The sequence below is a fragment of the Microcaecilia unicolor genome, chromosome 1, assembly GCF_901765095.1.
Source record: "Microcaecilia unicolor chromosome 1, aMicUni1.1, whole genome shotgun sequence".
Classification (NCBI taxonomy): Eukaryota; Metazoa; Chordata; class Amphibia; order Gymnophiona; family Siphonopidae; genus Microcaecilia; species Microcaecilia unicolor.
This window is the reverse complement of record NC_044031.1, coordinates 302,422,004-302,566,182: the sequence shown is the minus strand read 5'-3', so window position 1 is coordinate 302,566,182 and position 144,179 is coordinate 302,422,004. Positions and strand designations below refer to the sequence as shown.

The 144,179-nt window shown below is 44.1% G+C and overlaps 1 protein-coding gene across 1 annotated transcript; it reads left to right on the top strand.

Annotated features, from left to right (window-relative positions):
• Positions 1–69,475: 69,475 nt before the first annotated feature.
• On the top strand, positions 69,476–143,788 carry FAM234B (family with sequence similarity 234 member B). Its single transcript, XM_030207607.1, has 13 exons — positions 69,476–69,533; positions 85,610–85,996; positions 94,475–94,570; positions 109,257–109,445; positions 110,647–110,777; positions 113,384–113,531; positions 115,046–115,187; positions 125,267–125,410; positions 128,911–128,992; positions 129,218–129,373; positions 132,335–132,452; positions 141,638–141,864; positions 143,029–143,788. The coding sequence occupies exons 1-13, from the start codon at positions 69,497–69,499 to the stop codon at positions 143,032–143,034; spliced, it is 1,863 nt and encodes a 620-aa protein (XP_030063467.1). The 5' UTR covers positions 69,476–69,496; the 3' UTR covers positions 143,035–143,788.
• Positions 143,789–144,179: the final 391 nt, after the last annotated feature.

Genomic DNA, 144,179 nt, shown 5'->3' with positions numbered 1-144,179 from the left:
GTTTAGGAGTGGCCTGGGAGGAGGCAGAGGGCGCTAGTAGTAGGCACAGCAAGTGGAAAGCTCTTTTGTGCCCCACAGCCATGTTGCTGCATCTCACATTCTGCTATCTTAGGCAAGTGCCTAGTCTACCTACTAGCCTGGCCAGGCCTGCTTACAAAACAAGAGAATGTAACCCGAGCATAGAGTACTTCAGCAGTGTCATGAATTTTGCATTTCTAAAAAATCATGGGGAAAGTAACCTGCACTGCGCAGCAGATACAACCCCAACAATCTTCCTGGGCAGATGCGATGGACCATGCTGGTCATCTCTGCTGTCATTTATGATGTTACTATGTTGTCACAGTGCATAATTGTAAGTGCGCATACCATGGGGTAATTTTACAAAAGTTCATTTATAAAAAAAAATCCTTTATAAAATTCCTCCTAACTTGAATAAATTGGGCTGTTTAACTCACTGAACACCAAATGTTTTATCATAGAAGAGGGGGCACTTCAATTATTGATGTAAATTGGCACTAATTTTCTTACGCATGGATCTGCCTATGCGCTATTCTATAATACTGCATTCCCAAAGTGTCTCGCATGCAGCCCACAAATGGGTGTGGCCATGGGAGGGGTATGGGTGGGTCAGGGGCTTTCCAAAAATTTTGGGTCAGTGTTATAGAATACCAGAGTTACGTGCCCAAATTGTGTGCCAAGATTTACACCAGGTTTCAGCAGGCAAGTCCAACTTTGGGTGTGGAAATCCACGCTAAGCACTATCAGCCAAGAGGGCTCATTATAGAATATTGCTTGGCACAGATTTTCCTGGTGCCTAAGCTTGAGTGTCATTTCCTAAATCTGGCACTTAGCAGCTATATTCAACCACCGAGTGGATAAGTTATCTGTTTAAAACAAGGCCTGCTGAATCTCAATGGATAGGTGCTGGCATGGTTGCCAGTCAGATATACTAGATATTCAGTGGCACTAGTTAAAAGGATAGCAACGCTGAATATATATGAAGAGAGACCGTTAAGGTTCTATGAGGATATTCAGACCGCAGAAGATAGCCCGGCTAACTTCAGTGGTCTGCGCTGATCCCGGATATTCAATGCCAGGACATTTCCAGTGACTGGCATTGAATATCCAGTTTAATTTTGGCAGGTTCCAACTTAACCGGCCAAGTTGATATTCAGCGCTGGCCAGTTAAGTTGGAACCAGCCAAAGATATTCTAGGTATTCACGTGGCCAAATATGGCCGCCAAACTCATGCTGAAAATCGGCGGATAGATGGTTATGACTATTCACTAGCCACTAACCACAAATTTTCAGTGGATCATGGCCAGCCATGTCCCGCTGAAAATTCATGGATAGCTAGTTATGTGGCATTTAATCAATTTGGCTGCTAAGTTTTGAACCAACTGAAGTTGAGATTTCTGAGACTTGGTACAACCATCCAACTGTAAAAGGACTAAGGATTGAACACGAGGGGCATTTTCGAAAGGTCGTCCAAGTATGAATTAGGGCATCCTCGCGAAGTCGTCCAAAATCAGGTAGGTATAATCGAAAAATAATATTGGCGTCCTTAGACATTCCATTATCACAGTGCAAAATGCCCAAATCAGGGACGCCCAAAGTATAGTAAAAAGGACGCCTATCTTCCAGAACCGCGAAAGGACGTCCCTAAAACATTCACTGTAGTTGCCCAATTTGTCATATCAACGTCCTTCGCAGGTTCTACGAGAAAGACGTCCTTATTACTTTTATTATACTTTGGACTTCTCTGATGTACCTGGTTGTTCCACATGTAGTTGCGGACATCCAGGTACAGGAAATATAAGGAACATTCATAAGTGCAAAATACAGTAAGAAGGACATCTTTCTTGCAGAATTGCCGACGGACGTCCATCTTACTAGGCCTGCTGAAGGACGGTGGGCCTGTAAGAGGGACGTCCTTTGGTAGTTCTGTGAGAAACGTTATCACTATGAATTTTTATTCATACATATTTTATTGTGTATATATGAAGAGGTTCGCACACTTGATAATGATCCATATAAGGAAGGTTCCGCAAGTGTGAACACATACTCATCCAAATAAGACCCCGCACGCGTGACGACGGTCCATTCACTTCATGGACGTCCATGCGTGACGGTCGTCCACATGCGGACCCATTATATGTGCCAGGACGTCCACGTGCTGACCTGTCCATATATGGGATGGTCGTCCTTATATGGACCTGTGCATGTAAGGACGTCCATCACGCATGGACGTCCATATAAGGCGATGCACGTTTTCCAACGGTTATTCACTGAGAAACATGTCTGTGTGCCAGGAGCCTAATTTCAGCCTCGCGGAAAATCTCTTGCTCGATTGAGCTGTGCTTAAGGCACCGACGGGTACTATTTATGCACCACTACCACTGTCTCTATAACAGCCTGGAGTAATATAAGATACAGGTTGCAAAGGTAACTGTTTGTTTTCCCCCCCCCCCCCCTCCCGGTCTTGGCCTATCATGTCCCCCTCCTGTAGCTACACATATGAGAGCTCCCTCAGCAATGTAAGCACTAACTGTTGTCTGCATTCAAGGGTAAATAGTATGTGCACACCCACATTCATTAATAGAATCAATGTACTAGAAAGGAAAAACATTCTCACTTCCCAACAATACTGCACACAAACGGTACTCTCTGTCCTCATGTCCACCTCAATGACATCACCTGTACCAGTGTCATGTCCCCCCCCCCCATCATCAGTGTTGTGTGTCTCTACAATGTGGCTTCCAAATGATTTCATGTTCTGAAGGCAAGAAGGGACATCCCCTGACTCCTGGTGTGCAAACTTGTATCTTACAGACATTTTGGCATCAGGAGGGACCTCGAGTCCCTGAGACACCGGTTCACATACGGCGGGACCACCCTGATATAATTAGGAGCGTGCGACGGTGCCTCAGGACTCGACGTAAGTATTATAAACAAGGCACCTGTAGTCCTTTGTAAATGTATTTATTTAATAATGCAAATTTCATGTTCAGTTTCCACGTGGCTAATAGGCAACTAGTAAGTCATAACACCTCTGTCCCAGATCAAAGCCTGAGGTTGCAGCTGCCCTCCCATGAGTGTGGCTGTAACTTCCAACTAACCTCCTCTGAGATGAATGTCTGTTTTTACCTAGATTGTAAGCTCTTTGAGCAGGGACTGTCTCTGTGTGTCTCATGTTCAGCGCTGTGTACGCCTGGTAGTGCTATACAAATGTTATTAGCAGTAGTAGTATGCCTCACTTCTGTATTTCTGGGGTGGATACTGTTTCATGGTATTCTTGCCCGATGTCCTGCTCTTAGTGGATGTCGTAGCATGGTTTGAAAGTAATGTATAGAAATAGTACTTCCACCCCCTCCTCCCCCACCCCCCAAAAAAATAAAAATAAAAAATTGGTCATCCAACCATAGTCACAACTCAAAATACTAACATGCTGCTGAGGAATGAGTGTTCCCTGCCAACACATCTTGTGTACTCCTTTTTCAGACCAGCTTCCAGGGTTCCCTGTCATGTCATCTCATCTCATACCCCATGTGTATAGCCCAGGGCTCATCACTGACCCCACCTTTCCCCATTCCTGCCTCATGTCAGCCAGCCAGCTCCTGCACTAAGCAAGCCATGTTGAATGTGCTGATCTCAAGGACAATCCTTTTACATACACAGGGCGCCAGGAGGAGGAGGCTGAGGCAGCACCAGTGGTGGAAGAGGAGGAGGCGGTGGCAACAACAGAAGGGCCAGACCTCTGGCATGACATACCTCCTCTTGAGGGGGATGAGGGCCCAACACCACCCACCCTCTCCACACCATCCCCATCCCCAGTACCATCCCCAGCCCCAGCACTGCGCCTCCTGCAGCAACTGGTGAATAGCCAAAACCAGTTGCTGCAGGAGGTGTCAGTGATGAGGCTGGAGGTGTCGGCGATGCATCAGGCTATCAAGCAGCACTTCAGGGCACAGAGGCTGCTGCTGGTGCTGCTCGTTAGCCTGCTGCACAAGGCCATGCAAGGAGGAGGACGTGGCCTCCCTTGAAAGACTTTGGGGGGGGAAAATTTGTAAATAGTTATATTTTTTTCGTTTACTTAAATACACAATTTCATATTTTTCATATAACAGGGTGTGTGTCTCTACTTTGTGTACTACATATCAAATGCTGGGGTTGATGTGAGAGGAGGCAGCAATCTGGGTTGCATGACAGGTGAACTGTGACAGAGAAACTTTGGTACATATGTGTCATGAGTGTGGCCATACAGAAGGTCACCTGTTCCTTCCAAACTGCATGGCTGTATGGTAAGGGGGGGAGGCTGGGTGGGCATTTTTGTTGAGGAACAAAAATGACCATCCAACCTCTCCCCCCCCCCTTACCATAGAGCCCCACAGCACAGAGTTGTGTAAATAATAGGTATTTTGTCTAGCATTAGTGATCTGCCAAGTACAAACTTGCAGATAACCATAGGTAGTGCATAGACTATGTTTGCTCACTGATCAACAGACACCCTTACGCACAACCAAACCACATTGGTGATGGCCAGGAAGGAGCTACAAACAACTGGGTCATCTTTTCACATTGAATGTATCAGCAATGGTATATAGTGCTGAGAAGAAAAGGGAAAACAAGGGTAAAAGTATTAGATGGATGTTTGCTTCATTACAATTGCAATATAACACATCAGGTACAGAAGGGCACCAGGCTATAGCCACCTGCAGGTAATTTAGAATATGAACTGTAACCAGAACCCCTCTCCCTCACCATGACTTAAGGGCTCAAGGTTGTGGTAGGCACACACCTGTGACCACCTTGAAAATGGTTTGCAGGATAGAATTTAGAAATGTTGTTGTTCCATAACTATGGAGGATTGTAGGACTGTGTTGAATAATGTGGAAAAGACATTCAGTGCATATATGCTTCTCCCCCTCCCCACCCCCAGCAACCTTGAGAATGGGTGGGCACTTCATAAAAGGGGACTGGGGTTCACCACATGAAGAACGATGGAACCTAGCGGGGAGACACATGAGGTACAAAGCGGGAGAAAAACTACCAGCTGTGGATACCTGTGAACCTGGTGAAAATAGAGGTAAGATTTGAATGCAGAGAACGTACAGAGAATGGGGACCCCTTGACCATGAGTGATGCACACATCCATTCTCAGGGCCTCTTCCCCTCCCCCACCCCACAGGCAGCCACAACTGAGTGTGTCCATTAGAGAACAAGGCATCTGTACAATGAATTGGGTAGAAACAATCATGGCTCTCAGAGTCCAGTGTGTTACAGTCCACTGCTGTCTCTTACAATCCTCTTGACCAGCTGTCCTGCAAGATACAAGAAGTGTTTGTTTAGCACCTACATAGCAGAAAGGGAAGAGGTGGCTGAGAAATATAAGCTTACCTTGAACTTGTGGTGCAAGAATCTGTTGGCTCCAAGGGACCAGAGACTGCCTGCTTCAACAAAGGAGAGAGAGAATAGGGGGCAGTGAGGGAGCACATCACACACAGCAAGGAGCTCCAGGAGGGTAGAGAATGGAGAGTTGGTCAGATGTAGAAAATGCAGAGTATATGCTAAGCTGCCAGCTAACACCCAGTCTGAAACTTTTGGAAAGGAAAGGTACAAAGCCCACACACCAGTTATCTTTCAAGAATTGGCAAAAAAAAGCCCCCCCTCCAAAAAAAAAACAGGTGTACAAAAGCATATAGAGGCAAAAACAAAGTTTACTATAACTGAAGCTAAAACACTTTGAAATACCACCCCATAATCTAAAGAAAAACCTCTAAAGTGCAAGTACAGAGAAAGCCATTTTAAAGAGGCGCCAATAAAGGGAATGCAAACTTCCAAACTGGAAGAGCAGCTGGGGACGTTTATCATTTTCACCCATAATCAAAATGAGGACGCCCAAAACACAGCAATGTGTGTGTAGGTTACCACTGTTTCACAACTTTGGGGGCCTTCTCCATTCCCTCCTCTTTTCCCCATCACCAAACTCTGCATATCTCCTTCCCACACCTCTGTGCTGTAGCCACTGTGTCCTCTGCACTCCTTCCACAGTTCTATGTCTACCCACCTGCCTGTGTGGCTCTCTTGCACATCAGTCTCTGTAGTACACTGCGCTCCTTGTCTCCAGCTCTGTACCATGTAAAATGACATCTGTGGCTTGCCTGCCAATCCTTTAGTTTCCCTTTGTTTCCTTCCAATGTTTCAATGTTCTTTTCCATTGATATATTCCTTAACGATACTTTGATTTTGTCTCATAACTCTTCACAATGTAATCCATAACCGAATTGTAACAAACTGTATCTCCATTATTCATAATGTATTGTAAGCCATACTGAGCCCGCAAAAAGGTGGGAAAATGTGGGATACATGCAATAAATAAATAAAATAAATAAATCCCATTCCTCGCCATCTCTTTGCTGGGTCTGTGGGGCTATGTATATGAATGCTGAAAAACAAAAGTGGGTTATTTTGACCAACACACTTCCTCCCCTTTTGCTATGCAGGTGATGACAGCCAGTCAGAGGAAGAAGCTGGCCCTAGTGGCCACCAGCCCCGGCACACAGAGCAGCAAACCAGTGGGCCTGCACAAGAAAGCACACAGGAGGACATAAGTGCTCCCAAGCCCTAACCAACAGAAGAACTCCAAACAGAAACCAACAAAAGTGTTCCTAACAATAAACCAACAAAAGGACTTCCTAAGCCCTATACTAACAGAAGTGCTACCAATAGCACCACTAGGAAAAGCAGGGGAGCCACAGGGAAAGAGCAGGGAACCTAAACACAAACTAGCACAGGTGCTCCTAAGCACCAAGCACAACAGTTCTACAACCCTAAACTAACTACGGTGCTCCTACGCACCAAACTACCAGCACAGCTCCTAGCACTAAAAGGGAAGACAGGGGAGCCAAAAGGAGAAAACAGGGAAGCTAAACATAGAAGACAGCAGTGCTTCTAAAGCCCCAAACACAGAAGTGCTTCTAAAGCACCAAAAGAGGAAGCAGGGGAGCTACAAGGGAAAAGCAGGAAAGCTAAACACACAAGTCACAAGTGCACACTGCACTAACACTGACCTGGCCCTATAGCAAGCGCAAATGCAAACGTTGCAAAGGCCCCAAAGGGAAGAACACCACTTCCTTATCAAGGCCCTGCCTGATGATGTCACCACTACCAGACACAGGCAGGCAGCATACTGAAACAGAGCTAGAGCTAACTCAGGCTTAACCCCCCAAAGCTGCAGTATAGCAGAGCAATTAGAGCCACACTGGAAGCAACCAGCACACAGAGGCAGCTAGCTCAGGTAACACACACAACTGCAGTATAGTAAAGCAATTAGACTCATGCTGGGCGCAGCCAGCCCACAGACACAGAGCCAGCTCTAGCAACACAGAAAGAAGAAACAGAAGCCAGCACAGAAGCTGACCACCAGAATAAGGTAAGTCTGGGAGAGGTCACAGCCACAATCGTAACACCAATATTGTTAGGATGTATGTGAGGGAAGTTTTGCAGATGCTAAGTACCTCTCCTTGCCAAAATTGAGGGAAGAATATGTCCCACATGGAGCATCTCTGTCTGGATTGAGCTTCATGGAATTCTTGGAGTCATCTTTAGAAGTAGTGACTCAGAGAACCACCTTACTTGTGACTTTTGCCTTGGAACCAGACAGAAATGTTGTCCTAAAATTGCTTTTCTGAAATATGGATCAGATGATTTTAGGGTCCAACATTAGAATATTTCCTGATATTTCAGAAATTACCCTGAAATGTCAGGAGTTCCTGGCTCTGAACTCTTGGGTGCATGCTCTAAGAATGTCTTTCCTGTTATGGTTTCCATTTGTATGTTGTATTTCCTTTTAGGGTAAATCTTACGTCTTTAGTGAATCTAAACAATGAATTGATTTTGTGGTTTCCGATTATGAACTGAGTGTAATAACATGATAGTCTCGTAGCATTAGGATATACTGTTTCAGTTGGCTGAGAAGTCTCCTCAATTTTAGTAGTCTGCCTGGTTTTGTTTTGTTTTCCTTTACTTATTTTTCCTGTTTTTGGCCCTATTGCCTTTGATTGGATGACAATGTTTTTTTCTTCTTTTCCTTTTTGTGATTAAAATTTCCGGATGGTTTAATTTCTTTTATTTCTGGAATTACATTGTTCTGATGTGATTATAAATTTGAAATCTTCTAAATGACCCCACCCCTTGGAAACCAGCTGACAAGAATCACTTCTTTCACTACAGTAGTTGCCATACTACCAGTCTTAAAATAAATCTACTATATTCAGTTTTTACGACTCAGATGACTTTACAGTAACTTTGATGATTTTTCAGAAACAAGCAAGAGATACGAGTAGAGATTTATAGGGAAAGGATACCCAAAGAAACACATTGAAGATGGTTTGACAAAAGCAAGAGCAGCAAACAGAGAGGAATTATTGACTGATAGAAAATAAAAAAAAACACAACCAGATGTTTTGAGTACTTTGAGTTTCTCAGGCCTATCCAAGGATATTAAGAAAGTAGTGACAAAACACTGGCATATCTTAGAGGGCCATGAATGTTTCAGAAATAAGTACCTCATGATAGCGTACACCAGAGACCAAAACATCATGGATATTGTTGCTCCTTCTGCTCTTCATTTTGGTTCCTCTAGCATCATGGGAGAAAGGGCCATTTTAAATGTGGTCATTCTTCAGCCTGTCCCACTTCACTTGGGGGTCCTTTTACAAAGGCACGCTGAAAAATGGTTTGCGGTACTGTAGGCGTGGGTTTTGGGCATGCACTGATCCATTTTTTAGCACACCTGTAAAAAAGGCCTTTTTAAAAATTTTTGCCGCGTGTCCATTTTGGGTCTGAGACCTTACCGCCAGCCATTGACCTAGCGGTAAAGACTCATGCGGTAACCGGGCAGTAATGACCTACGTGCACCAAATGCCACTTGGCGCACGTCCATTACACATGCCCGAAAATAAAAAATATTTTTCAGATGCGCGTATCGGATGCACGCCAAAATGAAATTACTAGAAGAGCCATGCAGTAGTCGGGTGGTAAATCCATTTTGGCACATGTTGGGCGCGCATAGATGCTTAAGCGGCTTAGTAAAAGGACCCCTTAACTCTGAAGTTTATTTACATCCTGTTACTGGCAAACGATATACCATCAACAATAGATCTAACTGTGAATCACAGAATGCCATTTACATCATAGAGTGTCCATGTAAGTTGTTCTGTGTGGGTAAAACAACTACTTCCTTTTCAATTAGGACCATGAAATTTTACCAAAAGTACACTGGGAGACTGGCACAGCTACATGTACGGGGATTGGCCTATGAGGACCAGTGTAGTGAACTCTTCAATCACAGGTATTTTTTTTCCATTTCCCTTTTCTCTTAATAGTGCCTGGACTTGAAGCATTTTACTGTAGGACTTTATTTTATTTGGTACCTACTTTCTTTCCAGTAATGTTTCTCCAGCCACTGTGAAAGCACCTTTGAATGTCCATGTGCGCATCCCTGTGTGCATGGCTGGACTCTCCCTGACCCTTCCTTTAGATGGAATTATGCAGTATATTCATACTTTAGCCAGCTGTTGCCAAGATATTTCTCCACTCTCTTCTGTCAAGATAAAGCCTGAAGAGAATTTCCGGCGTAATCTTTTATTGAAGAAATGTGTTTATGGCTCCATTTGGGACAGAGTATTACTGCAGCCTGTATGAAAGGCACAGTGCTCCCTCTCCCCCCCCCCCCCAAATCCTCAAATTCTCAGGGTTTAATTTACAAAGAATTTTATGCTGATGAGTAATATTGTCATAAATTGGGCTCTTGGTGATCAGGAACACAATAGGTAGAACTAGTTCAGATCAGATAAATGCGCAAAGGTGATTTGACTGCTTTGTTTGGCAGGATCAGGGGGTATGGTCATCATATTAAAGAAGGGGGTGAACTTTCTCTTTCCTTCCCCCCAGACTAGTGTGAATTAGCTTTCTCTGCACCTCCCAACACTCATTCTCTCTATCACAGATACTCTCTCTCTCTCTATCCCACACTTTATCCCTCTCTCACTACCAGCCTATTCAGGGTAGTTAAAGCAGAGTGATTTAATAATATATTTTCAGACTTTTACATTTCTTGATATTCTATTCTCCTTATTGTTTTCCTTTATGGAGTAGCCTAGTGATTAGTGCAGTGGCCTTTGATCCTGGGGAACTGAGTTCAATTCCCACTGCAGCTCCTTGTGACTCTGGGCAAGTCACTTAACCCTCCATTGCCACTGGTGCAAAATAAGTATCTGAATATATGTAAACCGCTTTGAATGTAGTTGCAAAAACCTCAGAAAGGCAGTATATCAAGTCCCATTTCCATTTCCCTTTATATTTATTTCTTGATCTTCTACTTTCTTTCCTGTTTTCTTTACTTCTTTATTTAGATTTATTTCTCTAGCCTTTTCTTATTAATTTAGTTTTCCTTTTTCCATGTTTCTTCTCCAGTCTCATTTTTTAGTTCTCTTTTTCTGCTACCCATGTTATTGTCCCAAGCCAGCATTTCTTCTAGATTTTTTCACAGTTTCATTTTCTTTTGTTTCTATCATTCTTAGGTTCCATTTCTTTTACTTTCCCTTTTCCATGTGTTTCTCTTTATCATACCTTCACTCTTCAATTCATTTCTCCCTCTCTTCCTGCTCTCTTACGCACATTCCTTGCTCATCTCCTTGCATACTTACCCTTCCCTGCCTATCACATGCTGCTCTTCCCCTCCACCTATCATACATCTTTTCCCCCTCTTATTCTTTATCAATCTCCCTGCTCCCCTTTACACTTTTTTCTTTCCCCCTTCACCATCTCTTCTCACCTTCACTTTTCTGCTTCTACCCCTTCCCACTCATCTTTCATCTTCATGTCCTTTCTCTCTTTCATTTGTATCTTTTCCCTTCATTTCACTCTCCTTCTCTTGCTTCCTTTCCTTTCTGTCTACTTCACCCTCCTCTTGTTTTCTTCCATCTCTCTTCTCCACCTTTGTTCTGCAGGGACACAAACAGTGTTGCTGGTTCCATGGCCTTTTCTTCCTTCTCATGCTCCTAACATATTTATAAATGACCTAGAGATGGGAGTAACTAGTGAGGTAATTAAATTTGCTGATGACACAAAGTTATTCAAAGTCGTTAAATTACGGGAGGATTGTGAAAAATTACAAGAGGACTTTACGAGACTGGGAGACTGGGCGGCTAAATGGCAGATGACGCTTAATGTGAGCAAGTGCAAAGTGATGCATGTGGGAAGGAGGAACCCAAATCATAGCTACGTCATGGAATGTTCCACGTTAGGGGTCACAGACCAAGAAAGGGATCTAGGTGTCGTCGTTGATTATACGTTGAAAACTTCTGCTCAGTGTGCTGCTGCGGCTAAGAAAGCAAATAGAATATTAGGTATTATTAGGAAAGGAATGGAAAACAAAAATGAGGATGTTATAATGCCTTTGTATCGCTCCATGGTGTGACTGCACCTCAAATATTGTGTTCAATTCTGGTCACCGCATCTCAAAAAAGATATAGTGGAATTAGAAAAGGTGCAGAGAAGGGCGACGAAAATGGTGAAGGGGATGGGACGACTTCCCTATGAGGAAAAGCTAAAGCAGCTAGGGCTCTTCAGCTTGGAGAAACAGCGGCTGAGGGGAGATATGATAGAGTCTATAAAATAATGAGTGGAGTTGAACAGGTAGATGTGAAACGTCTGTTTATGCTTTCCAAAAATACTAGGACTAGGGGGCATGCGATGAAGCTACAATATAGTAAATTTAAAATGAATTGAAGAAACTTTTCTTCACTCAACGTGTAATTAAACTCTGGAATTCGTTGCCAAAGAATGTGGTAAAGGCAGTTAGCTTAGCGGAGTTTAAAAAGGTTTGGACGGCTTCCTAAAGGAAAAGTCCATAGACCATTATTAAATGGACTTGGGGAAAATCCACTATTTCTGGGATAAGCAGTATAAAATGTTTTGTACTTTTTTGGGATCTTGCCAGGTATTTGTGACCGGGATTGGCCACTGTTGGAAACAGGATGCTGGGCTTGATGGACCTTTGGTCTTTCCCAGTATGGCAATACTTATGTACTTATGTATTTGTAACAGGAAACACAAGATAGGGGAAGTAGGGGTCATAGGACCAGCAGCACTTGGTATACTCTGAGTCTCCGTGGCTATACCGGTATGTATAGGAGCCAGCTCTGTGGATGTTTGAGTACCCCCAGTATTGAGCAAACTCTTTGATAGTGTCCAATGCTAATTCTTCTGCCCTCCCCAATCCAATAGAATGTTCCACACACTCATACAATTAGGGAGAGAAGAAGTGAAGGCCATGCAGAGATGTGAAAATATTCTTTTTATTATTTACCAAGCAAATAAACAAGCTATAATTCTTTTCTCATGGGGGAGTTACAACAAAGCTGCACAGGAGTGCTATCTCTGAGTACTTCTCTCCAAATAAGTCCTGCTTTCTATCATATTTTATACTCTTCTATAATTACGCAGCTCAAACAGTTCATTAGCATTATCTCTTATCACAATACAGATAATTATTGGTTCAGTCTGCTCTGATCAAGATTACTGGAAAGGTGTAAGGCAACATCACACCGATTAGCATGTTCCACTTGCTACATCAGGTTCCATTTCGCCAGCAACCATTTATCTACGTTTCCAGGCATGTAAACTGCAAAAAGCCCCTAACCACATTCTTTAGTAAACACCTTCCATGGAAAATTGCTTCATGTCCTCTTTCTGCAAGCCTGTCAGCAAGAGCTCATGAGCCTCTGGGTCACACAGAGGGTATGATTTTTAGGTCTGGCTGACAGCTTCAGGCCTCTTGACCTGTTTTTGGAAAGGCCTAGATAGGTCCATTATTTACACCAGGGAGGAATAATTTCCATTGTGTTTATCACCCCCAAAGATTTTGTGAAGGTTTCTGTATGCCACTAGCCAGTACTGCTTAAAAGTTTGTAAGGCTCAAGATCCATTCCTCAATCATTTTCCACTTTATGGGTTTTGCAGAATCTCCCAATTTTGTAAGCATTAAACTATAACTCAAGTTACCGCCAGGATCTCAACTTTTGAAGTTACTCAGACTTACGCAGAGTTCTGTAAAGTGTCAATGTCAAATGTGTATAATTGAGAGCTCACAATTTCCACAGGATGTAGGAGGTCCATCTGGGACATACGCAGTACTGGGCCAGCTGTGTGGTGCCACTCCTATGTTGGCTCAAGCCAGGTACTTGTTAACTGGCTTAATTTAATAAAAAGTAAAAACCCTATTTATTCTAGTTCACTGGAGGTATCAATATGCTCTGGCTGACTGGGGATCTAACTACCAAAAGAAAAAATGTCTCAGGATCTCTAATCACAAAGGAAAAGAGTAACTTGTACCCTTGTCACACACATTAACATAGGGCTTTTACTTTCACAGGAGCTGCTACAGTACTGGCAGGCTCAAGGTATCTGGAATCTTGCACTCTCTCTCTTGTGCAGATCTCTTCTCTCTGGTGTTGCTCTCTGGGTGTGTTTTCCTCTAGGCTTGCAGAGTCTCTCCCTCCACACTCAGCTTAATGTAATCTTTGGCTAAAATAAAGCATTTTTTTCCCTGCTAGAGCCTCAGTAGTTGGTGCTGCAGAAGATGATAAGAGCCAATAGATAAAGAGACTGAAATAGGGCTGCAGAAAAAACAAATAGATAAAAAGTGTGAATGTGTACAATGGTTATGTATGAATAATTAGTGTGTATGCTGTGTTTGAAACCCTTGCAAAGCAAAGCCAGCAAGTTCCTTTTGCAAGCTCAGTAACATGGGCAGGCTGCACTCGCTCTCGTCCCCCTCCCTCATCTTAACCCGTCGTGCCCCCAGACCAAGCATGAGACAGGAGTTTTTCTTTGGGAATAAATGGCCACAGCTTTATTGTAAACTCATCAAAACACATTAGCAATCCCTAGGAAGCACCCGAGCCCTGGACCTGGTATTGTCGATGCTCCGGCTCTCCGCCATGCTTTCCAGCTAGAGAGCCTGCTTCTCAATCTGGCGCTGCGGCCAGCCATGCTCCGCCCCCAGCGTGGCCGTGCGTCCGTCGGATTCGGAACTGCGCTCCTAGACCGGAGCCCCACCTGCCATGTGAACCAGCAAGGTGTTTAGTCTGCTAGCGATGAGCGCCCCAGTTCCTTGCCAGAAGCGCCGATCTTCCTTCTGCCTGTCGCTCTGGCGCATCCCAGGTTCTCAGGCTCGGGTGCGTCCGCTGCTGTGACAGCATACAAGAATTGAAAAGAACAGTCATAATGGGAGACAAACAGTAATACCCTACGGCCTCCCGCAATCCCACAGCTATACGGTCATCACAGACATTTATTGATGCATTGAGGTGGCTAGTAAACGTAACACTGGATACATTAAAACTTAACATGAAAAGCTCGCTAACAATCCGTACCCTAGCGGTATGACATACAGTTATCGCATACAGTTATCGCAAAGGTATTAGTGCATAGGAGCGGCTAACAAACTTATTACTGGATACCTAAAACTTACATGGTCAGGCTCGCTAACATTCTATACCCTGGTGGTATGACATAACAAATTAACATTTCGATTCCCCCACAGTTATCTGAACAGTACAGCAAAGTTATCCCTTCGGCCCACCTGTCCGCTTCGAGAACGTTCTTGGGGAGGGTGAGGGGGGGAAACCCGTGCACTGCCTGCTTGCCACCGAGAGACCCTCTCCGTCTCGTCGGCAATCATTTAAGCAGTGCACGGAGGCCACCCGCTGAGGTCCCGCCCACTTCCGGTATCCCCGCCAATGCCGCTGTGGGTCTCCCTTCCTCTTCACCTGGGAGAGCGGGGAAGCCGGAAGCGGAAGGGCAATTCAGGCCGGGGGCTAACACGAGGCAGCCGCCATGTTAGGTTCGGCTGCTCTGTATTTGCGTCGCCGGCCTCCTTAGAACTTTATACAAACAAGCAGGAGTGACTGCAGTACATGTGAGACTACATTACACACAATGCATTGATCATATTGCAGGAAGTGACTGCAGCAGTAAAAATCCTTAGATGTGAGAATAACATTAAAGGCATTAAACACATTTTAGGGCTACATTATAACAACTAGTGTAAGGGGCTCCAGAGAAGATTAGACCTGAAAGCTGAAAAGTTTGATAAAGCTAAATTGTTTGTGTAAGTTCCTGAGTGCATGAGAGAGAGAACTGAAAGAGGTTTAGAGGTAATTCTGAAAGGATTCAGAAGAGCTGTGAAACTGGTAATGAGAAAAAGAAAGTTCTATTGTGTCTGGAAATATAATTGAAAAGAATTTTAAGAACTGAGAAAAAGTAAAAGTATTTGAACTTCTGAAAGTCTGATGTTGGTGTGTGAGTGCCTAAGAGAAAAACTGGCCCTTGAAGGTTCATTATATTGCACAAGTATACTCTTGTTTGATTCTTCTCAGTACAAATGAGGATTTGAAAACACATTTTAAAAAAGTAATAATATTCACAACACATTTAAGAAAAATAACAATATTGCAAGTAAAGGGGGTGAAACTGGTGCTGTGTGAGCAGCTGTCCACTGGAAGGATTAAGGCATGATACCTCCTTAATGCCCCAGTGGTTCCTGTCCCCTTCCCTCTCCCATGAAAGTAAAACCAGAAGAAGATAGCAGGCTCTATGACAGCTTCAGGTGCAGTGGACTGTAAACTAAAGGGTCCAGGTTTAAATCCCCCTTTTACCTTTTTTTTTTTTTTTTAATTGTGAGCCCTCCAGAAACAGAAAATTACCTATTGTATCTGAATATTCAAGACACCTGAAGCCTGAAGGCTAATGAAGTGATGTGAATTCAGTTACAAAGTGTTAAAGTGGGATTTGAACCTGGGTCCCTTGGTTTACAGTCCATTGGATTAACAACTAGGCTGACCTTCTGCTCTACATGGATGTCTGTGTGGCCAAGAATGCTGCTATACAGACATCCATGATACTTATTTTTGTCAATTCAAAATTTGGATGTTTCAGTTTGCGTAGTAGATGTTCATGCTGGATGCTGTTTGAAAATACATATGAGATGGGCATCCGTTTGGGATGTTCTGACTTGGATGTCCTTTCGAAAATACCTCTCTTTGTCTCTTATAAAAGTCAGAGAAAATGATATTTTGTGACACAGTGTGAAGAGAAATTGCTAAGAATCTTTGTGTGTGAGGAAGCAAATAATTGTCTCACTAAAAGATAATTCAATTGTCAACATATTTTATCTGGAGGAGCTGTGCTTGGTTTAAGAACCAAAATGTAATCACAGCCTGGCAGTACTGGCAGGCAGAGGAACCAAACCAAGGGATACAATACAATACAAATTAAGTCTTATATACTGCTAAAATCCTCTTTTCAGGGTTCAGTGTGGTTTACATTAATTAGTTACTAGATTATTACAATGCAGGGTGTTTGAGATTAGGGGTACTGGACTATGAAGGGATTTCATCAGTTGTCTGAGTGCGACTTGGTGGGATTTCTCCGAGATCAATGCTCATATGGCAGGCTTTGGGAACAAAAAGGTTTTTAACTTCTTCCAAAAGCTTTGTTAGCTGCTTTCTGTCCTGATAACAATGGGGAGAGAGTTCCAGAGGGAGATCCCCAAAACAGGAAACAGAGAACCGAAGCTCTTCAGTAGCCTGACTCCCCCTGTGCAACAGAGAGGTGAGGAAAAACTGCTGTTTAAGTCTGTTGGATTTTGCCAGGCATAATTAAGCTATATTGATCAACAGACTGGATGCGGTGCCCTGTAGGACTTGAAACATTATACAAGCAGCTTTGAACTTGATTCTTTCGGCCATGGGGAGCCAGTGCAATTTGACCAAGTGTACTGATACACTATTGTATCTATTTAGTTTGAAGATCAGTCTTGCTGCAGTATTCGGTATTATTTGTAGTTTCTTTAGCTGGTGAGACTTAATGCCAAAGAATAGAATGTTGCAGTAATCCAAATGTGGCAAGATCAGCATTTGGGACCAGTAGAATGAATGCTTTCTGATTAAAGAATGACATGAAAGACTATCTGTGGGAGACTTGAAGTGGTTACCTGTATAATAGGAAAATTTTGAATTAAAAAGTTTGAGAGACGTTTCTGTATAATTTGCCTTAAGTGGGAGGCAATGGGCCAGGACTGCTGCAGTGTTGTTTCAGTTTTTGATTGCTTGAATGAGAATAGGAGTGGCCTAGTGTTGGACTTTGGTCCTGGGGAATTGAGGAACTGAGTTCAATTCCCACTTCAGGCACAGGCAGCTCTTTGTGGCTCTGGGCAAGTCACTTAACCCTCCATTGCCCCTTGTAAGCCGCACTGAGCCTGCCATGAGTGGGAAAGAGCAGGGTACAAGTGTAACAAAAAATAAATACTCTGCTTGAAGGGGTATAGTCAGGGATTTGTAGTTATCCTTTTATTTTCTGGGTTAATTAATTGCCCCAGTGTGTTCGAAAATTTAATTCTGAGGAGCACATACACACGGAAATAGTCTTTTTCTTGGGGTTTTTTAAAGCCAGGGAGTAGGTACTGTCATCTTTACCAGAGCAGCTATGCTAGAACCACTGCAGCCCCCTATAAAGCCTCAAATAATTGCTCCAATGGGGTCAACCAGGCCACAACCCTCAAAACGTTATTAGTCATTGTTTCTTCCCTTACCTGTCCCTTCTACCCCATCCCCATCCCCCTCTCCCAAAGTACCCATCTCACTCTGTAATGAGTTCGCTATGATTCACAATGCTTACCCTTCTCACTCCTCTACCACCACAGAACATAATTAGACAAGTTCCAAGGCCATCCCACAAACCGTAGGAATGCAATCAGAGATTTGTTCATTTGCTAAATATTGAAGACGTGTTGCCAACAGAGTCCAGATCAGATTGTGCCATGCTCATTCAAATTCACCATTCATGCACTAATGCTGCTCTCAATGAACAAGGGGTTCTCTCTATCCTTCATCATTCCTCAGTTCAGCAGTAGTCTTATAGTGGAAGTGCAGTGCCTGTCACTGACAAAAAGTGCACTAAATATGCACCACCAACTTGTGCCTCCAGAGGAAAGCTCATCTGCTCCAAGCATTGGTATATCAGGTTGGCCCTGAGCCACCCTCCTTTCTCGGGTTACCTCCAGGTCTCATTGCAGACACCACATCACACAAACTAATGCACACAAAGAAGGCCAACAATTCCATCACATACTCTCACCACTCAAAACAAGAAGGGCTACTTTCCCTCTTGCCTTCATGCTGCATTCCTGTCCCAGGGACTCAAATTCAGTATCACAGGTCTAATTTCAACTGCATCCCTCACATTTGATTCAAGTATTATCCAAATCCAAAAGTGAGGTCTGTTGTGAAAACTGCCAAGGGGGTAATCCAACCAAAGTCCCAAGACCAATGTATTCCAAAGCTGATGGGACTCAGACTCAGAGCTACTGAAATGTCAGGTCAGCATCTTTCTTCCAATAGGATCAGATCTGGTCCTTGTGCCACTAGCCATTCTTCTGCACTCTGTGGGGTGTCAAAATGGTTTTGCACACCATTTCTCCACACTCAAAGGTATGTGGTGTATATGGAAGTGGAAACTAAAACTTCTTCTCTGACAATATGGCGCACATCCCAGCAAAGGTGCATCTCATAATAATAATTCTTGCAGAATAACCTTGGAATACCAGCACATTTTTTCCCTTGATATTATAACTGTTTGCTTCCTATAAGCTTGCAAAAAAAGCCATCTTTTATACACAACTAAGAAACTTGGCAATCAAAATTCTTGGACGGGAAATACCTTCGGCCTTCCTCCTCAGCTCCCATTCCACTCACAACTTCCCCAAATGTTCACCAGTTGGCAAGCAGGAGAAAAGGAGTAGTGTAATGGGTTTTTAAAAAAACCCTTTTACCATCTATTATTGCTTTTATATACTTATAATTCTGGTCATCTTTCTTATTATTTAATATTTTGTATTTTTTTTTAGTTTATCATGTTTTCTATTTGGTAATTTATATGTATCTGTAAACATTTATTGTATTCATGTTTAATATTATGTTATTCCATTTACATATTCTTTTACTTCTTTAAACATTATTTGTTATATATGTTTTTAGACTCCTGTGGCAGGTATCTGTGTCAAAACACGGTGCCATGTCAAGTCCTTTTTTGAAATAAAGACCTTTTGTTTGGACACAAGTCTTCATCCTGTTGTTTTTTTGTGGAAGTGTCCTGTTAGTTACAAGACTCCTTTTCTCCTGCTGCTACGGTAGTGTCTTGTGTTCCTCCACCCTGTGAACTCTTTCACCAATTGGCAAGGCCATTAGCAACCCATGTTCCAGGAAGCTGATCAGCTTTGCATCTGCAATTGACTCCGGTAGGTCCACTAAGGAGAGATTACTCCATCAGGACTGATTTTCTAGATTATCAAATTCAGTTTGTAGGCTTCTACCTTCTTGTTCAGGGGCATCTAGCTGACCATGCGTTTTCTGAAGCTCATCCTTTGCATCATAAATCCACCATTCTGCCTTGCTAACATGGGTAGCATAATCAATTAGTGATTGTGAAACAGTCTAAATTTGCCCTGAGTTTTTCAAACTTGCTTTCTAAGGTCAGCTCAACTGCCAAAGTATTTTACTTACTTATTTAACTTCTTATGGACTGCCTGCAAGAAGCTATCGAAGCAGTGTAATAAAATGTGAAACCTGATCCTCACTTATGGGACGATGATCAGAAGCAAACACGGGTGCTAGAGGCTATTAGCGCCATACTAGTGCCTGAGTTTGCTACCGCCCCATGATCAGAGCCCATAAGTGCGTGAAACAACGCACTCGCATGCTCTGACCGCAACTAGCATGCAAAAGCATGCTTACTGCAAGTAGCATGCAAATGCATGCTAAACATATTCCTCCCCAATGATCAGCGGGCAACGCGCCAAACATTGGTGCATTGTCCACAGCAAACCCTACACCAGCTTGGAGATAGAGTTAGGGTTTGTAGACCTTCGTTGTCTGGTCATTCAATTTTCTTCATCATATTGATCCCAGTCTCTGGTTTCTGCTTTCACCTGTCTTCTCTTAACTCTCTTGCCAGGGCCTCTTGGTCCATTTGGCATTTCTTCTCTTTCTATATCCACTACCCATCTTCCCTCTATGTTGCTATCGCTCTGTTTAGTATGTCTTGTGTCGCTTCTCCTATCCTCCCATCAGGTTAAATATTCCTCTTCTCTGTGTCTATATTCTTGCCCTATCCAGTATCACCCTTCTGTGTCCCCATCCCCCCCTTGTCATCATCCCTTTGTGTCCCTATCCCCCCCTCCCCACACACATACCTGTCCAGCATCTCTCCCTCTTTCCCCACTTCCTTATGCCTTCCTCCCCAGGAACTCAGGAAAGATTCCTCTCTTTCCTGCCCCTGCCCCACCTTCTCATAGGTCCACTATCTATTTCTCTTCATCCTTCCCTTGCAGATCCCAGCCATAGTTTTAGATTGTAAGCTCCTTTGAGCAGGGACCATTCTTCTTTGTCAATTTGTACAGCGCTGCGTAACCCTAGTAGCGCTCTAGAAATGTTGAGTAGTAGTAGTAGTATTTCATTTCCTTCTCTCTCTTTTCTACACCCCCCCCCCCCTTTCCCTGCAGGTCCTGCATCCTCTAGCTCTCCCTTCTCTGTAGTATGGCAGGTCTTACTCCCTTCCATCCTCCCTCCCCCCCTCTGGTGGTCTGGCATCTCTCTTCTTCTCTTCCCTTCCATTCCCCCTTCCCCGTTTGGTATCTCTGTCCTTCCCTCCCCCCCCCCTCGACAATAATGTGGTGGCTCTCTCTCCCTTTCCCCCTCTCAATCCATGGGTGCATTTTGCTTCCTGCACCCTCTCCCCGCAGGATGTGGTATGTGGTAGCACTCCTTCCTCCCTGCCTGCTGCCCTCCTTCAATGTTCTGGGCTGCCAGCAGCTGCAGCACTAGTGTCAGAGAGGTAGCCCGTAAGTTTTTCCTCTGCTACAACTACTTGTCCCTGCATAGGCAGGCAGGAAGTTGCAGGAGAGGTAAAGCTTCTGAGGCAGTCTGTTTACTTCACTGACACTGACATGCTGCCAGGGGCCCGGAACATTGAAGGAGGGCAGCACTGCTGAAAGGAAGGAGCGCTCCTTGAATGCGTGAGAGAAGGGGTCTTTGGTGTGTGAGCTGGAGTCTGGGTCTGAATGCATGTCACACAGTAAATGCGTGTGATTGGTATGTCTGTAATCTTTCCTTCCACTTCCACTCTTCTGTGTCCAGTATGTCACCCCAATCTCCCTTTTCACCCTCCTCCATGCCCAGCATGACCCCCCCCCCCCATTTCCCCTCCCACATTCCTCCATGCCCAGTACATCTCCCAATCTTCCCTTCCACCATGTCCATCATGTCTCCCCAACCTCCATTTCCACCCTCCATTCCCAGAATGTTCCCCAATCTCTCCTCAGTCCTCTGTGGCCAGCATGCCCCCAATCTCCCTTTCGACCATATCCAGCATATTCCCCAATCTCCCTTTCCACCTTCATCCATGTCCAGAATGTCACCCTGATCTCCCTTTCCCACCTTTCCTCTTGCCCAGTGTATCCTTCTAATCTCCTTTTCCACCTTCCTCCATGTCCAACATGCCCCCTGATCTCCCCTTCTACCCATGCCCAGCGTGTCCCTCTGATCTCCCCTTCCCACCTTCCTTGCCGCTGCTGAGCTGCAACGTGTTGAGCAGCAGTGATCCTCAGCCGCTGCTAATGGTGCCGGCTCCACAGTTTAAAATGGCAGCTGCAACTTCTCGTGTGAGAGTTTGCGGCCACCATTTTAAACCACAGAGCCGGCAATTAGGGGATCGCTGCTGCTTGACCGGACACCAAAGTCGCCTCCTCTCAATGTGTGAAAGGAGGGGGCCTTGGCATATAAGCTGAATTCATGGGCCTAATGCGGGTGTTACACGCAAAATATGTGTGACTTGGTATATCTCTGCAGAAACATTTTCCTCTGCAGCTTACCCAGAAACCCGCCCCCTTGGGCTAGATCCTTTACCACCCACAACTACCAGAACCCTCCCCTCAGAAAACTCCGGAGAGTTCTGTCATGATCTTTAGTAATCCCCATTATAAAGAGGGATTACAAGAAAAAAAAAAAAGTCAGACTGATGAGGAGAAAGAATGGTGGGGGCATCTGCTAGAAGCACAGGGAATATGAGTGCTGCTGCTAGTGGTTACTGCTAGGCGCATGGGATGTGAGTATTATTTTGTTATAGCAGCAAATGGAAATGCATGTTTTTGATTCAACATGAAACAGTACTCAGCTATAGTACCAGTGCTTCAAAAACACTGATAACCCCTAATTAACTGGAAGATAATTTGCAATCCTATAAACACCTAAGAATAGAAGCTATAATCCACAGACAGATGGGGTGTATCATGCAGGCAGTTCCCTTGGGTCCTGGAAGAGAGATGATTATCATTGCAGAGACAAGCCCTGAAGAGTTCAGTCTCAGAGGGGTCTTCCCTTCCAGCCCTCTGCCAGCAAGCAGGTCTTCTTCAGCAGGCAATTATCCCAGGAAAGCAGCAGAAAGAAAAGGAAAAGGGGAGGCCTATATATATATATATATATATATATATATATATATATATATATATATATATATATATATATATATATATATAAAAAGAATAAACACAGAAAGCAGAAGAGAAAAACAATCACCTGGGGTCTCAATGATGAGAGATGAGTATCTGTTGACTATTTCCATTCATTAAAAAAAGGAGAAGCAAACTGAGGGAAGGACAGTATCAGGACTGGGAGCCTGATGTGAAATTACTCTTTATAAGGTTCAGTGCTGCACTGAAGTCATCAGATATCTTTGTTATTACTAATCACAAAAATATGCACAGAGCTTTACAACAAACAGACATAGCCAGAGAAACTATATACATTTCTAGAAGGTGTGTGCGCTTCAATAACTGTGACTGATTACTGCTAGAATAGAGGGGCATAATCGAATGGCGCCGGCCAAATCGATGGCTGGCCATCTTCGGGGCTGGCTCCGTGACAGGGCGGAGCCAAGCATATTTACGAAATACGCTTGGCGCCAGCCAAATCGCTCGCCAGGTTTATATGAGATGGCCGGCTTCATTTTTCAGCCATAATGGAAACCGGGCCCGGCCATCTCAAACCCAGCGAAATGCAAAGCATTTGGGTGTGGGAGGAGCCAGCATTTGTAGTGCACTGGCCCCCCTCACATGCCAGGACACCAACCGGGCACCCTACGGGGCACTTAAAAAATTAAAAAAAAAAAAAAAATAGCTTCCAGGTGCAGGGCACCCTTAGGTGCTGAGCCCCCCAAAACCCACTCACCAGAACTCTACACCATTACCATAGCCCTAAGGGGTGAATGGGGGCACCTAGATGTGGGTACAGTGGGTTTTGGGGGGTTTTGGAGGGCTCAATATTTATCACCACAAGTGTAACATGTAGGGGGGGGTGGGCCTGGGTCCACCTGCCTGAAGTGCACTGCACCCACTAAATACTGCTCCAGGGACCTGCATACTGCTGTCAAGGAGCTGGGTATGACATTTCAGGCTGGCATGCAGGCTGGCAAAAAAATGTTTTATTTTAATTTTTTTTGGGTGGGAGGGGGTTGGTGACCACTGGGGGAGTAAGGGGAGGTGATCCCCACTTCCCTCCGGTGGTCATCTGGTCAATTGGGGCACTTTTTTGTGACTTGGTCCTAAAAATAAATGGACCTAGTCCAGCCAGCGAAATGCTTGTTCGAACCAGCCACTTTTTTCCATTATAAGGCGAAGTCAGCCATCTCGTAACCCCGCCCCACCTCTCGTTCCGCCTTCAGTACCCTACCAACATGCCCCCTTGAAGGTTGGCCGGCGCCGCAACGAAAAGCAGTTGGGGCCGGCCAAAATCAGCTTTTGATAATACCGATTTGGCCAGGATCAGGAGATCGCCGGCGATCTCCCAATTTGTGTCGGAAGATCACTGGCGATCACTTTCGAAAATCAGCCTGTTGATCTCCTAAATATTAAAGACGTAAAAGGAGCCAGACCCACCTGGAGAACAGGGCAGACATATCCAGAGCCCTGCCTTCTAGTATATGCTGTATCTACAAAGATTTTCACTTTCATTAATGTCACATTTTCAATCTTAGCTATTTTGATAACATGTTGACTTCTGTATGATTTTATTTATACTGTGTATAGGCAGTGCTCCCCAAACTCTGTCCTAGAGACCCCACAACCAGTCAGGTTTAAAAGATATCCACAATGACTATACCAAGCCTCCAGTATATGCAAATTTATCTCATTTATGTTTACTATGGGTACTGTAGGTAGAATAACCATAAATAATTCCTATAGGAAAATAACTCCCAACAGATTATTATTTAGGCCAAGGTCCTATGATGCAGAACTCTGCATAAGCAAATATTCTGGACATGTCTAGGGGAACTTAGGACCTTGCTTTTGGCACCTAGCCAAACTTGCCATTACTGAGAAGTGGAACCAAAGCCAAAGCTGATATATATATATATATATATATATATATATATATATATATATATATATAGATAGATAGATAGATAGATATATAGATAGATATTAGATTTATTAGATAAGAATGTACAAATATAGAATCACTCTATAGCAAGGCTTAGCAAAATACAAAAATATAGAACTTGCTGATAATAATAAAACAGAACTAGATTGCTACTGAATACTATACACAATGATTCTTTCTGGACTAGAATACTAGGTAATTACAGAAACCTGATTTGTAACCTAAACTACGGTTCTTATGCCAAATACAAAGTTAGCAGCTCTATCTCCTGACCACAAGTTATGACATAACCAGTCTTTCCTAGATAAACACCAATCACAGATCCCAGACTATAGAAAGTAAATCACTGCATCTCACCACGCTGTCTGGCAGCCTCACGATGAAGTAGATGCAGGTTCCTTCTTAGACTCGAGCTGTCTCCCCAGCGAGTCAGTCTTAGATGTAGTGCAGGGTCTCTCTATAGATAGCAGGTATCAGTTACTCCGGGCCATATTTCAGAGCTGGTATAGCTGAGCCACCTAGTATTTTCACCAGATATGCAGTTCGCAGGTGTTTCAGGTCTTCTTCCTTCTCTTGTCAGTCCAAACTCCCCGATGGTCTTTACCAACCCTGACTAACTAACTTTCTTCTGTTCCCGCTTTCTTAGTACCCCCTGATCAGGTGGCAGCAGGGACCAATCATGATCTTGTCCAGCTCACTACATGGGCAAGAAGAGTCCTTTGTTTTATGACCTTGAAAATGGTAAATTTCTGGTCTACATCTCTGGTTCTAACCAGGATTTCTGGAGCCATAGGTCTCACTCTCTTCTCAGCTTCTCAGGGTGATAACAGGGTGGTTGTAACACAGAATGTCCTTGGCTGTGGTCTGCCTGCTAGTAATTTTCCACAAGCTGAAAAGCTGGATCTCGCTGACACAGAAAGGTTCAGGTCAGAGGTTGTAGCAGCCATCTTGTTTGTGACCGGCTGCATTAGGCTTGTATGAACCAAGACCAGCTCAGGTGAGATCACAGGGAAATACCCCTACAGTACCCCAGAAATGTAATCAGCTATGGGTCCCCAGGACAGATCTGGAAAGCCCTGAACTAAGAACAGTTCTGTGTATGCATACTGACACTGCTATCTGGAGCCCCTCTGTGGTCATTTTTCCCTCGTGTCATGGCTAAGATGAAGATTGTTCAGTTTTGGAGGCCGTATCTTGCTAAAGATGTAAAAAGACTGGAAGCGGTGCAAAGAAAAGCTACAAAAATGGTATGGGATTTGCGTTGCAAAGCGTACGAGGAGAGACTTGCTGCCCTGAACATGTATACCTTGGAGGAAAGAAGAATCAGGGGTGACATGATACAGACATTAAAATATTTGAAAGTATTAATCCGTAAACAAACCTTTTCTGGAGATGGGAAAGTGGTAGAACTAGAGGACATGAATTGAGGTTGAAGGGGGGCAGACTCAGGAGTAATGTCAGGAAGTATTTTTTCACAGAGAGGGTGGTGGATACGTGGAATGCCCTCCCACGGGAGGTGATGGAGATGAAAATGGTAATGGAATACAAACATGTGTGGGATAAACACAAAGGAATCCTGTTTAGAAGGAATGGATCCACGGAATCTTGGCAGATATTGGGTGGCGACGCCGGTAATTGGGAAGCAAAACCTAACCGGTGCTGGGTAGACTTCTATGGTCTACACCCTAATCGTTACTGAATAGATATGGATGAGCTTGAGTGTAAATTTTAAGGGGCTTCGACGTTATCTTCAAAACTTTTAGTACAAGAAGAGTGCTGGTCAGACTTCTACGGTCTGTGCCCTGAGAAAGGCAAGGACAAATCAAACTCGGGTATACATATAAAGTATCGCATACCAAGTAAAATAAGTTTATCTTGTTAGGAGACTGGATGGACTGTACAGATCTTTATCTGCCATCATTTACTATGTTACTATCAGGCTCATTTTCGAAAGAGATGGACGCCCATCTTTCGACATAAATCGGAACATGGACGTCCATCTCCCAGAGATGTCCAAATCGGTTTAATCGAAACCCAATTTTGAACGTCTGTAGCTGAAGTCCGTCGCAAGGACGTCCAAATCTCAAGGGGCGTATCGAAGGTGTGATGAAGGCGGGACTTGGGCATGCCTAAGTCTTGGATGTCTTTGACCCATAATCGAAAAACGCAGGATGTCCATGACGAACACTTGGATGTTTTCACTCGGACGTGTTTTTTTTTACAAATAAGGCACAAAAAGGTGCCCGAAATGACCAGATGACCACCGGAGGGAATCGGAGATGACCTCCCATTACACCCCCAGTGATCACTAAGCCCCCTCCTACCATCAAAAAACATCTTTCAAAATATTACCTGCCAGCCTCAGATATCATACTCGGGTCCATGACAGCGCATGCAGGTCCCTGGAGCAGTTTTAGTGGGTGCAGTGCACTTCAGACAGGTGGACCAAGGCCCACACCCCCCTACCTGTTACATTTGTGGAGGAAACAGCGAGCCCTCCAAAACCCACCACTAACCCTTTGTACCCACATATAGGTGCCCCCCTTCACTCGTAAGGGCTATGGTAGTGGTGTACAGTTGGGGGTAGTGGGTTTTGGTAGGGGTTTGGGGGGCTCAGCACACAAGATAAGGGAGCTGTGTACCTGGGAGCATTTTATGAAGTCCACTGCAGTGCCCCCTAGGGTGCCCGGTTGGTGTCCCAGCATGTCAGGGGGACCAGTGCACTACAAATGCTGGCTCCTCCCATGTCCAAATGGCTTGCATTTGGACGTTTTAGACACGGACGTCTTTGGTTTCAAAAATCGTCAAAAGTCAAAGACGTCCATCTCTAGGGACGTCCAAATCCAAAGATGTCCTTGGTATTTTCAAAATGAAAGATGGACGTCCATCTTTTTTTGAAAATATGCTTTTCCCCGCCTCCGGATTTGGACATTTTACAAGGACGTCCAAATCCAAACTTAGATGTTTCTTTTGAAAATGCCCCTCCATGTTACTATCCAATTTATAATCGAAAGAGAAAAATGCCTATATTGCGACCCAAATCGGGAGTTGGGCATCTTTCTCCCGTGGGCGCCCAAATCGGTATAATCGAAAGCCGATTTTGGGCGTTTCCAACTGTAATCCGTTGCGGAAACGGGTAAAGTTGATGGTGGCGTGTTGGAGGCGTGGTGAAGGCGGAAATGGGGCGTGGTTATCGGCTGAGGAGAGATGGGCGTCTTTAGCTGATAATTGGAAAAAAAGGCGTTTTTACCGCGATTTTGGGTCAGTTTTTTTGGACCCTTTTTTTTCACGAACAGGTCCCAAAAAAGTGCCCCAACTGACCAGATGACCTCCCCGGACTCCCCCAGTGGTCACTAACACCCTCCCACCAAAAAAACCCCACTTTGCAAACTTTTTTTCCAGCCTCTATGCCAGCCTCAAATGCCGTACCCACCTCCATGACAGCAGAATGTGTTCTATCCTCTGACAGCCTTTCCCTGGTTCTGATGTGGCTTTCGGGTGAGTGTGACACATTTTCTGTTATGCACACTGCAGAGTCACATCAGCAATGCATTGTGGTGGATGTAGGGTATTGGGCTCCGTGATTCCACTAGCTTGTGGCAAATGCTCATGATGTTGGTAGTTGGTACGCTCTACTCCCATGGTGCTTTTGCCCCTGCTTACTGGGTCAGAGTGTGCCCTGTTTTGTTTCCGGTAGTCCATGAGGTAGTGGCCATTTTTGTAAGCCAGTTTTAGATCCCTTTCACGTGTTAGCCATGTTACAGAACTTAGTTCTTACCTTGAATGTGGCTGAAAGAGGGCATTGTACACCATTCTGCCAGCTCTGACCTACTGCTCATCTCAGTACCAGGGAGACTTGTTGCCAGTGGGGCACAACCTCTGATCTGCAGTTAACTGTGAGTAAGCGTGCTTATTCCAATAAAGGACGTTTTCGGAGAGATTAGTCTTCAGGTGTCAACTGGTGTGCCAATGTTATATAGCAGCAACAAGTCCTAGAGGCCTGCGTGTATGCAGGTCCCTGGAGCACTTTTAGTGGGTACCGCAGTGCACTTCATCCAGGCGGACCCAGGCCCATCCCCCCCCCCCCACCTGTAACACTTGTGCTGGTAAATGGGAGGTCTGCAAAACCCACTGTACCCACATGTAGGTGCCCCTTCACCCCTAAGAGCTATGGTAGTGTTGTACATTGTGGGTAGTGGGTTTTGGGGGAGGGGGGTTGGGGGCACAGCACCCGTGGTAAGGGAGTTATGCATGTGGAAGCGTTGTCTGAAGTCCACCGCACTGACCTCTAGGGTGCCCAGTTGGTGTCCTGGCATGTCAGGGGGGCGAGTGTACTACGAATCGTGGCCCCTCCCATGACCAAATGGCTCAGATTAGGACGTTTTTGAGCTGGGCGTTTTTAGTTTCTATTATCGCTAAAAAAAAACAAACGCCCAGCTGAAAAACGTCCATTTTTTTTGAAAATACGGTCTGTCCCGCCTCTTCACATACCCATTTTCAGACATAGACACCCATGGAGATAGGCGTTCGCGTTCGATTATGCCCCTCCACATGATTTTACTGGATTACTTCCCTTTTTTTCCTGACATTACCAAACCAGATAGATAGTTGGAGCACATGACTCCTGGACAGGCTGCCATGGGTTTATAGAGCTACTGGGGATGGAAGAAATATCTAAACATCTTTCCCAAAGATCAGCATATCTGATAGAGTTTAGAATCCTGCTGAGTCACCACATCTGCTGTTCACTTGGTTGGAAGGCGCTTCATTCAAATTCTAGAATGTTCTTTGAGTTCACATAAAACTGTCAAATACATGCACTAAAAGGATCCAGCTGTTTAGTACATGCTAATAAGGTTTAGAATACAATGAACGGAGAGGGTGATATCCAGATGTATGGAGGTAAAATTGACTTTTATCTGCATAAATCTTAGCAGGCCGATAGTCTGAGCCTGTTGTTCATGGGTGGTCACTTATACAAAGTGGCTTATCCGTGGATGTTCAGTCCATATCCGATAGGTTGTTCAGTCATTTTTTCAGCCTAATATTAATAGTATCAGAATAGGAAAGAGGAGGAGAAAGTGAAGAGCAAGGAAGGGCCATAAATTCTCCATGTGGCAGTAATATTCATCCAGTATCAGATAAGTTATACATTTGGTTTAAGCCCTAAAATAAACAAATTGTGCCAGCATATTGACTGCCTTGCATGTATATTCAAAATTGTTGCTTACATGTACAGTGGCACTGAATATACAGACTAAGTTGAATGCCATGGTCGGCATTTAACTGGTTGTTGCATGGGTTGAATATCAGGCCCTAGGCTTATAAACTACCTCCCTTTTGTCCACCAAGATTTTCTGCACATATATATAAAGACACCCAAAGAAAAAGGATGCAGGACTAGGTAGAGACATGGTACAGGTCACTGTCGAAATTTTGTCAGATAGGAGGTAATTTTATAAAGAGCTGTCTAGTTTTATGTGCTAAAGTGCATAGTGATGCCTCACTTTCTCCCCTGTTTACTAAACCGCGTGGCAATGCAGACACAGCCCATTCACTTTGAATGGGCTGTGTCGGCATTAGTGCACGGCAGCTACTAGCGCAGCTTAGTAAACAGGGGGTTTGATTACTGTAATGCTCTGTTTTTAGGTTTCCAAAATATGCTTTACAATCATTACAGATTGCACAGAATGCTGTAGCCCGTATTCCTAAAAAGAGGATTTCTGTGAAATCAATGGTCTGCCTAACGTCATCTGCATATACATTTGCTTGTGCCATCCTGTGAAGGAGAAACCAGGTAGTATAGTCTTGAGGGTGTATGACTAGCAGAGGCTGCCTTTGTTGGTGGGTAAGCAGGACATGTGAGTACTGGTCTTCAGAGACACTGGGATGTAGTTATCAATGTGGCTACAATTTAGACATGTCATTTTACCACTAACTTGTGCAATGAAATCTAGTTACTAATAACTGGTGTTAAGAGCAAAATAGCACATCTTAATGGTCGCTCATATTGATAACTTCCCCCCATTGTGGGGGCAACTGTATAAAGGGCACCCAAAATTAGGTATCTAGATGTGAATTGTACAACAGCATCGGAGCACCCAGATTCTGCTATAGAATACCAGCGTAAGTCGCCATTTATATGCTAACATTTAGGAAGCATATTTCTGACTTAACCAGTGCCTATATCTGCGTTTCTGGAACTTTGATTTCTGTATGGAAGATGTTGGGAGCCAAGGTGTGAATTCTATATATGGCTTTGAAAAAAAGCGCTGTTCTATAAGCCATGCTTAAAGTTAGGCACGGTTTATAGAATAGCACTTATGTCCCGGAATCGCGCCTAACTATAGGCATGGCTATTTGCACCAACTGAAACGTCATGCAAATGTACACACCTAAATTAGATGTGTATCCCCCCGCATTCTATAATAATGTGCATAAATATAAGGGACACCCCATTCTGCCCATTTCCGCACCCCCTTTTTCAATTTGTGTGCATATTTTAGGCACGGATCCCACACATAAATTTACATGCATCAACTCATTATTTAATTAAATTGCATATGCAAATTGGGGGGGTGTCCTAATTTGAGCACACAATTTTGGTGACTGTTATAGAATTAGGGGGCAAATGTACCACTTGCCAGATTGTACATTTTCATCAACTACCTTCATAAAAGGATGAATTTTGTAACACTTCACTGTGTGGCCATATATTTATTTTAACTGGGAGGTCCACGAGGACATTACACAAGTCTGGGCCCTTAAAAAACTGTTATTTTCCCCTAATCAGGAAAGAACACAAGGAGTGCTGATCTGAATGTATTTCTGCTAACCAGAGATGTAGTAGCCAAGTATATTTCAGACAGTGCGGGGATCGAATCCATTGTAACAGATGTAGCTCTGGATTTCCTCAAGGAACAGACAATGGAACTATAAGAGACAGGCTGAGGAACATCTAGAAAGATAAAGATTTTAAGAGTAATATTCAGCCCATGGCAATCAGCATTTTTTAATTCACCAGCCCTTATGGGGTTTTTATATCTTGATATTCAGCTTACCCAGATACCAGCACTGAACATCCAGGTATAGAGTAGGCACTAGCAATATTCATCCCAGTATCTGGATAACTACCCAAAAATACTAGGACTAGGGGGCATGCAATGAAGCTACAAAGTAGTAAATTTATAACAAATCGGAGAAAACATTTCTTCACTCAATGTGTAATTGAACTCTGGAATTCGTTGCCAGAGAATGTGGTAAAAGCAGTTAGCATTTAAAAAAGGTTTGGATAGCTTCCTAAAATAAACGCCCATAAGCCATTATTAAAATGGACTTGGGGGAAATCCACTGCTTATTTCTAGGTTAAGCAGCATAAAATGTGGAATCTTGCTAGGTACTTGGACCCTGGATTGGCCACTGTTGGAAACAGGATGCTGGGCTTGATGGACCTTTGGTCTGTCCCAGTTTGGCAACACTTGTACTTATGTAAAATTAGGACAGCTGGGTAGGGCTGGTAGAAAGCTAGGTGCAATTCCACCGCTTGTGCTAGGAATTTTATAAAGACAAGTAAGTGCATACTTGTCTTTATAAAACACTAGTGTATGTAGCAGAGAATGCACCTTCAATGTAGCACAATCACAACAGCTTGAGATCTGGTGTGTAATTGAAGCCACGTGCTTTGCATAATTACGTGTGTAGATTAAGATGTTTCATGGATGCTAGGAATTATTAGGAAAGGGATGAAAAATAAGACCAAGAATATTATAATGCCTCTGTATCGCTCCATGTGCAACCTCACCTTGAGTATTGTGTTCAATTCTGATCGCCATATCTCAAAAAAGATATAGCAGAATTAGAAAACGACCAAAATGATAAAGGGGATGGAACTCTTCCCATATGAGGAAAGGCTAAAGAGGCTAGGACTCTTCAGCTTGGAAAAGAGATGGCTGAGGGGGGATATGATTGAGGTCTATAAAATTCTGAGTAGTGTAGAATGGGTAGGAGTGAATTGATTTTTCACTCTTTCAAAAAGTACGAAGACCAGGGGACATTCAATGAAATTACATGAAATTACAAACAGGAGGAAATATTTTTTCACTGAAAGAATAGTTAAGCTCTGGAACTCATTGCCAGAGGATGTGGTAACGGAGGTTAGCGCATCTGAGTTTAAAAAAGGTTTGGACAAGTTCCTGGAGGAAAAGTGCATAGTCTGTTATTGAGATGGACATTGGGGAAGCTACTGCTTGCTCCGGGATTGGTAGCATGGAATGGTGCTACTAAGTGGGTTTCTGCCAGGTACTTGTGACCTGGATTGGCCACTGTTGGAAGCAGGGTACTGGGCCAGATGGAACATTGGTCTGACCCGGTATAGCTATTCTTATGTTCTTATAACCTATAAATGTACTTGCTACAGTAACTCCGCTTGTGTGTTGCCCAAAATCTAATCCAGTTCATGACTTTAACAACTATCTTCTACGTGTCATAATGCATGCTTTTATACCAGTCATTTCTTTATGAGGTTACTAGTAAAAAAAAGCCTGTTTCTCATTGAAATGAAACGGGCGCTAGCAAAGTAATCACTATCTGCCATTAATGTTTTTAAAGGAAGTTCCAGCGTCCCCCCTGTGGTTGGTCCCTTCTCCTTCTGACGTCAGATTTCTTTCCCTGGCAACTATACAGAGTTCCCTCAAGGGCGGGGCGATTACGAACCCTACGAACACTACACGGCTTCACTGCCACGCTGCCACGGAGTCAGATTCAGAACGTTGGAGATTTGTGACCATCTCTGGGAAAAGGTGACTGAAGTAGTGGAACCAAACTATTGAGAATTGCTGATTTTTTATGTTATAGGGGCCATAAGCAGTCTGCAAACATTACATTTGAACTTCTGTAACTTTTTTTGGAGTGGAGGGGTAGCCTAATGGTTAGTGCAGTGGGCTGAGAACCTGGGAAACTGGGTTCATCTCCCACTGCAGCTCCTTGTGACCCTGGGCGAGTCACTTAACCCCAGGTACAAAAACAGATTGTGAACCCACTGGGGACAGAAAAAGCACCTACACAGAATATGGAAATCACTTTGGTTGTACCACAGAAAGGCGGTATATCAAGTCTGTAGCCTAATGGTTAGTGCAGTGGGCTGAGAACCTGGGAAACTGAGTTCATCTCCCACTGCAGCTCCTTGTGACCCTGGGCGAGTCACTTAACCCCAGGTACAAAAACAGATTGTGAACCCACTGGGGACATAAAAAGCACCTACACAGAATATGGAAATCACTTTGGTTGTACCACAGAAAGGCGGTATATCAAGTCTATGACCCTTTACTGTGCTCCAGTTTGGACTGTTGTATTATAAATTGTTTGCTCTAACAGAATTCATTAAAACCTAATTTTTTGTTTCTTGTGACTTTCATCACCTTTTCCCAGTGATATTAGTATTTGGCCACCTACACGCAGGAATGACTTTCTAAAAATTACCTTGTGAATGTTTGCGAGGCACCACTAGATATTTGGAAACTTCACATCTGAAGGGAGCCAATTACAGCACTAAAGCTCTAACATTCAGAAGCTTGGTAGTTCAGAGTTGATTTCAGCTCTTATCCCACCTCAATCACCCTTTCAAAACTCAGGTTCAAACGAGCTAAGACAGGAGATATGTGTGACTTGAAGCAGGTGGAAATGCAGAGGTGGAAATTTTCAAAGGTATTCGTGTATTGATGTTGAGAAATCTGGAATACATGTTTACTATGAAGGACCGTTCAAACTACGCTCTCTTAAAATGTCTGTGAGCTACCTCTTCCATATATAAGCAGTGCAATTTCTAGTATTGCTACATATCAATGTTTGCTGATTTCCATGTGTTAAGCAGCTCTTCACTTGTGTAAACAACACCTAACCCTCTTAAAATCACCTCCGAAAGTTGGCAGAAGAGACAGACGCAGGTGAGAAATGCTGCTGTCCTCCTGCCAATGCCCTCAATTTCCGGTCTCCCCTGAGATGGGATGGGGGAGTGCCTAGGCCAGGGGTTCTCAACCCAGTCCTTGGAACACACCCAGCTAGTTAGGTTTTAAAGATATCCATAAGGAATATGCATAAAACTAAAACAATAGCGTGTTGTATCACAGGTTCATTCAATACACCGTCTATACCGTTGAATTTCTTTGGTCATCAAGTTGTTTCCGTTGAGGCTCTACATTATTTAGGAATATACATTGATTCTAAACTTTCATTGAATAAGCAAATTTAATGTTGTAAAATCATTCAATAAACAAATTTCTAATGTTTGTAAAATCTGGGTATTTCAGGCTGCGTTGTTTACGGTCAATCCGAATTTACTTAGATTTCAATTCATTACATACTTTGCTTCCTGTCTTTGTCATTTCTCGACTGGATTATTGTAATGCCACCTACACGGGCCTTCCCCCGTTTCAATTACGTAAACTTCATACTCTTCAAAACTCTGCAATTTGTCTACTGTTTAGGGCAAAATGTTTTGATTCTGTTACTCCTTTATATTTGGATCTTCACTGGTTACCTATTTCCTACCACATCTGGTTTAAAATCTTGTTACTTGCCTTTAAAACATTACATTCTGGAAGTCCTGCATGTCTTTCTTCTTTAATTATCCCTTACACTCTGTCCCATTCACTCCGTTAACTAGATGCTCACCGCTTAGTACTACCGTCCCCTAGACAAGCTCGCTATGAGTTAACGCAAAACTCTGCATTATATTTTTTGGCCCCATCTCTTTGGAATACTCTGCCTTCAGCTATTAAAGTAGAACGTTCTCTTTTGAAATTTAAAAAACTACTTAAAATGTATGTCTTTCAATTAGCCTTTCCATCCAGTTCTTATTGACCTTGTTTATTTTATTTAGATTTTGCTCACACCTTTTTCAGTGGTAGCTCAAAGTGAGTTACATTTAGGTACTCTGGCTATTTTTCTGTCCCAGGAGGGCTCACAATCTAAGTTTGTACCTGAAGCAATGGAGGGTTAGGTGATTTGCCCAAGATCACAAGGAGCAGCAGTGGGGTTTGCACTGGCCACCTCTGGATTGCAAGGCCCCTCTGAATTGCAATACTGGTGCTCTAGCCACTAGGCCACTCCTCCTCCTTTAGCTTCTTAATGTCAGATTTGCACACACTACTACTGCTAGCGGTTTTAACTGTTGATGTTTGCTATTCTTTTGTGTATCAGTGATTGTTTCCTCTCTTATTAAATACGGCATTCCTTTTCTTTGTTTGATTTTATATTACTATTTTATATTGTTAACCGCTTTGCCCTATTGTGATGTAAAGGTGGTATTTCAAGTTTTAAATAAACAAAATACTTCCACTAGGTGCAAATTCATTGTGGATGTCCTGAAAACCCAACTGGCTGGGTGTTCCCTGAGGACTGGGTTGAAAATCTGTGGCCCAGGGGTAGGTAAGATGTGAATGCAGATTTGCATGGACTGCAGCATTCCTTGCAATTTGTGCCCTCTATATCTCCTAAGGATGAGTTACAGATTGAGTGTTGCTCAACTTGCTTCCAAAACTCCCAGTTGACTGTCTGCTCTCTGACAAGCCACTGTGGATGAGATGCATAATGCTATCATTTCAAACCATTTGATCAATGCTGTTGCAAGAAAGAATTGTGAAATTAAACATTACATTTCCTCTGTTTTTAAGACTTATGATCTGTTCATAGTTTTGTAAAATAGATATTATGTGTGGTATATTTTATCTATCTATCTATATATTATGCACTATTCACTAGGGGTGGTCTTTTACTAAAGCTTAGCTTGAGTTATCTGCAGCAGAGCTCATTTTATTCCTATGGGCCCTGCTGCAAATAACTCGAGCTAAGCTTTAGTAAAAGACCCCCTAGGTGGATCACAAAATGTACTGAAACCGGGGCCAGTGTGGAATTGTGTATACTACTCTGCCATGATGACTGCAGCACTGGGATTCACAATTTAATTCTTTTCCTTGCCAAAAGAGTTACTCACTGTAACAGTGATGTAACAGTGGAAAAACATCAACAACCCAGGACAGACCCATATGGACCTCCTATCTAGGGTTACCATATGGCTCCAGAAAAAGGAGGATGGATTGAGCCAGTCGGGTTTTACTTCCATTGCTTTCAATGGAAGTAATTGAGCCAGCCGGGTTTTGCTTTCAATGGAAGTAATTGAGCCAGCCGGGTTTTACTTCCATTGCTTTTCCATTGAAAGCAATGGAAGCAAAACCCGGCTGGCTCAATCTGGCCTCCTTTTTCTGGAGCCATATGGTAACCCTACTCCTATCAGCTCATCTCTTTAGCTCAGTAGTTCTGGTCAAAGCTAAAATGTTGCAATCTCAATTCCCAAGATCCCAGTCTGGAAAAATTAAGCTCTGGTAGGCAGCAGTGACCCTGACAGAGATGACATCTCCAGTAAACAAAGCAGAAATTGGTGATGATCCAGACTATGAGATAACTAATGCTCGGGCCTGATCAGCTGCTCAAAGCTATTGATCTCGGTCCCTTCTTCCTCATAAGCAATTTGCTACCAGAAGTTCAAGAGTTTGGTTTTCTCATTTGCTCCCTTTAAGTACAGCTCAACCCTGCATGTCATTAGGAAGCTATTTAAAAAATAGGAGAACAACATCATGGGTTTGGCTTGTACGTTTACTGCCCCTGCCAAAAAAGTAAAAGTCTGCTGCAAGGTCTCAGTTTTGACTATACAGCAGGTTTGCAGCAGGTTTGTAGCCAAATAAGTCTCCCAATCCCTGTTTGCACAGTTCTGGCTGCATGTGTGCTGCTGTGCTGGCTTAGGTTACCTCTGGAGCTGAAGGTGCTGCTCATCAGCACCTCAGAGCTTGTGCTTGGAATTCTGTGAACACTAATGGGAAATCAAGAGTAAGTAAAGAAATTGACCACCTTCCTCAACCCTTTATTTTATTATTGTATTTGCAGTACTGTCTCAATTATCCGACCTTCGCTAATCTGACCATCTGGCATATCCAACCGAACCTCGGTAACATCATCGCATCTCTTTCCATTTTCTGATGTAGCACAGAGGGAAGTTTGGCTCCTGAGACAATTTGTTTCAGACTTGGGACCCTGTATTTACGGCCTTTGTTTATGCATTGTTTGAGGGGTTACCGCTTTCTGTATTATCCGACTTTTCACTTATCTGACAACAGGTTGGTCCCGTTTATGTCAGATAATTGGGTCTTTCCTGTATTTAGATTTAGGTCCCATATTTTCAGGAGTAGCTTGAGCTGAATAACATTTGGGTACACGAGGTATTTTCCCTGTTCTTGGAGGGCTTGCAATCTAAGGAGCTCTTACCCCCAGACAGTGGCGGCCCTATCGCCTCTCACGTCGCTGCGCTCCTCCGGGGTTTTACTCCAGGGGCAGTGACGTGGAGACGAGAGGAGGAGCGGTTGCAGAGCCGACAGCCAACGCCTGATGGCTGTATATGGTGTCGTGCTTGATGTTTAAAAACATTTATGGCTTTTTTTCTTTTTGTAGCGGCCGCTGCTGCTCAACAGGAGAAGCAGCAGTGGCCTGACAGCATTACCAGTGGCAGCTGCGGGTGGCGAGGGGGTTGATGTGCTTTGGGGGGGGGGCTTGGGTGATGCGCCGAGGGGGTGTTTGAGTGGCGCACTCACAGCTGATTCCCAGGCAGGGGGAGGAGTAGGGAAACACGTGGAGCAAGTTGCTCCGCGTGTTTCCCTACTCCTCCCCCTGCCTGGGAATCAGCTGTGAGTGACGTCAGCCTGGCTACAGAGCCTAGCTCAGCAACTCCAGGAGCCACGGACACAGGCAGTCACTCATTAGAACATTGGTGGTGAGAATTATTATATAGGATAATGGGCTAGAAAACCCAAATCTTTGTTAAGTCCTGTCTGGTGGGTGTCAAAATATTTAGTCATTCTGACTTCGGGTCTTAAGTTCCTGTATTGTTTTAAAGTTCCCTTTTAGGATTTTTACCATGAAATCACTGGTACAGCGTTCTGGTTTTGTAAAGTGCTGCCCCACAGGCGTGACATCTTTATTGGTACTAGCATTTTTTATATGATGTCTATATAAATTAAATCTCTTTAGCATCTGACTTGTTTCTCCAATGTAGCAGCCTTCGTTGCATTCTTTACACTGAATAATATATACCACATTGGAAGATGAGCACGTGAAAGATTCCTTATTGTTGAATATTTTTCCTTTCTGAATGACCGTGGGGTCCTGTGAAATGTTTTGGCATAGTTTGCAGCTGGATATATTGCAAGCATAGGCGCCCCGTATAAGAAGCTTGGGGAGGCTAAGCCTCCCCAGCCCAATCGTGACCATCTCCTTGTGTTTCTTCTGCTGCCCGCCGTCTCCGTCGTCATTTTTACTGCCCTGAAGAGTTCTGCCTCGGCACCGGCAATTCAATCACAGTCAGCCTTCTGCCAGCGTCGGGGCTTTCTCTTCAGGCATGTCTCACTCTGAGTCCTACCTCTGCGGAAAACAGGAAGTTGCGTTAGAGTAGGCGGGAGTCCAGGACGCGCCTGAGAAGCCCCGATGCTGGCAGAAGGCTGATTCTGAATCACCGGTGCTGAGGGAGAACTCTTCAGGGCAGTAAAAAATGACAACGGGAGACAGCAGGCAGCAGAAGAAACAGGGAGAAAGATGCAAGACTCCGGGGGGAGAGCTGCCCAAGGAGGTTTAATAGACGAGTGGAAGTGAGCCTTTCTAGCCCAGTAAGTAAGCAAGGAAGCCAATTTGGTTAATATGTTTCCCCAGCGTAGCCATCATCGTCACTGCCTTCTCCCCAAACAAAACAAGCAAACTTATGAGCTACTGCATCCACGTTGTCGTTCCTTATTGTTGATCCGTAACAAGGCTAAAGCTGTTTCTGTTAATAGGCAATGCCTTAAAAGCTGGAGGAGAAAGGAAATAAAACGGCTTAAAAAATTATTGCAGCTGGTAGAAAAAGCAATTATAAACTCTGTAGTTTGTGCTCATTTTTCTTCACTGTTCTTCTATACAATACATATGACCAAGATTTAAGTGAGGATATCCTGATTCCTGATGAGTTTATCTTAACTGTTGTTGTGCTCTGCCTTGGGAAGCTGGTGTTATAAAGATGATAGAATATATTGAAATTAAATGGAAGTAGAATTAAACTCACCTTTCATTGGGGCACATGGAATCACATTTTAACGTCATCTCATTTGTAGGAATTTACATTTTAGATACACAACTGGATTATTCTATTTTTAGGCATGTTTCAGGGACAAGTGGTTTTATAGGTCAAAATAAATATTTTTTTAATGCAGATCTCTTTTGGTTAAACATAACTAAATGGGCTATAAGCCCCTAATGGTGTATTAGGTTCTGCCCAGTGTAATATTTATGGTACAGTAAGGTTCTGAGTGTGTTTTTGCACAAAGATGTGCATAGTGTTTTGCAGTTGAGCGATTGTGGTTAGTATATGCTCTGAGCAACCACTTTATTCTTTGACATATGATACTTATCTAATATCTAAATTTAATAAAAGGTATTAATTGTGACTTTTATTTTTATTTTTTTTCTGTGCGTTATCAGACAATTATGGATTTAAGCTCCACCCCCTGGCCCCACCCCTAACCCCACCCCCTTTAGCCTCCCCAAACAGTTGGGCCACCGACCGCCTATGATTGCAAGGATAGGTGTCATTCTTTTCTTTTTGAGTCTGTGTTGGGAGCTTACTTCTAATTAGCTTGTGTTTTAAGTTGAGTGGCTATCAGAAGGCCAGCACTGGTGGGGATGGGAATATCTCTTTCAGTAATTCATCCTCCTGGAGTAGAGGCTGCAGATCTTTTATGATTTTTCTTAATTTTTCCAGCTCTGGGTTGTATGTCACTTTAAGGGGGATTCTGTCTGTGGCTTTTTTTCTTTGTACTGTAGCAGATTTTCCCTGGGTGTTTTGGCCTTGGGCTGCATTTAGCACAAGGAATTACAGTTCACAGGTATTTGAGCAAATCAGTCTCTTTCTCCTGAGAAAGATGCATACACCATCAGATCTTCCTGTCTTCTCCCTTGTTCTCATTTCTCTCTCTCTCATACCCTGCTTTGGCACTGCTCTCCAGGTCCATAGATGACCAACATGGACCAATCATGAACCATCTGTCCAGGTTACATACATTCATGACAATGAGGGGCATCCTGCAAGAACAGCTTATCAGTAGTACCAAACTCCCCCCCATGGTTCACAGACATTCACAGAGACTCTGTCTGTGTGAGGCACGTTCCTCTGCACCTTCCCAGTAGATAAACTGGAGGCTAATTTTAAATAAACAACATGTCCTTGGATGAAGTCACCAGCACAGCTGTGACAAGAAGTAGTTTTCATTGTAGAAAGCTTAGGCTTCAGGCTGCAGAATCCATATTGGTTCAGCAAATATGGTTCAGGCCTAACCAGGCCTCAGACCTGCAAAGGTAAGAGAGCAGGAAAATCCCCTACACTCCACTATGCACATCATTTCTCCTCTGTTTCTATTATCTCTCTGTCCAGCTTCTCTCCCTCTCTTCTTCCACCCCTTCCAGTATCTGGCTCACCTACCTGCCCTCTTTCCCTTTCTTCTTCCCGCTGTGGGTTCACTATTTGATTTCTTTATCCCCTTGGTCTGGCATTTCTTTCCCTTCCCTCTAGGCCTCCCTTCTTCCCATGGGTCCAGCCAGCACCTCTCTCATTTCCCTCCTGTAGCTCCTCTCTTCCTCCCCCACATGGGTCCAGCCAGCACCTCTCTCCTTTCCCTCCAGCCTCTTTTCCTTCTCCTCCTCCCCCAAGGGTCCTACCAGCACCTCTCCTTTCCCTCTCCCTCTCCTTCACCTTCTCCCTCCCATGGGTCCAGCCAGCACCTCTCTCCTCTCCCTCCCCCTCCCATGGGTCCAGCCAATACCTCTCTTCTTTCCCTCCAGCTGCTCCTCCCCTCCCCCTCCTATGGGTCCAGTCAGAACCTCTCTCCCTCCAGCCCCAGCCCTAACCCTACCCCCTCCTCCCATGGGTCCAATCCAACCTCCCCCACCTCTCTTTTCCTTCCCATGGGTCCAGCCAGCACTTTTCTCCCCTCCCTTCCTCCTCCCCATGAGTCTCACATACAGGTTCCTGCAGCTGGCAGCGATTCAGTCAGAGGCTGTCTCCCTGGCCTTCCTTCTGCTGCATCCCGCACTTTCTAATGCAACTTCCTGTTTTGACGCTAAACAGAAAGTTGCAGTAGAGAGGGCTAGACACAGCAGGAGGAAGGCCATGGAGACAGCCTTTTACTGTGAATTGCTGCTGGCTGCAGGATCCTGTATGTGAGACCTGCGGGGAGGAAGACGGGAAGGGAGGAAATTATTTTTTTATTGCGGGAACAAAACTTTTTACTTTTCCCATTGGACGCTAAAAAGTTTTGTTCCTGCATCTGCATTGACCGTGATTGTTGGTGCAATGGTGCTGTCCGAAGGCCGGCACCCCCTGCTGAGCTTACCGCACTTACTGGGTTGTGCCTAGGGTTACCATATGTCCAGTTTTACCCGGACATGTCCTCTATTTTTGAGGGCACAGCGGGACATCTGGGCGTGTTTTGCTAGCCTGTCCGGGTTTGCGGGCTGGCTGTCTTGCAGGCAGGCGAGCAAGTGGGTCTCAGGGTGTCCTGTCCTTCCCTCCGCTCCTGTACTTTATCTTCAAGCCCAAGTTCAAGTGGTGGCCTTGTGAGAGGTCTGCAGCAGTGCCGAGCAGGAAACAGTAGGCTCTTTCCTGCCCCAAAGTGGCCACTAGATCACCAGGCATGATAAGTTAAGGTGCAGGAGGGGAGGGGATGTAGAGTGAGCTATAAAAAAAGGTGGGTGGAGGGAGACTGGAAAAAAGATTGGGGAGGGGATAGACATGGGGGAAGAGGGAGGGAATCTGACTTTCTTGGTGACACTGTGGTGCAGGGGCATGGTGAGGGTGTGACAGGGGGCATGACGGGGGTGTGCCAGGTGTCCTGTTTCTTTATCACAGCAAATATGGTAAACCTAGTTGTGCCAGCCCTGATTAAACATGCAGTAACTGCAAAACCTACCACACTTTAGTAAAAGGTTCCCTAAATTTGTTAACTACTAGATTGTTTCTTAAATTCTCTTCTTAATATTTTTATCTTTTCAGGTATATCAGGATGGAACAACAAGATACTGGAATACTTCAGGTTCCCATCAGGTATTGTTAATAGGTTCTTATCAAGATAAATACGATACGAGTACCTTCTTTTAAAATTCAAATCTGAATTATTTTGAAAATATACTGTATCTGGAATAAGTGTGTAATGTTAAAGACAACAGGGAGTCTTGTACTAAAGAGTGCTGAGTTTTTGCACAGTAAGTGCAGAACTATGTGTTTAATGAAACATTCATGCCCAGTATCTGCCCTGCATTTACCACACACGGCCAACATTTGTGGCACAGCACCGCATTACCTGAAGTGCCAGGTAGAGCGGGTGCCTATGCTATCTGTCACAGCAGGTAATGTGATATGGGCCCAAGCATAAATAAATAAGAGCAAAACAGACCTGATGCTGTGGCACTTCCCCCACACACATCCTCCCACACAATTCCCCTGATCACAATCCACAAACCTCCCAGATCTCATAATGGGAATAAGCTGATCCTGAAACCTAAGCCCTGCCCATGTGTCAAATTTTTGTGAGATTGCTTGTGGGCCATTTTGTAAACAGCTTTTGTAAACAGCCCCGAAACAGGAAATGAGGGCGGGACCAGAGCTAAGAGAGAGAGAAGGGCCGAGCCTGCACGCCTTTTACCGCTGCTGCTGACGGCCGCCGTAACCCCGACTTGGTAAGTGAAGATGACTGGGTGCTGGAACTGGAAGGAAGGGACGACGACCCTGGAACTGGGAGGGAGGGAGGGAAGGGGGGGATCCTGGAACTGGGAGGGAGAGAGGGAGGGGGACCCTGAAACTCAGAGAGAGGGAGGGAGGGGGGACCCTGAAACTCGGAGGGAGGGAAGGAGGGACGGAGGGGGGAACCTGAAACTCGGTCCCCTGGAACTCAGAGGGAGGGAGGGGATGACCCTGGAACTCGGAGGGAGGGAGGGAGAGAGGGAACGACCCTGGAACTCAGAGGGAGGGAGGGAGGGGGATGACCCTGGAACTTGGAGGAAGGGAGGGAGTGGATGACCCTGGAGCTCGGAGTGAGGGAGGGAGGGAGGGAGGTGGGATGACCCTGGAACTCGGAGGGAGGGAGGTAGGGGACGACCTTGGAACTCGGAGGGAGGGAGGGGATGGACGACCCTGGAACTCAGAGGGCAGGAGGGAGGGGGATGACCCTGGAACTCGGAGGGAGGGAGGACCCTGGAACTGGGAGGAAGGAAGGGAGGGAGGGAGGGGGCCCATGGCACACACTCTCATTCTCACACACACACTCTCTCTCTCACAGACACACTCGCACCCAGTCTCACTCTCTCTCTGTCACACACACACACTCGCACATTCACTCTCTCTCTCTCACAGTCACTCTCACACACACTCTCTCAAACATACACACTCCGAGGAAAACCTTGCTAGCGCCCGTTTCATTTGTGTCAGAAACGGGCCTTTTTACTAGTTAACAATAAAATAATACATCTTAGTTAGCTCACATTGATAACTATGGTCCTAAATCATATTAACACATGCTAATGTGCAATAATGCCAGTTAATATGTGTTAGTAAATGTAGCCTCTAGACTGCAAACCTTCTGAGGACACCAACTGTGTAACTCAAATTCAGCTACCACTGAGAGGGTGTGAGCTAAATCCAAATAAAACAACAATAAAAACAATAAGTTGTCTGTATACATAACACCCTATGAACTCCAGAAGGAGGCTCTTTTGGGCAAAAGGCAAGCAGTGAGAAGGACACTGGCAGTAAATTTATGAGACAAAGATCATATCCATCATACTCTAGTTTAGATGTTCACTCATGCATTGATTCTATTTGCAGACACTGGCCCCTGGGAAGGAAGAGACTGACTAAGATCAAAGACTACCTGGTGGTTGTCAGAAAACCTCTAAATACCAGTCATACCATTATTGCCTTCATGTATTCCTTACTGCAACATCTGTGTTCGGTGGACTGCTCTGGTTCACATCCAGCACCTGATGTCCCCAGGTGTAGCTGGCTTCACTTAACTAGAGGGCTGCAAGCAGAGGAGCTTGGATTCAGTACCTTTATTCTGAGTTAGTCAAGACTGAAAAATAAAAGGCACAAAATTTACAAAAACAGCAGAACCGTTCTCATACTTTACAAGAATAAAAGTGGGATATCTTGGATCTCTCTGACAGTGCTTGCTGTCTATCAGGACACTGGTAAAGGCTTTCTCAAGGCAAAGACTGTCTCAGATAAATGATCACATTGTCTCCCTAAAAGGGAAAGGGAATGGGACTTGATATACTGCCTTTCTGTTGTTTTTGCAACTACATTCAAAGTGTTTTACATATTATATACAGGCACTTATTTGCACATGGGGCAATGGAGGGTTAAGTGACTTGCTCAGAGTCACAAGGAGCTACAGTGGGAATCAAGTCCAGTTCCTTCCCCAGGATCAAAGTCCACTGCACTAACCTCTAGGCTACTTCTCAAGAACAGAAGAAAATAAGTTTCCACAATTATTTATTAAAATGTTAAAATTACAGTTTTTCAAAAGGTTTTGGAAAGGCTTTCTTTAGGCTTTGTACACATTTTTTATGGGGGGGGGGGGGGGGGTGGATCCTGGATGAATATGTTTTGTTAGTTCTGCAGTTTCTTCTTTTGTCACATGGGACCAAATAGAGCCAAAAAATTGGTGCCAAAAAAATAACACACTAAGGGCTAGATTCTATATATAGCACCTGAAAAATCTGCAAAGAATAAATTGCTGCCTAAGCGTATTCTATAAGCAGCACCTAGATTTAGGCACGATATATAGAATATGCTTAGTTGACATCTCAGCACTTAGAACATGGTATAAATACCAGCGCGTAGATTTAGGCATAGAGGGAAATATTCTATATAACAGTGTGCGTAAATTTTGGAATGCCCTTGAAATGCCCATTTCCCCACCCATAACCATGCCCCTTTTTTACTCCATGCATCAGAATTTAGGCGCTGTACATTACAGAATATGCTTAGAGAGTTATGCACATAAATTGTAATTATTGTCAATTAATGTTCATTATTGCTTATTAAGTGCTTTTTTAAAAATGGCTTGTTAAGCCAATTAAGTTATGCACGTTGTTAAAGAATATGCTTGGCTTTCGTCACGGAACACCAGGCGTGATATATAGAATCCCGGGGTAAGCGCTATTCCATAAATGGCACTGAAAGTTAGGTGCTATTTGTAGAATACACTTTGTGTCTAACTTTAGATGTGAGGATTTACACTAAGAAAACCTTCCTTCCTCAGACTCATTGGTTATTACCGCCGGTTTATTCCAGGGTTTGCTCAGAAAGCAGAACCGCTAACCTGCCTCCTGCAAAAGAAGGCTTCAGAAAATATATGCCACATTGAGCCTGCAAATAGATGGGAAAATGTGGCATACAAATGCAATAAATAATAATAATAATAATAATATACTGGACTGAAGAGCTGGATGTTGCCTTCCAAACCCTGAAAAGAGATATTTGTTCAGAGCTGGTGCTGGTCAGCCTAGACTTCAGCTGGCCCCTCGTCATAAAGACTGATGCTTCAGAGGTTGGACTAGGGGCTGTTCTTGCCCAGAAAGTGGATGGGGAAGACCACCCTGTGGCATACATTGGCCGGACACTGTTCCCAAGAGAGAAAAAATATGCAGTAATTGAGAAGGAAGCTCTAGCTGTTGTAGGCCCTTGAAACGTTCCAATATTATTTGTTGGGGTGACACTTCCTGCTGGTTACCACCATCAACCCCTTCAGTGGATGGCTCGACATAAAGACTCCAATGCCCGTATCATGTGCTGGTTCCTTAGCCTCCAGCCCTTTAGCTATCGGGTGAAACATCAGGCAGGCCAAGAACATGCCAATGCTTACTTTTTGTCTTGGGAGGTGCAGGGCAACCGAGGTGGGGGGGCGGGGGGGGGCAAAAATCCCTGGGCCCAGCACTAGCAAGTTTCTTTCTGTCTGCTTCTGGGTCTGTCCTCTCCTGCACCTGTGTGCCGCCCAGGAGCCAGATGATTACATTAACGCGATATTGCGTTAATGCAATCATCTGGGTCCTGACTCCCAGCACACAGGAGCACTGAAGCAGGAGAGGACGGAACAAGGGAGCAATGCAGCAGTGACACAGAGACAGAAAGGTGCAGGTGTGGAGGTGAGGGCAGCTGGCAGCGGCCCAGTCCTGCCCTGGGCCCGGCTGTGTCTCTCGGCAACCCTGGAGAGGTGGATCCTAATATGGCAGGCACTCAACCCAGCAGGGTTGAAATGAGGGAGAGGGTGTATGAGTAGTCCATCAGGTAGTCTGAAGTGAATCACCTTAAAACCACTAGTCCCGCCCAGAGAGGAAGTGAGATGGGGGTGGTGGAGCTGAAGAGACAGGAACCAGGAAATATAAAAGGCAGGGCCGGAGATGGGTTAAGGAAGCCCAAGGAAGGAAGAACTGAAGCCCCATCATACGCCTTTAAGACATATATTTAGCTATTGTGACCTGTCTGAGGTAAGCTAATCTTTTGATTTTAAGACAGGGAAGCCTTGTTCTGAGGTCTGACTGGAGCGAGACCTGGAAACCTAGAGAGAGAAGCTTTGGGGCATGACAGACACATGCCACAGACTGTGGTTTAGGCCCTGTCAACCACGGGCCAATGTTGAGACTTTTCATAGAATTAAAGTGACGCTACCTGACTTTGTGAAGTAAATGCTTCAGGATTAAGTGAATAAAGTGTTCTCCTTATTTTACAACCTTGTTCAGCTGTGCTATTTTGAAGGCCACCCTCAACCCTCGCTCACAGTATCACGTTGTGGCAGTGGTGGGATTTGGAGCTTATCCTGCCCGAGAAAGCTGGATCCTTGACCTTCGGGGCCTATTAAGGATACTGTGCTGGCTCTCTCTCAACCTTCACTCACAGTATCACAAGGTCAAAATGAGCATATAAACATTTATTTACTGGCACATTACATTTATGTTATGAAATAGCAACATAAATGTTTGTCAGCCATTTTAGAAACATTAATGTTTATTTTTCCTGAGGCTGTGATGGAGCCCAGTATCCTCTGCAAATATGGCTATCTTTTTTTGGGGAAAGGTATATCAACCATTGGGGGATTAAGGCATTGATGAAGTAGCCTAATGGCTAGAGCAGCAGGCTGAGAACTAGGGAAGTCCAGTGCAAAATTTACTCCAACTGCTTGTGATCTTGGCAGTGCCATAGCGAGGGTGCCTGACACCCGGGGCGGGTCGCCGCTGCGCACCCCCCCCCCGGGTGCAGGGCACGGTGCCCCCCCTCTGGAGTGCACCCCCCTCCCAAAACGCACCCTACCTTGCAGCGGGGGGGCAGGCGGGAGGGCCGATCCGCCCCCAGTGCACGTCACTGGGAGCTGCGTCGGCTCTGCTGCTTCCTTGCTTTCTCTGCCCCGGAACAGGAAGTAACTGTCGCGGCTCTGATGTCACTCTTGTGTAGGTGAGCTCTTGAGTTTTCCCGATCTCCACAGACCAGGAAATAACCGAGCACCCCGAATCTTCACCCGCGGCCACCGCCGTTCACCGAGGGTTGAGCCCTCAGCTGCGGGCGGCCAGCAGGACTGCTGGAACCACGGGGGGCGGTCAACGGGCTTGAGGCACAAACACAGTCTTGGAAATGGCTAGCAGTCTTGGAGAACAAACACAGACTTGGAATAGCTAGCAGGGCGGCTAGCAGTCTTGGAGAACAAACACAGACGTGGAGATAGCTAGCAGGACGGCTAGCAGTCTTGGAGAACAAACACAGACTTGGAATAGCTAGCAGGGCGGCTAGCAGTCTTGGAGAACAAACACAGACGTGGAGATAGCTAGCAGGACGGCTAGCAGTCTTGGAGAACAAACACGGACGTGGAATAGCTAGCAGGAAGGCTAGCAGTCTTGGAGAACAAACACGGACGTGGAATAGCTAGCAGGAAGGCTAGCAGTCTTGGAGAACAAACCCAGACTTGGAATAGCTAGCAGGACGGCTAGCAGTCTTGGAGAACAAACACAGACGTGGAGATAGCTAGCAGGACGGCTAGCAGTCTTGGAGAACAAACACAGACGTGGAGATAGCTAGCAGGGCGGCTAGCAGTCTTGGAGAACAAACACAGACGTGGAGATAGCTAGCAGGACGGCTAGCAGTCTTGGAGAACAAACACAGACGTGGAGATAGCTAGCAGGACGGCTAGCAGTCTTGGAGAACAAACACAGACGTGGAGATAGCTAGCAGGACGGCTAGCAGTCTTGGAGAACAAACCCAGACTTGGAATAGCTAGCAGGGCGGCTAGCAGTCTTGGAAAACAAACCCAGACTTGGAATAGCTAGCAGGGCGGCTAGCAGTCTTGGAAAACAAACACAGACTTGGAATTCCCTTGGCAGGATGGCTTCAAACAAGAAAACGGAAGCACTGGTTCTCCTCCGTGCTTCCGTTTAAATCCCCCGCTTGTCTTGGCTGAAGAACAGCTGGCGCCAATCCTCTCCGCCCCTGCCGGCAGCGGAGACCGGATTGGTCCCTTCGTCCGCTGGGCGGAGTTCCCAGGAGGCTGCGCCAATCCGGCGCGGGTGGGCGGAGCCTCCTCGCTGGTCCTGCTGCAGCGAGGAGGACGCCGACGCCGGCGCCGCCATCTTGACCGGCGGATTTGCCTCTCCGAGGCCGGCGTTAGTTCTTCTGAATCGCCGGCCTCGGAGCAACTCACGGTCGCGGCGATCCCCGTGGCAGCCTTCTCTCTTCGGCCCGCATTCTCCTGGTGCCTCCGTCTCCCGCTTCGGCCTGCGGGATGCCAGGTAGGGACCCGGAACGGGACAGTATCCTCCCCGGAAGACCCCTTCCTCCGGGGCCCGGGCTTGGCTGGATATTGGGCATGGAAGGCTTTGACCAGTTCTGGAGCATGAACATTCGCCACGGGTTCCCAGGAATTATCTTCGGCGCCAAAAGCTTTCCAGGATAACAAATAATACAGTCTTCCCCGCCGCCACTTTGAGTCGAGAATCTCTCCTACCTCGTACTCTGGTTCAGGAGCCACCTGGAGATCCTTCTCCTGGGCTGGAAGCGGGTGCCACCTGGATTCCCGGAACCTCTTCAATAGCGAGATATGGAAGGCGTTATGTACTCGCAGGGTGGCGGGTAACCGCAATCGATATGTTACTGGCCCAATTCGTTCTTGGATCGCATAAGGTCCCGCGTATCGCTGTCCCAGTCTTCGGGAAGCTCCTCGGAGTCGCAGGTGTTTCGTGCTTAACCATACTTTCTGTCCTGGCTGGAGCACGGGGGCGGGCCGCCGATGACGGTCAGCAAAGAGTTTGTCCTTGGTCGCGGTTTTCTGTAATTGTTCCCTAGCCATCCTCCAGACCTTCTGCAGGTCGGCGACAGCTTGGTCCCCAGCCGACGTCATGGCGGGAGCCGGGAACGGCTCTGGGACCCGCGGATGTCGTCCATATACCAGGAAGAACGGGGACTGTCCTGAGGAGGAATGGTTACTTTGGTTATATGCGAACTCGGCCCATGAAAGTAGAGCAGCCCAGTTATCTTGTCGTCGGTTGACAAAGGCTCTTAAGAATCCCTTCAGGGTCTGATTTACCCTCTCAACCATGCCATTGGTTTGCGGATGGTAAGCGGAAGAAAAATGGTTCTCCACTCCCAAGGCCTTGCACAAGGTTCTCCAGAAGCGGGAGGTAAATTGGGGCCCTCGGTCACTGATGATCTTAGTGGGCAGTCCATGTAGTCGAAAAATGTGCTGAATGAAAGCTTGAGCTAGAGCGGCGGCCGTCAGAATGGTCGTGAAGGGAACAAAATGAGCCATTTTGGAGAATCGATCTATCACCACCCAAATCACCGTATGACCCTGGGACTGCGGTAAGTCCGTGATAAAGTCCATGGATATTTCCGCCCAGGGGCTGATCGGTATGGGCAAGGGTTGTAGGTCTCCCACGGGGGGCCTCCTACTGGCTTGGTTCGGGCACATATCGGGCACGAGGTAACAAACTGGAGGATATCTCGTCTCATCTGTGGCCATCGATATTGTCTCGAGATGAATCGGAGCGTCTTGTGAAACCCGAAATGCCCGGCCCATCTAGACGAGTGTCCCCATTGCAGTACCTTCTTCCGATCCGCGGCCGCCACGAATCTCTGGACTTGGGCCACCTCCCCCGTGGCCACACTGAGACAAGTGGGATCTAACATAGGATGGGTCTCCGTAGTCTCTTCTGGTACCTCAAAGGCCCGAGAGAGCGCGTCTGCCGGGGTATTCTGGGCGGCTGCCCGGAACACTAGTTGAAAATGGAACCTAGCAAAGAATAATGACCACCGGGCCTGTCGGGGATTCAGCCGCTGGGCCTCTTGGAGGTATAGGAGGTTCTTATGATCCGTGATGACCGTGAACCGGTGTTCCGCTCCTTCCAGTAAATGTCTCCACTCTTGTAGTGCCAGTTTCAGGGCCAAGAGTTCTCTATCCCCCACCGTATAGTTCCGCTCGGCTGGAGAGAATTTACGTGAAAAGAAGGAGCACGGTTGACGCCGGCCCTCGGGGTTGATTTGAGAAATGACCGCTCCGGCTCCTAGAGCGGATGCGTCCACCTCTACCGTGAAGGGCTTCTCAGGATCAGGAGTCAGCAGGATAGACGCGGACTCAAAAGCCTCTTTGACTTGACGGAAAGCCGCTTGCGCCTCTGGCGGCCAATCCCTGACCCTTGCGTTCTTATGGGTGAGCGCCGTCAGCGGTGTTGTCAACCTGGAATACTGGGGAATAAATTGGCGATAATAATTGGCGAAGCCCAAGAATCGTTGCAAGGCCTTCAGGCCCTTCGGTTGAGGCCATTCTCGAATGGCTTGGAGCTTGTCTGGTTCCATCTGTAACCCTCCTGGAAGCAGGATATGCCCCAAAAATGGTAAGGATCGCTGATGGAAGACACATTTACTCAGCTTCGCAAAAAGATGGGCTTGGCGTAGGCGGTGCAGCACCGCACGTACATGGCCCGGATGCTCCCGGGGGTCCTTAGAGTAAACTAGGATGTCGTCCAGATATACAATCACCGTGGAATTGAGGAATTCTTCTAGTACACAATTGATCAGATGCTGAAACACCGCAGGGGCGTTGCAGAGACCGAATGGCATTACCCGATATTCGAAATGTCCCTCATGGGTATTGAAGGCCGTTTTCCATTCATCCCCTGACCGGATTCGTACTAGATTGTAGGCTCCCCGCAAATCTAGCTTCGTGAAGATCTGGGCGCCTTGCAGTCTATCCAAGAGCTCAGGAATGAGTGGCAGTGGGAACCGATCCTTCACGGTGATGGCATTTAATCCTCGATAGTCAATACAAGGTCTCAGGGTTCCATCCTTCTTGGCGACAAAAAAAAAACCCCGCCCCGGCTGGGGATGTAGACGGCTGAATGAACCCCTTCCGTAGATTCTCGTGGATATAATCTCGCATAGCCTTGAATTCTCCTCGGGACAGTTTGTACAGTCGGCCCCGAGGGGGTACCATATCTGTCTTCAGATTAATAGCACAGTCAAAGGACCTATGCGGCGGTAATACCTCCGCCTCCTTGGGACTAAACACATCGGCAAAGTCTCTATAATCCATAGGCAGGGAGCCCCCTTTACTTGGTTCTTCCCCGGGCAACGTATTTAACGCCGGACAGCTGCCAGCCCGACCCTTACAACAGGTCTCTTGACAGGAGTTGCCCCAAGCTTGAATCTTCCCTCTGGTCCAGTCGATAACTGGATTGTGGCATCGTAACCATGGCAATCCCAGAACCACCGGATGGATGGTCCGGGATAATACTAAAAATTCAGCCTCCTCCCGATGGTCCTCCCCCACCTGCAATCCCAAGATCGGAGTACTCTCAGTGACCGGCTGAGGAAGGGTAGTTCCCTGAATGGAGGTTATCCGCAGTATTGGTTTCCGGGGGAGCGTGGGCCAGCCCATTTGCTGGAGCAGTTCGAGCCCAATAAAATTACCCCCAGAACCCGAGTCCACCAGGGCCCGGGTCTGAACCGTGGCCTCCTGCCACCGCAAGGTCACTGGTACGATGAGCAAGGTGTCTTGTAGGGGAGCGGAGTGCCCCAAGAAACCTCCCCTCAGGGTGCCTTGGGGAGCGCATTTCCCGGCCGAATAGAACAAGTCCGGAGGAAATGCCCAGCCTGTCCACAATAGAAGCACAGTCCCTTAGACTGTCGTTGCTGTCTCTCGGCGGGAGTCAACCGTTGCCGGCCTATTACCATGGGCTCCTCTCCGGGCTCCGAAGTGTCCCGACTTGCCTGGCGAGGAGACGACCCTTTGCTCGCCTTGGGGGACCCTCGGACCCACTTCTGCCGCTCCATCCGGGCTCTGGCTCGCTCCTGGAATCGGGTGTCCACCCGGATACAGAGTGAGATGAGGGCATCCAATGATCCGGGAACCTCCCGTCCCGCTAATTCATCCTTGATTCGTTCTTGTAATCCCTCCATAAAAATGGCCATCAGGGACTCCGGATTCCAACGCAGTTCTGCGGCCACGGTACGAAACCGGATGGCATAGTCGGCCACTGTACCTTCTCCCTGATGAATCCGAAGCAGCTCCGATGCCACGGAGGAAGGTCTCCCCGGAATGTCAAACACCATCCGGAACCGGCGCTGAAATTCGCTATAGTCCTCCAAAATGGGATCCTGTTGTTCGTCCAGAGGGACCACCCAGTCCCGGGCCTTTCCTACACAAAGGCCCATAATGTAGCCTACCTTACTTTGATCCGAAGCAAAGGCCTCCGGTTGCATCCGGAAGGCCAGATTACACTGGTGAAGGAACCCTCGACAACCTGCCGGGTTCCCATCGTATCGTGCCGGCTCAGGGAACCGAGGTCCCACGCGGAACCCTCCCATACGGGGAGCTGCTGCGGCCCCTTGGACCGCAGCGGCCTGGTTCTGTACCTGAAGCGTGGAAAGTTGAGAACATACATTCTGGAGAGCCCCAGACAGAGCATTAAGCTGTTCCTGTTGCTGCTGGAGCACCTTGGCCAGGTCCCGTAGATCGGGTTGCGTCGGCGAGCTCATGGCTTCCGTTTTCTGTCGCGGCTCTGATGTCACTCTTGTGTAGGTGAGCTCTTGAGTTTTCCCGATCTCCACAGACCAGGAAATAACCGAGCACCCCGAATCTTCACCCGCGGCGACCGCCGTTCACCGAGGGTTGAGCCCTCAGCTGCGGGCGGCCAGCAGGACTGCTGGAACCACGGGGGGCGGTCAACGGGCTTGAGGCACAAACACAGTCTTGGAAATGGCTAGCAGTCTTGGAGAACAAACACAGACTTGGAATAGCTAGCAGGGCGGCTAGCAGTCTTGGAGAACAAACACAGACGTGGAGATAGCTAGCAGGACGGCTAGCAATCTTGGAGAACAAACACAGACGTGGAGATAGCTAGCAGGACGGCTAGCAGTCTTGGAGAACAAACACAGACGTGGAGATAGCTAGCAGGACGGCTAGCAGTCTTGGAGAACAAACACAGACGTGGAGATAGCTAGCAGGACGGCTAGCAGTCTTGGAGAACAAACCCAGACTTGGAATAGCTAGCAGGGCGGCTAGCAGTCTTGGAAAACAAACCCAGACTTGGAATAGCTAGCAGGGCGGCTAGCAGTCTTGGAAAACAAACACAGACTTGGAATTCCCTTGGCAGGATGGCTTCAAACAAGAAAACGGAAGCACTGGTTCTCCTCCGTGCTTCCGTTTAAATCCCCCGCTTGTCTTGGCTGAAGAACAGCTGGCGCCAATCCTCTCCGCCCCTGCCGGCAGCGGAGACCGGATTGGTCCCTTCGTCCGCTGGGCGGAGTTCCCAGGAGGCTGCGCCAATCCGGCGCGGGTGGGCGGAGCCTCCTCGCTGGTCCTGCTGCAGCGAGGAGGACGCCGACGCCGGCGCCGCCATCTTGACCGGCGGATTTGCCTCTCCGAGGCCGGCGTTAGTTCTTCTGAATCGCCGGCCTCAGAGCAACTCACGGTCGCGGCGATCCCCGTGGCAGCCTTCTCTCTTCGGCCCGCATTCTCCTGGTGCCTCCGTCTCCCGCTTCGGCCTGCGGGATGCCAGGTAGGGACCCGGAACGGGACAGTAACCTGTTCCGGGACAGAAAGAGCAGAGAACCAGCGACCCGACACCCCCCCCCCAGCGCGTGCACTCGGGCGGACCACCCCACCGCCCCCCCCCCCTTCCTACGCCACTGGATCTTGGCCAAGTCACTTATAATCCTCAATTGCCTCAGCTACAAACTCAAACTATGAGCCCTCAAGGGACATTGAAATACCTACTGTAGCTGAATGTACCTCACCTTGAGCTACAACTGAAAAAAGCATGAGCCAATCCAAATCTACATTTAAGGGGGTAACCCCTCATCCTCCATCCCTCCAATAGAGCACTGCTCAATAGGAGCACTTTTCTGAGACTTAGACATCCTGAGTAGAACTTACATCACATGCATGTCTTTTTGCACATATGCATGCATTCCCCTTCTGAAATGGGGAATAACACATTTAGAGGCCCTTTTACTAAGCTATGATAAGCACTAACGCATGCTTACCGAACAAAAAATGCTTACCATGGGATGCGCTGAGGGTCCCACATTATTTTTCAAATTTGCGTGCATTTCAGGCGTGCTAAAAAATAAACTCCATTTTTTAGCGCTGGGGCGGGTCAGAAGTGGAGAGTAGGCATGTTTTGCACTAATCGGTTAGCGCAGCTACGTTGCTGCACCAATTAGCATGAGCCCATACCGCCACAAAATGGGTGGCGGTACAGGCCCATGCGCTAGGGAAAACAGAAAATAGAAAAATCAGCCATTTTACCCATGCAGTAAAAATGGTCCTAGAGTGTGGGAATAACCCGTGTAAGGACACACTAAGACCACTTTTTACTGCAGTTTGGTAAAAGGGCCCCTTATTTTTTAGGCCCGCCCTAGTCCTGCCCAAAACACACCCAGCCCACATTTTAAAGTTTTAGACGTATATACCCTAGCTTTGTAAAATCGGGATTTAGACATTTATGCAATATAAACAAATACATGCTGGACTATGTGTAGGTAAAATCTGAATAGCACTTCTAAAATAAACATTATTATCTTTTATCTTTTATTATTATGACTTTATTGTTAGCTCTTTTTTTTAATTTTAACATTTTTGCTTTGATATATTGAAATTGTTAGACTGAACATAAGAAAATAAGAATTGCCATATTGAGTCAGTCTAAAGGTCCATCAAGTGCAGTATCCTGTTTCCAACAGTGACCTATCTGGGTCACATATACTTGGCAGGATCCCAAAAGCAGATGGATTCCATGCTGCTTACCTTCAGGGATAAATAGTAGATTTCCCAAAGTCTACCTAATAATAGTTTGTGGACTTTTTACCATGGTGAATTACTAGCACTGCTATTAACTTGAGTTGCATCCTGAAGGGCTCATTACAGTTTGATGTTACTTCATGTACACAATCATTAAGCAGCTCTGAGATGTATTTTGCTTCTCCATATTTATTACATAATTATCAGATTGATGTGGACTCCTGATGCAGGTGGTTGCGCTGAAACACGGCCCGTGTCAAGTCCTGTTTTAGATTTTATGTGAGCCCTTTTATCAATAAAGCAGCTGTGGATATTTATAATTATACCTAGTCCACTATTCTCATTTGGTCAACTCTGCCGTTTGCTGTTCTTGTCTTGTGGCATGAAGATTCATCTTCCCTCTTTTTCTTGTGTGTTTTATGAAATTTTCCTCCAGAAAACTGACCAAACCTTTTACACTCACTGGTTTTTACTAATCCTTCAGCAACAAATTCCAGAGTTAATCTCAGGGCCGGACTTAGGCAGGGCCGAGAGGAGCGGTCGCACAGGGTCCCGTGCCTCCAGTTAGGGATGTGCATTTGTTTGAAACAAAGAAAATGTCAACAACATATCCTAAGTTGTTTCAAGTCCTTGGTGAATGAAAATGAACAGAAAAAGCACCAACGTATTTTCAAAGCACTTACATAGAGGCATATTTTCAAAGCACTTAGCCTTCCAAAGTTCCATAGAAACCTATGGAACTTTGGAAGGCTAAGTGCTTTGAAAATATGCCTAATAGTAACCTATGGAACTTTGTAAGTCTAAGTGTTTTGAAAATATGCTTCCATCCAAATGTAATTTTTTGGGGGGTTTGCTGTTAATAGCGTGTGCTCTTTTGAAAGAGTGCATGCTTGTTTAGAAAGAGTGGATCCTCTCTCCCATAGTGCTCACATGCATGAACAGTGAAAACATCAGGAAAGAGTGCACACTTCTGAAAGAGCTGTTTTAATTACTTACAAGCTTTGTGAGTAATGTTTACTCATTCAAAAGAATGTGTGCTCTTTCAGAACAGCACACGCTCTTAATGACATTGTTCCCAGAGCTGCCAAGTTACTAATTCCAGGAGGGAGAGTTTTTGGCCTTTCCTGGATGTCTGCCAACCTCATCCTGGTGCACGGCACATGCAGCACTGATTTCAATGGACTACAAGTCCCACACTGCTTTGGGATGTAAGTTTATCAATAGAAATCAAACAAAATAAAACATGGAAAAGAAAATAAGATGATACCTTTTTTATTGGACATAACTTAATACATTTCTTGATTAGCTTTCGAAGGTTGCCCTTCTTCGTCAGATCGGAAATAAGCAAATGTGCTAGCTGACAGTGTATATAAGTGAAAACATTCAAGCTTATTTCCGATCTGAGGAAGAAGGGCAACCTTCGAAAGCTAATCAAGAAATGTATTAAGTTATGTCCAATAAAAAAGGTATCATCTTATTTTCTTTTCCATGTTTTATTTTGTTTGATTTCTATTGATAACCTTAAGAGTGGACTAACACGGCTACCACACTCCTCTACTTAGGATGTAAGTTTAAAACCAGGGCCAGATAAAAAGTCTCCCTCCTGGAATGGGTAACTTGGCAGCTCTGTGTTCCAGTGACAACATAAGGGGAAAAAATTGAATACAATGAACATTCCTGGAAACAATATGAGAAACAACATGTCCTGGCAGCACACCCCTATACTTCCAGTATGATAAGAAACGTTATTATTTGTTTCATGGATTTTTATGGTGGGTGCTCATTTAAAACTTAATATCTAAGGTCCTTGAAAAAGTTGCATTTGGCTGGCTGCTTTTAAGTAGTGGTAAATTCCTCTTTTTATGCTTGTGCAAAATTCAGGCTATCAGAAACCTATTTGAGGACAAGAGCTTTAGAGTTAAATTAGAATGCATACATTGGTTCTAACATGTTGGACTATTGTAGTGCATTATGGGGTCCTTTTACAAAGGCACACTAGTGCTTTTAGCATGTGCTAATGATTATCATGCACTAAATGCTAGAACTGCCCATAGGAGTAGCCTAATGGTTAGTATAGCAGGCTTTGCTCCTGGCAACCTGGGTTCAATTCCCACTGCAGCTCTTTGTGACCTTGGGTAAGTCACTTATCCCTCCATTACCCCGGGTACAAAAACTTAGATTGTGAGCCCTCCAGGGGCAGAAAAACTACCTGCATGTAATGTGTGCAGCACTGTGTACGTCTAGTAGCGCTATAGAAATTATTAGTAGAAATCCTTTGTAAAAGGAGTGCTATATAACAGGATTAAGCTCCCACATCAGATACTTCAGCTGGTTTAGAATACAGCTGTTAAGCTTCTTTACCATGCTTTTAAACGTGATCATGTAATTCCCCCCCCTCCCCCTTGACAAACCAGTAATGGATCCTAATCATGTATAGATGCTAATTTAAAATCCTACTATTCCCATTACACCCTTTATTCTGGTGTTCTAAAAGTGTTTCCCAACTTTTTAAGCCAAGTTATCTCCTAAATCAAAATTCTATCAAGTACCCCAAACTCCAGTTAGCTCTAGAAATGTACATTTGAAAAACTGATATATTCTATTCATGAAATAGAAAATAAAATAAAATTACTTTTTCTACCTTTGTTGTCTGGTCATTTTATTTTTTTTAAATCATGTTGGTCCCAGTATCTGGTCCCTTAACTCTTTTGCCAGGGTCTCCCTTTCAATGGACATTTCTTCTTTCTCCACGTCCATCATCCATCTCCTTTTTCTGTGTTCTTACCATTTCCCATGTTCAACATCTCCCCTCTGCTGTGTGTGTGTGTGTGTGTCTCTCTCTCCCTCCAGCCATGTAGCATCACCTCTGTGTATGTGTCTCTCCCCCACCCAAGCCATGCAGCATCACCTCAGTGTGCATGTCTCTCTTTCCCAAGCCATGCAGCATCACCCCTCTGTGTGTGTCTCTCTCTTTCCCAGCCATGATGCAACATCATCTCTGTGTGTGTCTATTTCCCTCCAACCATGCTGCATCTCATGTGTGTGTATGTGTGTGTGTGTGTGTGTCTCTCTCCCCCCCCCCCAGTCATGTTGCATGTCCTCTGTGTGTCTCTCTCTCCCCCAGCCATGCTGCATTTTCTCTCTGCGGGTGTGTGTCTCTCCCCCAGCCATGCAGCATCTCCTGTGTGTGTCCCCTCCCAGCCATGCAGCATCACCTCTCTTTGTATGTCTCTCTCTCCCTAGGCATGCAGTATCATCTCTGTGTGTCTCCCCCAGCCATACTGCATCTCCTATATGTGAGTGTGTTTCTCTCTCAACCCCCATTCATGCTGCATCTCTTTTGTGTGTGTGTGTCACTCTCCCCCAGTGTGTGTGTCTCTCTCCCCCAGCCATGCTGCATCTTCTCTCTCTGTGGGAGTGTGTCTTTCCCCCAGCCATGCCTGTCATGTGTGTGTATGTATGTATATGTCTCCTCCCAGCCACGCAGTATCATCTCTCTTTGTATGTCTCTCTCCCCCCAGTCATGCAGCATCATCTCTCTTTGTATGTCTCCCCCCAATCATGCAGCATCTCCTCTGTGTGTGTATGTGACTCCACCCCCAGCCACACAGCTTCTTCTTTGTGTGTCTTTCCACTCCCCCCCCCCCCCCACAGTCATGCAGCATCTCCTCTGTGTGTGTCTCTCCAACCCCCAGCCATGCAGCATCTCCTTGTCTCTTTCTCTCTTTCCCACCCCCTCCCAAGACATGCAGCATCTCCTCTCTATATGTGTGTGTCCCACACCATCAAATGTGACTTGTCTCTCTCTGTCTCTGCCCCCTGCCATGCAGCATCTCTCTCTCTCTCTGCCATGCAACATTTCCTCTCTACCTTCTCCCCAGAAACATCTTTTCTTTTGTTTCTCCCTCTCCCAGCAGCATCTCCTCTCTGTTTCTACCACCCGCCATCCAATATGAGCCTTTTATCTCTCCTTCCTGCCTTGCAACATCAGCTCTCTATCTCTCTGTCCTTCTCCCCTGCTCTGGCCATGCAGGATCTCTTCTCCATCTCTGTCTCTTTATTTATCTCCACTATCTACCACTGCCCCATCTCGCTCTCTCTTTCTCACCCACCATCCAGCTTTGCCCCATCTCTCAACCCTCCCCCACCATCTAGTATTGGCTCATTTCTCTCGCCTCCTCACCATCTAGTGTTGCCCCATGTCTCTCTCTCTGGTCCCTCTCTCCAACCATTACTATCACCCATCTCTCCCTCCTCCCTTCACTACCAACATTGTCCCATCTCTTTCTGTTTCTTACCCCCACCCCTGGTCACTCATTCCTTTACCAACACCTCCACCCACCCATTCGCTCATCCACTCCCTGCTGCTACTTGCTTACCTTCCAGGCTTGCTTACCTTCCAGGAAATAGGAACTGCATCCTTCCCCCTCCCTGCTGCCTACCTGTTCCCTCATCAGCTGCCTCCTGGACTCCCCGGTTGCAAGCAAACTGAAAGCAGGCATGGGATGGGACCATAGCCTTATGCACTCCATTAATGGATCTTGCTGGTTCTGCCCCTTCGAAACAGGAAGTTACATCATAGGGGGCAAGAGACTCTAGTGGTGGGCATAGGCTTTCAGTTTGCTTGCAGCCAAGGAGTCCAGGATCAGCAGTTGAGGGAATGGGTGAACAGCAGGGAGAGAGAGGTCACAGTTCCTATTTCCTGTTGCTACTGTAAATACAGCAAGGAAGAGGTCTGGCAGGAGAGCAAGTGGCAGCAGGGAGGGGAAGACAACAATTGGGTACGAGGTGCCGCATACCCCCCCTGCTGGTATCTCATGTACCCCTTGGGGGGGGTCAATATTCAAAGCAATTTAACCAGTCAGAAACAGCTCCTGGCTGGTTAAATTGCTTGTTTGAGGCTACCTGCTCATTTTTAGTAGCACTTAATCGATTATTGCTGCTGAAAATGTCCAGTTAGCACCAAGCTCAAAACCAGCTATTGTGGGGGCATTCCTGTGACGGAGTTAGTCCTTGGCCGATTAAGTGCCAATATTCAGCACATAACCAGCCAAGGTAACTGCGTAAATAGGACTGCATAAAAGTCAGTCTTATCTTTATGCGGTGCCCCATAACCGGTTAAATGCTGAATATCACATTTAACTGGCTATGGTTTAGCTGGCTCAAAAAGCCTGGAAATTTACTGTCAAATCCTTGACATGGTCTGGTATTGAATTTCTAGGCATAATGCCAGAGGTGATCAGCAAAATGCTGAGCACCGCTGGCTGAATATCGATCCCTTAGCCTTAGCTGACAAGCTTATACCCCCCCCCCCCCAACCAGGCTCACCACTGAAAACAATCTGCTGATTGTCCCACTACCCTCCAAGATTCAGCTGGAGGTTATATGATATCCCTCTTTCCACAATCTTTGGCCTTATTTAAGGGAGCATGCTTCCTTATGACCTCAGAATAGAATTCTCATATCGATGTATTAGAAATTTAGAATGAACCTAAAAACCTTGTATTTTACTCAGGCTTTCTAAATTGTTTGATTTTTCTCAAGCCTTAGGGAGGGCCTACCACTCATATGCTTGGTGTCTTCCTCCCTGCAAACTTGGAGGTGGAGAAAAATCTTGTTTTATGTTTATTTAGGTCCAGTTTTTTTTATTCCTACATTCTTTTGTTAATTATTTCTACCCCAATTTTATTGTTGTCTTGACTAAATGTGGTGTAATATCAAACCAAATAAACATAAACTAAAACATAAATCCAATCTCAATTTTCTGATGTGCTTGAAGCATGTTTCCCTCCCCCAGTGCAGTGTTGCCAGATTGCATTATTTCATGTCCCTACGTTATTTTTATTGTGGTTATATGTGATTAAGTGAGAATAATGGTTGAGAGGTTGTAGATAGAATGTATTTGGATACAGGCAGCAGATGATGTTTTGTATATTCCTGAGAATCTAGCATGTGATGTTTTTGTTCTTTCCTGAGAAAGTAGCAGAATAGCAGGTGATGTTTGTACATTCCTGAGCAGGTTCACGAGCTGTTCATGTAGAGTTGTTCTTGTAAGCAATGCATGATCATGGTTGTGTAAGCAAAATGTAACCAATAGTAATGATAATACATGTAATATCCATGAATATTCATAGAGTATATAAGAAGGGGATTGACTCCCAAATAAAGAGTTTTTTGCCCAGACACACGAGAGGAGAGTTATTTTGCAACATCTGGTGATCCCCGACGTGATCGGTGAAAACGTGACGTACTTACTACGACTGGAACAGTCAGCGCGCCATTCCTTCTACGGAACACTGTAAGTATGGGGGGAAATTTAACATCATCACATAAACAACATGCACAGGAGCTATATACTATAACGCAAAGATATGGTTCCTCCCGAAATCCAATAACTCTTAAAGATATAGAGCGTTTAATTGAGGAAATAGTTTGTCAATGTCCCTGGTATCCAGAGAAGGGATCATTCGATCCTCAAACATGGGAAAAGATAGGGCAGCAGTTTCGTTTAGAGCCTAGAGTTTCGACTCCTATATTATTGACTTGGAGAGAGATATATTCTACTATAGTAATTCTCTCTTCTGGATTGACAGGCATTACTAACGAAAATATATCCAACAAATTGCCAGGCAAGACCTGGTCTCTTTTACCTCCCGCGACTCTTGGACCTACACCTTCTCCTCCTTCTTGTCGGCTGGCCACCGATATGGGAAGGGAAGAGCAAAACAAAACTCCTGACTTTACTACTACTACCCCTAATAAACCAATTGAAAATATCCAAAACAACAACGCTAATGATAGCGTTATTATTACCAAAACACCAAAGAGCGTAGAACGACCTAGTTTAATTCAATTAGGTATACAGCAAGCACGAAAAAATGGTGAATTCATTTGGAACGATGATCTATGGGATAATTCGGAACCTAATCCTAATTTATACCCAGTTACTAGAACTACAACAATAGAGGCAGGGAACGAAACACATCATGCAGAATGGACTGCTCTACCTTATCAAGTTTTGAGAGAATTACGTAGAGCTATCGTAGAATCAGGTTTAAAAAGTTCATTTGTTCAAGGCATGATAGAAGGGATTAGTAACGGTTACTTAATGACTCCAAAAGATTGGAAAGACCTTTTCCGTATGCTGTTAACTCCTGCGCAATATGTAGTGTGGGATAATGAATATAAGCAAGCAGCACAACTTATCACTGGGACTAATTTGGTGCCTGATCAAATTTATGGATCGGGACCATTTTCAACCCTTGATATGCAAATTCAACAAAACGATACCTGTTTTCAAGCCATAGGCACTTGTATCTTGCGAGCATTTAAAAGAACACCAGAAGGGAATAAACCAACAAAATCTTTTGCATCAATTAAACAGGGTGCAACCGAATCTTACCTTCAATTTGTTAATCGATTGCAGGAAGCTGTAACTAGGCAAATTGATAATCTTGATGCGCAAACAGAGTTATTGATTAAATTAGCCCAAGAAAATGCAAATTCAGATTGCAAAAAGGCATTGCAGACTGTAGCTCATCGCCCAGGAATTACTTTAGCAGATTTATTGAGCGCATGTGCAGATGTGGGGACTCATGGTTATTCTATGAATTTGTTAGCAGGAGCTATACAAAAAGGTAATAAGCCACAGGGGACGTGTTTTAATTGTAAGAAACCAGGACATTTTCGAGCTCAGTGTAGAGCCCCAGGAGGGGGTGCCAACTTTGCAAAAGGACCTTCACGACCTTCTCGAAAATGTCCTCGATGTCAAAAAGGATATCATTGGGCCAATCAATGTCGCTCTAATCCAATTAATTCCACACCGCCACCCCCAAAAAACTTTGCTCCGGGTTAACTCCTAACCTCGGTCCAAAGGGAGTGCAAGGGTCTTTTGCTCATAGTACTACTGCTACACAAGGTAGTGCAGGAATTGACCTTATTGCAGCGGAATGTAAAACTGCCATCTTACCTCATGAAGTTTTGGTATATAATACTACCTTTAAAGGACCCATTCCAGCGGCTACTGTAGGTTTAGTATTACCTCGCTCCTCTGCATCGAAGGCAGGTATTCATGTTATCCCTGGAGTTATTGATGCTGATTACACAGGCATTGTTAAAATTCAAGTATGGTCCTCATCACCTTTAACAATTTCTCCCGGGGACTCGTGGGCACAATTAATTATTTTACCATATTTTACAGCACCTATTCCTTCTACTGTCTCTCGTACAGGGGGCTTTGGATCTACGCGACAGGTAAGTGCAGTTTTAAAACCGGTTTCTAATGCACGACCCACTGCTCAATTTTTATTGCAACAAAAGCCCTTTGTTGGTATATTAGATACCGGGGCGGATGTTTCTGTCATAGCTTATAAACAATGGCCTGTGGAATGGCCCATTGAAGATACTTCACATGTGACAGGAATAGGGGGAACTCAGTCAGCCTCCCAAAGTTCTCAATGGTTATCTATTACATATCCTAACGATACCAAGGTTCTAGGACATATTAAGCCCTGTATTTTACAAGTACCCTTTAATTTATGGGGTCGTGACCTTTTGGAACAATTAGATGCATCATTGATCCTACCTGATTAACAGTTCATAAATATGTCTTTTTCTCTTCCTTTGGAATGGAAAACTGACAAACCTGTTTGGGTAGAGCAGTGGCCGATTACCAGAGAAAAACTGTTGATTTTACATCAATTGGTGGAAGAACAATTACAATTAAATCACATTGAGCCTACCAATTCTCCATATAATACTCCGGTATTTGTGATCAAGAAAAAATCCGGAAAATGGAGATTTTTACATGACCTACGAGCTATTAATGCGATTTTAGAACCAATGGGCCCGTTACAATGTGGTATTCCAAATCCTAATTTGATTCCTTATGATTATCAATTAGCTATTATAGATCTGAAGGATTGTTTTTTTTCAATTCCTCTCCAGGAAAAAGATTATAAATACTTTGCTTTTACTGTACCTGTTTACAATAATGCACACCCTACTACTAGGTATTGTTGGAAAGTTTTGCCCCAGGGAATGTTAAATTCACCCACTATTTGTCAATACTATGTTCATCAAGCCTTGCAACCATTTCGTGCCTATTTCCCTCAACTTTTGGTATATCATTATATGGATGATATACTAATTGCAGGGATAACTCTTCCCCCTTCTTGGAAATCTACTTTAATTTCTATCTTGGCCTCCTCAGGATTAACAATTGCCTCAGAGAAGGTTCAAGAAAAGGAACCCTATTTATATCTAGGTTTCTGTATGACTAAAGCTGCAGCCCAACCTGTCGCTCCTCATCTCAATTTACAGTCTCCCACGACATTACATCAATTACAAGAGATTTTAGGAAATCTCAATTGGTTACGTCCCTACTTGAAACTTCCTACAGAATTTTTACAACCCCTGTTTCTCGCATTAAAAGGTCATAAAACACCTGCTGAATTAATTACACTCACTGCATCGCAACAAACAATTCTGTCACAATTGGATCAAATCTTACAAACAAAATGGACAGATAGACGAGATGCATTTGCCCTTTTTTGTTTTTGCGTTCTCAAAGACCCCACCCACCGACAACCGTTTGGTGTCTTATATCAAGATACAACTCCTCCGAAATTGATAGAATGGGTCTATTTACAGAATACTCTCCATTCTACTATTACACAATGGCCCCAGCAACTAGCCTTGCTGATTACTAAAGCTCGAGAGCGAGCAACATTCATGACTGGTTTCGACATTCTTAAACTCATCATTCCTCATTCTTTGTGGCAGTGGGAAAAAATGATTCAGTTCTCCGACGACTTGCAATTTATTTTAGCCACTTATGTTGGTATTATAGATTGCCACTATCCTAAAGACCCTCGCATACAGGGCACATCCATTTTGCCAATCACTCTTCATGATCCCATTTCTTTACGTCCACTCCCTACTGCTCTCACCGTCTTTACAGATGGTAGTCCCACTCGTGGGGTGGTTACTTGGTACAATCTGAACAAATGGCACGTCAAATTTACCTCTCCACAAACCTCTGCTCAACGTTCAGAGCTTGCTGCCATCATCCTGGCTCTTTCTTTATTTTCAGATCAACCACTGAATCTTATTGTTGACAGTCAATATTGTGCTAATCTTGTCCGTCGCATGCCCGACAGTTATGTATCATTCAAAATGGATGCCTCTTTTTATGCTTTACTGTTAACCCTCCAAGGTTACTTGGAGAATCGCCTTTCTTCTCTCTTTATAGGTCATATCCGCAGTCATCAACCTTTTCCTGGTGGTCTGTCTGAAGGGAATGCTCGAGCGGATCGCCATCTTCATTTTTTCTCCACAGCACACTGCAGTCATGAACTTCATCATCAAAATGCACCTAGCCTAGCTCGCCAGTTTCAAATTTCTTTAGAAGAAGCTAGAGCTATTATCAAAAATTGTCCACAATGTTCCTTTTCAGCTCCTACTACCTTTTTTCCTGGAGTTAATCCTCGTGGTCTGGAAGTTAATAGCCTCTGGCAAATGGACGTTACTCACTTTCCCCCTTTTGGTCAATGGTCTAAGCTTCATGTGGTTGTTGATACTCATTCTGGATTTTTGTGGGTCACTGCACAAAAAGGGGAAACTACATCTCATGTCCGCTCTCATCTTCTCCAAGCTTTTGCGGTCATGGGTGTTCCTAAAACTCTCAAGACAGACAATGCCCCTGCTTATACTTCCACCTCCTTACAGGAGTTCCTGACCCTCTGGCATATTGAGCACCTTTTTGGTATCCCCTATAACTCCACTGGTCAAGCTATTGTTGAACGTGCTAATCGCACACTGAAAACTGCTTTAAGTAATCTGACTACAAAAAAAGACGGTATTCTCCGTCATAGAGTAAGCATTGATGAATGCTTAGCACAAATCCTTTACACACTGAATCATCTCAATCTCATCAATAATCCTGCTACAAAAACTTTTTCTTCCAGATTTGAACAACATTTTCGTACTCCTGCCCCACCTTTATCTCGTCCTTTGGTCATATACCGACAACTACCTTCTGATCAGTGGAGTTCCCCTGTGCCTCTCCTTACCTGGGGTCGTGGTTACGCTGCTGTTCAAACAGATTCTGGCCCGGTGTGGATTCCAGCAAAGTGGGTGAAACCTCATGTCGTGGCATCAAGGTCTTCACAACCCAATTCCCAATTTCACACTCACCCTTCAAGGACCGCAGATGCAAACACGCAAACGGTCAGTGACTCGTCAACCTAATGCTCCTGTTACTTGGGGACAAATTAAAGCCTTGAGTCAACAAGCTACAGAGACTTTAGAAAAAGCTCATATTGAAAAGACTGATGATAACTTCGTAGTGGCTATTATTGCAGCGCTTAATGCTAATTCCATTACATTGCTTCTACTGTGTTGTTGTTTGTACACACCTTGTGGACAGTCACAATTACTTCCCACAAAAAATATTTGGGAAGCGTTTGCAATTTCACTGAACCAAACTGATTTCTGTCTTTCTCATCAAAAGGCAGTTGGAGAAGTTTTGGCAACTTGCCTGATTCCAGTATGTCATGATCCTAAAGATATGCAAAATGATACTTGGTTTTATTCACAGCTTCCTGTTAATTCATCCTATCGAAATGCTTCTTATGAATACCATAATTGGGGAACACAAACCCTGTTGCCGCCTACTTTGGCAATGCATGTGAGAACCAATCAAATAGCTAGTATCAATATGACATGTGCTCGTATGGTTAATTGTACCCGATCAAATTGTGTTAATTTTGGACCAACTTTGTTAAATTGTAGCTCCTACGAAAATGTTTCATATATTTATAAATTTACTCATTTACCCCCTGGCTGGTTTTGGTCATGTGGAATGTATACCTTTAATTATATTCCAGCTAATATATCTGATGGTACTACATGCTGTCTAAGTCGACTCACTATGGTACTTCCCAGTAAACATATTTTATTTTCTAACTCCTCACATATGCGATCCAAGCGTATGACCCTTGCTGCCAATTGCAATGATAATGTTAAATTTCTGAGTCAAACTGAATATCTGGCACTTGCATTTTCATTAATAGGTGTCCCTGCATTGGCAGCGGCAAATGCAAAAAATATTCGTGAATTAGCCTGTTGGGCAATTAAATCAATCAATGCAACCTCCACTGCTATTAGTTTACTTAATGCTGAGCAACAGCAATTACGTCATGGAGTTTTACAAAATCGAGCAGCCATTGATTATCTTTTATTACTTAACCATCATGGTTGCGAAGAGTTCAGGACATGTGCTGTTTTAATTTATCTGACAATTCAAAGGCCATTGACAAACAATTAGCTTTCCTACGGAATTTAACTACTCATATTACTATTCATAATAACCTACTCTCTGATGTATGGGATCAATTGTGGCAATGGATCCCTTGGACCTGGCTCCGCCCTATTATCCAGTATTTAGTCATTGGTATTTTTGTTTTCACTATTTTTTGCTGTTGTATACAATGCATTCCTAACCTTTTTCTTTATGTTTTCCTCGTCCATTCGCTCCAACACGTCACTCTGCTCAATATGTTTATAAGCTATTACAAACATCTCCACCTCCATCTCCAGCTGGCACACCACGGAGATTTCATTAAAAAAAAAAAAAAAAAAGGTGGAGATGTAGATAGAATGTATTTGGATACAGGCAGCAGATGATGTTTTGTATATTCCTGAGAATCTAGCATGTGATGTTTTTGTTCTTTCCTGAGAAAGTAGCAGAATAGCAGGTGATGTTTGTACATTCCTGAGCAGGTTCACGAGCTGTTCATGTAGAGTTGTTCTTGTAAGCAATGCATGATCATGGTTGTGTAAGCAAAATGTAACCAATAGTAATGATAATACATGTAATATCCATGAATATTCATAGAGTATATAAGAAGGGGATTGACTCCCAAATAAAGAGTTTTTTGCCCAGACACACGAGAGGAGAGTTATTTTGCAACAAGAGGTTTTGCTAATTTTGGGGGCTATCGCCAGCAAGGTACTTGTCACCCTGCCAGTTGTCACAAGTGTATTGTGCTCTCAGCACCTCCTCTTAAGTCTAGAGATACCCCCCCCCCCTTTGGTGCTTGCAACCCTTCCCTAATTCTCAGAGGGGTATATTCCCAGCAATTACTTGTGCTGTAAAGTACAACCTAATTCGGTTTTGGTTACAAAGCTCGTTTAAAATGAAGCAACACTGCCTACAAGATCAAGGCATTCCCCACTAGGCCTCTACATCTTCAAGGACATGCAAGCCTTTTACTCTTTCATTTAAAAAAACCCCACAAGAGAGAAGCTACACCCTATAAACAAGAGAAGATACGATTTGATATGCTGATGCTTTAAACTCATGCTTGTTGGGAAAGGAGTCCTACATCAGTAACAAAGTGTGTGTATGGTGCCTTGTAGCGCTGTAGCTTTGACAAAGTCCCACCTGTCAGCCCCTCCACCCTCAAACAAAACTACACCTCCCAGCCTGCTCTGCACCCGCGCACGCGTTCACGGTCGTAGTCTAGTATGGCGACCGTTCTGTCTCGAGCGCTGAAGCTGCCAGGTGAGAGTGGTCGCGGGAGGGGAGGGAAGCTCCAGCTGGCGGTGAGTGGCCTCCTTCCGTGTGTCCAGGTGCACGGCCGGAGAGCGGGGGGAGAACGCTCTTCCCGTGACGTCATGCAGCCCTGGGGTTGTGGAGAGGCCGAAAGAGAGGAGAACGCGCAGACAGCTGGAAGGATGAGAGTGGTGGGGAGGGTCGCAGGTGGCCTGCGGGGGTAGTACAGTAGGGTGCATTTCGTTTGTAATGAACAGTTAGAGCTAATGTCACTGTTGTATGCTATGAAGGACATAGACCAGAGTATATTTGCTTACAGTGAATGGAGACTGTTTTGAAAGTGCATCATTCTGTACAGCTTGTGTGCCCCGTTATCTATGAATTATAGGAGTGCTGCAGGCCTACCTAACACAGCCACAGGTCGGGTCCTCAGGCTATTCACAATGAATATGCGTGAGCCAGAGGTGTACACAGTGTGTACTACACACTGGCTCTGCAAAGGATGCACATCTCGTACGCGATTGGATATTCTGGCGACTATGGTGCGCCTGAGGGACAAGGTTGGAAAACACGACATTATAAGGAGCATCGTATATAGGCGGTTATAATGGTGCATAGCATACAGGATTCTCCCTGCAGGAAACTGCCATATCATATGGCTGTCCTTCTCCCTGCCAGCACAGGAGATCTGTAGTAGGGAGTGCAAAGAGGCCAAGTTTGAACCTGTTAACTCCCAGTACCTGCTTCTGAACTCTGATGAGCGTCTAAATGAGACGCAGGGGCATGTAATGAGAAATCTGTGGTCTGGGAATTGCTGTAGCTTTGCAGCTAGGGTATTGAACTGCGTTTTAACTGGTGAAAGTGAAAGATCACAATACATTCGTTTAACCAAATCATTCCAGGCCACAGTACTGTCTCTTCCCCTCTCCCCAGTCCTTGGGGGAATGTAGGCAAAGAACAACTTTTATTTGGAAACACTTATGTTGCTTCTGTAATAACATGGTTTTACAGCAGGACAGGTGGTGTAATGAAAGTTTATTTTTAACATTTCTAGAGGAGCTTTTTGCAATTCTGTTCTTAGTGCTGAGCATTCACTTTTTAGGATGAACGTTTGCTTGTCTTTCAGAGGAAAAAAACCCTGCCTGTTTTAATTTTCTGTTAGTTTGACCTCTGCAGGTTTAGATTTACTATGGTAAATACTTATAAGACAGCTTCTTTGATGTCTGGGAGGTTTATTGCTGTTCACAACAGGACAGAAGGGTCTAATTCTACTAACATAAGGTATTGCCAGGTGATGCTTTTGCAGTGGTGAGAATGCAGGTTTTAATCTGTTGAGCCATTTGCTTCTGTTTAGCCTTAAGGTCTTTTGTTTCATTTTATTCTGTAATGTTTTAAATGTTTTATGGTGTGGAGCAGGTCACTCAGAGTGTGGTGAAGATCCTGGGCCTCATACTGTGACTATGATCCACTAGTTTTCTAATTAGCCAGTGCTTATACTTTTCATTTGAGCCTGTTATAGAATTGCCCCCATTGTGCTCTGAAGCCGGCTTGGAGTAAGAGTTTACTGAGCAATCAAGCCAGCACTGTTTGTTGAAATAACTTGGCCTTGAGATAAGCCTTGTGTATAAAATCTTTGATTACATTTCTGGCATGGTTTCAAGATAAGGCAAGTCTAAGAACGTGTACATAGCATTCAGCACTTAAAGCTAGAAGACCGGCTTTAATAGTTTACTCAAAGCATAGAAAAGCCACTGATAGCACGCATGACAGACTGAACTTTTCATCAGTGGTTTCTATTATGTAGTACAGTGATCTTCACAGTTTTTCTAGCAGGGGCTGTATTGGCAAAAAACTTCAGTGTGATATGCAAAATCATTGCTTGGCAAAGCAGAAAGCAGGCTGGGGAGGGAGAGGATTCCTCCTTCTTTTCCAATGACATAGCTGTCCTGAGGGCCTCTCCCTTTTTTAATATGGTCAGCCTGGCTGCTCAGGTGCATTTGGAGTAATCTGTGTAAACAGAATGGAGTTTGTTCAGAGGGTAGCTATGAAAATGATAGGCTTTAGCTTAAAGCATAAAGATCTTGATGTGTATGGTTTGGAAGAAAGGTGGGAGAGAGGAGATGTAATTTAAATACCTCTATGGCATAAATGCACAGGAGGCAAGTCTCGTTTAATTGAAAGGGATCTCTGGAATAAAGGGGTGGGGGACATTAGATGAAAATGAAAAGGGATAGACTTGGGAATGCTTTTCATATTCTGCTGTTAGAAGAATACAATTCACATTGCATTAAGATAGAAATACACGTCAATGATCTTCACAACATACTCTACCTCAGTGCTCGTCAATCTCTGTTGCAGTGACCCCATTGGTGCGGCCACAGAAAGCATGTGACCCTCTGGAGGCACAAGCCAATGACGTTTTTATGGAGTGCCCACTAAGGTCACAACACCAAGGTTTGGGTTACACTCTACCATTTAGAAAGCCCCCGCTGTATGCTGTTAATATGAAAGAATGGTTATATAAATATTCAAAAATTAAGAGTGAGAAACCAAAAAGTCTTGATTGCATAAATCATGATTTGGTGGAAATCCCTTTTGTAACAGTGAAGGAGATGAGTGTTTTTTAAGAAGCAACTTAATAATAATTGTTTGTGTGTGCTATTTTGGTATAGGCTGAGGGCAAAGCCCTTTGTACTGTATATTAAGATGTGTGACTCAATGTATTGATATGTATGATTCTGGGTGAAAATTTGTTTAGTATTTTGTTTTAATATTTTAATTCATATGTATATATAGTGTACCCCGCTTAGTTAGTAGGTGGGTTAAAAATGTATAAATAAAATACTATTTTACGGAAAGGGTGATGGATGTGTGGAACAGCCTCCTGGTGGAGGTGGTAGAGACGAAGACTGAATCTGAATTCAAGAAATCATGGGACAAACACATAGGATCTCTAAAGGAGAGGAAGAGATAGTGGATGGTATGAATGGGAAGACTGGATAGGCCTAATGGTCTTAACTGCTGTCATTGCTTCTGTGTAACTAAAATAGTCTACTCCCACACACTTTTTCTTTTTCCGTAAAACCATCTCCCCCCCCCCCCCCCCACTCCACACACACATTCTTTTCCAGTATATTTCCTCCAGCTTCATTCCAGTTAGTCCCTGTTCCCATCCTAACTCTACCAGGTAGCCTTCACCATCCTGTCTTTACTTCCCACCCCTTCAGGCTGGCTCTCCCCCCACCTTTTATTGCTCCTAGATTTTCTCTATATATCTGTTGGCAGTGCCATCTCTGGAACTTCTGTTTTCTTCTGGTACCACGTGCCTCAGCAAGTTTGAGCTCCCTAGGTCTGCTCAATCTCTGACACTTCTCTCTGTTTTACAAGAGTAGTGAAGCAGATTGAGTAACCCAACACCTCTTAAAACTTAAAGCCCACTTCAGTCAGTGCTAGCGTGGCTTAGTAAACAGGGGGGTTAGAGAGGTGAAGGGTGCAGGTAGAAAATAGAACAACTGATTTGGATGTAGTATCATAGCAAGGATGTAAGTACTGACATTATCCACATAAGTAAAAGGATGGAATCCCTTTGACTTGTCTCCCCACTAGCGGAGCTATCATGACACACCTTATGGCACATCACAATTTGGAGACCAAGGCGAGGATAATGCGCCTGACGTTTTTGCTCTGTAAGATCTAGACTTCAGGAAGTCCTGAAACCAGGACCAGACTTTCTCCAAATCCCAAATTGGTCTAGTAAATTTAACGAAAGATCACGATCCACCACATTAGAGGCACTTGACATGTCAAATTGCATAACCAGGGTCTTGTTGCCTAAACAAATTTCTTCCCTAAAGTCAGAAACTAAACATTCTCAGTACTATAACACAGCCTGAAGCCAGAGTGGGACATGTGCAGGAGTCTAAAGCTGGAAAGGTAGTCAGAAAGCTTTGGGCAATGGAGGGTTAAGTGACTTGCCCAAGATCGGAAGGAGCAGCAACGAGATTTGAACTGAGCACCCCTGGATGTCAAGCCCAGTGCTGTAACCACTAGGCCACTCCTCCACTTTATATATTGAAACACCTTTAATATGAGCCACTCAAGCAGACTGTACTGCCTGAACTTGAGCATCTGATTTCTGAATTGTCTTCTCATTTTTTTGCAGCCTGAAATCCTGATCTTTATTTATTTGTAGCATTTGTATCCCACATTTTCCCAACAATTTGCAGGCTCAATGTGGCTTACATTTCAGTTTAGCACAGTCAAAAATAAATTTATTTTGGAGCAAAGTCCAGGCATCTTTTAAGGTAATCTTCCAAGGTCACTATCCACAGGGTGTAACTCCAGTTCTACTTCTGTTGCCAAAACAGTTGGGTGTGGTGAAGGAAATGGAGCAGAGTTGCTTGGGGATATTATGGACTCTGAGGGGAAAAGCACACCATCTACAGGAGCTCCCCCCCCCCACCCTATTCACCAATAACAGGATTATTCCCAGGAATAGGAAGAGGTGTTTTCAAAGCAGGGCTTAAAGAAACTCCTAAGGAAGAAGGTAATTGAGATCTGTTACTGTTTGGAGAAAGTATATTAGTTGAGTTTTTTTTGAACATGTGCATCCATAAGACCTACTGGGGTTCCAGATGCTGCTGGTGCAAGTTTCATGTAACCTGGGTCTCGCCACTACTAGCTCAGGTCCAAAACCCCTACCTGGGCCACAAAACCACTCTCTTATCTCCTGTCACAGGGGATCACATATACACCAATTCGCTTGCAGTTGATCTTGGGAGTAGGTTAGTGGTCCAGAATAGAGATCCAGGGTGTTAGGAGCTTAAGAAAGGCTTACTAATGGTACTCCCTTCTCAGTCCGGGAGCACACGTTCTCCTCTCATTCCAAAAACAAAACCACTCTGTCTCCTCAGTTGCCACATAGAGGGGCAGCAACTACTCCTTTACTCAGCCTGCATTTATTTCTTTCACTCCAGGATCCCCCAAGGGTCCTGACAGGGAAACAGGCAACCAAAGATCTCCTGTACCCTTCAGTCCTTTTATTATTTTCCAACTCCACCCCTGCTGGCCCTCATCGCAAGGAAGCGCTTTATCTCTGCAACTTCTCTGCCAACCCATCCCATGGGCAGGCCTCACAATCTTCTCTCCAGCCCACTGGCAGGGAACTGCTGTCTTAGTAATACCCATATCATGGGATATTACACTAGGGTTACCATATTTTGTCCTTTGAAAAAGAGGACACATGCCCCGCCCCCTGTCCCATCCACACCACGCCCCCTTCCCCGCCCACACATATCCTTTTCGGATCCTCTCCCCACCCTTTCTCGCTTTCACCCTGCCCCCTGTCACATATTCCCCTCCCCTGCCCCCCCATCACCTCCCCTCCCCCTTACTACTACCCCTTGTCACATATTCCCCTACATTCAACCAGTGGGCCATACATTGACCACCAGAAATGTATCACTCAGCCCCCTTGTGCACTTCACCTCAGATCATCAAAACCAAGTTGTGGGTCCTCTATGCCTGCTATCACTTCACTCTTCAGCACACTTTTCTGTATCTGTGCTGAATAGTAAATACACTCACTATTCCTTTCCCTTCTTACTGCCAGGTAATATTATCACCAAGTAAAGGATAAAGTATCTCTGAGCTATCTCTAAAATGTTCCAGGAGTGGCTGCTGCACAAGGATACTTGATTGTAACATCACACTGGGAGCAGTGGTGTAGGAGGGGGGGGGGCGGTCCGCCCCGGGTGCACGCCGCTGGGGGGTGTCGGCTCCGCGCTGGTGCACTGCCCTCTCTGCCCCGGAACAGGTTACTTCCTGTTCCGGGACAGAGAGAGCAGTGAACCAGTGCGGAGCCGATACACCCCAGCAACGTGCAGTCGGGGCGGATCGGCCCTCCCGCCCGTCCCTCGCCGCAGGTATGCGCTCCGGGGGGGGGGGGGGGGTGCGCTCTAGCCGGAGGAGGGTGCGCCATGCTGCACCCGCGGGGGAGGTGCGCAGCAGCAACCCGCCCCGGGTGTCAGCTCCCCTCGCTACGGCTCTGACTGGGAGGGACCTCTCCTTGCTGTGGTGTTCAGGGTCCCTGTGCTGTGAGTAGCCTAGAAGGCTCCCCTCTGTAACGAACAGTGCAGCAGAGCTCAAACAGCAAGTAACAATCCTCCAGAAAATTTTTCATGTTATTTTCCACTCGTGGAAAATCATAGAAGTTGCTCTATGACACAGGTTGTTCTTGAAGTATCTTCATGTGTAAATAGTAGCATTTATATGTGTAGGTTGGATACATGTGTAAATGGCAACTTACACTTGGAGATCCTTGGAGATTTCAAGGGGGCATAGTGGAGGGGGGAGTAGGCACTGAATAATCTAAATCTGCATTATTTTATTTTATTTATAGTCTGCATTATCTTAACATTCTAGATGGATTACAAGATAAAAATATACATAATAAAATAAATTCTGTTCTCATGGCCTAAAGTCCTTTGGGGTCTTTCTTGAGATCTTCTGGCCAATATCCCTGCAACATCCAGAACCTTCCTGATTCCAATTGTAACAGCACAACCATGTCCAGCTTCACTGAAAACAAAACAAACTAAAAACCACCTTACTGTGTTTCTTTAAGAGCTCACCTGTCATGTACTAAGGATCATTTACAGCAGCAAACAAAGTAGATCCTTGTTTTTTTGTAACACGTTTTTGTTCTAAATCCTATCATGCAGCTTAGTTTGGAAGATAAAAAAGCCACTGAGCTTCACATATTTGGCAACCTGCAATGACTATGGGCTCAGCACAGAGCAGACCTTTGCATAAAGAACACAGCCATTTTTACTTTCACATTGCATTGTTAGCTCCAGAAGGGACTCTTGGGGTCTTTAACCATGGTAAACAGGCACAGTCAATGAATGTAGAATAATTATGTAAGCCTCTAAGTAAAAAAAGGAGAGAAGGTAGGGACTGTGGAATTGGTCAATGAAGGGTTATATTCTTTTATAATTGAAAAATAGTGGAAAATGTTAATTTATATGATTGATTTGTTCTTTCGGTCTTCACCTTTAACTTCAGGATTGTCCAGGCACTACAGGCAATAGCTAAAAGATGAGCTGTCTGTAGGAATGTTTGTTTTCTTTTCTTTTCCTTACTAAGGCTCCAAAGTGATATATTTATGGTCCTGTGATTTTCCATCTGTAGTCTGTCTACCCCCCACCCCCAGTGGAATGGATTCATGACCTCATCTGTGGGTTAGACTATAAAAATGTATCTATTTTGAACAGTAGGAGAACCTAGCAGAGACTAAGGTCCCAGTTGGTTATTCCTTCTTGTTGACAAGGATATGAAGATCTAAAATAAATGACTGATTTCACTGACCATTTGTACATTGGATGTATTTATAAAATGGCATTTCAACAGGACCCAGAAGGTAAAGTCCATGAGGATGGCAAAGAAGGCAGAAGGACATGCTGGGCTGAGAGATGAGCGGGCTTGTTGAGTGGAGCAGTAGTTAAGTGGTTAGAACTGGTGAAAGCCAGGGTTCAAATCCTACTGTGTGTGATATTGGGCAAGTCACTTAATCCTCTATTGCTTAGATATAAGCTTAGATTGCAAGTACTATGGGGGACAGTAACTTAACCTTTAGGTACTACTGAAAAAGGCATGAGCTAAATCCAAATCCCTTTCTCTGTTTTGGCATATGTTGGGGCCTTCTGCTGGGACCTGGGCTTTTGGAACTGCCTGTCCATAAGCATGAATTGCAGATGGCAGCTATATGTACCCTGAAGAAGAGAGGAACTCTGAGCATGTTGTGAAAAGCTACAGCCTCTTCATAGACCACTCCATCTCTTTACCTGGATCCAACTTTGTGACTGTGCAAGTCATTTAACCTTCCATTGCCCCAGGTACAAAATAAGTACCTGTGTATAATATGTTAAACCCCTTTGATTGTAACCACAGAAAGACAGTGTATCAAATCCCATCTCCTTTCCCCTGTCTCCCAGGAGAGGGAAAGTTGCAGGCCCAAAATTCTTTTTCTACCTTGTTTCAGCAGAAGGTTTTTATTTTTTGACCATTTTTGATTTTGGCTAAAAATGACCATATATTTTTGGTGGAAGCTGAAATTCTCCGAGGACAAGCAGGCCATATTCTCACATGTGGGTGACGTCATCCATGTCACCAGGTGCAGAACGTTAAAATCTAGAATTGCTTTAAGAGCATGCGCAGTGCTCCCACTGTACACGCGTGAGTGCTTTCCCGCAAGAGTTTCATGACCAGCAGTTTCTTATCTGTTGTGAGGAGAGAACAGGCTTTCCACGGCTCCTCCCACCATCTGGTGGTGCGTGAGTACCTTTTTTTCTAGCAAATAGCGACTTCCCTGGGAAATATTTTTTTTTCTATTTTTTTCTTTTTTGCCTTTTTTTTTCACTTCCCTTATTGGTTTAGGTATTTTTTTTGATGTATGCACAGAAGAACAAAAAACCTTTGCAGGATTGCAATCACACAGGAAACAGCGAAAGTGACTCAAAAGGAGGACTGGACTATGCTCTTGAGTTCAGAGTTTATTGAACAATCCATAAACTCGACACGGCCGTAAGAGTCTTTTTAATGCTTTTAATGTAGCAAATGTCTCAACTCAGGCGCTATGCCGGTAGTAAGCCTTGGCAGGAAGATGAAAAAAAAATGCTGGTACTAACTAGATTATTTCTCAGGAGAACTTGTCTAACAATTCGCAGGCCTCCCTCTTGAGTTGGGTGGAGAAAAGTCTTCTCTGCTTTTCAGCAGCTCATACCATGCGGTCCTTGAATTTGGAGGTGAACTTTCTTAGTAGGCACACCTTGGAGCCGGGAGAATGGGAACTATGAGGGGGTGGGGGGCATTAGATGAAAATGAAAGGGTATAGACGTGGGAATACTTTTCACATTCTGCTGTCAGAAGAATACAATTCATATTGCATTAAGGTAGAAGTGCATGTAAGTGACCTGCACAACATACTCTATATCAGTGTTCGTCAATCTTTCTGTGGCTATGACCCCATTGGTACAGCCATAGAAAGCACATGAACCTCTGGAGGCACAAACCAATGAAGTTTTTATGGCGTGCCCACTTAGGTCACAATCCCAAGGTTTGGGTTACATGCTACCGTTTAGAAAGCCCTGCTGTATGCTTTGAGTATGAAAGAACAGTTGTATAAATATTAAAAAATTAAGAGTGAGAAACCAAAAAGTGTCGATTTGGTGGACAAGTCCCTTTTGAAACAGTGAAGGAAATGAGAGTTTTAAGAAGCAACTTAAAGTGTATTTGTGCAGGCCTGTTTTGGTGTAGGCTGAGGGCAAAGCCCTTTGTATTGTATATACACTGCCTTAGGTGAATCTCTTCTTAAAGGCGGTTAATCCCAATAAATAAATATTCAGCCGGGGTTGTTAGCTGATGGTGGACCAATGGGGTTCTCTGCTTCTGGACTTGATGGCGATGAAAAGGAATGCCAACGTACACAAGTTCTTCAGCCATTGGAAGCAACCAGGCTGAAATCAGAATTTAGAAAATCACCTCTGCTTTTAAGACTTTACGAAGTATTGGGCTGTATTATCTCATAGATTATTTATGCTGTCACTGACCATCTCGGCTTTCTACGTCTGCACAAGGCACCTGACACGTATTTCTTCTGTGTGGAATATGAAGTTCATTAAAATCAGAAAAAGTGTTTTCTGGCATTGCCACTGAATTGTAATGTAATGTAATTTCACTTTTGGGCATCAAGAAAGACATTCTGTTGGTAACTGGTACTCACTGCTTGTTACAGTATATTGGAAAACATAAAGCATCAATAAATACCAGGGCTGCATGTTGATTAAAAATGTCACTCAATTGCGATTAAAATTTTTATTCACCAGATTGATCGCAGTGGGAGTTGGGAGGATACCAGAGTCATATTAAATTACATTACATAAACCTGTCAACAGATTTTTTTTCTGTTACACTGCTATTGTAATCCTGACTGAGAGGTTAACGGTGCCCCCTTTCTCGCCATCAAGGCCTCTCCTCTGTCTCTCCTGTCCACACCACCATCATATGGAAACAGCCCATTCCCTCTGTCTCTCTCTCCTCCCAGTCAGCATTGCCCCATCTCTCTCCCCTCTCCCTACCACCACCACCATTGCCTGGAATTGCCCATCTTTCTCCTCTCTCCCTCCTTCTCATTGACTCATTCACTTATGGGCTGATGATAAGAAGCAAAGGCAGGTGCTAGAGTCTGTTAGTTCCATATTAGCGCCTGCGTTTGCTACTTCCCCATGAACAGAGCCCCCGAGCGTGTGAAACAATGCGCTCACCGGCTCTGACCACAACTAGCATGCAAATGCATGCTAAACAGGGCTCTTACTGCAAGTAGCATGCAAATGCATGCTAAATATATTCCTCCCCAATGATCAGTGGGCAGAGCGCCAAACATTGGCACACTGTCCGTGGCAAACCCTACGCCAGATCAGAGCTGGCGTTAGGGTTTGCAGACCATTGTGGAAGAATGCTGAGCCCTGTCCAGCATGCTAGCAGGCCCCCCAATAGAAAGCCCCCACAGGAGTAGAAACCCAGACCCCCCCCACCCCAAGCCAGTGACACGGGGGCTGGAGGTCCGGCAGACCTCCAGTCCCCTGACCCACCCCGACACAAGTTTACAGGTCCCGCCTAACCTCCCCCTCGCATCCCCAAAAGAAAGTCCTCGTGGCTCAGTGGGCCACAAACCGAGCCCCCCCCCCCCCACTTGTCACATTGTTTTACCACCATGAGATCCTCAGACACTCACCACACGGTCCTGAGCAGTGTGTATCAATCTCTCGTCTCCTATCTCATACATTTTATGACTTTCTGCACCCCAAGTACATCACTCTGCACTTCTTTGCATTAATTTTTAACTGCTAGACCTTAGACCATTCTAATTTTTGGAGATCTCCTCTTCTGATTTCCCTCCAGGGTGTTCACTTTGTTGGTGATCTTCGAGTCATCTGCATAAAGGTAAACTTTTTCTAATACTTCAGCGATGTCACTTACAAATGCATTAAATAGGATCGGCCCCAGTTCCAATCCCCGAGGCACTCCACTACTCGCCATCCTTTCCTCCAAGCAGATTCCATTGACTACCACTTTCTTGTTCAACCAATTTCCAATCCAGTTCACAACACTGGGTCCTAAGTTCATCCTGCTCAACTTATTCATGTGTTTCCTGTGAGGAACTGTATCAAAGGCATGTCCTTTATCCAGTTCTTTGGTTACCCAGTCAAAAAAATAAATCAGATTCATTTGGTAGGATTTTCCTTTAGTAAAACTGTGTTGCCTCAGATCTTGCAACCCGTTGGATTTTAGAAAGTTCACTGTCCTTTCCTTCAGTAGACACTCCATAACTTTTTTTCTACCACTAACAAGAGACTTACTGACCTGCAGTTTCATATTTCTTCCCTGTCCTTGCTTTTGTGAAGAGGGACCACTCACTCGTGGTCTCTAAAGATCTTCTATTAATAAATCCTTGTCTCACCAGGACTTCTCTGAGCATCAGTATTCTGGAATGTATCCCATCCAGCCCCATAACTTAATCCACTTCCAGATTTTCAAGTTGTTTATAAACTCTTTCTTCTGTAATAGTGCAATGTCCACTCCATTTCCAGATATACCCTCGGCTGCTGACCACAGTCCTTCTCCAGGATTTTCCTCTGTGAACATAGAAGAGATTTGTTTATCAAGGCTTCTTTATTTTCATCACGTCTCCATGTAGCAGTTCTCAGCATCTGTCCATTCTTACAGTTCCAGTTCTAGTCTTCCTCCTTTCCCCAATATATCTTGTGATAATCACAGGACCTGTCCCTAACCTGAAGAAGCCGCCAAAGGTGCTCTCATAGTGAAAACCCTTTAAAATGCCAGGAACTGGTCACTAGACGGAGCTCCAAGGGGAAACATGTGAAATAGTGGGAAGGAGTCACTAGAGGGAGTTCTAGCAAAGGCCAGACATATAGGACTGGGAGGACCCATAGCAGTGGATTCCCTTTAAGATGGAAGTACCCTGCAGAAGGTACTGGACCCTTCAGGAACCAGGAGGAGGAGCCCAGAAGGGAGTGGTGAGCTATTAGCAGCTCTATAAAGAGCACCTTTCAGGGGAAGAAAAGGAGGGACCTCCGAGGAGCAATGAGAAGGAAGGGATGCCTAAGCGAAAGGGTGGATCGTCTGGCTGGAAACCCTGGGGCCTGGTTCCCAAAGGAGAAGAATCCCTATAAGACCGGAAGGTACTTATCTTGCTATTGGGATAATGAGAAGAAGGCACTTACCTTGGCTATGGTGATAATGAGGATAATACTGTTCTGGAACTTTAATGTGAAGAAACATTGGAGGAAATGAAATAAGAACTGAACAAACAGCCGCGGGGGTGGAGGACAGGACTGTAAAGTTAGAGTGAAAATAAAAGTCCTGTCCAAGGGGTGGTGGCTGTTTTAAACCGAGACCCAGGTCCCCTATATAGTGGGCTCAGTTGAAGAAGGATTTGCTGAACTGTTTGTTGTAAGAATTCCCAGCTTGCATGGTTAAAGAATATTAAAGGAAGTATAATTTGCCTGAGAAGTTGCTAATTTGCATATTTTGATGAAGCCTGCTAGTACAAGGTTATGTCCCCCAGAAAAGGCGCCATGAGGGCATGCCACAAGCATATTGAGACTGTATTCTGTTTCTAAGTCAAAACGAGGGGGTCAGGAACAGGATGGCTTATAACTGAAGAACAGTCACCCTGATGGAAGGTGGACCCCTATACCTAAGACTGAGTATATGATGGTGTAATTATAGCTGTTTCTGGGATCTCTTTTAGAATCAAAGCTTGGTGATGCCTCAGTGAACATCCTGAGTGAATTTAGAGGCTTTGATTGAAGGGTAGGTTGACTGAGATTTCTGTAGAAGTTGTTCAGGAGCACTCCTACTGATCTGTAGGAGGAGGCATTGCAAGTGTACTTCTGGTTGGAGAGAGTCTACACAAGGTACTCATCACATAAGCTACAGTCAAGTTTAGTATGTACTGGGGAACTCCTACCAAAGCCTGGACTGTCTGAGATGGTCAGATCCCAAATGTAATCTCCAGTGCGGGAGGAGATTGGATGGAGGGAGCCCTTCGCTGCAAGGGCCCCGTCACAATCTGAAAAAGGTCTTGTCACCTCTCTTACATCTTTAGCTATTTTTCTTCCACCTGTGCTTTTGCTAGCTTATATTTCCCTCTCTGCTTCATTGAGTTTTCTGTGGTCCTCTTGTTTGCTTTCTGTACTTCTTTTGCCTTTATTTTTACAGCCACTTGTTTGGAGATCCATATTTTCTACCTGTTTTCTCTTGTTTTGACTTGTTGCCATATTTATAACTGCCTGCAGCTTGGAGTACTGTCTTTCCACTTGGCCTTTTGTCTACTCGTCCTTGCACTTTGAAGTATATATGCTAGCAGGGCACCTCAGTGCTATTTTGCAAATACCAAAGCTAAATTCTATATATCATGCTAAAAAATTGGCGCCGGAAAAAAAAAATACACCTAGTTAGGTTTATAGAATATGCGTAACACCCGTCCCTGAGACTAAATCTAGTCAAGGCCAATTTACGCCAAGTAAAACTTGGTGTAATTGTCCCACAGCCTCAGGCGCAGAGCGGGGTATTCTATAACACTGTGTGTAAATTTTAGGAATGCCCACACAATGTCCCCTTCTGAGATCCACGTGGTAGAATTTACGTGCACCACTTTATAGAATATGCTTAGTGAGTCGTGCGCGTAAATTCTAATTGCCAATTTGTACTGTTAATAGCTACTTAGGGTCCAATTATCAGCGCTTATTGGATCACTAAGTTGCACGTGTAGTTCAGCCACGCGGCCAGAATTGCACGCATAACTTTAGTCACTATAGGTAGAATTTGCTAGTTAGTGTGTATTTGCAAGAGATGCATACACTTGAGTGGCTCATTGGCAGGGATCCCACTTACCATGTAACTTACAGAATACTGTAAACTGCCGACACGTTTAGGTGCCCGCACTTATAACAGGTCTAAGAGTGGTGTAACTGCTTATAAATGTTAGGCACACCAAAGGAGCAAGAAGAGGGGTTGCTAGAGAGACCTGTGACAATTGTCAACTGTCAATTATCTCTTCATGTCCAGTGTATAGCGCTATGTACGTCTGGTAGCACTATAGAAATAAGTAGTAGTCTTATCTGGGGGAGTTTTCCCCAATATGCTAAAATAGTCTGTGTTAAACTACTACTTAAAAAAAAACAACAACAAAAAAAAAAAACAAAGAAACCACTGATCTTGATCAAAGTATATTGGACACTTTCCATCCTATCTGCAAACACCCATTTATGGGGAAAAATCATCGATGTGATTGACTTTACAGGTGGTCAGTTTTTTGATGACCAACTCTGGTTAGGAGATGGGGATATGTAGATAAATATGGTGTTTGATATTGTATTATAAAATACTTGTATTCTTTTTAGGAATAATGAAGAACGTTGAGTGGAAATTTTAAATGGGGTTTGATTGTATAAAGGCTTTTTCTAGCCCCTGAGAGAGAGGAAGCTATAAAATGTGACAATACATGTTTAATGACAGGTGATTTAAATCATAACTTTATTAGCTGCAGAAATTTTGCATGAGAGAGCACGTGTCTCTCCATCCCTACGCAGGCTATGTGTTTGGGTTTCTGCCAGCCAGCAGCTGTTTAAGATACTCCTTGTTCACTACTTGTATCGTGTAATTTACTACTCTTTATAGGATTTTCCTGCAGACCCCACAACCAGTTGGGGTTTTAGTGAATTTGCATTGGATCATACGCTGGAGTTCAGGATATGCAGATTTAGGTTACTAATATTTTGTTCTGGATATTATGAAAACTCAAACTAACAGTGGCGACCCCAAGACAAATTTGAGATGTCCTCCACTGCTAGCAAAATGCTAAATAGTAGGTAGTAGTAGCATGGAAGACCCCACTGTATGTGGAAAGAATAATGAAAATCTTGTATTGATTTTTGCCAATCCTGAAATTTGAAAACCTCACAAAATCTAAACCCAGGACCACATTTTGAACTTTTGATTCCTAGTTTTTTTTTTACATGGGAGGAGTTTTCAGAACACACAGGAATTCTTGTTTAGATAAAGCCTTGGCTTATGTAGGGGTCTGTCTTAGTACAATGTATGTGTGCAGTTTTCATGCTGCAGACAGTAGGATTTTCAAAGTAAAAGTAAGCGCATACTTTCACATTGAAACTTATCTGTTTTTAGCATATTAGGGAAAACTTTCACAGATCAGAAAGCATTGACAGTTGTCCCAAGTCTCTGTAGCGACCACTCTGCCACTTTGTATGGATACTTTAAGTAAAAATACAGGTGTACTTACTTCAATATTTTTATTAAGATTTTAAATCACATCAATAAACAAGAACAGCTAGGAATCAAAATGATACAAATTGCAATGATATCAGTAATAGTATAAACCCATCATCTCCCTCCTCCCCTCCCCATCCCCCCTAAATACAGGTGTACTTTTGAAAATACAAAGCATGTTATGTTGTTCCAAATCCCATGATAACCCACTCCCAGGAAAGTGAATACATACTTGTGAAATCAAATTATGCACATACTTTTTTTTTGTTTTAACCCACATATAGAGCAGGCAGTTTTATAGAAGCCCAATTTTGTTTGCCTGTGGAAATGGCTTTAAAATTTACCCTCCCTGTGACCTGCTATTATGTAGTAGAGAAATTGGTAACATACTTGAGTGGAATTGATACCATGCATATGTTTCTGTGTCTCTCATATAGCTTGTTGTGACACTGTTGTGAATTACTCTTTTCTCTTTTGTAGTTAAACTAGTTAAAATTCTGTTCTTTTTAAAAATAAATGTTATCGCTTGGCGATTTACTGTACAGGTGGATCCTTCATTATGATGAAGAGTTTATCTCTGAAATACTGTGGAAGGAAGCATGATTTTATAAAATATTTGAGTGTGTTTGCAATTCACAATAAAATTCCTCTGTATGTTCCTGTAGCTTATTTCTTCCTGCTTATAAACTATCTGCCTCTTCTCCCCCTCCCAGGAAAGAAGAGCCATGACCTGGGGGAATATGACCCTCTCACACAAGCAGACAGTGATGAGAGTGAGGATGACCTTGTGCTCAACATACAGAAGAATGGAGGGTGTGTGAACAATGGGGATGCACAAGACCTGGACTCAGATGTGGAAGCTGGACTGCCAAAGGAGATCCAGCGACCAGGGGCCAGCAAAGGGGAAGGGCTGTCGCTGACGGGGGGCGCCGAGCTGGAGCAGAAAGCTCTCTCTCCTTTGTGGCCATATATACGGACTACCATTTTCCTCCTGACTGTCGTCATCTCTGTGGTTCTGGTGCTGGTGTGTGCCTTCCTCATTCCATGTCCTATGAGAGATGAGCACAACACATGGAGTCTCACACTGGGGCAGCAGAGAGGTGAGTCATAGGCAACAGGTGGGCACCCTTCGCTTTTCATTCTGTTGACTATCTTCCCATCTATCTGTCCATCCATCCATACACATGCTACAGCAGTGCAACCACTGCATTGATTTGCCTGAAAATCAGTAGCGAGTGTCTGGTGAATATTGTGGTGTAATCTCAAGTTTGATTCCAATTTGATTCAATTTTGGGGCCAGTGGAGGAGTGGCCTAGTGGTTAGGGTGGTGGACTTTGGTCCTGGGGAACTGAGGAACTGAGTTCGATTCCCACTTCAGGCACAGGCAGCTCCTTGTGACTCTTGGCAAGTCACTTAACCCTCCATTGCCCCAGGTACAAATAAGTACCTGTATATAATATGTAAGCCGCATTGAACCTGCCATGAGTGGGAAAGCGCGGGTACAGATGTAACAAAAATAAAATAAATATAGATGTAAACGTAACACCAATTCTTCGATAGCACCAATTATAGTCTGATTAATGGTGTCATGTGCTTAACTGCTAATATTCTGTAACCTGCTCATGCAAAATTGCACACAAATGGGGGGGGGGGGGGGGGATTCTATAAGTGCAGCCTAAAAAAATTGACACCAAAAAAACCCCACGCTTAGCGCTATTCTATAAACTTCGCCTAAATCTAATTGCGGAGTATGGAATACGCATAGCACCTGTCCCGTGACTAAAATTTTTGCATAGCCATTTATATCAACTAAGACCTGGTGTAAATGCCTACACCTAACTTAGGCGCAAATCAGGCGCGTTCCATTACAGTGCGCTTAATTTTTAGGAATGCCCATGACCCGCCCACACCCCTTTTGAGATCTGCGCAGTATAGTTTATGTGCAGCACTTGATAGAATAGTCTTAGCAAGTATTGCGTGTAAATTCTAATTAGTGCTGATAATTGCTTGTTAGTGGCCGATTATCAGTGCTAATTGGCTTGTTAACCAGTTAAGTGTGCGCAGTTTGGCTATGCGGCCAAATTTGCACGCACAACTTTAGTCACACTACATAGATTCTGGGGGAAGGTGTGTAAGTTTGCACTCAAGATTATAGATAGTGTACATATTTCTAGCTTGTTATCTTTACTGTTGTCCTCCTGTTCTTTCAGTGTTGTAAGTTTACATTTGAGCAGTAATAGTGTGCATTTACCAATATTGATAGAAATGCATATTCTCCCTGTACTTGAGGAAAAAAAGGTTTTATAACTTGAGCATTAGGACTTGTTGGGGACAAACCAGGCAGGAGCACTCTGAAACAGCCAGTAACAGAAGTTCAGGAGCTTGGTGGACGGTAATATGGGTTGTTTAGTTGGTATAAAAAGTGTTGGAGCTGAGCGTTTTTTTTTTTTAATTAGGCTGTATGAACTCTTTCCAAATATTTGTGACTTAATTCTTGCAAAATACAGTTCTCTTGTGAATTGAATTGTGAGGGAAAAAAAAATCCCTACCTAAAAGCAACTGTCATAAAAGTAGATATTTGAGGGAGATTCACCAGAAGGGAAAGAGATTCGTCATTGCCCCTTAAAGATTTCTGGAATATGCAAGAATAGCAGCCCGTATAAATGCTTTATTATTAATTAATACCCTTCATCCATAGACCTGCCCACAATCACTAATTCACCCAAATACTGCATTATTATTATTATTTGTCCCTGGATCCCGCAGACCCAAACTTATTCTCAAGGCAGTAATAACTCTGATTCAGTTAGTGCTGGTTATATGCGCATAGTTCTCATTACTTTCAGAACTACAGAAGCCTAATTTCTAGGATACACATGCATCCGTGGTCTGTGCATATGCTTGGAAAAAAACTCTACCTGATTCCTCAAAATATGGTTTTAATAGGACATCAAGAAATTATACTTTGGAGAAAAATAGTAAATCCAGCAGGAAACACTCCAAAATAATTTTTCTTAGGCTTCCCATATTCTTAAATACTGTATAATGTTTCTCATGCAAAAGTCTCTTTTAAAGGGCGAGTACTACTTTTACAGACACTTGCCTTTCAGTTACCATTTTTGTTTTTCTTAACACTTATATTAGCCTATATAACATTTACACTGTCTCATCCTAGATTAAGCCTACTTTTTTACTTGCATTCTGAATTTTATTCCCTCATAGTTTGTCACATCTTCTGCATGCACTTTGAATTCAACACATTTTCTTTGTGCATGAAAAGCCAAATTATCATAGAAACACATATTCCACTTAAACTGTGATATATTATAGCTGTCTCATATGACTAATAGATTTTGCACTCAATTCTAAAACTGGTACTATATACTAAAGAGTGGCAGAAACTCATATTTGAAGAAAAATAGGCTACTTAACGTGGGTTCTCCGTGGACAGCAGGACATGCCAGTCACACACAGGTGACGTCATCACACAACGGTGCCAGTGTGGACCTGCTCCTTAGAGCTTAGAAAAGTCTGGAAGAGTTTTCAGTACATGTGCTAGCGTGTCCACCTAGAGGCAACTGCCAACCTTGCCAGTCTGTTTAATAGCTAAACAGTGAAGTCAGGTCATGGCTTCAACTGCAGAGGAGGTAGGAAGGTTAGTGTGGCTGGCTTATCCCGCTGTCCACAGATAACCTCCGCTAAAGGTAAGTAACCTTTCTCTGTGTACAAACAGAATAAGACAGTACATGTAGGTAACGCCCAAGCTGAGGGTGCAAGGGTGGAAATGAGAATGATTGGCCCTGAGGCCCCTCCCTGGCACTCTTCCTCATGCTAGTAGAACCAGGATAAGTATACCAATCACGAACGAACAGACAGTGCCTCAGTAGCGATAAAACAAAGTTCAGCTGTACTACAGACTTACACAAGAACAACCCATACTAGCAAATTAACTGAACACACTGAGAACCTAGCAAAATTTTTGTGTGAAGACAATATGCTATTGTCTCTGGCAGTGAATTTTGAGAGCAACAGTGAACATGCCATTGGAGAAAACAAACATCAGAGAAAAGTTGTGCTATTAGTTATGCTATTGTCTCTGCTAGTGAAGCGTAAATTATTGCAGAATGCTCTGAAGCACAGTGCTGCCAAACACATTGGTCCCAGCTGGATTGTCCGTACAGTAATGGGCAGCAAATGTGTGTAATGAGGACCACATTGCACTTTGCAGATTTCCTGCAGTGATGAATTGCTGATGTAGTCGGTGGTGATGGACATCACTCAGATCTGGAGGGCTGTAACCTTCCTTGTGGAAGTATGGTTTCAGTTTTATAACAAAATTCAATGCAGGTGGAGAACCATAGAGACATCGTTCTTTTTGTGACTGGTGTTCCAGGTTGTTTGGAGTTGTAGGAGGTGAAAAACTGAGAAGTCTTCCTAGATGTGACCTACAGTCCAAGGTATACAGCTGCTTGAATGCCAAGTCTGTCTGCAGCAGTGGACAAGATGGTGTAATAGAAGTGAATTTTAAAGATTGTTTTTCAACTCTCCCTTGACCAACAAGTGCACTCGGGGTCTGTATTTTTGATTAGAAGTAATTCTGTTTATGTTTCAATAGTTTTTATTGATGGCAACATAGAAGATACAAAAACAACTAATTGAAACAGCAACGGTAATACCCAAACACTGTGGTTAACAAAGATTCACACTGACAATATGTTACACCATCAAATACAGTTTTTAAAGTATCCCCATCCCCCCTCCCCCTTCCACCTATAAAGGGATCACCTAATGATCCCTCCACCCACCACCCCCTTCCTCCCTCTGGACTCGATATCTCGCCCAGGGCTTTGACTCTTATAGCCCCCGTACCTACATTAACTTACCTATCCCCCGCCTCTCCCCAGAAGCTGGATGAGCCAGATAGTACCAAACTAAGACAGAATTATATGCGTCCCAAACTGATATATTCACATCTCTCCTACAATGTGTTCACTAGAAGACTATGAGGCATATTTTCAAAGCACTTAGCCTTCCAAAGTTCCATAGGTTTCTATGGAACTTTGGAAGGCTAAGTGCTTTGAAATTATGCCTCAAAGTCCCCGAGGCCCCAGACTTTGTACATATGGAGTCCAAACCTGCAGAAAAAACTTTTTCTGCTTAGGAGACCCCCTTCTCTAGCCTCCCAGGAGGCCAGAAGGTGAACCTGGTTCCTCCAATGCCAGTACTCCGGTGATTCCGGTAAAGTCCAATTTTGTAGTATGACCTTCTTAACCACTAGACTCAATTTAAGGAACAAAAGGCTAGCCCATCTGGACAGCGGGAAATACGCTCCCTGGACATCCATCAAAAATTGTTTCACTGACCCACTAATTTCATGATCTAACAAGTGGGATAAAAACTCTCTCACTTGCTCCCAAAAGCACTGGACCCTAGGACACGTCCAAAAAGCATGGAATAGAGCATGATGAAGTTGGCCACATTTAAGACACCCAGGATCCCTCGCATCTCCCACATGAGCCAACTGGGATTGTGTCATATATGCTCTTAATACCACCCTATACTCACACTCTCTTAATCTCGCATCCGTGATTAGCTGGGGTAGGCTTCGGAGTGTGGCAGCAACATTCCAATTCCCCAGAGGCACCCCAGAATCCTCCTCCCATTTATTCCTCACTAAGGAAAAGTGCCTGTCGGCATCTCCCCCATCCAATGCCCTACGAAGCTTTGACACAGACAGTCCACGGTCTGAAACTTTCTGAAAAAAGTCCCTGATCTTGGCTCTCAACTGATTCCCTAAAGCCAACCCATTCAAAGTAGAGACATAATGCTTAATTTGTGTGTATGCAAAGCGATTTTTTCCAGAAGGACTCTATCCGAGGTTATAACTCCTCAAAGGAGATAAGCTCCCCTTCGGATGTTATCAAATGCTCTAGCCTACTTATACCCCGCTGTTCCTAGTGCCTAAATATAGGGTTATCAAATCCCGGGCTGAAGTCACTATTACCCCTGATGGAAATCTGATCTGAACTGCATGCATCTCCCCCCAATTTACCCACCAACACTGTCCACGCATCTCGTAGAGGTCCCAACAGCATGTTTTCCTTCAAGTGACCTGGCAGTTTTGGGTAATCCTGATGTAACATGCAGTAAAAGTTATAAGGAGCATAAAACGAGCGCTTCATCTCCACAGGCGTATAAATTTGAGTCTGCCCAAACCAGTCGCCCAAATGGCGCAGTAGACACGCATGATTATATTGTTTGAAGTTAGGGAGCCCTATTCCTCCTTGCCTCCAGTTCCCTAGCATGTTGTCTATTTTGATTTTTGGTTTTTTATTCACCCAACAAAAACGACTTAACAAACTATACAGAATGTTCAAATCCTTCTGCAAGATCCTCAAAGGCAACGTCTGGAGCACATAAAGCCAACTCGGAAACTGGACCATCGGTATCAGACTCACCCTACCCATTAACGACAGTGGTAGATCTTTCCAGCATCCCAATTGATGTCTCATGGCTTCCAAAAGAGCCGATATATTAAGACCATAGTCTCCATTGACAGCCGAATCCGCAAGTAATGAAATGAGGCATCCGCCCAGAGTAAGGGGAACCCGGCTCCCCAGTCTCGCTGTACCTGCTGGGAAGATGGCAATGCCTCTGATTTCTCCAAATGAAGACAAAAACCCACAAAGTCTCCATACTCTTGAAATGTGTCCAATAAAGCCTCCATGGACCTCTCCGGAGTTCCGATGTGTACTAATAAGTCATTGGCAAACGCTGCTACTTTAAAACAATGAGACCCAATCTGGATCCCTTGAATCTCTGGGTTTTCCATAATATCTCTCAGCAGAGGATCCAGAGACAAGACAAAAAGAAGAGGTGAGAGAGGGCAGCCCTGCCTGGTCCCTTGAACAGGAAATGACTGGGACTCCCTACCATTAATTAGTACCTTTGCTCGTGGTGTTGAATAGAACGCCTTAATAACAGAAATAAGTCGTCCGGAAAACCGGTACGCTGTCAAGGAGGCAAAGAGGAAATCCTAGTGTACTCCATCAAAAGCCTTTTCGGCATCGAAACTGATCAGCAATGACTTGAAACCCTTCTGCCATCTATATTCCAATGTTGTCAATATTTTCCGGAGATTCTTAGCCACAGACCTCCCCCCTCACAAACCCCACCTGTACCTGTGATTCATGAAGAAGATTGGGCAGAACCCGCGCTAGGCGATTGGCCATTACTTTTGCTAGCAGCTTGACCTCAAAGTTCAACAGTGAGATTGACTGCAAAAGCTACCTCATCCTCTGTTAACAGTGCATTTAAGAGTTCTCTTGTCCATGGACCCAAGGCTGGTAAGGATAGTGTGTCTAAATATAGCTCTCCCGGTAACCCCACATCAGGGGATGCTGCATACAGCCTATTGTAGTATTTATAAAATACCTCACTTATGGCCTCATCTGAATGAACAGTATTACCTGTTTCATCTCTGATTTGTAGTTATTTTGTGCTAGCCGTGCCAGAAGTCTACCAGCCTTATTACCATGTTTATATTGTAACCCCTAGGGGTTAAAATATTTTGTTATGTATAAATAAATCTTACCTGGGTCCTCCAGGTTCTGTTTGGGGCCCCTTCTGGACATTTGAAGTGGTCCTGAGCAACAGGGACGTTTTGGTGCCTCAGGTTGCTGTCTGGGTCGGCCCGGTGGGTGTTCTGGCCGTTTAGACCCGTTTTGTCATTGCCCAGATGGCCCGGGCATCTACGGGCCCGTTTTGGGCTAGTTCATGGCCGCCTTGATGGTCTGGGGGCTCCGTGGCGCTCTGGAGCTGAGAGCGCCGTTCAAACGTGTCTGGACGCGAAGGCATGCTGTACGTGAATGACAGTTCTCAGGCTGGGATCCGGCAGGAAAATGGGCAACTTTCGGCCTAGTCTGCTGGGAGGGGGGGGGGGGGACTGAGCGAGTGCAAAGTTCGCACATGCTCAGTCCATCCCTGGAGCTCCGGTTAGGTCTTGCTGAAGCCTGGGCCTCGATTTTAGAGCTGCCCAGCCGGAGTTCCAGGGATTTTTGTACTTTTTTGGGGTCCTTTTATTTTTGGACCCGATTTTTGTTGGGGACCTTTGGGACCGGAACCAATGGTGGTTGCCAGGTCAGGGGACCTTAGAGGTTCAGGTAAGGGGTCTGGTGACTCAAAAGTTGATTTGGTTTTATTTTAAATTGTGGATTTTGGGATTTAAATTTACAGATGTTAAAGGATTAATTGAATTTTCATTTTTTTTGTAGTTATGGGGTTTTGAGGATCACCTTATATTTTCGGGGGGGGGGGGGGGGGGGGGGGGTTAATCCTTCATTGGCCCAGGTACAAAAACTTAGATTGTGAGCTCTCTAGGGACCGAGAAAGTACCTGCATATAATGTGTACAGTGTTGCATACATCTAATAGCACTATAGAAATGATTAGTAGTAGTGTATCCGCCAGTGAGAGAGAAGAGTGCTATCGGAGCAGCCGTTCTGGGGTGGTGGAGAAAAGATAAAATATACACTCAACAAATATAAGGCCAATGCTGTGTGTTATACACATAGTAAAAAAAAAAAAAAAAACCCCAAAAACTCTCCCAATGCAGTAAACGCATTGAATGCAAATTACTGTGGCATTAGAAAAAACAGAACATGCTGCTGTGGTAACATGTCTGCTTTGAGTGGATTTATTTTTCTTTCTCCTTTCAATGCATGTACCAATCCCCATTCACCACTGACAGGAGGAAAGAAGAAAGGACCCACCCCTGGGCCATCTAGTCCAGGACACTCTGGGCCCGGGCACCCCTCTAGGAGTCAGGTGCTGCCATATTTGTAAGGTGGTGGACTTGGAGGCAAGAGCATGTAGATGGATGAGTGAGAGAGGGGTGTTGGAGAAGATGTAGGGTAGTCTGGAGCTCACTAGGCCACCAGGTATGGCTCTGAAGAGTGGGGAGGTGGAAGGATCAGGGGTTCAACTTGGGCCACCAGTAATGGCTTGGTGGATTGGGGTGGGGTTCACGGACCACTGGCCCTGAACTGAAGCAATGACTGAGTGCTTCAGAGGGAGCATGAAATTGTACCAGAAGTTGGCTTGGATTTTTACATCAGGAACAATTAAAAATTCAGGCATTTTGCCTGCCTGTTGCACTGCTCTTGAGTGTAGATCCATTATTTCTGATTTTTTTTCCATGCAAATAATTCTTACAACATCACAGCTAGAACGCATAGTGAAGCTTATTACATAGCCCATATGGAGGTAATTCATGGCACTGCTTTTCACTGTAGCAGACCTCAGCTATATTGAAGATCAAGCAGAAAGTGAAAAGGTATAAGAAGAGATTTGCAGAGATGAATGCTGTTAAAAAAAATCTGGCAGTTGTTTCTAGAAAATTTCATAAACTGGTGGCAAGTTCAAAGTTTCTTGGAATGTGAAATGAGCCATGTTCTTGGAACTCTGTGCTAGTTGGGACAGGTTAATCTCCCCTCTTGCCTTGGTGGATTTGTTGACAGAGGATGAGAGATCACTGACAACACTGGGGTTGTTGAAACTCATATATGGCTTTTCTTGTAGGCATGTGGTCTCCCCTCGAACTCTTTGATGTGAACAGCGATGGAGTTCCTGATATTCTGCTTTCCTTCACTGTTCGTTGGAATGACACAACACAAGGTAATGAACTATATGGCATGTGGATAACACCTTGTAGCAGGGATCCTCAAATCCAGTCCTCGAGGTCCACAACCCAACCTGGTTTTCAGGGTTTCCACAATGAATTTGTATGAGGTCTATTTGCATTCACTGCTTCCATTGCACGCAAATAGATCTCATACATATTCATTGTGAAAATCCTGAAAACCAAGCTGGGTTGTGGACTTTGAGGACTGGCTTTGAGGATCCCCTGCCTTATAGCTTAGAACAGGGGTAGGCAACTCCGGTCCTCGAGCGCCGCAGGCAGGTCAGGTTTTCAGGATATCCACAATGAATATGCAGGAGATAGATTTGCAAGCACTGCCTCCATAGAATGCAAATCTATCTCATGCATATTCATTGTGGATATCCTGAAAACCTGACCTGCCTGAGGCTCTCGAGGACCGGAGTTGCCTACCCCTGGCTTAGAAGGTCTGTGCTCTTCTTTTGGCTCTTAAATATCAGATACACACTCTCTTCCTGATGCTGTCCCTTCCCAACCTACTTCTTACCCCAAAAACACTTTGCACTGCTGCTACACTTTACCCTCCCCTTACCCTCATCACCTCACCTTCTCTCCTTTCCCCTTCCTTCTCCTTAGCCCTCAACCTTCAACATTTCCTTCCTGCTGTTGACCCATCTCCATTCCTCCTATGCACATCCCGCCTTCGTCGCCCTACCTCCCCTACCCTTCTTCGTATTCTCTTACTCCTTCTCCTACTATCCGCTGGGGACATCAATCCCAATCCAGATCCCCCACACCAATCCTCATCCTATCTATGCAGACCACTCCGGAATGTCTCCAACCTCATTTCCATTCCCCTCCTCTCCCCCTCTTCCCTCCCTTTCTCGTGCGCCCTATGGAATGCCCGATCTGTCTGCAACAAACTCTCCTTTACCCATGACCTCTTCATCTCCCATTCTCTCCAACTCCTCGCCCTAACTGAAACCTGGCTCACCCCTGATGACTCTGCCTCAGTCGCGGCCCTATGCCATGGAGGCTATCTCTTCTCCCACTCTCCCCGCCCAGTTGGCCGCGGTGGCGTCGTCGGGTTACTACTTTTGCCCTCCTGCAGTTTTCAACCTCTCCTCCTACCGCAGTCTCACTGCTTCTCATCCTTTGAAGTTCACTCCATCCGTCTATTCTACCCGCTGCCACTCAGAGTTGCAGTCATTTACCGCCCCCCTGATAAGTCCCTATCTTCCTTCGGTAAGACTTCGATGCCTGGCTCTCCATTTTTCTTGAGCCCTCATCCCCATCCCTCATTCTCGGAGACTTTAACATACACGTTGATGACCAATCCGACCCTCATGCTTCTCAGTTCCTTACTCTAGCATCCTCCTTCAACCTCCGCTATGCTCCACCACCCCTACTCACCGAGACCGGCCATGGTCTTGACCTCGTCCTCGCCTCTACCTGCCACCCTCCAATTTCTGCACCTCAGCTCTTCCTCTCTCTGACCATCACCTGATCACCTTCACACTTCATCACCCTCCCCCGCAGTCCCGCCCAACACTAACTACTTCCAGGAATCTCCAGGCTGTCGACCCTCCCACCTTATCCTCCATTATCTCTAATCTCCTCCCTTCCATCATGTCCGACGAGTCTGTCGACAAGGCTGTCTCCGCTTACAATGCCACTCTCTCCTCTGTTCTGGACACCCTTGCACCATCCATCTCCCATCCCACAAGACGTACTAATCCTCAGCCCTGGCTGACCCCTTGCATCTGTTACCTTCGCTCCTGCGCCCGATCTGCTGAACGCCTGTAGAGGAAATCTCGTACCCATTCAGATTTCCTTCATTACAAATTCATGCTATCCTCCTTCCACTCCTCCCTATTCCTTGCCAACAGGACTATTACACCCAATTGACCAATTCTCTCAGCCGCCAACCCTCGTCGTCTCTTCACACCCTTAACTCCCTCCTCAAAGTGCCCTCTGCTCCCACCCCCCCTCACTCTCACCTCAATCACTGGCTGACTAACTTCCGCTTAAAGGTGCAAAAGATCAACCTTCAGTTCACTACCAAGGCACCTCTTCCTCTTCTCACCCTTCAACCCTCTCCCTCAACCAACCAACCCCAGGCCTCTTTCTCCTCTTTTCCTGATATCACCGAGGAGGAAACCGCCCACCTTCTTTCCTCCTCGAAATGCACCACTTGTTCCTCTGATCCCATCCCCACCAACTTACTTAACACCATCTCTCATACTGTCACCCCCTCCATCTGTCATATCCTCAACCTCTCTCTCTCCACTGCAACTGTCCCTGACACCTTCAAGCACGCCGTAGTCACACCTCTCCTCAAAAAACATCACTTGACCCTACCAGTCCCTCCAACTACCGCCCCATCTCCCTCCTACCCTTCCTCTCCAAAATACTTGAGCGTGCTGTTCACAGCCGCTGCCTTGATTTTCTCTCCTCTCATGCCATCCTCGATCCGCTTCAATCCGGTTTTCGCCCTCTACACTCAACAGAAACGGCACTCTCTAAAGTCTGTAATGACCTGTTCCTTGCCAAATCCAGAGGCCACTACTCCATCCTCATCCTCCTTGATCTATCCGCCGCTTTTGATACTGTCAATCATGATTTACTTCTTGCCACACTGTCCTCATTTGGGTTCCAGGGCTCTGTCCTCTCCTGGTTCTCCTCCTATCTCTCCCACCGCACCTTCAGAGTACACTCTCATGGATCTTCCTCCACCCCATCCCGCTCTCTGTTAGCGTTCCCCAGGGATCTGTCCTTGGACCTCTTCTTTTTTCAATCTACACCTCTTCCCTGGGCTCACTGATCTCATCTCATGGTTTCCAGTATCATCTTTATGCTGATGACACCCAGCTATATCTCTCCACACCAGACATCACCGCGGAGACCCAGGCCAAGGCATCGGCCTGCTTATCCGACATTGCTGCATGGATGTCCAACCGCCACCTGAAACTGAACATGTCCAAGACCGAGCTTATCGTCTTTCCACCAAAACCCACTTCTCCTATTCCTCCACTCTCTATCTCAGTTGATGGCACCCTCATCCTCCCCGTTTCATCTGCCCGCAACATCGGAGTCATCTTCGACTCCTCCCTCTCCTTCTCTGCACATATCCAGCAGATAGCCAAGACCTGTCGCTTCTTTCGCTTTAACATCAGCAAAATTCGCCCTTTCCTCTCTGAGCACACCACCCGTACTCTCGTCCACGCTCTCATTACCTCTCGCCTTGACTACTGTAACCTACTCCTTACTGGCCTCCCACTTAGCCATCTATCCTCCCTTTCAATCTGTTCAGAACTCTGCTGCATGTCTTATATTCTGCCTGAACCGATATACTCATATCACTCCTCTTCTCAGGTCACTTCACTGGCTTCCAATCAGGTACCGCATACAGTTCAAGCTTCTCCTTCTTACCTACAAATGCACTCAGTCTGCAACCCCTCATTACCTCTCTACCCTCATTTCCCCTTACGTTCCCGCCCGTAACCTCCGCTCACAGGACAAATCCCTCCTCTCAGTACCCTTCTCCACCAACCGCCAACTCCAGGCTCCGCTCATTCTGCCTCGCCTCACCCTATGCTGGAATAAACTTCCTGCAGCCCTTACGCCAAAGCCCCCTCCCTACCCATCTTCAAATCCTTGCTCAAAGCCCACCTCTTCAATGTTGCTTCGGCACCTAACCTTTATACCTTTCAGGAAATCTAGACTGCCCCTATTTGACTGACTGTACATTTGTCCTTTAGATTGTAAGCTCCTTTGAGCAGGGACTGTCCTTCTATGTTAAATTGTACAGCGCTGCGTAACCCTAGTAGCGCTTTAGAAATGTCAAGTAGTAGTAGTAGTAGTATAAAGCTGTTATAGCACAATAAGTTTTGCCTTTTCTGCGCACCCCTGCTATCCTGATTCCAGTTGTTCCTCTCTCATTCACAGCATTTGTGAATCTCTCTCATTGACTAACCCTCTCTCATTTGGAGGCACTCAAAATTCTATAGTTGGCATGCTTATTTCTCCTTTTTTCACCTTCCCTCCTGCTACCTTTTGCCCAGTTCTCTGTTATTCTCTTCTCATCGTGTGGTTTAACATACCGTTTGTACCCTACTGGTCTATGGATGTTGTAGTGGAATTGAAATTTGTGATTAAGATATCTGCCACAACTGTACAGCAACATGTGCAGCGAGAACAGATTAGCAAAGATTTGTTTGGCTTTTTTAGGTCATGCTTTTTTCAGTAGTAGCATAAGGTGAGTTATATGGAAGCAGCCAAATGGGCCTTAGAAACATTTAACTTATTATTTATTGAGATGTCACTTTTTACTGGTCACTAACCATGAACCCCTCAAAAGGATCATTTTGCCATAAAGAATCAAATGTCCTCATCATGAGGTGGTTCCTCAGTTTGCAACCCTTCAGCTTTGAGGTATGACACCGGGTGAGCCAGGATCATGCTAACGCAGATTTTTTTTTTCTCGGGAGGTGGAGCCCAATGCTGTGGTGTCTCCAGCAAAAAGAGCAGAAATTTTTGGAAAATCAGTGAAAGAGTATTAAGAGATCATTAGAACGGAGGTATGATTGCAAAGACTCGGTGAAAATCACTGGAGTCAGCAAATGAACATTGATCTTCTGGGGAGGGTGGGGATGAGCAAGGAAAAGGATAAAACTATAGAAGTTATTTATTTCCGTTTGCTATACCGCTTTAATTATGCATAGAACCAAGCAGTTTACAAAACTTCAAAATCAACACAAAAGTACACTAAACGTAAAACCAAAGGTTTAAAAAACCAAGGTCAGACAAAAATTGGAAAAAGGAACTACAAATCAAATAGGAGGGGAAGCAGGCTAAAAAGGAACAAACGAACAAAAATCGACTCCTGACAATTAAAGGGAAGAAACAATAAGGACTGAGGGCCTGATGCACAAACGTTACTGGGCCAGCAATGTGCTTTTTTTTTACTGGTTCCAGCCGGTTTAGTGAGCAGTGGTATTCAGTTGGAGATTCACAAAGAGGTTCTGTGGCCTGTTTTCTGTTGGCGATACCAGACAATAGGGATAGTATGCAAATACATTCAAACAAGTTAATTTGTATTTAAGGGATGCACAGCAGTTTATGAGCGATGCGGAAAATGCAGCACCTGCCTTTAACAAGGAAATTATTACGGGAGGTCAGGAACGTCCGCAGAGCATAGGAGAAGCATGGGGGTGTCACAATTGCTAGTCTTCCTTCCATGGCAGAGGTCACAACCTGTGTGGGATCTACAGCCACTGCAGTGTCTAGGACTCGGGGGGGGGGGGGGGGGGGGGGACGGACACACCTTGCACAATGTCTCTCCCGGACTGCGGTGGAGCAAGAAGTTCATGCTGAAAGGCACCAGGGTGTTGTTCTTCTGCCCTCCTCTTACAGCTTTTCCTCCAGCTTTCAACTCTCGCCCCTGCCACATATGAAAAGGAGTATTCCATTTGCCAATTTCATTAGATATAGGTGGATCTACTGTTTGAAGATGAACTTTAAAGCTAAAGTGTAGGATTTAAGTTAAAAGTTCCTCCAGTGAGGTTGTCTGTAGGGTTAATAAGGAAGGCAGCTAAGAGAGAGCGCTGTATAAACCCATGGGATACTTGTTACAATATAAAGCATTTCAACAGAAGGACAACATTATATCATTTGTTACCAAATTTAATACTACTACCAATTTATTGAGTAAAGCAGTTAGAAAACACTTCAACTTGTTAAAAGTGAATGACACTTTTGAGGATACGAGAATTCTGTTTTTTATCAATGTGGCTGTAATCTAGGAGATCTGTTAAGCATGAATGATGTTTGGACACGTAAACGGGCTGTTCATCAAGGATATGGTAAACACAGTAAATGTCATTGTTCTGTGTGCCACATTATGTTAGTCAACTGAATTTGTGCATGCAAAAACTGAGAGAAAATATGTTTTCAGATGTACCACCACTTGTGAATCAGTGGGAGTGGTTTATTTGATACAATGCCCCTGTGACTTTTTACATATTGGTCAAATTTCCAGAAGTTTAAAAACAAGGCTGATGGAGCATCGTTCGTGTATGAAACTGCAAACGTGAAGCCCCCTTGGTGGCACATTGTGAGCAATATGGCCAGTGTGTATTACATTAGAACAATTACAGCGGGGGAGGGGGCGTGTCCAAGATGGTGGCTCAGCTCTGATTGTGTGCGCTCGAGCTCTCTGGACTTATACTTTAAACTTGTTTCTTCTGTTAAAAATGCCTCATACAAAGAGGAAAGGCGTGGTAAAGAGCCATCCGCCAACGGTTCTTACCTCTTCGCCGGTTCAGACGACGCTGGATCGCTTCACAACAAAGCCCACGACTAATCCCGGCGAGAGTTTGCCCGCTGTGAGTGCCGACGAAGGAGCGACGGCTCACTTGGGCTCAGAGATCTCTTTATCCCCGCCGGATATTAATCAACCACCTTGTCCAGCTCGTAGTCGGCAGTGGATGTCGGATCTAGCTGCTTCGGAAGTCAAAGGCGGCGGATCTGTATGTGGCGGCTCCACCCCAAAGCGGACTTGGAAGATAACTGTGGAACATCAAGCTCCCCAGGTGGTTATACTGGAGTTGATCTGGACCGCTATCCAAGAACTGACTCAAACTGTAGCGAACACGGTAAAAGAGACTTCCCTGCTTGTAAGTAAAGTTGATGTTTTGACTGAAACTATGGATAACTTTAAAATAGATACTACTTCAAAAATAGATTCGATTCAATCAGAAATAACGACGCTGAAACTGACTAATACTGCTTTGATTAAAGACAAATTGATGACTTTGAGAAAGATTGAACAACTCGAAAATTTTAATAAGCGCTTGAATCTAAGGATATTAAGTTTTCCTGTTATAATTGGTTTGAGCCCGATGGAACTGTTTCGTAAATACTTAATTGAAAATCTACAATATTCCCCCTCTCATATTCCTCCTGTCAATAAGATTTTCTATGTTCCTTTGCCTAAAAATAAAGAGGGAGAATTGAAGGAGATAAGTAACCAAGCTAAGTCACAAGAGAACAAGCAGGAAATACAAGATCTTTCAGCGTTTTTGGAACAGTCTTTTTCAGTAGTTTCACATCGACAGACTCTATTGATATCATTAGTCTTCGAACAAGATCTTAACGCAATATTAAAAATGTACTTTAAAAATTCAATGAAATCTTTTTGTGGATCCAGGGTCTGGATTTATCCAGACGTAACTAAAACTACTCAAGACAGGCGAAAGTTATTTCTAGCGCTAAGAGAGGAGACAAGGGCAATTGGAGCCTCTTTTTTGTTATCCTATCCTTGTAAATGTATAGTGAAGTATCTTAATGTAAAGTATGTTTTCTTTGAGCCGGACCAGTTAAAATCTTTCTTGGAACAAAAGCGGGTCCTTAATGTATCCCCAGCGTAATAATTTAACAACTGATTAATGTTTATTATGGTGGATTAATGAGCCAGGCCATTTTCTTTATTACTTCTTATTATATAAGATTTTGTTTTTTTATTCTTTACTAGACACGTCCCCCCCATTGTTATGTGGTCTAAGGAAGAGTATAAAATTGTATCTTTTTTTTTCTTAAATTCTTCTATATTTTTTTGCTTTTCTGTGTTTCTAAATACAAGATGTAATGCTTGTTAATTATAAATAAATGAATTAAAAAAAAAAAAAAAAAAAGAACAATTACAGCGGCCTATCTGTAGGGGTGATTTTTGGCATCTGTTAACGTCAGTCTGAGCAATGCTGGATTTTTTTCTTTTTTTTATTTGAAAGAAGTCTTTATTGTTCAATGAAACATAACATAACATACATTGCACAAACCTCAATTAAGTGCTACTCTATTGTAAGTACAAAGAATCTAATAACAGTTTCTTCACTGTGGTGAGTAACAGTTTCATCATTCAATTATTAACATCGCGTAACTTCAAATTTTATCTTTTATTCCATTTTATTCCCCCTTCCCTTCCCCCTGATCTAACAATCCCCCCCCCCCTACTACCCACCCTCCCTCCAAAAGGACACAGCTGACCATTAACAGTCATGGTACATTCGGATAATCAACATGCTATACTGATAGATCTTCAGAGGGGACATTGTTCCAAACCAATTTCCATTTTCCCATCTGATTTTTGCGTTCAGCCATCAGTCTCTCCATTTCACTTACATACCTCAGTTTGCGAAGCCATTTTGTTATTGGGGGAACCCCCTCCCTTCGCCAGTGTGAGGCTACGACCACCCTTGCCGTTCCCACTACATGTTTCGCCAGGATCTGTTTACATGCTGTTAAGCCTGCAATCCGAGCAGAGAACAGAAACACCTCAGGGGCCCATGGTATTGTACCTCCCAACCATTTCTGCATCCTAAAGTGGACCGCTCTCCAGAATGCACGAATTTTGATACAACCCCACCATATGTGCCCCATTGTGCCCCTATGGCCACATCTCCGCCAGCACATACCCGAGGAAGACGGAAATATCCTCTGTAAACGAGCAGGTGTAAGGTACCACCTGTATAATACTTTCACTGCGTTCTCCTGCAGGGGTACATGTGTCGACACTCTCACCACGCTTCTTCCTATTCTCTCCCATTCAGGCTCTTCCAAGCACTTGCCCAGTTCCTTTTCCCATCTATTCCTGTGCTCCTCACTACAAATTGTTTGCTTACTTATGATGAGGTACAGGTGACCAATTAGGCCTCGAGAGGTAGCAAACTTCTCGCACACTTCCTCCAGCTCCAGCGTTTGACGTTTCATCACTTCTCGTACCGCTTTAGTCTGGAGAAAATGTGCTAATTGACGATATGCAAATTCACCCCCCCTCTACCCCTGGATATCTATCCTTCAAGGCCTGAAAAGACAGCAATGAGTCCCCGTCAAACATTTGACCCCAATTTCTCACCCCTGTCTCGTACCATTTAGTAAATATCCCCTTAGTGGTACCTGGTAAGAATAGAGGATTAAAGGCTATAGGAGTTTCTCGGGTCAATATGCACTGTCTCTTAGGGAATAAGCTGTCCCAGTAATAAAGTGTTGTAGTTATAGAGGGGCAGGCTCGCTCCTCCAGAGTTCTGAAAGACTTTGGTAACCACATAATTGCACTCAGCGGCTTCTCGCCCAGGGAGTGTTGTTCTATATGCACCCACTGACGGTCAGGATAATCCTGATACCATTCGAGTGCCGCTTTCCCTTGTGCTGCTCTATAGTACCAAGCAAGATTGGGCACCCCCAGCCCCCCCCCTCTTCCGCTCCTTTTATAACAGAGACCTCGCCAACCTAGGGTGCTTTCCGGCCCAGACGAACCGCACCATTTTATCTTGTAAGGACGCTATAAATCGCCTGGGCATCATCACAGGCAGCACCTGGAAAAGATAGAGTAGGCGTGGTAGTATGTTCATTTTAAGAATAGCTATTCGCCCAAACCATGATATTCCCAATTCTCCCCAACGCTCCAGGTCCTCCGCAATAATTTTACCCAAACCCTTATAGTTGGCATTAAAGAGCTCCAAATAATCCCCAGTCAGGTTGACTCCCAAATACCTGATTTGTTTATGAGCCCATCGGAATGGAGTGGAGATCTTTAGAGTTGCCACCACATCCTCAGGAAGCGTCACATTCAGGGCCTCTGATTTGGCCATGTTAACTTTAAACCCTGATACTGCAGAGTATTCCGCTATTATGCTCTCAAGATGTGGAAAGGTGGTTAAAGGCCGTGTTATCAGCATCAGTACGTCGTCAGCGAATAAGGCTATTTTATGGGTTCTATCTGCTATTCTGACTCCAGAGATATTAGGATCCGAGCGCACTCGGGCTGCAAAGGGTTCCATTACCATGGCAAACAACAAGGGTGACAGTGGGCACCCCTGTCTGGTGCTTCTGTACAACGTAAACATCTCAGAATTTCCACCATTGACCCGGACACAGGCCCTTGGGGATTCATAGAAAGCCTGAATCCACCTCCTAAACTGCAATCCAAACCCCATGGTTTCCAATACCTTATGCAGAAAGGGCCAGTGAACCCGGTCAAAGGCTTTCTCCGCGTCGAGGCTTAAAATACAGAGCGGCTTCTGGTTTCGCTTAGCTAGATACATGATGTCCACCACTCTCCTAATATTGTCCATCGCTTTCCTGTATGAGACAAAGCCTGTCTGGTCTGGGTGAATAAGCACTGGGAGGATAGGGGCCAGCCGGTTAGCCAGCACCTTGGCCAGGATTTTTACATCCGCATTTAAGACCGATATAGGTCGATAGGATCCACATTCGCACTTATCTTTTCCTGGTTTAGGTAATACTGCTATCCATGCCTCCATCATAGACATCGGCAGAGGTCCCCCTCTCCCCACCTGATTAAACAAATCTGCTAAAAGGGGAGCTAATTCTGGGGCGAATTTCTTATAAAATTCGTTGGGCAGGCCGTCCAACCCAGGTGATTTACTTGATGGCAAGCTACGAATGGCCTCCTGAATTTCCTTGGGGGTTACTGGTTCTTCTAAAAAAGCCTGCTGATGATGGCTCAAAGAGGACAACTCACTGCCTTGTAAATATTGGTCTACCAAGTCCAGAGAGGGGTTAAGTTCTTGGGCGTACAATTCTTGGTAGAATTCCCTAAACCGCCTACGTATGTGTTCAGATTTATCCAAATCCCTCCCCCCTACTTCACGTACCTTTAAAATAGTCCGCTCAGCTTTTTGCCGACGCATTCTGATGGCTAGGAGACGCCCTGCCTTATTGGCAAATTCATACGAGCTCACTCTTATCTTTGCTTGTAACAGACCAAGTTGTTCTGAATAGATAGAATCGAGTAGCTCCCGCTGTGCAGTAAGCTCCCGCAAGACTCGTGCAGACCCGCTAGCCTTATGTTGAGCCTCTAGCCGGCGAATGCCCTCCGTACAACGCGTTATCTGTGCCTTACGGGTCTTGGATTGTTTGCTAGCCAATTGCAGAAAGTAACCCCGAGACACAGCCTTCATCGCATCCCACACCGTGCTAAGCGGGGGCCCTGATTCCAGATTGAACTCAAGATATTCTTGTAGCATCTTTTATAGCCTTCCACCGCTTCCCCTACCTGCAGTAGGCCTAAGTTTAACGACCATCTTTTATCCTTATGCTCTGCTCTGATATTTGGCAAAGTTACCCACACTGGGGCATGGTCCGAAATGGTCATGCTACCTATCCCCGCTGCAGGTCCCCACTCCACTAGTGTGGCATCTAGAAAAATATAATCGATACGGGAGTAGGAGTTGTGGACTGGTGAGTAAAATGTATAATCCCGCTCTCTCTGATGTTTCACCCTCCACAAGTCCAATGTGCCTAGTGATAATGCTAGAGACCTCAATGCCGCTGAGTCCTTCTGACCCTCAGCTCTAGGGACTCCTGTACGATCTAGTTTCGAATCCATCACAGCATTGAAATCCCCACCAATGACAAGGGAGCCCTGTGCAAAAGTGGCCAAAGAATTCTTAACTCTCTCAAGGAAATGTGCCTGACCAGTATTTGGTGCATATATAGATGCAATTGTTAGGTCCACCTGTTCAATTCTAATATGTAAAAAGATATAACGTCCTCCCGGATCCCTCTTTACCTTAATCACCTGTGCCCCAACTGCTCCATGGATTAATATCGCTACTCCCCCCTTTTTAGATTCTGCTGCTGAGGCGTGGTACACCACTGGATACTCTGAATGGGAGAGAAGTCTTTCATGTCTACCCCTCAGGTGTGTTTCCTGCAGGAGAGCCACATGTGGCCTAAGCTGTTTCAATTCTGTATAAAATTTCTGTCGTTTCTGTGGCATATTTAGCCCCTTTACATTATAGGATATTATCTTTAAATCTGTGCCCATCACTGGTTAATTAATCAGGGTTAGCCTGTAACATCTTTCCATGACCCCTCTGTACCACATCAGCTTTGTTCTCAGCCCTGTCCTCCCCTTCCCCTTCCAATATCCCCTTCTCCCTCCCGCCCCTTCCCCTTGAAGCCCCCCTCCCCCATCCCAATCATTCTCACCACATGAGAGGCCTATGACCCTCAAGTGGGAATCGAGGAAGTTACCCAGCTCCCACACAGTCCCCGGCCCCGAGTCCAACCCCCCCCCTCCACTCTTAACAGATCTAAACAGTCACTAATTCCCCCTCCTCCCCCACCTTGAGCCCCCATCCAGGTCCCTTATAGTTCAATATACATCTTATTCATGTCATTACCGATTCATTTCTTCACATAAGTCTTAAGGATATGGCTAGAGGCCGTTTCCTCACAGGCCTCACAATCCACCGGTCAGAACCGGCGCTCACGACAACCCTCCACTCTCCAGATCTTTGAAAACACAGTCTCTGCTTCCCCATCGAACCTACACAGTCCTGCTCAGCGGTTCTGCTTGCTTCTCTTAGGTGATTCTGGAACTCTTTGCCACCGTTGAAGTTTCGCCCTTGTGGCGGGCGCCACCGCTCCAGGAGGGGCTCTTGCAGGCACAAGGTCAGCAGCATGCAAGGCCTCCCATGCCTCCTGTAGGGTTTGCACCCGATGCTTAGTGCCCTTCAACGTAAAATTCAGGGAGAAGGGAAATCCCCATCTATACTGTATTTGATGTTTGTTCAGGATCTCCAGCGCTGGTCTCATCTGCCTTCTTAACTGGAGGGTGTATTGCGACAGGTCTTGGTAAACCTGGATCTGAGCTCCTCCGTATTCCAAGGTCTTATTCTTTCTGGCCGATGCCAAAACCCTCTCCTTGGTCTCATATTTATGGAACTTCACGATGATGTCACGTGTCTGTTGCTCCTTTCGCGCCCCCAGTGCTCTGTGTGCTCTGTCCAAGTCACACCGGGATTCTCCGTCCTCAGGGCCCAGCAAGGTGGAACAAAGATTTTGCACTATCTCCACTACATTTTCAATTTCGCCGCCCTCAGGGACGCCACGAAAGCGAAGATTGTTCCGCCGTCCCCGATTCTCAATGTCATCTAATTTGTACTCCAAATGCGCATTTTTATGTTCCATCTCTTGTAGCAGAGTTGCATGTTTATGTATAGTTTCAGCGTGTTCGTCTATTTTCAGTTCTGCCTCCTCCATTCGGCCCCCCAGCTCCCTAAGGTCGGCACTGAGCGTGTCCATCCGCTCCAATATTTCGTCTTTGGAATGTTTAATCTCCATCTGAATATTGGAGAGAAACTTGCGGAGTTCGCCGGTCATACCTTTTTTTGGAGGAGGGGCTCGCGTTTCAGACATGGATAGCGCTGAATCCGAGTCCGACGGGGAGGCGCGCTCAGGAGATTCGCGGTGCTTTGCGGCCTTACTCGCCATGCTTTTCTCCGCTTTTTCCGCTTCTTTTTTCCGCGTAGAAACAGTTTTACTCATGTTATCAGATGTTTAGAGGAGGAATCCGCTAGCTTTTAATATGCCTTTCTCTCGTTAGATCGCTTTTTTTCCCAATGATTCAGTGGAGGGTGAGGGAGCCAAGAAGCTAGGCGACCATGCTTCCCTGTGACGTCACTTCCTCCTCCGCTGGATTTTTTTCTTTAACGCTATTGAGACTCATGGATTGAACGTAAAAGTTGAATGGTCTGCGTTTTTCTAATTGGATCTGTAAGTGGATTGGCTGTTTTGGATTAAGAAGGAGGAGCTTCTAGGCTTAAAGCAGGTTGGCGTCTTTGGCAGTTAAATCTTGCTGGACCTTATTGTGTAATGGACATACACAGGATAATTTAACCCTGACGCAGCTTTAGCGAAATGGGGATTCCCAGTCGGGTATTGGGGTCCTATTGGCAGCTGATGTGAAGATATGCAGCTTGAAGACGGCGTGAGATATGTAGATTGAATTATTCACCCATTTGGAATTACAGTGACTGTGCTTTGTTTTTTCTATACCAGTGGACGTACAAATAGTTTTTTACTCTGTTTTGGGAATGAAATAAATTATGGAGAGTGGAGGGTTTTTTTTTCTGAACTGTGATGGTGTACTCTTCTCAGCGCCTTAGACCTTGGGTGGCTTGAGTGGTATCACTGAGATCTTTTTTCTCCACTTTTTTGGATGTGTCGTACAAGTGTTTTCCCAGTTACAGAGTTAACCTACTTGTTTGATAAAAGGTCTTTTCAGATATTCTTGTTTCAAAAATTGTTTTTAGCTCGTGTGAATTTGAGTCGTCATCACTATATCCCAGTCATAATTCTTCATGTATCATGTCTCCGTGACCACAATTAGAACCTCCATTACAGCCTTTAGATTGGGAACTTGATTTCTCATACTGTGGACATTAGTAGGTACAGCTTATCATGCGTTGCCCTTTTTCCCATTTCTGTACAAGTTAACGTTTTACTTCTCCTCAACATGCGTACTTTAAAGCCCTTCTCATTAGGTTAGCGGGTCTGTGGCAGAAGACAGTTCAGCTCTTCTTTGATAGGCGGACACCATCTTTATTCAACAGCCCTTGGAAATCATTTCATGGTTGAAGAAGCTGAAACACTCTGACACCATCCTTGCAGTCATAGGTTCATCTCCAAAATGGAGCCTTCTGTTCATCAGCCTTTACCCTTGATGGGAGGAATGGGAAGGAGAATGAGGAAGTGTCCTCTAAATTCATGAGTCTCCACCTCATGTTGTATTGCAGGCTTGTGTCTGTGCGTGTTTGAAATGCCTCATTTCTTCATCCGTAATTTCAGGGTGTGCTGTAGCTGTGGTGACTCCTGTCTCTTGTGCTCCACTAGGTGCTCCCAAGCGTCCAGTATCTGTAGTGGCGATCTCAGGAAGGGATGGAAGGATCCTGTGGGCCACTTATTTCCATGAGGAAGTCCGCAGCATACAGTGTGGAGTGCTGGTTCCAGTGACCCCGGAAAACTCTATTTGCCTTTTAACAGGGGCATCCAAGCTTCTCTGTGCAGTGAATGCCTCTTCAGGTAAGATCTTTCTCACACTGGCAATATTAATTAAATATTTGCTGTGGAATTACGCTCTCATACTACTATAATCCATTCCCAGCACCTCAGTTCTTCACCACCATGCTTCATCCATCCATCCCTTAATACATGTCGCCTCTTTTTTCCTTTTTTTTTGTGACCTCAGTTGTGCACACTGCCAAGAGTCAATAATGGCAATGGAACCTGCACATATTTCTTCACCGGTTCACAATTTTCGTGATTGATTTATATATGTTACCTTATGCTTTATCTCTTATTTATATATAGTTTGAAATACTCACCTTAATTAGATATATCGGTCCCAGGTAAGATGTCAGGATGCAAGCTTTGATTATCTGCCTACAACTGTTTATCATTTACACATTATTTGTTACTCCTGTTTGATGTTTTGCTGTGAATTTTGTAATCCAAATTACATAGAAATCTTCTTACTATTGCTGTGGTAGTCTGTATGTTGCTGCTTCACCCAGTGCTTGATTGCAAAGTAATCTGAAACCCTGCCTGCCATTTTTATTCACTTATTTACTGCCACTCAAGCATGTAAGAACACTTTGGAACATCTCCCTGCATTCTGTTCCCCATCCAGAAGAGAAGAGGGGCAGGAAATGGCTAAAAAATATATAGAATATGTTTGTTTAATTTTGAATGTTCATTGTTGCTATACTTGTAGTTGGCAATGCTGAATATACATAATTGCTGCTAACATCTGCTGCCTCTGTTGATGCACTACTGACAAATTTTAGTAATATTAGGGGAAGACTAGTCATAAGCATTGTTTCCTCTAAGGAGCGGCCTGGTGTGTGCAAATTTTTTTTCACTTGAGCAACAATTTTTGAGCGCCAGTATTAGCAATGCCTTTCTGTATATAGCACAAAAAATACCAAACATTTTTGTGAACAACCATGTAAGCTCTGTGAGCGACTCTCCAAAAATAAAATGTATGAGCAATCGCTCATTCGCTCCACTTAGAACATTGGTTATAAGTGTAGAGGGTGGAGCTTGGAACTGAAAGTGAGGAGAATGCTTGGGTTCCAGACTCAGTTCTGTCTTGCTGGCCTTGGCATTCTTAGCAGGTGTGATTTTGCCCTAGTTTTGTTAGTATTCAGTGTCTAAGAAACTGACATTTCCTACATGCACTTGTCTGTCGTGTGTTTTCACTTTTTTTTTTTCCACCTCCTAGGGAAATCCATCTGGACCATGAGTTCTGCTCACATACCTAATGGCACCATGGTTGCTCCAGCAGTGGCTCTGCCAGACTTGGATGGGGATGGCATTGGTGACCTAGTGGTGCTCACTGGAGCGGAGAGACAGGTAATATTCTAGCATAAGAAGGCGAGCCCCACTTGTAGAAAGAGTGAACTGTGAATGCAAAGTGTCAGGGCAAGAATAGAGGGTAGGGTAGACGATGTCAAAGGGAACAGTTAAGCAGGAGTGGGATGGAGTCCTTTTTATAAGGGATTTTTCATGGATAAACCCTGTTGTGCACATGCAAAGCCTCTTGTAAATTACCCTATGTTTGTTTATTTAAAACCTTGATATACCGCCTGGACTGTTGAGCATTCACCATGTTCTCCGGTAAACTCTGGAATTCGTTGCCGGAGAACGTGGTGAAGGCGGTTAGCTTAGCAGAGTTTAAAAAGGGGTTAGATGGTTTCCTAAAGAACAAGTCCATAAACCACTACTAAATGGACTTGGGAAAAATCCACAATTCCAGGAATAACATGTATAGAATGTTTGTATGTTTGGGAAGCTTGCCAGGTGCCCTTGGCCTGGATTGGCCGCTGTCGTGGACAGGATGCTGGGCTCGATGGACCCTTGATCTTTTCCCAGTGTGGCATTACTTATGTACTTATGAGCATATCGCAGTGGTGTCCATAGTAAAATCCAAAAACATAAAATTTGAAGTGAACTACAACCCATAGAGAGACAAATACTGCCCACTATTATTCCTGCATCCATCAAGCTACTAGCATGTACAAAAGAATGTGATGGCAAGAAAGCGCATACTTTAATGTGACCCGAGGATAGATTTTCTCAGGGGAAGAGTTTGGGAGGAGTGCAGATGGATATATACAGTAGGCATATTGGTTATAAAATACACACCTACTCATGTACTTTGGCCATTCACATTTACATCAGCTACTGAACTGGTGTAAATATGAGCAGCTGTACTGTAACTTCAATTTCAGCTGTTTCTGTGATGTTATAATTCTAAGGCAACATAGTGCCTTATTGCTATAGTGGATCAAGCCAAAGGTTGGTCTAGTCCAGTATCTGCTTCTAAGATTGGCAAAGCCAGGTTACAAGCACCTCACAGAATCCCAAAAAGTAGCAAGATTCCCTATTACCAATCCCAGGGATAAGCAGAGACTTTCTCCAGGTCTGCCTTAATAATGGTTTATGGAGTTCACCTCCAGGAATTTGTCCAGACCTTCTTTAAACCCTGCTACACTACATCATCTGACAGCGAGCTTGAGAGCTTAACTGTGTCGAGTGAAAAAAAATATTTTCTCCTATCTTGTTTTAAAGGTATTATTTTATAACTTCACCGTGTGTCCCTAGTCTTTCTATTTTTTGAAAGGGTAAACAATCAGTTTCAGTGGCGTAGCCATACCTAACATTTTGGGTGGGCCCAGAGCTAATATGGGTGGGCACTGTGTATATAGGTATGAGTAATGTTTCTTGCTACAAAATAATGCATTAGAATGCACTTGATGATGGCTTAATAAGTAGTATGCTCAACATGTGCCCTGCATCAACATATGGAAAAAACAATATTTTTAAATATGGTTACATTATCCCACATCTTAAACTTGACCAGGCGTAAGTCTACTATAATGGCAAACATCTCAACACACATGACAGGATCCTACAATATAATTACAGCAATGATATTATCCTTCAAACTTTGCTTCTCTACCCCTCCATCCAGCCCCGTAGCCCGGCATAGCTCTTTATTGTATACTCTGCTACACTGCCCCCAGATTACACCTACTTGCATTTTGTGTTAAGTGTATGTGCTGTTTTGTCACTGATTGTAGCCTGGTATGTTTGCATTTCATTCATGGGAATCATTGAACCATGTCTCCGTAATAGCAACAATGTCTAAGTCTGCCTCTAACATCAGGGCTTGCAGATCGTGGACTTTGTTGCTTAGACTGCGAGCATTTGTTGTCATCGTTTTCCAGCTACATTTCAGTGGCAGTCTCATCTTCCGTTTAGTTTTTTCTTTATCTCACTTCCTGCTGTGTTGGTAAGAAGTGATTTGCTAAGATAAATTGTTTTTGTTACTACTGTTATACCTTGTCTTTAGCTGGGGACATGACCACTGGAAGTAACTTGCCTCCATATGCCATCCCCCACCTTCTACTTTAAACACCTAGATACGTATTGTCTGAATTTCTCTCAAGGATATTTTTTCCTGCCCCAATTAGATGCACTCCATCATTACAATACAGTCTTTTGTTTTTCCATGTATTGCCCCATCCTCCTATGTACCTAAAACCTTCTTGATGCCACCTATTGAAATTCTCTGTATTTTGTAAACGTTTCTCACCCTTTCCAAACTACCATTGTATGCTCCCTACTGTACCTGAATGTAATGCAGCTTTGAATTACAGAGAAAGATGTGCTTTGACACTACTCCTTTTCTAGTCCAGACTTATCTGGCCTTTTCAAGCTATCATAAACCTGACATCTAACTACTCTGCCTGCTGCTTTATTCCTCATGCTAATGTTTAGTAACTTAGTACAGCCTAATGTTTCAATATATTATAAGTTGCCATAAGACACCATCTAAAACTGAGAATTGAGTAGAGGGGGTGTAGGTTGGGGTTAGAAGGAAAATGACGAAGGGGTATTTAGGGAAGAGTTGGAGGTGCAGATAACACATTTCTTTTTGTTTCTTACCCCTTTAGCCTGATCTCAGCTTCCTTTTGGTATCGGGCAGAAGTGGGAAACCTCTGGGCGGGCCTGTGAAGTACAGTATTGTGAGAGAAGGGAGGCTGATTGGACCACAAGTCCACCTTACGAGTCAAGGTGCCATCTACATCTTATTTGGATTTGGTAAGGCACTGAGACTAACCTGAGGTTGGTTTCTTTTTTTTTTTTTTGAAGATGCTAAAATGTTATAGTCCTTTATAGAATATAAGCTACTACAAAAATTAAAATAAAATTCACCAGACCATATGCCCTCTTTCCCTTCTCCGCAAAGATCACCACTCTAAAACAAAATCATTGTACTACATGTCCTCCTCTGATAATATCCAACATCTTCACCCGAGGCAGGGTCTAGCCAGCCAGCTACACTTTGGCCCATTTCCTACACGATAAATCAGCCATTCCTTCCTATAATTTCATTACATGTACAATAATACTTTGGTCTTGGCAATATAACAGTATGTGAAAGAAACTGTGAGAGAGAGGACACACTTGCTTTTAAATTTTCTTTTAGTTATCATACAGTTTCAGGCTAGGAGTTCAGCAAATGAGGCACACATTCCCTAAACTTGCAGAGTAGGGAGGGGGTAATAATAGGAAACCTCTCTTTTTACATTTTTTTCTGATACTTGGTAGTTTTCCTGATTTCATTGAATTGAAGGAAAATTCCAGAAGAGAGACATGAAAGGAAAGATGGCAGAGGAGATCTCTGTAGCATGAGAGAGGTACAGAGCACACACAAGCTTCAGATCAGACAAATGACTTCTTTATAAAAAAAAAATTGATATACTGCTTAGCCCATTAGGATAGCAGTGGTGTACAATAAAATAGAGAAGAAAAGAATGCCGTTAAATGATTTTATCATTCACCCAGCATACAAGGAAGAGAGAGAAAAAAAAATCAGTATGTTGATCAGAGGGTGGCATCCAAATTATACAATATGCTCTCCAAATGCCAATTTTAAAAAAACATGTTTTCTACAATGACTTAAATTTTTTAAAACTTGCTTTGGCACATACAAAAAGCGGAAGCTGATTACAAAGATGTGGAGCTAACCAGAAAAAAGTCGACTCCTGGGTAGCTACCCTTTGATCCTTAGATGGATGGGGGTATCACTATACGAAAATCCACTAAAGATCTAAGTGCATAGTTTGAATATAAGACATGGTAAAAAATGACAGATAGCTAGGAGTCTGTTCAAAATAGGCCCTATGGGCCAAGATCAACACTTTGAAAAGAATGCAAAATTTAACTGGAAGCCAATTAAATTGGATAAACAGTGAGGTAACATGATCACATTGTTTTGCATTTTCCAGTAACCTAATAGCTGTGTTCTGCTGTGTTTGTAAAGCTTTAGATGGAAGACCTGCATGTACAACATGCAGTTATGCAAATGCCAGCAAATATTATTCAGTGCCAATGCCCAAGTAAGCTAAGTGGTCATACCCTTGGCACAGTAGTTGAAAAACACCGGCCTAAAACACTTTTGTTTTTCACACCCACCCACCCACCCACTTATCCTGCAGTCGCTACATCTTTGCATGGAAGCTCTTTCTGGTTTCTGGAGGATTTCCCTGCTGTGTTCCCCTGTTGGTCTTTCCCCCTCAGAGGCCTTGCATTCTAATGTGTCTGATTTGCAGGAAACGTCCAGGCTGTGGCTGTCAGGGATCTCTTTGCACAAGCAAGGAACCGGGATAGCTTTCCCCATGTTCTGCAGGCACAGGAGCCAGAGTGGGAGAAGAGGCGATCTGTCAACTTGTCTGAGCTGATATTCGTTTACAGGTACAAGTGTTTGCTATTTCTTGCACCATAGTGATGGTACTGCTGTGTCCTGTTAAGGCTTTGAATGAGTGTAGTAGTTTCTCGCTCTCAAATGTCTTGTTTTGGTAAAGCATTCCGCTTGTGAGTTTTCCAGCATGGTTCCTCCCTTTGATAAGGTTTCTTTCACATACAGTCTCCTAGCAGGTGGACTTACCTGCAGTGGCGTAGCAAGGGGGGGCGGGAGGGGCGGTCCACCCCGGGTGTCAGCTCAGGGGGGTGCTCCCTGCCAGCTCCCCCCCCCCCCCCCCCCCCGCCGGCGAATCGATACCCCCCCGACCGGCTCCCGCACCCTACCTTTAAAAAGAATATCGGGAGGCAAGGCACAGTGCCTCGCGCCTGCCCTGCACGTAAAAGAAATGTGGACCGTCGGGTCTTCCCTCGCTCTATCTGTCCCGCCCTCCGCTGACGCAACTTCCTATTTCCGCAAGGGCGGGACAGACAGAGCGAGAGAAGGCCCGACGGTCTACATTTCTTTTACGTGCAGGGCAGGCTCGAGACGCCGCGCCTCGCCTCCCGATATTCTTTTTAAAGGTAGGGTGCGGGAGCTGGGGGGGAGGGAGGTGTCATCGTGCTGCACCCGGGGGGGGGTGCAACGGCGAACCGCCCCGCCCCGGGTGGCAGCACCCCCTGCTACGCCACTGCTTACCTGTTTTTGACAGCTCCAGGACTGCCAACTCAGTGTAGTGGATAAGCCCTCTAATTTTTTATTAGGGTGAAGAATCATTGGGTGAAAAGGAAAGGCTAGAAGAGCAGAACAGAACTGTTGGCAAAGAGGAATTTGACAAGAAATATTTTCCAAACCAAAGATATAAACTAAGTTTGTGTAGGTATATGCCAATGGGAAAACACCAGGTATCATCACAATTCATAAGGTACACCAAAGTCTTTAAAAAAAAAAAAAAAAAGAATTGGACATGGCCACATTTTGCCCTCAGGCTGCTTCAGGGTAATGCATCTCATAGTGATGCTAGAACTGCCATATGAATGAAGTTTAACACTTACCGATATCATCAATGCAGCAATGTTGGCTTCAAATTAATGTGAATCCTCATTTTCTCTCGGTGATTATTTTATCTTATGAACACACTGAGAGAAAATGAAGTTTTCATTATCTTCAATGCAAGAATGTTAGGATCAAATTACTGGTGTGAGTGAGCTTTTGAGCTGCTGGACATCCAAGATCGCTGCCGCAAACTTGAATGCTGCCGTGGTCTTTTTTATTTTTTTTTAACTTTTTTGGATTTTCTTTAGTGTTCTACTATGGGCAAGCACAGAAGCAAGCAGTCGAAGCAGTAAAAGCCTTCGGCTGCACTAGCAATAGGTCCAATTGATCCATTTGTGGTCCACAAAGAGGAAATTCAATTTGGATCTGGGAGCCTCCTGCTTGGAGCGATCTATCGAAGAGGAGAAGGTGAGAGCTCCTTTAGGAATGAGCCAACTCTTAGACCTGATCAAAGAACTCCACCTCCACAGCCTTGTTCCACGAGCTCTCTGATTTCTGCTCAGCAGTGTTTGTCACGGGTTCCTGACCAGAAAGTTGTTCAGGCCCCCAGTAGCAAGGAAGATCTTCCAGAGCAGGTGGAGGCTCTACTGTTAACAGCTGGAAAATTAGCTCAGGCTATGGAGGAGAACTTGGATCCTGGAATGGAGGACAGCCCTGCTAATACTGTGGAGGTAGGAGACCCTGGAAATGCTGTTGTATCCGTACTAGAGATGCTGACTATCAAATCTATGAAAATGACTTGCCATTTCAGATCTGGCAAAGTCTATTCATCCTGTAGTGAATTCTCTGTCTTAAGTAAAAGTTATGGAAAGAAGAATAATTCAAGTAGAAAAAGATGTGAAAGAATTTGTCTGACACAGGAATCATGGGAATTATTGATTTAAGTATAACTCAAGTTCAAACTACACAAACATCTATTTTAAAGAATGTAACTTCCAATAGAACTAAAATTAGAAATTGTAGAAAGTACTTTAAGAAGTGTAAACTTGAAGATGCTTAATTTGCTTCGGGGATGTGAAGATTCTCCCTAAAGAGACAGTGAAGCTTTGTTGTCTTAGGGTGCTCCAGTTATCTGTAGGGCAAATTCCATCTTTTGTGAAAGCATATTACCTTCCGCAAAACAACGAGGGAATTCTGCACAAATAGGGGACTTAACAGTGGATTCTTTGAAATCTTCTGCACCACGATCCTTTTCATATTCTGAAACTGTGACATTGCTGCTGGTATTAGGCACTACCTCTGATAGGGATTATGTACTTAAGTGCTATTTTAAGAATAGGATGAAAATGCTTAAGGGGGGTTAGAGTTGTACATATTTACTGATTTATTTAAAGAATCTCAAAAACGTCACAGTCGATTTCTTTTGTTGTGTCCTGGAGTTTTTCCATTAGGGGGCTACTTTTTATCTCAAATATCTATGTAAATGTATTATTGCTTATCAGTCCTTCAGATTTATATTTTGGGATTCTACACACCTATCTTAATTTATTGCTACCAAGAATGCTAGTGGGGTGCTCAAACAGGGTCTATGAAAGGAGTATTATGTAATAGACCTTCTCTTTTCTAAAGTGTGGTGAAGCCGGTATCTCTCTCTTTTTTTTTTGGGGGGGGGGGGGGGGGGTGTTCTAGTATGCATTTTTGTCCCTTACTATCCTCTAATATTAATTGGATCGCAGTTATAGAGGACTTGAGCTGATACAGAGTTTTGTTTTATTTAACTATCTCTTTGAGATCTCTCTTTTTTTTTTTTTTTAAATAAATTTATTAATTATTTCAAGTATACAACTTGTACAGAAAATAAAATATCAGCACATATTATATTACAATATAAATTTAGCCAGGAAAAATTATCTTTCCAATATTTGCTCAAGTCCTCTATGTGGATTCAAGAGGATTCACAATGGAATTAACATTTATATTATAAAGCAACATTAAAGAAAATAGCTTGCATGATACCTTAATTTGTCGGTTCTAGTTTATTATTTCAAGAGAGAATATTCTACCCCTACTTGTGCTTAGATGTTAAAAATGCTGTTAGCTGGGCAGGTTCAAAGAAGACATATTTTATCGATTGAAATTTTACCACACATTTACAGGGAAACCTGAGAAAAAAGGTAGCCCCTAATTGAAGTACACCAGGTTTCATCATTAAAAACTGTTGGCGTCTTTTTTGTGTTTCTTTTGCAAGGTCGGGAAAAATTTTTATTTTTTGTCCCAGAAATAGTTTTCCTTGGTTTTTAAAGAACAATGTCATTATCCAGTTTTTATCTGGGGCCAAGGCAACTGTTGCAATTAATGTCGATGGCGTAATCGGATCAGAGTCCGATGACTCCAATATTGCTGAAAGATTAAGATCTTGATTGCCTTGGTCTACTTGAATTTTTGAAGGCAAATAATAAATCCGTGAAAAAGGGGGAATAGCTTCTTCAGCTACCCCCAAAATTTCTTTTAAGTATTTCCTCAGCATTTCTCTCGGTGTTACGGTCAATTGTTTTGGAAAGTTCAGGAAACATAAGTTATTACTCCTAATTGAATTTTCTAGGGATTCTGTCTTCCTTCGTAGAGAAGTTAAGTCTTTTAGTGAAGTTTCCTGTACATTTTGCAATTTTTTAAGTTCTTCTCCATGGTCTTTAGTTTGTTGTTCTATCAGTTCTAATTTTGACTCCATTTCTTTTGAATTTTGTTCTAACACCACAAAATCCTGAGATAATTTTTGTATTTGAGAGACCTCTCTTAACTGTATTTACTTCCTCTTTTTCAGCTTTAATGTACAAGTTTTGTTTACTTGATTGGCTATTGTAAAATTGCATAAATATAAAATTACCTGTGTAAGAATTGAACCTCATTTGTACGGTAGTTCTGTCTTGTGATGTATTACCCCTGACACAGCCTGAGGGCAAAATATGACCACGTCAAATTTTTTAAAATAAAGAATCCGATAGATGCCAATGTACAGTTGTGTGCAAAAGTTTAGGCACACTTAGTCAAGCTATAATTTTCAATGAATGCTTAAATGAACAGCCTCTGTGTGATACAAAGCATTTACTGTTTCTTCAAATGTTAATGCATAGCTATTTTTTCTGATTTTAACAGAATGAAAATAATAAAAAAGTGAACATGGCAGTTGTAAAAGTTTAGATTCCTTACTGCTTAAAAAAAAATTTAATAAAGCCTAAAAGCAGAAAGGGGATGGGATTTGATATACCACCTTTCTATGGTTACAATTAAACGGGTTTACATATTTTTATACAAGTACTTGTTTTGTATCCAGGGCAGTAGAGGGTTAAGTGACTTGCCTGAGTCACAAGGAGCTGCAGTGGGAATTGAATCCAGTTCTCAGGCCATTGTACTAACCATTAGGCTACTTCTTTGCTTCTGTGTGGAGATGTGCAGGACAGTTCTATAACTGCACATGTTTAGTTATGCACATCTTATGCGTATAGGGGCCAAGATAATTGGCACTTTTGCGACCCACAATGTGCTGTTATATAAAATAGCACAAGGGTGCATTAATGCGCAACTGCAAGGTGGTGTACGCATGGGTGGGGCATGGGAGGAGCACGGGCGTGTCTCCAAGTTGCACACATACCTTATAGAATACTACAAATTACATGTAGATCAGGGCATATGCAGGGGGGGTGCTAAGGACGGAGAAAAATAGGAATGATGGAAAAGGCAGGGGCAATGAATGAATAGGAAAGAGGGGGAAGGGGCTAGAGGGATGATCGAAGGACATAGGAATGAAGGACAGCAGGGACTCAGACTTCCTAGAGTCAACGCCTTGGGTTGGGGACCAGAAGAAGACACTCTGGCTGAATGTTGGGCATGTAAGTGAGGACTCAGGGCTGGGGTGGGGTTGTGAGTGAGGACTCGGGGATTGGGCAGGATGAAATAGTAGGGGCTTGGAGATTAGGGCAAGGGATAGTGGGGGGACTGAGAAACAGAGTGGGGAGTAGGTGATTGGGTGATGGTATAAGAATGCAAAACAAAAATAGGGAGGAGTTAGCAGTTGAAGGGGACAAAAGGCTTCAGAAAGAATGAGAGACGAAGGAAGGGGGCTGATCTTTAAAGGAAGTGAGAGGATAGAAATGGCAGAGGTAAAAAGTGGGGGGTAAGATATATAAGAAAGGGACTGAAGGTGGAAAGGGGGTACAGTAGAATGATAGGGAAGAAGCTGGGGCTGGTCAGGGGAAGGTACATGAGGCTGAGGAGGTTAGAAATGGGGGTTTAGAAAGTGGGCAATAGGAGGCTAGAGAAGGAGTAAAATAAAGTGGGGAATTGGAAGACTAGAGAAGTAAGAGTAGGAAATAGAAAGTTGGTAAGTAGGTAAAAGAGGAGAAAAGGGAGAATGAAGACTGGAGGGTGACAGAAGACTGAAATCTAGCTATAGGTAGATAAAAAGGCAGATGAGAGAACCAGAGAGAAAAAGATGAAAGAGAAGACTCAATGTCGGAGATAAATGTAGGGAGCAAGAAGAAATAGAAGAAGGAAATGAGATCCTGGAAAAGTACTTAGGAGAAAACCAGCAAGAGGAAGTAAAAAAAAAAGAGAAACTAGGACCAACCCAACTGAAAAAAATAAAATGATCCGTCAACGCATGTGCTTTCTGGTGTAGAGCCATTGTCATGGTATAAAACCCTTCTCTCTGTGCAGTTCATATTTGATCCCAAGATGGGGGTACAAAAGCAAAGTTGACTCAGGGTGCCACAATCCCTTAAGCTGGCCCTGTTCTTATGTTAACGTTTAAGTGTTTGTATACGTGGGTAGGCTAATATTTATAGAGAAAATTAGATGCCTACATTCCTTTATAGAAGAGGGTCCTGCCAGGTGCCGTGTTCTTGCCCTGAGTTCTTCAAGTGATGGGGTGAAAATCCAGAGGGGTGGATCTGTTCTTGCTTTTGGGATTGTGTGGCAACCAGTGGCACTAAAAATAATGTATACATAGGATCTCTAAGGGAGTGATAGAGAGAGTAGATGGCCTGGATGGGCAGACTGGATAGGCCATATGGTCTTTAACTGCCTTCCCTGTTTCTCTGTTTCTGTTTCTATGTAAACAACCAGAATTTCAGTAATTTTCCCTCTCGTATCTAATCTCTAAAGGGTAAGGAATTCTATAAGCTAAGAACCACTACATTGAAAAACATTTTACAGGAAGAAACCAATTATATAAGAAAACTTGCATTTGCTGACATGAAGCGAATGAGTGGAAATGAAGTGGGATCTCTTAGGGAGAGGAGTAGGTAGTGGATGGTATAGATGAGCAGACTGGATGGGCCAATTTGACCTTCATCTGCTGTCAAGTTTTTGTGTTTCAATAATGTCGTATATGAAGGACAATTTCTATATAGTATTTTGAAAGCCAAACATAAAAGTTTGAATTTGATTCTGACTGAAAGGATGTCTGACTTTTCCACCTGACATTCTTTGTTTTCTTATTTTTAATGTATAAATAAAACTGCACATAAATAGTAATTATTAAAATTTGCAGAAAGGTGTCCGTGTTTAACATGGTACCATGTATAGGTTATGTTAGCTTCTGTTCTCTTAGGGCAGTAATTCCCAAACTGAGTTTCACAAACTCTCTTCAGGGGTTCCTCAAGAAATTAGATTGTAGAATCTATTTGTGTGAACATATGTATGTTTACACAAATTGAAGATTCCTCACTGTATTAAAAATATATTTTAGGGGCTCTGCCTTAGTAAAAATGTTGGAAATTACTGTCTTAGAGATTCATTGAAACACACACAGCTTTACCAGGGATGCCTAAACTTGTGCACAACTGTATATTCCTCTGGGCTCAATCCTCACATTTGTTTTCCAGGGAATATTCTGAAGTATATTTTGTATGTGGGAAAACCCAGGTTTTAATTAGCATATTTGGATATCCTGAAAAACAGACCTGGTTAAAGAATTTGAGAGCTGTATTTGGGAACTTCTGAGTCATAGGTTATACCCATCAGTCTCTATTATGTGGTATTGTCTTTAGCTCTGGGGAAATATACAGCAGTATGCACATTTTGAATGTATTCTTGATCATTGGCAGGGATGAGGTTGTTACTTTCTAAAAGTACTTAAGTAAAAAGTAAAAGTACTGGCTTTAAAAGCAGTGGAGTAAAAGTAGAAAGTCTTATAAAAAAAAGTGCTCAAGTAAAAGTAACAAAATATAGCCTTTACGTTTTTTTGACAAAGTAAAAAGTATTGTTAACAAGTTGGACACATAATTATTTTCAACCTTATTTGATTTTTTTTTATCAAAAGCTGAGTTAAGACCCAATAGTAGCTAAACCCAATGACAAGCAGCTACAAAATAGAGAGATGGAACATGCATAACACTTATACCAGTGGTTCCCAAACCTGGTCCTGGAGGCACCCCAGCCAGTCAGATTTTTGTGATATCCATGATGAATATTCATGAGAGAGATTTGCATGCCATGGAGGCAGTGCATGCAAATCTCTCTCATGAATATTCATTGTGGATATCACAAAAACCTGACTGGCTGGGGTGCCTCCAGGACCAGGTTTGGGAACCACTGACTTTTATTGACAGAGCAAACTCTCTATAATACACATACTCCTCTTCCTTCCTCCACCGTCAGCCCTCTGATGGAGCAAATAGTCCTTCCTTCCTTCCTCCACCCTCTCAGTCTCCTGGTATAGCACACACACACACTTTCCCTCTGATGGCGTACCCACGCTCCCTTAATCTACAGTCCTTGGACCGAAGATCTGACCGCTGCTGGCAGAGGCTGTGCTGGGGTTGTCCTTTCAGATTGCAGGACAGTCTCTGGGAGGCTACCGAAGGAGCCAGGAGTGCACTTTTAGCTTCTGCATACACGCCCCCCCCCCCCCCCCCTCCGAAGTCTGCGAGGTTGCACAGTGCATTTCTGAGCAGAACTCAGCTGGGAAGGGAGAGGTTGAGTAAGTGCTCCTTCTGCTTCTCTCCCTCTACAGGCACACCTGCTCATCAAACTTGGTGGGGCTTTCCAAGTGATGCATCTGATTAGACCCAAACTGCTGGTCCCCAGCTCATCTGTATTTGGGACTGGAAGATTGGGTCCAATCAGATGCAAGCCGCATCTGACATTACTTGGAGCGGGTGCCTGTAGAGGGGGAGAAGCCTAGATAAATACTTTTTCTTATAAACAACTTTACAAATTAATACTTGTTACTAAGTACAAAAGTACTGCTTCAGTGTAATGAGTTACAAGTAAAATGTATGGCAAAACAATGGTAACTCGTTACATGTGAGAGTACTGAAAATTGTACTTAAGTACTGTAACGAAGTAACTGTACTTTGTCACTACCCAGCCCTGATCATTGGGTAGTAACTTGTATACTTCTCTTCTCTCTAGTTTACCTCAAAAGAAACAATGCAGATTCTGGGGCCAGTGTATGATAGTTAAAATCTAATGCAGCACAAATATGTCTGAAACAGGTTTTTGTGCTTTTTTTTAAATGTGTGTTTGCACTGGGGTAGCCCTACCACGTAGTCTGCATTAATGTGAAGTTAATGTGGGTTAAGTCAATGTAAATGTTAATGGGCTGTATCACATGCAAAGCAGCTCACTATTATAAAATGGGATTATCATAAATCATTTTAAGCATTATTGAGCTAGAGATATTGGCATCAGTGGGCTAATGGAGGCCCAAGGTATGCTACAATAATCCCTGTAGCCTATCCCCACCCAGTGAGATAGAGACTCTTGTGGGCTGATTCTTTCCCTCCTCCTTCAAGTCAGGTAAGATCACCAGCCTAACTCATTTGATAGTAGCCCCTTCTCTTGCATCTACCAGCTCTGTTGCACACAAGACATGTGGTCAGGTAATGTAATTTTATGTGATACAGCTTTGGAGGGGGGGGGGGGGGGAGTGAGGCAGGGACTGCTTACTCCTGTCCCCCTCACTTATTAGATGCCCATAGATAGAGAAGATGTGGAATTTCTTCCAGGAGGGGTAGAGGAGTTTACTTAATCTTGGTGAATCCTTTGGAAGGGGTCAACCCAAGGGGGGCTACTGCCTCCCTCAAGAGTTATGGGGGATTTGGCCCATGAGGCCCTTTTTATTTTGCTTAGTGGGCGTGTGGCTAGAGAAATGTAAGCCACATTGAACTTGAATCTATTTTGGGCTAATGTAAGGTATAAATGTCATAAATAAATAAATGTGACCTACACTGGCCAACGCTATGTTACCACCTGTAGTAACACATTGGCGTTGTCACCTATAAAACGCTGGGTTTAACAGCCAGTAGTACATTGGGTATTTAGCATAGTATTTTTTGGCAGATACTCATGTGGAAAACCTGTTAACATTTATTTATTTGTTACATTTGTACCCCACATTTTCCCACCTATTTGCAGGCTCAGTGTGGCTTACATAGTACCATAGAGGCTGTTGCCAATTCGGTTGGTGACAGATACAAAGTTATATTGTGATCAGATGAGGTAGGTGTGGATCAGACATCAGGGGGATCGGAATAAGTGAAGATTATAAATTGTCCAGAATGGTCATTAGTTGTGCTATGTTGCTGGGTACTGGTCTTTTATGTTGGATCGTTGGGATATAGACCTTTTTGAAGAGGTAAGTTTTGAGTGTTTTTCTGAAGTTTGTGGTCATGGATTTGTAGCTGATATTTATGTAGATTAGTAAACCTTCACTGACTGATTATAATCGTCATATTTGAATGTGGATGACACATTGTCACATCTTGATTTGGATTTGAGTTTTAATTATTCACCTTTCCAAATCTGAATTGATGGCGAGTTGCAAGTTCAGGTACACAAGCTTTTGCCCTGTCCAAGTGGACTTACAATCTAAGTTGTATAGGATGAAGCAACTTGCCCAAGATCACATGGAGAGTCGGTGGGAGAAGCGGGCTTTGAACCCAGAGTTCTTGGTTCTTAGTTTGCCCCTCTAATCATTAGGCTACTCCATTCCAACCCTCCAGCCACTGCTGCCATTTTGCATAGCACGTCTGCTTAGTGCCAGGAACTTGCTGACATCAGTCGATGATGTGGAGTGTGTGCATGTCTCTTCCAGTGGCCGTGTGGAATTCCTACAGTCTCCAAAGGTGCCTGCTAATAACTGCAGTGACATACTCATCACAACTAAAGAAGGTGTGTGTCTCCTGAGAGCGCAGGACCTGGAGCCTCGCTGGACATATAAACTGAAGAATATCCAAAGGTTTCTCAAAGCATTTCTCATCTTATTTACCTCTGTGCTGAAAGCTGTAGGAGGGCCATTGCTGGCCTCTCAACCACTGCCATGTGGATGTTACTTGGAGAATGCCACATATCCCCTAATTCTGGAAATTTCTGCACCCAATTTTACGCTTAGTGTGCAAAGTTGTGTGCGCAAGTTAGGAGAATAGTGTCAGTTGCATGTGTAACTTAATATGTTAATTAGCTGCTAGTTGCCATTAACTACAATTGGTTATAATTGGTGTTAATTGACCCTTAATTGGCACTTTGTAGTTATGCATGTAGCTGCTTTTACTCGGGATTCTGCAAATTGTGCATGCAAAATCCATCATGCCCAACTGCTAGGGGCATGTGGATCCAGGAGGAGCATGGGCGGGTCAGAGGCGTGCTTAGCACATGGGGCCCTTTTACAAATCGGCAGAAGGGCTACTGCATGTGTAACATGCACCAAATCAACACTACCGCCCGGTTAGTGCACCCTTCTGTTGGGGGCTCCCAGCTGTAATCAGCAGCGCGGTCACATTGGGGCGTGTTGCATGAGCCCTTACCACTAGGTCAATAAGGGCTCAGGCAGTAAAAGCAGTGCACTACTTTTAATTCTAGTGCATGGCCATTTACTGCCCTCATTGAAAAAAGCCTTTTATCCCAACCGTGGTAAAAAATGGCTCAGTGCACCAAAAACATGTGCCCACACTACTACAGGTCACTTTTTACTGAGGCTTAGTAAAAGGACCCCAAAAGTTCTGGAATACTAGCAGTCATGCACCTAACGACCTACAGTTAGGCTCGAGTTTTAACACCAGCCTTTGAGCTAGTGTAAGTTCTTGCACATGAAATTACGGTGCACAGCTGTGGACTTAAGCTAGTATTCCATAATGGCAATTGCACCGAACTTTAGATGACCTTTTGAGAATTGCCCCGATAGTGGGGATCTTGAATTTCTGAATCATCTTTGTTTTTCAATGTCAAAATGGTGCAGTAAAAGCTATTTATAAAAATGTTTTGTACTAATTTAAGAGCCTCCTAACTCTCTGCTACTGTCATTTGTTTTTTGCTACCTTCTTGTCCTCATCTAGTCAGACCTAGGAAATTCCCCACCCCCTCATCTGTGTGCTACTGTCAGTTAAACTGCCATTTTTCCCTGGCTGTTCACTTAGGGGCCCTTTTACCAAGTTATGCTAAAAAGTGGCCTGCGCTGTTGTCAGCATGTGGGTTTTCTGCACACTGTGGCCACTTTTAGAGCGGCAGTAGAATGGCCGCATTGCCATATCTTTCTCTGGCCACATGCTAATTTCCCAATTAGTGTGTGGCCATTACCATGGGAGCCCTTACCGACACCTATTTACTTGGCAATAAGGGCTCCTGCGCTAACCCCCGCAGTATTCAGGCAGGACAGGAAGGTAAAGCAGAGGGAAAGCTTTCGGTCTGCTGAAGGCAGTCTGCTTATCTCACTGACACACTGCCGGTGGCCTAGAACATTGAAGGAGAGCAGCACTGCAGGGAGGAAGGAGTGCTGCCGCATACCACATCCCACGGGGACAGGGTGCAGTACGGGATTAGTAGCTGCAGGGCAGGCATTGCAGTGGAGAACAGCGCTGGAGGAAGGCTTCTGCTTGGGGATCCCCACCAGCCAAACCAGAGGCCCTGAAGCCCTATGCCTGCTCCTCCTCAGGCTCTAAAGGGTGCCCTGCACTGGAGTTTTCTCTCTCCTGCTCCTGTCAGGACGGGATCACCAAGGTCCTGTCAGGAGCAGGAGAGAGACCCTGGTGCCGGGCCCCCCTTAGAAGCCGGGCTGTGGGGAATCTCCCCCCACCCCCACCCTCTCGGCGGCCTTGGGGGGGGCAGGCGTATGCATGGGCATCCCTTTTGTGTTTACGGGGGCGCATAAAACACTGATACCTGGTTACACTAGTGTTCTATAATGCAGGGGTTACATAAGAGGACATAAGATTAGCCATACTGGGTTAAACTTATGGTCCATCTAGCCCAGTATCCTGTTTTCCAAACAGTGGCCAAACCAGGTCACAAGTACCTGGCAGAAACCCAAATCGTGGCAACACTCCATACTACCAATCCCAGGGCAAGCAGTTGCTTCCCATGTCTGTCTCAATAGCAGACTATGGACTTTTCCTCCAGGAAAAAGTCCAAACCTTTTTTAAACTTGGATACACTAACCGTTGTTACCACATCCTCCGGCAAAGAGTTCCAGAGCTTAACTATTCATTGAGTGAAAAAATATTTCCTATCATAAAATGATAGTTCCTTTCCTCCTTTAGTTTGTACTCTGCTCTGGTCACCAGTTAGAGTGATATAGTAAATTTAACTATAAACGGTGCCCCCAGAATGCCCAGTGGGAGCCTATTCTATCAAAGCACCTGAGCATCCAGATTCCATTATAGCAGGGGTTCTCATCCCAGTCCTCAGGACACACCAAGCTAGGCAGGGTTTCAGGATATCCACAATGAATATGCATGAGATTTGTATACAATGGAGTCACTGCATGCAAATCTCTCATATGCATATTCATTATGGATATCCTGAAAGCTGACTGGGTGTGTCTCGATGACTGCATCCAGAGCCCCTGCTATAATGGAATCTGCATGCCCAGGTGCTTTTATAGAATAGGCTCCCACTGGTCATTCTGGGGGCACCATTTATAGTTAAATTTACTATATTGCTCTAACTAGTGAGCAGAGCAGTGTACAAACTAAAAAAACAAAACAAAAAAAAAACTAATAAAAGAAAGGAAGACAGGAACTACAATTTTATGATAGGACAGTAAAATTAATCATTTAACAAAGTAAAGTGAGACAGACTGAGGGGCAAAGAAACATTAATTTAAAAAAAGAAACTGGCTGTCGCTGGGGGCCCTAATCGGTCGTATATAAATTGCCGTTTTCCCCTTAGAAATGCCTTTTAAAATGACCCATTTATCTTCCTCTTTCTTCGGCTACTGAGATGACGAGGGTTGGAGGGCACTGTGAACGTATCGTAAGCAGATTTTTTTTTTTAATAAATAGGTTTTACTGCCTGACATTTTATTTCATAGAGTTATCCTGAGCTGAACAGTCAGCACATGTCATAACAAAGTTGTGCCCCTTTAACATAGTAACATAGTAGATGACGGCAGAAAAAGACCTGCACGGTCCATCCAGTCTGCCCAAGAAATGTGCCACTTTTTTGTGTATACCTTACCTTGATTTGTACCTGTCTTTTTCAGGGCACAGACCGTACAAGTCTGCCCAGCACTATCCCCGCCTCCCACCATTGGCTCTGGCACAGACAGTATAAGTCTGCCTGGCACTATCCCTGCCTCCCAACCACCAGCCCCGCCTCCCACTACCGGCTCTGTTTAAGTCTTCTCCACTCCTGCTGCCTTCCACTGTTGACTGTGCTAGATTAGAAAGGAGCTGCCTTTGTATCTTAAGAGTCTTCTCTGTGTATCCATCCCTGCCTCCTGTACGTTTTCTCTCTTTTTAACAGTGAAGCCACTGCTGGCTATTTCACAGATGACCAGATCCTGGACTTTATGCTGCAAGTACAGAACAAGAATGGCACAAAAAAGGTAAATGTCATATCAAAGCAGACTTTTCCTGCAAACTAAGTTTGTGAGTAGTACTCTGGCTGCGGAGGCAGAGCAGAGTCACAGTTACACAGAGAGCATGAGAGAGGGTGACAGAATAGGAACAGAAGGTTATAAGAAGGGTTGGGCTGGAGGGCACTGTATAGAAGGAGATCAGGACATTGATAGCTGGTGTGACTGCTGTGCGTTGCTTCCTTTATGTGCCAGGTGCTGGTGATTGATGGGAAATCTGGCTTACTAGTCTGGAGCTCGGAGGTGCCCTGGCGCAGGAAGCAGTCTCTGGCTGCTTCGGTGCTAACCACCGATAGGAGATCTGCCTTCCTTTTCTGGGGTGAGGAAACCCTGCCTGGAGTCAATCGTTCTGTGAGTATCCACAGCAGGAATAATGATATTATCTGGGATCTTGAAGAGGTTTCCCAGGCTTTGTATTTGGGTGAGTGGAGGAAAACTTCCATCAGCCTGTGAGAGTTGACTGATCCTGGAGCCTATGTTATCATCATTTCCTGAACTTAATCCAGTGGACACTCACCCTGACCTGACATTTTATAGAATATCCACAGTGAATATTCATGATGTCTCTGGTGAGAGAGTTGGTGGAGGAGATGAAGAAATATATCGAGAGGGAGGCTTGGTGAAAGACCAGGGAGGGAAGACTGGCCATCATTATCTGGATAATTTAATTAAATACAGGCATTTATATTCCGGTTTACTAGTTTAGTTCAAGGCAAATTACATAGCAGATAATGTACACAACTGTGTGACAGAAAGACATCATTCCAAAATTATTACATCACAATCTATAATTTAAGATGCAAAAAATTAAAATACCATTAAATATAGAACAGACTCATCTAATATAGATATTGACAGAACAGTGAGGTTTTTAAAGCAGTCTAGAGTTCCCTATATCACTTTATCACCAGCATTCCACGCTATTTGGCCACTACCTAGAACGACCCTGTTTCTTGTGCTGTGCAACTTAATACAGTCGCACTAGGCACTGACAACTGAATTTCATTTACTGAATGTAACTGATGAGGAGGTGTCTAAAAACTTTAAAAATGATTTCTATACTCTGGAGTCAAATCAGTGTTAAAAATGAACAACAATAATTTTAAAAGTGACCCTTGTCCTTTCTGAGAGCCAGTGTAGCCTTACCAAATAAGGTGTAACTCGATCCACTCAGCTTCCCCTTAGTACCAATTTGGCTGCTATATTTTGCAAAATCTGTAGACTAGACAAATGTTAATCTGGTTTACCCAAAAGGACAGTGTTACAGTAATCTAAGTGGAACAGAACCATTGCCTGTGCAATCAGCTGCATTTATTTGAGTTTCAAGAGTGCTTTAAATTATAAAAAATGTTTCTTACTAACATAGCAACATAAGGTTCCATGGTTAATTTGATGTCCCAAGATGTTAACTTATTCTGCAGTGAAATAGTGGATCGTGCCAAGATTGGATTAGCCTGAGATGATTTATCATTTCTGGCACCTATCGAAAGGATGTTGGTGTTAATGTTTTAATCCATTATTTGACAACCATACTTGTATACTGTTTTAATATAGGGTTCAGAGACCCCCAAGAAGGCTGGAGTGACCTTAAATCTGACTCCATCTCTACATAGCACTAGTACTGGGGTAATCAAGGAGTTGTGAAGTTCTAAAAGGAATTGCCACTAAGAGAGATGTTAGGTCTAAGGAAAAGATACCAGCCTTATGACAAACTGGATTTAGATTACAAGTTATACAATGCAGTGAAAGATAGCCTGATACAGCAAAAGCATTTATACTTACAGCCTTTCATCATTAAGTGAAGCCCACAAATCATCATTTGGAATGAGGAGTTTATTTGCCAAGGTACAAGTCAAATCAGTGATTGACAACAGGCACGTACAATCAATTAATTATAGGAATATAATAATCCAGCTGCAAACAGGTGCTAATTCCTAATCTTTTATAATTTCTTTTACCAATTAGAGGTTTTACAAGGGAAAGCAATTAGGTAATTTGTCAATTCTGCTGGACACATTGGTTTCCCTTGGAGAGAGAGAGTGGCAACCCTTCTCTCTAGCTCAACCAGGAAATACTCTGATTTTTATAGGTGCCCTCAGGATATGGATAATATGACAGTAGATATACCTGATTGGATCTATGCTAATGTCATGGTTGTCACTGATTGGCTCATGCTAATGAGTAGCTTCTATCTTGCTAACATGGTTTTGTCTTTAGCTCGCTTGACCACAAATCTTAAGCAAGACCCTGCATCCAGCTACACCTTTCGTTTCTCACACCATGGCTGATCACAATCCTGCTCACAGGAAAGTCTCCCTCCCCTCTTGGACAGCTAGTTCCCTATTTTCTTTGCACCTGGCATGACTCACTCATTTCTCAACTTGTTTTTCTAACTTACATTAGAGAAAATTCCACTTTGTAACAGATACGGCTTCCATCTTGTGCCGAAATCCTCCATTTTGTTTCCATATCTATTGACCTAACGTTTCCTAATTTAGCTTATTTAGGCCTCAATCCAGGCTACAAACTAGGCCATACTTTTCCAGTAAGCTCCCAGTTATGTCAGCCATCAGATTTCTGACTCAGCCAAGGTCTGTAATGGCCTGAGCTCTATGACTAGGCCCGCCACCATTCCAGGGGGGGGGGGGGGGGGTCTCTGGCTGTACCATAATTATACAATACACTATTACTACTACTAATCATTTCTATAGTGCTACTAGACCTACACAGTGCTGTACACATTTATATGCAGGTACTTTTTCTGTCCCTAGAGGGCTCACAATCTAAGTTTTTCTACCTGGGCCAATGGAGGGTTAAGTGACTTGCCCAAGGTCACAAGGAGCAGCATTGGGAATTGAACCCAGGTTGCCAAGATTATTAGTAACCATTAGGCTACTCCTCCATTCCGTCAAAGATGTTGCTTATGCGAGTATATGTTTCCTGTAAAGTATCTACTATTGAGAATTTCATGAGAATATCATCCGAATAGGAGCAGTGTAATAGCCCAAAGGAATGTAACATCTTTCCTAAGGACTCAAGTATAGAGTAAATAAAACAGGGGAGAGGGGGAAACCCTGGAGGACTCCCTGAGTCTTAGTCCAAGAGTCAGATGACTGGGTGGTTTAAGGGTTTGTTTTTTTATTTTTATTTTTTAAGAACCCCCCCCTGTAATGGTCTTCTGGATCCCCGGGGGTCCATGGACCACAGGTTGGAACCACTGGTGTAGAGCGTAAGAAATGTTATTAAACCAAAGACTAATTTTAAAAGTACTCAAGATTGCTTTCATTTCAATCCTTTCTTTTTCTGCTTTAGGAACAGGCCACTGAGGTAAAGTTTCAGGGGCATCAACATCTCTACCTTCTGCACCCTTCATATCCAATGGTAGTTTTGGATCTCACCAATATCACGACAACTGTGATAGCATCAGCCAGTGAGTATTCATCAGCTGAGGCTGGGGGAGAGGAGATACTATGGATGCTGTTGGTGAACATTTTAACCTCATCTGGAGACCCATGTGGATAAGGACCACACAGCAAGTAGCTTCTGACTTTTTATCAAGTCAATTTGGTGGGGTTGTCAAATGTTCCAGCATTTCTAAAAGATGAGAGGCAGCCATCCCATAAAAAGATTTAAAGACCATAGAATTAATCTTAAATTGAATATGTTCTTTTATTGGCAACCAGTGTAACTCTTTCAACAGAGGCGAGGCTCTATCAAATTACTTTTCCCTAAAAATCAATCTGGCAGATGTATAGTAACATAGTAACATAGTAGATGACGGCAGAAAAAGACCTGCACGGTCCATCCAGTCTGCCCAACAAGATAACTCATATTTGCTGCTTTTTGTGTATACCCTACTTTGATTTGTACCTGTGCTCTTCAGGGCACAGACCGTATAAGTCTGCCCCGCACTATCCCCGCCTCCCAACCACCAGCCCCACCTCCCAATCACCGGCTCTGGCACAGGCACAGACCGTATAAGTCTGCCCAGCACTATCCTCACCTCCCCACCACCAGCCCTGCCTCCCAACCACCGGCTCTGGCACAGACCGTACAAGTCTGTCCAGCACTATCCCCGCCTCCCAACCACCAGTCCCGCTTCCCACCACCGGCTCTGGTACAGACCGTATAAGTCTGCCCAGCCCTATCCCCACCTCCCAACCACCAGCCCCGCCTCCCGATCTTGACTAAGCTCCTGAGGATCCATTCCTTCGGCACAGGATTCCTTTATGCTTATCCCACGCATGTTTGAATTCCGTTACCGTTTTCATTTCCACCACCTCCCGCGGGAGGGCATTCCAAGCATCCACTACGCTCTCCGTGAAAAAATACTTCCTGACATTTTTCTTGAGTCTGCCCCCCTTCAATCTCATTTCATGTCCTCTCGTTCTACCACCTTCCCATCTGCAGCAACTGTAGTTTGGGTAAGAATTTAACTGAAATTACACTATATAACGAACTACAATAATCGAACAGAGGAATAAGAACAGCTTGAGCCACAATTTAAAATTATCTTGAATCAGAAATGATTGCAATTGACATAGCTTAAGATTATTTATTTGAGCTTCAGATGTCAAATTGGAATATAATATGCAAGGACCCTCGATTGAGGATCAAGAATCTCCCTTGTGCTTAATACAATATTACTCAGAGTTGTGGGTCTGGCTTTCCCAAACCAATCAAGTTTATTTTTTTGTTTATTAAGTTTAAGATGATTCTTTTGAATCCATTGATCAACTGTTTCAACCCACTTCTTAAGCGACTCTACAGTTTTCAATGAAACCGTCTAAAACGGGAAGTAATAGAAAAATGTCATCTTCGTAAGAGAGCATATACATTCCTGCATTTGATAGAAACCGGCCCAATGAACTTAAATAAATATTGAATAATAGAGGTGAAAAGGGAGAGCCCTGCAGAAGTTACATCAGAAGAGGTGGGATGTGGTAAAGGAAGGACTGTACAGGGCCTGTCAGAGGCAACTGAGGGGTAGGGGAAGGGGGGCTAGAAAGTGATGCCAGGCCAGGGGAGGAAGGGAGAGATACAGGATGGTGGGGGGGGGGGGGGGCATTAGAGAAGAAGGGAGAAAGAAATGTTAGACAATGGAGACGGAGAGCAGAGGGCACCTCAGTTGGCAGCCCTGGATGTTTTATTGGGCTCACTCAATGGTAGCTATGCCCCAGCTCTTCTTCATAAAGCTTATGGGGAAGAGGGTAGCTTTAATGATTTAGACATTATGCTTAAGGAAAGGCAGAAAAAGAAGCGATGTGATATATTTAAATATTTCCACAGAATTAGGTTACAGGAGGCAGTCCACGTTCAGTGGAAAGGAGGCTGTAGAATGAAGGATCATAGCATAATGGTGAAAAGATACAGACTAGGGAGAAATGTAATAACCTGTTTATAGAATGAGATGGCAGTTGTGAGGAACAGCCTCAGTGGAACTAGTAGAGGCAAGGATACTATCAGGCTTGAGTTGGACATAAGCAACTGGCTAGTGCACCAGATTTTGAAGTTGGCAAATACCCAGGCCAAGTGGAGCCTCTTTCTATTTACACAGGTCCATATGCATATGCTGCTTTAAAGAGATCCCACTGTGGTGCAGTAGCCTTCTGCTTCTCTTCTGGATTTCCAATCTTTGAAAACTCTGACTCTGTCCCCCCCCCCCCTCCCCCCCCCCAGCCTTTAAAATCTGGTCTTGCCTGTGGGTGCCAAAATCTTAAATATGACCCTAGACAGTATCTAAATTAGTGAAAGCATAGGACAAACACAGTGGATCTCTGAGGAAGAGGACGGGATTGTAGAACTGAGGGTTTGTGTGGGTGGACAGACTAGATGGGCTGTGTAGTCTTTATGTGCTGTCATGTTCTCTATTTATCTGGGGGAGGAATCTACAGTTCTGATTGCTTGATACCAAACATTTTGCATACTTGACTTTCTCCTACTTATTTCATGGACAAGGATGTCTTAGATAACACGAATCTTCATTAGTGAACATGAATGCTGTCCAATACTTCAAAGCTAATTTTTAAAATGGTGCATTTTTAGATTTGATTGAAAAACTCCAGTGGGATGTCTATAATACTAGTATACTAGCTCATGGACATAGCTATCCCCTTACTTGTACTGCTTCCTAATGTCTGCCCACATTTGATCATGTGACTCGCTACTATGTGAGTGAGTTACCTGGAACTGGGACCCATTTCTGCCAGCCCTTAGCAGTGTTTTGCACCACGGTGATGCACACCTATGTTGCAGGTTGTGCTCCCTGGGGCAAGCTCTATGTAAGGAACATGGCTCCCTTTTATGAGCCTTGTTTATCTTTGCTCTAGTTGCTTTTTGATATCTCTCCACATGTTCGAATATCTCATTTTGGGGTGGAGGGCTGGCAGAAACGTTTTCTATTTCAGTGATCTGAGGATATCACCCTGTGCACCATCCCCATCAGCGTCTCCCTGCTCAGGTACACTTTATCTCTCATGTTAGGCCTGTTACTGCATCCTTTGCAACTGACTCTTCTATTTCTTTAGCTTTGCTAAACTGTAGGTCGCTTCAGTCTAAAACTTCCGTATTACTGGATTTCATTGTAACCTTGGGTATCCACCGCCTTTGCCTCATGGAAACGTGGCTTAAATAGGGTAAAGAACGCTACCTCTTCAAGTGCCTCCCTGTAGGCTATGATGTAATCTCCCTATCTTGATCTTCAAAGAAAGGGGAAGGCCTAGCAATTATTTATTCTTCTTGATTACAAATTGAAGAAATAACTCCACTCTTTTCATGCCCTGACGTCTTGGCAATCAAAATTCTCTTTCCTTCTCTGTTACATTTATTACTTTTCCATTATCCTCTTTTACTATCCCTGGAATTATGGGATTCTTGTCATCAATCTATTGTAGATGCTACAGTTTGTTTCCCCAATCTTCTAATCGTAGGAGACTTCAACCTACAGATTGATATACCCCACTGTCCCTGAGTATCTTATTTTCTGTCTTTCCTGTCTGCTTTGTGTCTCTGCCATTGGATCCCCCCTCTCAGCACATCAGGCAGGTCACACCTTGTCCCTAGTACCGACATTAGAAGATTCTCCCATTTATCTTATGGCTTTCTTGTGCACCCCCTTTTCTGGACAGAGCTCTTGCTATCCATTTTAATCTGTCCTTCCCTCTTTTCCTGCAGCTCATCCTTCGTCCAGGTGTTGAACAAGATGCACTTGGCAGATTGACTCCCTTCTCTGTTCACCTTTCTTCCAGATTTTATGGCTCAATCATTGAATGGCCAGGTTCAGTGCTGGCCCTCTGTGCTCACTGACACTTTTGATTCTTTCACAACTTTAAATTTTGAACCCTGCCCTTGGTAGCATAGTGAATTTTATCTTCTCAAACGACAGGTATGAAAAGCCAAACACCACTGGAAAAAGACCAAATCTGCTGCTACTCTCTAGTTTATGCAAAGATTGCCTTAAACATTTCAATTTTCATCTAAAAAAAAAAAACAACAACAAACAAACCCTAAAAGATGTTATTTCTCGGTTTGTATTATTCAAGCCCCAAATCTTGCTCAGGAACACCATTCCATTTTTCACAGTTTGACTAATGCTTCTCACTCAGGCAATAATGCACTCATGCCCTCTGTAGAGGAGTTGTCAAAACTTTTCTACTTTAAAATTTTGTCCCTTCAGGCATATTTGCCTCCTTAAGACTTGAAACTGTCACACTCTGCTTTCTAGATTCCCATCAAAATTCAGGTGAAACTATCACTGTCTTCTGAACAAGTGCCCGTGTTATGGAAGGCTGCAGTTGTCCACCCTGTTCTTAAGAAACCTTCTTTAGATCCTTCCTTGCCTGCTGATTATCATCTGGTTTCTAACTTATGCTTTGTTTCCAGGATTCCTGAAAAGGTTGTTTATAAGTTTATAACCAACTTACTTCCTTTGCAGAAAAGGTTTTTACCCTACATTCTAGGCAGTCAGGTTTTAGGTTTCATACAGCACTGAAACGTACTGCAGTTTTAAGTGACATCCATTCTTTCTTAGATAAAAGCCAAATTACTCTTGCAATTTCTCGCAACTTGTCTTCTGCGTTTGGCTTGGTTGACCATTCCTTGCTCTTATCTCCACTGTCAGCCTTAGGACTATCAGGGATGGTTCTAAAGTTTTTCTCTTCTTTCTTATCAGATTGCTTTTCAAGGCGTTTTAAAGTGTAATATCTTCAAAGCTTTAATATCCTAGAAGTATAACCTTGGCACATCAGCACACACCTGAAGCCTCTTTATTTTCTGAATTTTACTTTACTTTATTGAATAAATATAGTTTACTCACAGAAGTAGATCTTTAGAAGTATTGCCCCAAGGCAAGAGACTGTGTAATTCTGAGAGCTGTATGAGTGGTTGGAGATAGAAATCTGAAGAGAAGAAGCTTTATTGCAGAGGTGGGAGAATAGTTAAACAGATGCCAGCAGTTCAGAGCTGGGTGGCTAGGATTGTGCATAGGGGTGGTAGCAGGATATGTGCTGTCTGAAGCAAGATGGAGAATGTCTCGTGGAGAAGGGGCTCACAGAAGCCCAGGGAGGAGGAGGTAAAGGGATCAATAGGAACAGAACCTGCTATCAGGTAGCAGGAGTGGTCCCAGAGGTCAGTTCTTGATTGGAGGGAAAGGTCATACCCAGCTGACCTCTCAGGACAGAGACAGTAAGAATGACCAAGAGATAACAATAAGTAACAAAGGAGCCAAGCTTGGCTGAGAAGAGGAGGAGGTTTACAGCTCTGAGCAGTTCAATGTGGAGTACCCCAGGGCTCTATTCCTTTCACCATTACTATTTAGCTTTTTTAAGTCCACTAGCTACTGCCATTCAAAACTTCACAATTCCTTCATACTACTACTACTTGATTTCACTGATCCAGACGATCCTTCTATTAGTCCAATGCAGGCTTGTCTTGAATCCGTATCAATCTTGTATATATGCTGATGACATTACGATACTGTTTCCAATTAGATATAAATTAGTGGATTTACTGTCAGAAGTCACAAGATGCATGTCTTTCATTGGTGCTTGGATGGGTTAGAATTTTTTAAAGCTTAAGGAAAAGACCAAATTTCTGCTGATTGGGAAAGATGTTGAAGTTGATGATGATTTCACCCTTATACTGAATAATACAACATACACACTAGAAAGATCAATTAAGATTTTGGGGTCATCATTGACTGCAAGATGACCATGATGGAACAAATAAATCATTTGACAAAGAGTTGTTTTTGGGTAATGCAGAAATTGAGAAGAATTTGAAAATATATTAATTGTGAACAGTTTCAACTGATAATTCAGTCTAATTCTGAGTAAACTGGATTACTGTACTATAGTATATTTGGGGGTTGCTAAGACTCTTTTAAAATGGTTGCAGATTGTACAAAATATGCCATCCATTTGGTCTTCTCACTAAGTTTCTTCTCATATTGCTCCATATTACGTAATGACCCATTGGCTCCCAGTGGAGGGCCAAATTATGTTTGAATTAGGGAGCTATACCAGGTTATATGATCACATATGTTCACACTCTTCTTCTCTCTCTTCTTACCTCCAGACTTGATTACTGCAATATCATTTATACTAAATCTAACCAAGCCAACCTAAAGAAACTACAAATTCTCCAGAATACTGCCATTCATCTGATGGTCATGCTCGCACATCTGATCAAGTCTCGCCTTTGCTTAAAAAACAACATTATTGGCCCCCACTTGAATACCAGATTAAGTTCAAAATTTTTGTACCCGTCTTAAGGGCTTTCTGGATGGGTGTCCCATCTTACTTAGCAGTTCTCATAATTCCTTGTACATCCAATCATGTTCTCCATTCCCTGAACCGACAACCAGTTGATCTTGCCAGGCCCGTGGGCTGCTCAGCTTGAATCTGCTAGATGTAGTGCTTTCTTTTATACAGCCCTTTTCACCTAGAATAATCTTCCATTAAGTAGTGAACTTTTGTTCAAATGTTTTAAAAAGCAGCCGTTAAAACTTTGGCTTTTCCAGCAGGCCTGTGGTACTTAAGAGATCCTGATTTGTCCATAATTACCTTCCTTCCTGTCCCTCCACCAATTCCTTTCTACCCCTCTGTCACAAAACACCTAGCCACCTACCTGAGGTTACGCCATGACTACTTAGTGTTTATCCCCAACACAGCTCCGGTCCGCCTGCACCTACTACTTGTGCTCTACACTAGCACCCTCTTCCCACCGACTGGGTCACAACCACCTCTGGGCAAGTCTCCCACTCCCAAATGATCCCCAGTGATTTCTAGGTTACTGGAGGCCCCAGTGCACAAACCACCAGGATTCTTTATCAGTTCAGACAGGGAGAGGCAATAAACATTTATTGTCTTAAAAATTGACCAATGAACAAAAAATGTGCAGTCAACAAACAATAACAGGTAACTGAAATGTGGATCAATTATAACACTAACTAAACATTTGTATACTGTCTAAACAGTACCTGGGAAGATCAGGGTATATAATTGTTCACAGATCCTCAGCAAAGAGATATGTCTCGCTTTTCTCCCTGGCTAAGACTGGAGGCAAAGCCAGCACACTCTAAAGGAAATGAACTCCTGGGCCAATCAGAGCCCAGTCAACAAGATTTAAAAGTATACTGCTGCTTGCATCCTTATGTTAAAGAAAAATAACATTCAGTTCCTTGTAACAGCTTTACAGCAAAGAAACACCAACTGCTGGCCAAATAGGAGAAATACACTTCAGAATTAATTAAGGCAGGAAAGTGTCCAATACATTTTACAGGCTTAAAACACACTTGTTTCTTCAATCTTCACACACCCCTTTTCCTCCTCTCCCACTAAGAGATTGTTTGCTTCTCTGTGTGTTTTCTTTCCTATCCTTTCTTTCTTTTTTCCCTGTAGTCTGTCCACTGCTTTGTTCTGTGTGTCAGCGAAGGCAGTAAAGTAAATCTTAAATAAACATAAATATTATGCAAGGCTGGCTCGAGGGATAGCAGTTCCCTGAGCCAACTTGCTTTGGTGGCATCTGCCCCCATTGCATCATGTGCGGTGCCCGCCCCTTCCTCTCCCCCGGCAGGTTTGGCATCTCTCTCCCCCCCCCCCCCCCCCTCCAGTCTCTTTTCCTCTCCTCTGTCTCCCTCACCTCTCATTCCCCTGTGGTCCTGTAAGGTTTGTCTGTTACCAGCAGCAGCAGCAGCATAACAGGCTGTCTTCGGCCAGCCCCTGGGTTTTACTCTGTTGTGTCTACAGGACCTTGGCAACTGATGTAAATTTTTCAGGACCACAGGGGAGCAAGAGAGGCGAGGGAGCAGTGCTGGACCCTCAGGGAGGGGGAAGAGAGGAGGATAGAGACTAGACTGGGGGGGGGGGGGGGGGGTGAAAAGACAACCTGTAGACCAGCTGAGGTCAGAGGCTAGATATTTTGTCATCCTTAATTGCTGGCGCCCTGGGCCAGAGCTTCACCTGGTCCTCTGGTTAAGCTGGCCCTGGTATTAGCAGGAAATGTCACATGCTAGATGAAATAAACACCCACAGTCCTTCTCATCAGTGGGGTAACTGCTGCTGCTTTCCCCATTTCTTTTTATTCATTACTAGTAAAAAAGGCCGGTTTCTGGCTGAAATGAAATTGGCGCTACCTAGGTTTTACGCGAAGTGTATATGTTTGAGAGAGTGTCTGTGAGAGTGACTGTGTGAGAGTGAGAATGTGCAAGTGTGTGTGTGTGTGTGACAGAGAGTGGGTGTGAGTGTGTCTATGTATGTGAGAATGAGTGTGTGCGAGTGCGTATGTGATACAGTGAGTGTCCTTCCCTGTCCCCCCTGTCAGGTGTCAGGACTGGGGGGACTGTGGACAGTCATGAAGGCAGCCCCTACCAAAATAATGAAAGCAAGACCATTTGTATAATAATCACTGCATTCCAGAGAACAAAATGGAGCAAGTTCCCACATGCTTTCTTTTGCTTTCTGTATTCAGTAGCTGACAGGCTTGCTAGACTTACCTAAGTGGCTGCAGCTGCAATACACTGAAAAGAAAGCAAGGAAACCTATGAGACGTAGATACGGCCGTCCCCTTGGCCTCTGATGCTCTTCCCTTCTTCTATTTGACTTCCCTCTGATAGGTCCGTCATTCGGTGTGACGCTCCTCCCTTTTCCTGTTTCAGTTCCCTTTGATAGGTTAGAGCGGTACAGCTGTGACACTCCTCCCTTCTCTGATAGGTCAGGGCGGGGCAGAGATGTAGTGTGCTTAAACATGGTTACAGAGCTTTGAACATACAAACTGTTGAAGCCTCAGAGTGTGCTTTAGAACGTTGAGGGTGCTTTTTATGTGCAGATGGGGCGTGGCCTACGGCCCAGATGGGCGTGGCTGAGACTGAGGGTGAGTAGTCCGAATAGCCTAGCCTACCAGGAGGACAGGAGTTCAGGACAGATGGAGTGAGCTTCAGAACGTCTGAGGGGGGATTTTATTTATATAGATAACTTTGCTATGACATTGTTGGTTGATATTTTCTTAGTACGATTTAATGTTCTTTTTGTCAAAAGTTTTTGTGACACTAAATGAACCACCATGCTTACCCTTCTTTTCCTTTCTTTTTGTTTTGTTTGTTTTAATTGTTTTAATCAGTTGGAATAAATGAAGCTCAGAAAAATGCATTTTATGTAACTTTGACAATGGAGCAGGTTCAAGGAGCTTCGGAAACCCAACCCAAAACTTTGTTGGTTAGCAAACTGGGTTTAAGATGGGCCTTAGCCCATAGTCGTGCAGTACCACTCGAAAAGGCAACTCCCAAGACTAACATTGGAGAAGTGAAGAGATTTCTTTCCAGGCTGAAATTCATCAGTTATCTGAAGGTGAGAACTGTTTTTGTTGATATTTGGGATTAACAGTGGAATGAGGTAGGGGTTATCATCAATTACATTGAGATTCATTTCAGTATTAATAATACTCATTTTCCTTTTTGTCCTGCTTACATATATAACTAGTGTGTCACTTTATCAGTATTGAAAGCGATGGGACATATCATTTCTTGAATGCCTCAGGACATGAAGGTTGATGCTTGCTGTTTAGGCATTTGGTCACTTGTTTTTTACACCTGTATGTCAACAACTCAAACCTAAAAGTCCATAAGCCATTATTAAGATGGACTTGGGGAAAAATCTACTGCTTATTTCCAGGATAAGCAGCATAAAATGTTGTACTGTTTTGGGATCGTGCCAGGTACTTGTAATCTGGATTGGCCACTGTTTGAAACAGGGTGCTGGGCTTGATGGACCTTCAGTCTGTCCCAGTATGGCAACACCTATATTACTACTACTTATCACTTCTATAGCGCTACAAGGCATATGCAGCGCTGTACGCCATATATGAAAAAGGCAGTCCCTGCTCAAAGAGCTTACAATCTAAATAAGACAGGTAAACAGAACAATTAAGAGGTAAGGGAATTAAAGAGGTAGGATACAGGGCAAGTGAGTAGTGGCTAGGAGTCAATTAAGGAGGTAAGGTACAGGGCAAATGAGTAGTGACTAGGAGTCAAAAGCAGTGTCAAAGAGGTGGGCTTTTAGCCTGGACTTAAAGGCGACCAAAGACGGGGCTAGACGTACAGGCTCGGGAAGTCTATTCCAGGCGTGAGGTGCAGCGAGGTAAAAGGAACAGAGTCTGGAATTAGCAGTAGAGGAGAAGGGGACAGACAAGAGAGATCTATCAGCAGAGCGGAGTGCCCGAGGGGGGCTGTAGGGAGAGACAAGAGTGGAGAGGTACTGGGGAGCAGCAGAGTGAATACACTTATAGGTCAGTAAGAGAAGTTTGAATTGAATGCGGAAACGGATAGGGAGCCAGTGAAGTGACTTGAGGAGAGGGCTAATGTGAGCATAGCGGACTTTGGCGGAAAATGAGTCGCGCAGCAGAGTTTTGGACTGATTGAAGAGGAGAGAGATGGCTAACATATTCTTATGTTCTTATTCAAAGGCTGCTTGTTTTACTAAATAATTGTAAATACATTTTTTTATCTGATCTAGTTTTAGATTATGGGTATGCAGCTTGGCCTCAGAGATGCTGAAAAGTGTCGGTGAACAAGATGTCCAGCAAATCTACAGAAATAGTATCTGGGCCTGACGAGAAATATGCACTTACTGAAAAACTTGGATTCTGTGTGGTATATAGGAGTGATCTGCTGTGGAAACAGACTGAATAGAATTTTTCCTAATTTCTTGTCTGTGTGTTGTGTTAGCTATTGTTTCCTGGCCTAGAGATCTCCAAATGTGAGTTTGGGTTAGTAACTGCCTTTATTTCTTCAGACAGAGTAAACTAGTTCTAGTTTAACATTAGTTCATTTATGGCCTTCAGGAATTCTGTTTTATTTTTCCCCCTGATGGAGCTGGATAAAATCAGGAATGGCAAAGTTTTTCCAAGTGACCTGAAGCTGGCAAACCTAGCTTGAAATGTGAGCGTAGAGTAATATTTTTTTAATGTTAATTTATGAATTGTGAAAATATTTGTAGCAAAGTCGCAGGAAGTTAAATGCTGTAAAGTTGGTGGGTTTTCTGTTTGGACCTGGCATTTGTTTAGCAGTGACCCTGCACACTATACTCATCCACACTGCATGCGAGTGACTGACTCAAGCAGCAAGCATTATGGCACATAAATGCACTAACGGAGTATCTGCTTTTCTTAACCTACAGATTGCTGGAAAGTTTTACTTCCTTCCATCAGTTATGCTGGGTTTTGCTTATTACATTCATGCTGCAGGGTTTCTAGATAATTTGTCAAAATTATGATCAAAAACATGACACCGAGAAAGATTAATATTTTCTACATGCCTTCTGTTTGGCAAAACAACAACGGATGCCAGGAAATGTTTCAGTCGCCAAACACTGGATGTGCTGATCCTGTCTGACGTGTCCCCAAAAATGGAAAATATAATCTGGATTTGCACCATTAAGACAGATTATGCTTTTTCCTTGCTATATTGCTATACCAAACATCCAGACCTGGCTACAGGCATTTCCTCTCATGTGCGAACGGTAAGAAAAGCCATGTCCTACTGTCCACTAGTTTGTGGTTTGTTTGTTTTTAACTGTGTATATAGTTTGTGTGTGAATATTATTTATACAAGTATTGATTTAGAATGGAATGTTCCAGTGGAAAAATATTGTTGGGCAGAGTGGCC

What these genes read in the sequence shown, in the direction of transcription:
- FAM234B (XM_030207607.1), top strand. Translation starts at nt 69,497, where the DNA reads ATGGCGACCGTTCTGTCTCGAGCGCTGAAGCTGCCAG. An exon ending in CTACATCTTATTTGGATTTG is followed by an intron (nt 113,532 to 115,045) that starts GTAAGGCACTGA and finishes TCTGATTTGCAG; the next exon opens with GAAACGTCCAGGCTGTGGCT. An exon ending in TGCCTGGAGTCAATCGTTCT is followed by an intron (nt 129,374 to 132,334) that starts GTGAGTATCCAC and finishes TTTCTGCTTTAG; the next exon opens with GAACAGGCCACTGAGGTAAA.